Genomic DNA, 144,179 nt, shown 5'->3' with positions numbered 1-144,179 from the left:
CAGTAGACTAATATTAAAGACAATACTAGTAACTAGCAGACCTAACACAGGAAAAGGAATACAACTGAGACTGATGGTAGGAAGACCACAAATACAGGCTGCAAAAATGAGTAAAACAGCAGAATAAATTCTGGGCGCCAGGCGTCCCCTATGTAAGGAAGAACTAATAGAAATGTTTAGAAATGGGAAAACGCAGCAGGAAAATGGGCACTAAATGGCCAGAGGAGGGAACATTTGATGTCTCAGTATGTGAGGAAATGGAAACTCTAATAAAAACACATAAAACAAGTGACACAGGAAAGAAGAGGATCAATAAAAGAGACCACGAGGTGCTAAACATGTTCAAAGCAGAAGGATTGTTGGAAAGTATAAAGAAAACTGGAGGAATGTTGAAGAAAGAATGAAAAGTCAGACAGGAAGAAGGTGGAATGGTTGGCAGAACCCCCACCATGCACCAGTGGGTAAAACCCCCACCATGCACCAGTGGGTAAAACCCCCACCATGCACCAGTGGATAAAACCCCCACCATGCACCAGTGGGTAAAACCCCCACCATGCACCAGTGGGTAAAACCCCCACCATACACCAGTGGGTAAAACCCCCACCATGCACCAGTGGATAAAACCCCCACCATGCACCAGTGGGTAAAACCCCCACCATACACCAGTGGGTAAAACCCACACCATGCACCAGTGGGTAAAACCCCCACCATACACCAGTGGGTAAAACCAGAAAGTCAGACAGGAAGAAGGTGGAATGGTTGGCAGAACCTCCACCATACACCAGTGGGTAAAACCCCCACCATGCACCAGTGGGTAAAACCCCCACCATACACCAGTGGGTAAAACCAGAAAGTCAGACAGGAAGAAGGTGGAATGGTTGGCAGAACCTCCACCATACACCAGTGGGTAAAACCCCCACCATGCACCAGTGGGTAAAACCCCCACCATACACCAGTGGGTAAAACCAGAAAGTCAGACAGGAAGAAGGTGGAATGGTTGGCAGAACCCCCACCATGCACCAGTGGGTAAAACCTCCACCATGCACCAGTGGGTAAAACCTCCACCATGCACCAGTGGGTAAAACCCCCACCATACACCAGTGGGTAAAACCCCCACCATGCATCAGTGGGTAAAACCCCCACCATACACCAGTGGGTAAAACCTCCACCATACACCAGTGGGTAAAACCCCCTGGTGTCCAGAGTGGTGGAAATAAAGAGAGAAACAAAGGTGGAAGATGAGAAGGAGACTCCCTCTGTGGCCTCTCAGGTAAAAGAAAAGGACCTGGAAAGGACAGGGGAGACCGAGCAATATGCAGGAAGGAACCCAGAAAAGTTTAACTGTTATGAAAGATTATGTGGAAATAGGAAGACAAGTGTGAATGATTTGGTAACATGGGTTATTACTAATAGTGATATTTAAGGTGCAATACTGGAATAAGACATTAAGTAATCCATATTCTCCACTAATACATTTGCAAGCTTTATAGTTTAGGTTCTAATACAAGGTATTAAGTGTTGTGACCAATGAATTATTATCCGGGGAAGTGGGTAGCGCTGCCTTGGAAAATAGTTAATAGAAGGTGTGTATTATTTAAAGAAGGGAAAGGTTTGGGAATAATAACGACCCCGTTTCTCCCTGTAAGATGGAGGATTTTAATAAAGCCATGGAGTCGCTGAAAGAAGCGCGAGCTTTCTACCAATTCTTCTGGAATATGGGGAATTAATAGATGTACTTAGCTGCAAAGAGACTGGGTATGTGAGGACATTGATATAATTAATAGATGTACTTAGCTGCAAAGAGACTGGGTATGTGAGGACATTGATATAATTAATAGATGTACTTAGCTACAAAGAGACTGGGTATGTGAGGACATTGATATAATTAATAGATGTACTTAGCTACAAAAAGACTGGGTATGTGAGGACATTGATATAATTTGTATTTCGGCTTTGATGGCAGGTTTGAAACCTGTGATCAAAACGACTGTAATGGCTGTCGTCATCCTCTCCTGAGGAGTAACAGGAAGGATCGGAGGACCAATATGCAGCGTGGTAAGTGTCCATAATGTTTATAATAAGATATAAACTGAGGAGGAGTAGTAGGAAGGATCAGAGGACCAATGTGCAGCGTGGTAAGTGTCCATAATGTTTATAATAAGATATAAACTGAGGAGGAGTAGTAGGAAGGATCGGAGGACCAATGTGCAGAGTGGTAAGTGTCCATAATGTTTATAATAAGATATAAACTGAGGAGGAGTAGTAGGAAGGATTGAAGGACCAATGTGCAGCGTGGTGAGTGTTCATGATACTTTTAATAGAACACAGAAAAATGCAAAAATAACAAAACACAACAACCGAAACAGTTCCGTGTGGAACACACAGACACAGAAAATAATCACCCACAAATCAAGGGTGAAAACAGGCTGCCTGGGACAACGATTGACAGCTGCAATGTAGGAAAGGGGTGGAGGGGTAACGAGGAATTAGCAAAGGGGTTACTAAACCTAAAATGAAGTGTACATGTTTTCAGTTAGTTCCTGAACATTGTGGTGGTTATGGAGAATAGGACTGAATAAAACATACATAAACGTTGGTGGGTTGAAACAAACATTTAATGATGAGAGTAAAGACAGTGGATTTACAATTATCATGTTTGGTTTATAATTAATACATTTAATGATGAGAGTAAAGACAGTGGATTTACAATTATCATGTTTAGTTTATAATTAATACATTTAATGATGAGAGTAAAGACAGTGGATTTACAATTATCATGTTTGGTTTATAATTAATACATTTAATGATGAGAGTAAAGACAGTGGATTTACAATTATCATGTTTGGTTTATAATTAATACATTTAATGATGAGAGTAAAGACAGTGGATTTACAATTATCATGTTTGGTTTATAATTCATACATTTAATGATGAGAGTAAAGACAGTGGATTTACAATTATCATGTTTGGTTTATAATTCATACATTTAATGATGAGAGTAAAGACAGTGGATTTACAATTATCATGTTTTGGTTTATAATTCATACTTTTGGCTTGCTGATTAATATGTAACATAGTGAATGCTAACAAAATGTACAATTTATTTTCCAGAAAAGGGGGTTTCATTATCTCTCGTTGGAATGTCCCCGGAGACTGTGGTATCGGGGAGAGCAGGATAAAAGTATCTGGATTAGGCCATAAACAGACTTCCAGATAAGTGAGGCCTTGTTCAGGTGTGTTTTTGACCTACGGTTCACCAGCACACACACACAATTTACTGGTTACCAATATGCATTAGTGGTGTTGATACTGTGGGATTTATCTTGGATGGGGTCTTTTCAATTCAGTTGTAAATTGGGTTTGCAGAAGGATGGAAATGTTTGGAAGGTTTTGAAATGGTTTGTGAAGGACAGGGAAAGAAAAGGGAGAGGGAATATTTAATGGTGTCAAATGCCATGTATCCTGACTTTCTGGTGAGACCAGAACAATCTCACTAGAAATGATAGAAACAGGTGGGATTTAATTATAAAATGAATGAGAAACACCAGTTTCTACTCTATTTAACCATTGCTTTATGAGAGAAGTTGATTGGTTATTCAAATTAGTTTATTTTTGATTTAATATGTTTTTGAATCATTTTTTTTTTCTTTACCTTTATTAAACTTGGCAAGTCCCTTTCAGGTCCATAGGGTTTTACTGCCCCCTGCTGGAGACTGGAGCACACTGCAGTCCCTTTCAGGTCCATAGGGTTTTACTGCCCCCTGCTGGAGACTGGAGCCCACTGCAGTCCCTTTCAGGTCCATAGGGTTTTACTGCCCCCTGCTGGAGACTGGAGCACACTGCAGTCCCTTTCAGGTCCATAGGGTTTTACTGCCCCCTGCTGGAGACTGGAGCACACTGCAGTCCCTTTCAGGTCCATAGGGTTTTACTGCCCCCTGCTGGAGACTGGAGCACACTGCAGTCCCTTTCGGGTCCATAGGGTTTTACTGCCCCCTGCTGGAGACTGGAGCACACTGCAGTCCCTTTCGGGTCCATAGGGTTTTACTGCCCCCTGCTGGAGACTGGAGCACACTGCAGTCCCTTTCGGGTCCATAGGGTTTTACTGCCCCCTGCTGGAGACTGGAGCACACTGCAGTCCCTTTCGGGTCCATAGTGTTTTACTGCCCCCTGCTGGAGACTGGAGCACACTAGAGTCCCTTTCAGGTCCATAGGGTTTTACTGCCCCCTGCTGGAGACTGGAGCACACTGCAGTCCCTTTCAGGTCCATAGGGTTTTACTGCCCCCTGCTGGAGACTGGAGCACACTGCAGTCCCTTTCAGGTCCATAGGGTTTTACTGCCCCCTGCTGGAGACTGGAGCACACTGCAGTCCCTTTCAGGTCCATAGGGTTTTACTGCCCCCTGCTGGAGACTGGAGCACACTGCAGTCCCTTTCAGGTCCATAGGGTTTTACTGCCCCCTGCTGGAGACTGGAGCACACTGCAGTCCCTTTCAGGTCCATAGGGTTTTACTGCCCCCTGCTGGAGACTGGAGCACACTGCAGTCCCTTTCAGGTCCATAGGGTTTTACTGCCCCCTGCTGGAGACTGGAGCACACTGCAGTCCCTTTCAGGTCCATAGGGTTTTACTGCCCCCTGCTGGAGACTGGAGCACACTGCAGTCCCTTTCAGGTCCATAGGGTTTTACTGCCCCCTGCTGGAGACTGGAGCACACTGCAGTCCCTTTCAGGTCCATAGGGTTTTACTGCCCCCTGCTGGAGACTGGAGCACACTGCAGTCCCTTTCAGGTCCATAGGGTTTTACTGCCCCCTGCTGGAGACTGGAGCCCACTGCAGTCCCTTTCAGGTCCATAGGGTTTTACTGCCCCCTGCTGGAGACTGGAGCACACTGCAGTCCCTTTCAGGTCCATAGGGTTTTACTGCCCCCTGCTGGAGACTGGAGCACACTGCAGTCCCTTTCAGGTCCATAGGGTTTTACTGCCCCCTGCTGGAGACTGGAGCACACTGCAGTCCCTTTCAGGTCCATAGGGTTTTACTGCCCCCTGCTGGAGACTGGAGCACACTGCAGTCCCTTTCGGGTCCATAGGGTTTTACTGCCCCCTGCTGGAGACTGGAGCACACTGCAGTCCCTTTCGGGTCCATAGGGTTTTACTGCCCCCTGCTGGAGACTGGAGCACACTGCAGTCCCTTTCGGGTCCATAGTGTTTTACTGCCCCCTGCTGGAGACTGGAGCACACTAGAGTCCCTTTCAGGTCCATTGGGTTTCACTGCCCCCTGCTGGAGACTGGTGCACACTGCAGTCCCTTTCAGGTCCACAGGGGTTTACTGCCCCCTACTGGAGACTGGAGCCCAATGCAGTCCCTTTCAGGTCCATAGGGTTTTACTGCCCCCTGCTGGAAACTGGAGCACACTGCAGCCCCTTTCGGGTCCATAGGGTTTTACTGCCCCCTGCTGGAGACTGGTGCACACTGCAGTCCCTTTCGGGTCCATAGGGTTTTACTGCCCCCTGCTGGAGACTGGAGCACACTAAAGTCCCTTCCGGGTCCATAGGGTTTTACTGCCCCCTGCTGGAGACTGGAGCACACTGCAGTCCCTTTCAGGTCCATAGGGGTTTACTGCCCTCTGCTGGAGACTGGAGCCCAATGCAGTCCCTTTCAGGTCCATAGGGTTTTACTGCCCCCTGCTGGAGACTGGAGCACACTGCAGCCCCTTTCGGGTCCATAGGGTTTTACTGCCCCCTGCTGGAGACTGGAGCACACTGCAGTCCCTTTCGGGTCCATAGGGTTTTACTGCCCCCTGCTGGAGACTGGAGCACACTAAAGTCCCTTTCGGGTCCATAGGGTTTTACTGCCCCCTGCTGGAGACTGGAGCACACTGCAGTCCCTTTCGGGTCCATAGGGTTTTACTGCCCCCTGCTGGAGACTGGAGCACACTGCAGTCCCTTTCAGGTCCATAGGGTTTTACTGCCCCCTGCTGGAGACTGGAGCACACTGCAGTCCCTTTCAGGTCCATAGGGTTTTACTGCCCCTGCTGGAGACTGGAGCACACTGCAGTCCCTTTCAGGTCCATAGGGTTTTACTGCCCCCTGCTGGGGACTGGAGCACACTGCAGTCCCTTTCAGGTCCATAGGGTTTTACTGCCCCCTGCTGGAGACTGGAGCACACTGCAGTCCCTTTCGGGTCCATAGGGTTTTACTGCCCCCTGCTGGAGACTGGAGCACATTGCAGCCCCTTTCAGGTCCATAGGGTTTTACTGTCCCCTGCTGGAGACTGGAGCACACTGCAGTCCCTTTCAGGTCCATAGGGTTTTACAACCCCTGCTGTGACGGATCCAACAAATATCCCCAGGTGAAGGCAGGGTCCCATCTCATCCAACACATGGACTCTTATAGGAGGGAGGGAGAGTTACCCATGTTAAACTATGGAATGAACTGTATATTTTATGGTGAATTTTAATACAGATTTACTTTAATACAATAATAATTCCTTGAATGTAATTAGTTTGTGTTTTGTAATTATGTTATTGAAACAGAATAAGTCAGTAATGAGGGAATAAATATATCCAGTCCAACAATGACATCTCTCCTCTTTCTCATCCCTCTATCATCACTCCATGGGGGAGTACAACCATTACCTCTCTCTCTTTCTCATCCCTCTATCATCACTCCATGGGGGAGTCCCAATAATCTCTCCTTCCTCCTGAAGTGGAACATTCCTTCTCTACTCCTCACAAATGTAAAAGCATTGGATTGGTGTTGACATGGGGTAGAGGGAGTTTACATAAACCAGTCATTTCCTTTAAATCCATGAAGGGAAGTGGGAGAGAATCAGATAAAGTTGTGGAGATAAAGGAATATGTGAGTAGAAACCCTCCAGGTACAATACAGATACTGTATGTAGAACCATAGTAAAGACCAGTATGGACTATCAATACAGATACTGTAAGTAGAACCATAGTAAAGACCAGTATGGACTATCAATACAGGTACTGTATGTAGAACCATAGTAAAGACCAGTATGGACTATCAATACAGATACTGTATGTAGAACCATAGTAAAGACCAGTATGGACTATCAATACAGATACTGTATGTAGAACCATAGTAAAGACCAGTATGGACTATCAATACAGGTACTGTATGTAGAACCATAGTAAAGACCAGTATGGACTATCAATACAGGTACTGTATGTAGAACCATAGTACAGACCAGTATGGACTATCAATACAGGTACTGTATGTAGAACCATAGTAAAGACCAGTATGGACTATCAATACAGGTACTGTATGTAGAACCATAGTAAAGACCAGTATGGACTATCAATACAGATACTGTATGTAGAACCATAGTAAAGACCAGCATGGACTATCAATACAGATACTGTATGTAGAACCATAGTAAAGACCAGTATGGACTATCAATACAGATACTGTATGTAGAACCATAGTAAAGACCAGTATGGACTATCAATACAGGTACTGTATGTAGACATATCAATGGTTCTGAATGACAACCAATATACATCAACACCAGACATCATGATTCATGGAAATGTACAAGATTAAAACATTGTATTGAATTTTAATTAATAACAAATCAGTTTACAGTTTAACCAGCTCAGCTATAGACTACACCAGCATGACTAGTATCTATGTGGACCCTACTACAGTTTAACCAGCTCAGCTATAGACTACACCAGCATGACTAGTATCTATGTGGACCCTACTACAGTTTAACCAGCTGAGCTATAGACTACACCAGCATGACTAGTATCTATGTGGACCCTACTACAGTTTAACCAGCTCAGCTATAGACTACACCAGCATGACTAGTATCTCTATGGACCCTACTACAGTTTAACCAGCTCAGCTATAGACTACACCAGCATGACTAGTATCTATGTGGACCCTACTACAGTTTAACCAGCTCAGCAGAACCATCGAGACCAAACCCAGGATAGAGGGGCTGAGTGAATGTGGTCTGGACTCTGTGGAGGAGGGTCATTGTGTCAGAGACACTGTAGAAGGACAGGGTACCTGCCTTGTGATCCAGGTGCACTCCTACTCTGGAGGACTGAGGGCCTGATACTTTAGTCTCAACATTATTGTGTCTGAAACAATAATCACCTCTATAGTACTGTAAACTCCAGGACTTGTTATTGTATCCAAATCCACTATCTGTCCCTGTTCTGCTGATGTCTTTATATGAGACTGATGTAACAACAACACCAGTCCACTCCACCTCCCAGTAACAGCGTCCAGACAGACCCTCTCTACACAGAACCTGACAGTAGTTGGTGAATCTGTCTGGATGGTCAGGATATGGTTGGACTTGGCGTGTAAAGGTCACCTTTCTGTTCCCTTTAGACAGAGAGAGGTGTGTGTGTGCTGTGTTTGGGTCCAGTGTGAGCTGACAGGAATCTGGGAGAAGAGCAGAGACCAATGAGGGGAGTCAGAACAATAAGTTAAGTCAGATACTGTATCTACCCTGTCTTTGATTAGAGCCCAGCAGAGATCAAATCAGAGAAATATGAGGAGTCAGATACCCAGTCTTTGATTAGATCTACTATTGCTATATATTTCTAGAGGGATTGTTAGGAGTGTCAGTAAAAAGAGACTGTTAGTTACTTCACAATAAAGAGACTCACATTGTAACAACTGTTCTCTGGTCTTGGGCTCTGGAGGCAGTACAACATCCACTATATTCACTACAGACACACAAACACATTGACAGAGAGAGGGAATGTTATCATCAGACCATATTCCACATGTATATGACTAGTAGGGAACTTTCAATGGTCTAAAGTTGATGTTCTTATTGTTTTCAACACACCTGTAGTGGAGATCTTGGTCCATTCTCCTTTAAGGAAGTCTTCTAGTTTCTCTCTCAGTTCAGACACAGTCTTACTCACATCTCCAAAGTACTGAAGAGGACGGACAACGATGCTGGGTAAGTCTGAAGATACACTGATACTGGAGAGAGACTGATACCTCTGGAGGGAGGGAGGGAGGGAGGGAGGGAGGGAGGGAGGGAGGGAGGGAGGAAGGAGAGAGAGAGAGAGAGAGAGAGAGAGAGAGAGAGAGAGAGAGAGAGAGAGAGAGAGAGAGAGAGAGAGAGAGAGAGAGAGAGAGAGAGAGAGAGAGAGAGAGAGAGAGAGAGAGAGAGAGAGAGAGAGAGGGAGAGACAGGGACAGAGAGAGGGAGAGACAGGGACAGAGAGAGGGAGAGAGAGAGGGAGAGACCGACAGAGAGAGGGAGAGACAGGGACAGAGAGAGGGAGAGACAGGGACAGAGAGAGGGAGAGACAGGGACAGAGAGAGGGAGAGACAGGGACAGAGAGAGGGAGAGACCGACGGAGAGAGGGAGAGACAGGGACGGAGAGAGGGAGAGACAGGGACGGAGAGAGGGAGAGACAGGGACGGAGAGAGGGAGAGACAGGGACTGAGAGAGGGAGAGACAGGGACAGAGAGAGGAAGAGACGAGGATAGAGAGAGGAAGAGACAGAGAGAGGGAGAGACAGAGAGAGAGGGAGAGAAAGGAACGGAGAGAGGCAGAGACAGGGACGGAGAGAGGGAGAGACAGGGACGGAGAGAGGGAGAGACAGGGACGGAGAGAGGGAGAGACAGGGACAGAGAGAGGAAGAGACGAGGAAAGAGAGAGGAAGAGACAGAGAGAGGGAGAGACAGAGAGAGAGGGAGAGAAAGGAACAGAGAGAGGCAGAGACAGGGACGGAGAGAGGGAGAGACAGGGACGGAGAGAGGGAGAGACAGGGACGGAGAGAGGGAGAGACAGGGACAGAGAGAGGGAGAGACAGAGAGAGGGAGAGACAGAGAGAGGGAGAGACAGAGAGAGGGAGAGACAGAGAGAGGGAGAGACAGGGACAGAGAGAGGAAGAGACGAGGAAAGAGAGAGGAAGAGACAGAGAGAGGGAGAGACAGAGAGAGAGGGAGAGAAAGGAACGGAGAGAGGGAGAGACCGACAGAGACAGGGACAGAGAGAGGGAGAGACAGGGACAGAGAGAGGGAGAGACAGAGACAGAGAGAGGAAGAGACAGAGAGAGAGAGGGTCAGACAGAGAGAGAGAGGGTCGGACAGAGAGAGAGAGGGTCAGACAGAGAGAGAGAGGGTCAGACAGAGAGAGAGAGGGTCAGACAGAGAGAGAGAGGGTCAGACAGAGAGAGAGAGGGTCAGACAGAGAGAGAGAGGGTCAGACAGAGAGAGAGAGGGTCAGACAGAGAGAGAGAGGGTCAGACAGAGAGAGAGCGGGTCGGACAGAGAGAGAGAGGGTCGGACAGAGAGAGAGAGGGTCGGACAGAGAGAGAGAGGGTCGGACAGAGAGAGAGAGGGTCGGACAGAGAGAGAGAGAGAGTCAGAGGGTCGGACAGAGAGAGAGAGGGTCGGACAGAGAGAGAGAGGGTCGGACAGAGAGAGAGAGGGACGGACAGAGAGAGAGAGGGACAACAGAGAGAGAGAGGGACAACAGAGAGAGCGAGAGAGAGAGAGAGAGAGAGGGACGGACAGAGAGAGGGGGACGGACAGAGAGAGAGAGAGAGGGACGGACAGAGAGAGAGAGAGAGAGGGACGGACAGAGAGAGAGAGCGAGAGGGACAACAGAGAGAGGGAAGGACGGACAGAGAGAGAGAGAGGGAAGGACGGACAGAGAGAGAGAGAGGGAAGGAGAGAGAGAGGGACGACAGAGAGAGAGGGACGACAGAGAGAGAGAGAGGGACGGCAGAGAGAGAGAGAGGGACGGCAGAGAGAGAGAGAGAGGGACGACAGAGAGAGAGAGAGAGGGACGACAGAGAGAGAGAGAGGGACGGACAGGGAGAGAGAGGGACGGACAGAGAGAGAGAGGGGTGGACAGAGAGAGAGAGAGGTGGACAGAGAGAGAGAGAGGTGGACAGAGAGAGAGAGAGGTGGACAGAGAGAGAGAGAGAGGTGGACAGAGAGAGAGAGAGAGGTGGACAGAGAGAGAGAGAGAGACAGAGACAGAGAGAGAAAGGGACGGACAGAGAGAGAGAGGGGCGGACAGAGAGAGAGAGAGGGACGGACAGAGAGAGAGAGAGGGACGGACCGATAGAGAGAGGGGTGGACAGAGAGAGAGAGGGGTGGACAGAGAGAGAGAGGGGTGGACAGAGAGAGAGAGGGGTGGACAGAGAGAGAGAGAGGGACGGACAGAGAGAGAGAGAGGGACGGACAGAGAAAGGGACGGACAGAGAGAGAGAGGGACGGACAGAGAGAGAGAGGGGTGGACAGAGAGAGAGAGGGGTGGACAGAGAGAGAGAGGGGTGGACAGAGAGAGAGAGGGGTGGACAGAGAGAGAGAGGGGTGGACAGAGAGAGAGAGAGGGACGGACAGAGAGAGAGAGGGGTGGACAGAGAGAGAGAGGGGTGGACAGAGAGAGAGAGGGACGGACAGAGAGAGAGAGAGGGACGGACAGAGAGAGAGAGAGGTGCGGACAGAGAGAGAGAGAGGTGCGGACAGAGAGAGAGAGGGGTGGACAGACAGAGAGAGAGAGGGAGCGACAGGGATGGACAGAGAGAGAGGGACGACAGAGAGAGAGGGAGAGGGACGGACAGGGAGAGAGGGAGAGGGACGGACAGGGAGAGGGACGGACAGACAGAGAGAGGGAGAGACCGACAGAGAGAGGGAGAGACCGACAGAGAGGGAAAGAGGGACAGACAGGGAAAGAGAGACAGGACAACATAATGATTGAGATGAATAGTTTCACATGAAGTTAATTTCATATCACATGTAACAAGACAGTTTAGTTACCTGGAGGAAATGGATGTGATCCTCTGTGTGTGAGAGCTGCTCCAGCTCAGTGCTTCTCTTCCTCAGCTCAGCTATCTCCTGCTTCAGTTGCTCCAGGAGTCCTTCAGCTTGACTCACTTGAGCCTTCTCTTGGGCTCTGATCAGCTCCTTCACCTCAGAGCTCCTTCACCTCAGAGCTCCTTCTCTCAATGGAGCGGATCAGCTCAGTAAAGATCTGATCACTGTCCTCCACTGCTGACTGTGCAGAGCGCTGGAGAGAGAGAGAGAGAGAGAAAGAGATAGATAGAGACAGAGTGAGAAAGTAGGTTCAGTAGTCTATCTACACCTCATTGAGTCAGACCTCTGCCACCCTGCTCTCCAGGTCCACCAGGCCTTGTCCTCCCTCCTGGACAGACAGGTACAGAACACCTCTTGGTCCTGCTCTACTCTCCTCCCTCCTGGACAGACAGGTACAGAACACCTCTTGGTCCTGCTCTACTCTCCTCCCTCCTGGACAGACAGGTACAGAACACCTCTTGGTCCTGCTCTACTCTCCTCCCTCCTGGACAGACAGGTACAGAACACCTCTTGGTCCTGCTCTACTCTCCTCCCTCCTGGACAGACAGGTACAGAACACCTCTTGGTCCTGCTCTACTCTCCTCCCTCCTGGACAGACAGGTACAGAACACCTCTTGGTCCTGCTCTACTCTCCTCCCTCCTGGACAGACAGGTACAGAACACCTCTTGGTCCTGCTCTACTCTCCTCCCTCCTGGACAGACAGGTACAGAACACCTCTTGGTATATCATATATATATATATATCATATCATCATTCAGGAAGTTATGCACAACAAGCATATCTTTGGGAGGACGTCCAGTCTCTCTTTTCCGGGCAAGAAAGTTTCTGTCCACCAACATGTCTTCTGTTTTGACATCAATACCGTAGTTCTTGGTAAACTCAGTTCAGCATGATGTATCTAGGAAGTTGTTTGAGTTTTATTTTAGTTTTACTATTGAGAGTTCCCTCTATTTGTGTTTTCACTAGATTCATCATTGGCACGGAAAGAGAGTCCCTGTCTTCCTAACATTGATGTGACCACAACAATTCTCCTCAGATACTCCCTTCTCTCTGCAATATCACCAGCATGGTCAGATGTTCAAATCTGAGCAATGTTCCCATGATTGATAGTTTCCTGGTAGCTTTGCCACAACACTGTCTCTGTGTGTTTGTGTCACAGATAGTAAAACTACATTAAATACAACGTTAACTAGATATTATCTGTGTCATTTATAGCCTGGCACAGATAGTAAAACTACATTAAATACAACGTTAACTAGATATTATCTGTGTCATTTATAGCCTGGCACAGATAGTAAAACTACATTAAATACAACGTTAACTAGATATTATCTGTGTCATTTATAGCCTGGCACAGATAGTAAAACTACATTAAATACAACGTTAACTAGATATTATCTGTCATTTATAGCCTGGCACAGATAGTAAAACTACTGTAGCGACCCGCACAGACAGCTGTGTGTTATGTGTTATGTGGCTAGTAGGTGGTTGTGTTGTACTTACCAGTTCCCAGTGTTCGCGGGGTCCGACATGCCAATCAACCTGCTATCTGCCAATCACAGGAATGCCTGGGATGTTCTGATGCCGGGCATCCTGGTGGTTGGCGGAGTGGCGTGGAGGGGGCGGGGCATTGGAAGTTAAGGTTCAGCCTTTGTTCTCTCTCTTACGTCTGGGCTTCACAAGAGAAGGTCCCGATTGGCTTGTGGGGTATCTTTCATTTATTTGGCGTGAGCTAAGGCCAAACAGTAGCCTGTGTAAAGTTGCTAATAAACCGTCAATTCGTAACTCAATCCTCTGTCTGGACAATTGTTCCTTTATGATCTAGTCAGGTCATTACACTACATTAAATACAACGTTAACTAGATATCATCGCCACATAACTTATGTCGAATTTAAAAGTTACCGTTAGTAACGTCTGTTACACTGTAACTTACAGGCAGCCTCACATAAAAACCTATTGGTTAACAAAGCTTTGATTATGACCAAAGTCTATAGTAGTGAAAACTCTCTCTCTCTATTCTAACTTACCACACATTCACATCACTGCCTCGACATGAATGTGTCCTGTCAGAGCCGTTTCCTGTCCGTTAACTGTTAACAGTCTCGAGCCACAGCTTAACCAATGAGCTACAAGGAGGACTGACAGTCACGAGCGGTGCAGCAGCCTCTGCAGCAGCAGCCTCCCCCGGGTCCTAGTGCCCGCCCGGTAAGACGGTTAAGATGCGATGGAACGGTTGACGGAGAGAAAATAAATCACAGAGAAAATATATTGACTGATATATTGAATTGTTTAGGGAAGCTTTAGCTTTGGCTTTAATACATTCTGAAAATACTTGAAAACCAAAAGAGAAAAGAATAGTAGCCCTCCTCAGGAACAACAAAACCCTCACAGACCAACTTCTTCTTCTATGATATAATGGAGGTCCACAAACCAACGTTAAAGGTGCATGGCGCCACCTACTGTTCTGGAGTGTGTTCAATCACGGTTTACACCTCTCTAAATCCTCCTACCTAACTCAGTACTTCTGAGAAAATAAAAGAGTCCTACTAACTTCTAATAGACCCTCCCCCATCCCCCAAATCCCTTCCAAGTGTAATGTTTACTGTTCATTTCTGATTGTTTATTTCACTTTTGTTTATTGTCTATTTCACTTGCTTTACCAATGTAAACATATATCTCCATGCCAATAAATCCCTATGAATTTAATTCAATTGAGAGAGAGACAGTTCCATATTAATGTATAGGGGACATGAGTCGTCATGGTTACTCATGGTTATGTGATGAGGCAGCCCAGTTGGTTACATGAACCAGTCTATTCTCTGAAAGGGGTCCAGACAGCCTGTTCCCAACAGTGGGGTCAGTGGGATTGGATAAGGGCCCCTCTCTCTCTCTCTCTCTGACTGGAGGAGAGAAGTGAAATGGTATGTCTCCTCTGGTCAACAATACTCACCTTGAAAGACTCCACAGCCTGTTGGAGCTCCTTCAGCGCCTTCTCTCTCTCCTGGAATCTCTGCTGGACCTTTTGCTGACTCATCCCCAGCTGCCTCTGTGGAGAATCCCTCTTCAATGAGCTATCAAGCTTTATTAGTCCAGTAGATCAATAGTATAGTAATGTGACATAGGACCCATAGAGAGGAAGGTCTACAATCCTGACGAAGTCCCTTTACAATATTATATTATGTTGCTATGTGAATCATTATAGTTTTTATGGTAGGCCTACATGTATCAAGGGGTTGAGACTGAACTTTGTACTCATAAAAGGCCATTCAAAATGATAATAGTGTTTGACTTTAGAAAATGGTGATACAGTGCCTTGCGAAAGTATTTGGACCCCTTGAACTTTGCGACCTTTTGCCACATTTCAGGCTTCAAACATAAAGATATAAAACTGTATTATTTTTGTGAAGAATCAACAACAAGTGGGACACAATCATGAAGTGGAACGACATTTATTGGATATTTCAAACTTTTTTAACAAATCAAAAACTGAAAAATTGGGCGTGCAAAATTATTCAGCCCCCTTAAGTTAATACTTTGTAGCGCCACCTTTTGCTGTGATTACAGCTGTAAGTCGCTTGGGGTATGTCTCTATCAGTTTTGCACATCGAGAGACTGACATTTTTTCCCATTCCTCCTTGCAAAACAGCTCGAGCTCAGTGAGGTTGGATGGAGAGCATTTGTGAACAGCATTTTTCAGTTCTTTCCACAGATTCTCGATTGGATTCAGGTCTGGACTTTGACTTGGCCATTCTAACACCTGGATATGTTTATTTTTGAACCATTCCATTGTAGATTTTGCTTTATGTTTTGGATCATTGTCTTGTTGGAAGACACATCTCCGTCCCAGTCTCAGGTCTTTTGCAGACTCCATCAGGTTCTCTTCCAGAATGGTCCTGTATTTGGCTCCATCCATCTTCCAATCAATTTTAACCATCTTCGCTGTCCCTGCTGAAGAAAAGCAGGCCCAAACCATGATGCTGCCACCACCATGTTTGACAGTGGGGATGGTGTGTTCAGCTGTGTTGCTTTTACGCCAAACATAACGTTTTGCATTGTTGCCAAAAAGTTCAATTTTGGTTTCATCTGACCAGAGCACCTTCTTCCACATGTTTGGTGTGTCTCCCAGGTGGCTTGTGGCAAACTTTAAACAACACTTTTTATGGATATCTTTAAGAAATGGCTTTCTTCTTGCCACTCTTCCATAAAGGCCAGATTTGTGCAATATACGACTGATTGTTGTCCTATGGACAGAGTCTCCCACCTCAGCTGTAGATCTCTGCAGTTCATCCAGAGTGATCATGGGCCTCTTGGCTGCATCTCTGATCAGTCTTCTCCTTGTATGAGCTGAAAGTTTAGAGGGACGGCCAGGTCTTGGTAGATTTGCAGTGGTCTGATACTCCTTCCATTTCAATGTTATCGCTTGCACAGTGCTCCTTGGGATGTTTAAAGCTTGGGAAATCTTTTTGTATCCAAATCCAGCTTTAAACTTCTTCACAACAGTATCTCGGACCTGCCTGGTGTGTTCCTTGTTCTTCATGATGCTCTCTGCGCTTTTAACGGACCTCTGAGACTATCACAGTGCAGGTGCATTTATACGGAGACTTGATTACACACAGGTGTATTGTATTTATCATCATTAGTCATTTAGGTCAACATTGGATCATTCAGAGATCCTCACTGAACCTCTGGAAAGAGTTTTCTGCACTGAAAGTAAAGGGGCTGAATAATTTTGCACGCCCAATTTTTCAGTTTTTGATTTGTTAAAAAAGTTTGAAATATCCAATAAATGTCGTTCCACTTCATGATTGTGTCCCACTTGTTGTTGATTCTTCACAAAAAAATACAGTTTTCCATCTTTATGTTTGAAGCCTGAAATGTGGCAAAAGTTCGCAAAGTTCAAGGGGGCCGAATACTTTCGCAAGGCACTGTACATTTGGAGAATCTGGGTTAACATATCTATATACTCAAGGTTTCTGTTCTTATTTGTGGATTCATTTCATATTGTATATAATATAATGATCTCATATTCAAACAGATTTAGTTCCTACTGTATCTTTAATTCTTAGTTTATCAGACAGTCACCAACAAGTTGTTCTGGTGTTACCTGTGTCTCAGTCCTCTCTGCTGCAGCTGACACTGTATCATGGCCTTTATGTTCATCCATCACACACAGCAGACAGATACACTGCTGATCGGTACGACAGTAAACCTCCAGCAGTTTGTCATGATGAGAGCAGATCTTCTCCTTTAGTTGTGCCGTGGCTTTAACCAGCTTGTGCTTCTTCAAAGCAGGAGATTCATAGTGAGGTTGGAGGTGAGTCTCACAGTAAGAGGCCAGACACGCCAGACAGGACATGAGGGCTTTCTGCTTTCTGGTCCCAGTGCAGACATCACACGCCACATCTCCAGGTCCAGCATAGCACAGAGCAGGAGGGGGAGCAGCCTGGAGTACTGTCTTCCTCAGTTTCTCAACCACCTCAGCCAACATGTTATTTTTCCTCAGATTAGGCCTTGGAATGAAGGTCTCTCTGCACTGAGGACAGCTATAGACCCCTTTCAGATCATCCTGATCCCAGCAGCCCTCAATACAGATTCTACAGTAACTGTGTCCACAGATAATAGTGACCGGCTCCTTCAGTAGATCCAGACAGACAGAACAACAGAACTGGTCCTGGTCCAACAGAACTCCCTGTTGAGCCATTTGGACGGTTGTTCACTCTCACACAGACAGACGACACAGACACTCTGATCAGTTTCGTTTCCTCAGAAGAGAGTTTGTGGGAAGGGGAGGGACTTCCTGGTTCTGCCAGAGGGGTGGAGTTAGAAGGAGGGAGGGGTTAGAGGAATGGAGGAAGAGAGAGAGGAACTGCATGCAACAGCAAGAGGGAGACAAATAGTTTTGTTCCAAGTTTAGAGCCCTTAAGAAATACTAAAGAAAACTATTGTTATTTAAAACATAAGTCATTATTTAACCGGAGCCATATTGTATTGTGCACTGAGCTGAGATCTTCCATTCTCCTCTGCGCTGGTTACACTTCTTTTCATAGTGAACACTTCATTTCATATTTCATTTCAATAACACATTTCTACTTCCTCAATCAGCCTCTGAGGAGGTTTAACTTCTCTACCTGACCGTCTCATTACAACAGGCTGCCCTGGTGGGTCTGACACAGGAGTGTCTGGGCTTCTCTACCTGACCGTCTCATTACAACAGGCTGCCCTGGTGGGTCTGATACAGGAGTGTCTGGGCTTCTCTACCTGACGGTCTCATTACAACAGGCTGCCCTGGTGGGTCTGACACAGGAGTGTCTGGGCTTCTCTACCTGACCGTCTCATTACAACAGGCTGCCCTGGTGGGTCTGATACAGGAGTGTCTGGGCTTCTCTACCTGACCGTCTCATTACAACAGGCTGCCCTGGTGGGTCTGACACAGGAGTGTCTGGGCTTCTCTACCTGACCGTCTCATTACAACAGGCTGCCCTAGTGGGTCTGATACAGGAGTGTCTGGGCTTCTCTACCTGACCGTCTCATTACAACAGGCTGCAAACAAAACATCAGAAATACTGATTTATTACCAACTGTTAATAAACTCTAAAATATATGTCTGGAAACTTTAGACAGTTTGTTATGATAAAAAAAAGATTTACAACTGGGTTCTCTGGATTAGACTGAATAAAAGTATGGTTGACACCAATGTAATGGGTTAAGAAGTTGTGATCCTTGTTGGCAGTGGAAGCTGGAACACACAATCACCCCAATCAGAACACCTACAGAACATTCTGCTGTTTGTAAATCAACTTCCTCTAGATCTGGAAGCTGGAACACACAATCACCCCAATCAGAACACCTACAGAACATTCTGCTGTTTGTAAATCAACTTCCTCTAGATCTGGAAGCTGGAACACACAATCACCCCAATCAGAACACCTACAGAACATTCTGCTGTTTGTAAATCAACTTCCTCTAGATCTGGAAGCTGGAACACACAATCACCCCAATCAGAACACCTACAGAACATTCTGCTGTTTGTAAATCAACTTCCTCTAGATGTAGGATATGTGTTCAGTGTAACAGAGATAATATCACGTTGACATCACTGGAGAAGAATCTGAACTTACCTGCTCTGTGACCTCGCCAGGCTCCTCCCACAAGGAGGTGGAACATGGGGGATAATGACGATGAATTTGTTGATATTTTATAACATTTTGGTTTTATTTGGCTTTATTTGGACCCTCCACCACCCGCCCTTTCCATGAAGGACAACTTTTTCAAATGAATTAAATTTATCAAAGAAAATCCATGTTCAAATCATTTCAGAAAATGTTTCAGAAACTGTTTTTGAAAGAAAAAGTTTTAGTAGTGTCATAAATTTGGGACAGTACTCCTGTTGTTTTTTCCATGTTCCCCCAGCTAGTGGCAGGTGATTACGGAAGTCAGTCCAAACTTGTAAGGAATTCATTCTCATTGCAATTAGGTTAATAAATACCATCACAGGATTTCTGATTACCTCTGACAATGAAACCGCAAGTAAAGCAATGATGTCAGAATGATTAGTTATCCAAATAAGTTTTTCCTGATTTCCAAAGATTATATCAGTGAGAGCAAGACCGAAATCTAGGTTCTTCGATATCTTATTATCTAATGTACTATATGGGACATGATTTAAATGTGTTCCTTTAATTACAATATCAGATACGTTAAGTGTGCCTTCCTTAATAGCAAGCTCAATATCTGTATTGTTAATTCTGAGCTCAGTATTAATATAGAAGTTCTTCCTATCCATTCTAGAAATATAACACCCTGATATTATATAAATCAGTTCTGTTACACTTTTTATTTGTTCCTGATTTTCCCAGAAATAGATGATTACGTTGAAATAATCATACGGGCTATTGATGTAAATCACATAGTTACTTTCTTCAGAGATGTTATTTGGTTTTAGGAAAGATAACTGTTTAAATACAGTATTTGGATCAAAAGGACCTAAGAAGTCGAACTTGCGTTTACACATTTCTTTTGAGAAACCTTGTTTAATGTCTTGGTCAGCAGGATCAATACTAACGTGTCCTCTTTCAAAACCGTGCTCCATAATAATATTATTGATTAATTTATTTTCCCCATTGCCATTTTCCTCAATATTTACTTTAAAGCCGAAATGTTGGTTTTCATTGTCATTATCCTGAAAACAATGGGAAAAAAGACCAGAACAGTATTAGTTTAACCTTGTTTTTACATTAAACACGAAGAGGAAGTGACATGATTTTTAATCATACGATGATAAACACAAACAGTTTCTGTAACAGCACCGTTTCTAGACAGACAACAGAGTAGGTTCATGATGTTTTGATTAACAGACTATTAGAGCAAGAATATAGGTTAACAAACTTTACCTCTTCAGTTAACTTTCATAAGAAATGCCACAAATTAGAAGAAAAAGGTTTATTTAATTAAATTTATCAAAGAAAATCCATGTTCAAATCATTTCAGAAAATGTTTCAGAAACTGTTTTTGAAAAAAAAAAGGTTTAGTCGTGTCATAAATTTGGGACAGTACTCCTGTTGTTTTTTCCATGTTCCCCCAGCTAGAGGTGGCAGGTGATTACGGAAGTCAGTCCAAACTTGTAAGGAATTCATTCTCATTGCAATTAGGTTAATAAATACCATCACAGGATTTCTGATTACCTCTGACAATGAAACCGCAAGTAAAGCAGTGATGTCAAAATGCTTAGCTATACAAAGAAGTTTTTCCTGATTTCCAAAGATTATATTAGTGAGAGCAAGACTGAAATCTAGGTTATTCGATACCTCAGTATCTAATGTACTATATGGGACATATTTAAAATGTTCTCCTTTAATAGCAGATACATTAAGTTTTCCATCCTCAATAGCAGTGTCAATGTCTGTATCATTAATTCTGAGCTCAGTATTAATATAGAAGTCCTTCCTATCCATTCTAGAAATATAACACCCTGAAATTATATAAATCTGGTCTGTTACACTTTTTATTTGTTCCTGATTTTCCCAGAAATAGATGATTACGTTGAAATAATCATACGGACTATTGATGTAAATCACATAGTTACTTTCTTCAGAGATGTTATTTGGTTTTAGGAAAGATAACTGTTTAAATACAGTATTTGGATCAAAAGGACCTAAGAAGTCGAACTTGCGTTTACACGTTTCTTTTGAGAAACCTTGTTTAAAGTTTTGGTCATCAGGATCAATAGGTACGTGTTCTTTTTGTGAACCGTGCTCCATAATAATTGTGATGAATTTATTTTTCCCATTGCCATTTTCCTCACTATTTACTTTAAAGCCGAAATGTTGGTTTTCATCGTCATTATCCTGAAAACAATGGGAAAAAAGACCAGAACAGTATTAGTTTAACCTTGTTTTTACATTAAACACGAATAGGAAGTGACATGATTTTTAATCATACGACGACAAACACAAGCAGTATCTGTAACAGCACCGTTTCTAGACAGACAACAGAGGAGGTTCATGATGATAAACACAAGCAGTATCTGTAACAGCACCGTTTCTAGACAGACAACAGAGGAGGTTCATGATGATAAACACAAGCAGTATCTGTAACAGCACCGTTTCTAGACAGACACTGAAGGATGTTCATGATTTTTTGATTAACAGACTATTAGAGCAAGAATATAGGTTAACAAACTTTACCTCTTCAGTTAGCTTTCATAAGAAATGCTACAAATTAGTTTTAAAATAATCTTACCCCCATTTTATGTTCCACCTCCGCAAATGCAAAACGACTGGATAAGATGTAGATGTGACTAGACTGAAAAAAGATTATTTTTAACAACATTTGTTGTCAATAAATTGGGACTGTTGTTGAGTATTTATCAGCTTAATCAGGTGATCTAACAGGATGTGGGTGTGTCGTGTGTGGAGGCGTGTTCCATCGTGCCTGCCTAACAGGATGTGGGTGTGTCGTGTGTGGAGGCGTGTTCCATCGTGCCTGCTTGCCTGTCTGATCAGTTTCCCGATAGAGCAAAATGTATTTGTAAAATCACTACACATTCACGTAAAAGATTAGGCATTAAAAACAATTGAAGAACACTATTTCAATCTTCAGGAGCCCTTTCCTCCCTTCAAACAGGAACAACAACATACTGGTTTAATAGAGCTTTGGTTTATTTTCCCAAGTTCCCCCAGCTAGAGGTGCTGGTGGAAGGCGCTCCAACTATGTCAGGAATCCATTGTCATGGTTACATTATAATAATGTCACGCCCTGGTCGAAGTATGTATGTTTGTCTTCATTTATTTGGTCAGGCCAGGGTGTGACATGGGTTATTGTGGTGCGTTTTTGTCATGGGGTTTTGGTGGGGTGTCCAGCATAGCCTATGGCTGCCTGAGGCGGTTCTCAATCAGAGTCAGGTGTTTATCGTTGTCTCTGATTGGGAACCATATTTAGGCAGCCATATTCTTTGAGTATGTCGTGGGTGATTGTTCCTGTCTCAGTGTGTATGTATTTCACCAGATAGGCTGTATAGGTTTTCACGTTCCGTTTGTTGTTTTTGTTTGTTCGTGTTTTTTCATTATTAAAGATGTATCGAACTGACCACGCTGCATCCGACTCTCCTTCGACAGAAGAAAGCCGTTACAAATAATTAGATATGGCTGTTACTGCAGTGGCCTGGTGGACTGACAGAGTTGGTGGGATGAGATGGTACTGAAGCTACGTGACGTGAAGATATGGCTGTTACTGGTGTGGCCTGGTGGACTGACAGAGTTGGTGGGATGAGATGGTACTGAAGCTACATGATGTGAAGATATGGCTGTTACTGGTGTGGCCTGGTGGACTGACAGAGTTGGTGGGATGAGATGGTACTGAAGCTACGTGACGTGAAGATATGGCTGTTACTGGTGTGGCCTGGTGGACTGACAGAGTTGGTGGGATGAGATGGTACTGAAGCTACGTGACGTGAAGATATGGCTGTTACTGCAGTGGCCTGGTGGACTGACAGAGTTGGTGGGATGAGATGGTACTGAAGCTACATGACGTGAAGATATGGCTGTTACTGCAGTGGCCTGGTGGACTGACAGAGTTGGTGGGATGAGATGGTACTGAAGCTACGTGACGTGAAGATATGGCTGTTACTGGTGTGGCCTGGTGGACTGACAGAGTTGGTGGGATGAGATGGTACTGAAGCTACGTGACGTGAAGATATGGCTGTTACTGGTGTGGCCTGGTGGACTGACAGAGTTGGTGGGATGAGATGGTACTGAAGCTACATGACGTGAAGATATGGCTGTTACTGGTGTGGCCTGGTGGACTGACAGAGTTGGTGGGATGAGATGGAGGAGTCTGGAGGTCAAAACAGGATGAACAAACAAAACAAGAAAAACATCAGAAATACTGATTTATTACCAACTGTTAATAAACTCTAAAATATATGTCTGGAAACTTTAGACAGTTTGTTATGATAAAAAAAAGATTTACAACTGGGTTCTCTGGATTAGACTGAATAAAAGTATGGTTGACACCAATGTAATGGGTTAAGAAGTTGTGATCCTTGTTGGCAGTGGAAGCTGGAACACACAATCACCCCAATCAGAACACCTACAGAACATTCTGCTGTTTGTAAATCAACTTCCTCTAGATCTGGAAGCTGGAACACACAATCACCCCAATCAGAACACCTACAGAACATTCTGCTGTTTGTAAATCAACTTCCTCTAGATCTGGAAGCTGGAACACACAATCACCCCAATCAGAACACATACAGAACATTCTGCTGTTTGTAAATCAACTTCCTCTAGATCTGGAAGCTGGAACACACAATCACCCCAATCAGAACACCTACAGAACATTCTGCTGTTTGTAAATCAACTTCCTCTAGATCTGGAAGCTGGAACACACAATCACCCCAATCAGAACACCTACAGAACATTCTGCTGTTTGTAAATCAACTTCCTCTAGATGTAGGATATGTGTTCAGTGTAACAGAGATAATATCACGTTGACATCACTGGAGAAGAATCTGTACTTACCTGATCTGTGGCCTCGCCTGGCTCCTCCCACAAGGAGGTGGAACAACATGGGGGATAATGGGGGAGGGGTGATACCAGCCGCTCAACAACAGACCAACAGGCAGTTCTGGGAAACAGAAGGACATTTCTGAGAAGTCACACCCCTACCTTTGTCTTGACGTATCAATTATTGTTTGGTTATGTGCAAGCTATGGCATATAAATGCAGCATTCAGTGGGTTGAATAAACTCTGTTTGAGCTTTTCTCTGCATTCGTTTGAAGTCATCTGTTTACAACCTAACACCTTGCTTCAATGTATTGACTTTAATGCCTAAATGTTTTGATTCATCTTCACAATTAGAATAAAATGAACCTTGTTTTCACATTAAACATTAAGAAAAGGTTCTAATCTACCATCACATGATGATAAACACAAGCAGTTTCTGTAACAGCACCGTTTCTAGACAGACAACAGAGGAGGTTCATGATGATAAACACAAACAGTATCTGTATCAGCACCGTTTCTAGACAGACAACAGAGGAGGTTCATGATGATAAACACAAGCAGTATCTGTAACAGCACCGTTTCTAGACAGACAACAGAGGAGGTTCATGATGATAAACAGACTATTAGAATTATAATATAGGTTAACATAACTGAAGAGGTGTAGTTTAACTTTCATAAAAAATGCTCAAAATGAGTTGAAACGATTCTTCACCTCCACAAATGAAGTATTAAAAACAATAAAATGTGTAAACAGATTCAAGTTGTGAAATCATTTGGGATCTGGTGTTACACTAAAAGGGCATTATCCTCTACGGGATCGGTCTCCCCCTGTGAGACGGTTGAGCTAACGTAGGCTAATGTGATTAGCATGAGGTTGAGCTAACGTAGGCTAATGTGATTAGCATGAGGTTGAGCTAACGTAGGCTAATGTGATTAGCATGAGGTTGAGCTAACATAGGCTAATGTGATTAGCATGAGGTTGAGCTAACGTAGGCTAATGTGATTAGCATGAGGTTGAGCTAACATAGGCTAATGTGATTAGCATGAGGTTGAGCTAACGTAGGCTAATGTGATTAGCATGAGGTTGAGCTAACATAGGCTAATGTGATTAGCATGAGGTTGTAAGTAACAAGAACATTTCCCAGGACATAGACATATCTGATATTGGCAGAAAGCTTAAATTCTTGTTAATCTAACTGCCCTCTCCAATTTACAGTAGCTATTACAGTGAAATAATACCATTAGGAGGTCTCGATACAACATTTTGAACAGAATGGTTCATTGGATCAGTCTTAAACTTTGCAAATACACTGCTGCCATTAAATGGCCAAAGTCTAAATTGTCTCAAACCTGAAATATTACATTCTGGCCCATCTCTTGTATTTCAAAGAGAGGAAGAAAAAACATATGTTTTGTTTGTATTATCTTTTACCAGATCTACTGTGTTATATTCTCCTACATTCATTTCACATTTCCACAAACCTGAAAACGTCATTTTAAATGGTATCAAGGAAATGCGTATCCCTACTTCAGGTCCTGAGCTACCCACAGTTAGATTTGGAAATGTCCTTAAGAGGGTATCACTGTCTACAGACAGACTACCGTACTCACTCTGTTTACTACACTACAGTACTCACTCTGTTTAGTACACTACCATACTCTGTTTAATACACTACTGTACTCAGCCTGTTTACTACACTACTGTACTCAGTCTGTTTAGTACACTACTGTACTCACACTGTTTACTACACTACTGTACTCACTGTTTACTACACTACAGTACTCACCCTGTTTAGTACACTACTGTACTCTGTTTAGTACACTAAAGTACTCACTCTGTTTAGTACACTACTGTACTCACTGTTTACTACACTACTGTACTCACTGTTTAATACACTACTGTACTCAGCCTGTTTACTACACTACTGTACTCAGTCTGTTTAGTACACTACTGTACTCACACTGTTTACTACACTACTGTACTCACTGTTTACTACACTACAGTACTCACCCTGTTTAGTACACTACTGTACTCACTGTTTACTACACTACTGTACTCACTGTACTCACTGTTTACTACACTACTGTACTCACTCCGTTTACTACACTACTCTAAACTGTTTACTACACTACTGTACTCAGCCTGTTTACTACACTACTGTACTCAGTCTGTTTACTACACTACTGTACACACTGTTTACTACACTACTGTACTCACACTGTTTACTACACTACTGTACTCACCATGTTTACTACACTACTGTACTCACCCTGTTTACTACACTACTGTACTCACTCTGTTTACTACACTACCGTACTCACTGTGTTTACTACACTACTGTGCTCACACTGTTTACTACACTACTGTACTCACTCTGTTTACTACACTACTGTACTCACTCTGTTTACTACACTGCAGTACTCTCTGTTTACTACACTACTGTACTCACTCTGTTTACTACACCACAGTACTCACTCTGTTTAATACACTACCGTACTCACTCTGTTTAATACACTACTGTACTCACTCTGTTTAATAATACACTCCCGTACTCACTCTGTTTATTAATACACTACCGTACTCACTCTGTTTACTACACTACTGTACTCACTCTGTTTAATACACTACTGTACTCACTCTGTTTACTACACTCCCGTACTCACTCTGTTTAATACACTACCATAATCTGTTTACTACACTACCGTACTCACTCTGTTTACTACACTACAGTACTCACTCTGTTTAGCACAGTACAGTACTCACTCTGTTTACTACACTACTGTACTCACTCTGTTTAATAATACACTACTGTAATTCACTCTGTTTACTACACTGCCGTACTCACTCTGTTTACTACACTACTGTACTCACCCTGTTTACTACAATACAGTACTCACTCTGTTTACTCCACTACTGTACTCACTCTGTTTACTACACTACCGTACTCACTCTGTTTACTACACTACAGTACTCACTCTGTTTACTACACTACTGTACTGACTCTGTTTACTACACTACTGTACTTACTCTGTTTAGCACACTACTGTACTGACTCTGTTTACTACACTACAGTACTCACCCTGTTTACTACACTACCGTACTCACTCTGTTTACTACACTACAGTACTCACCCTGTTTACTACACTGCCGTACTCACTCTGTTTACTCCACTACTGTACTCACTCTGTTTAGCACTCACTCTGTTTACTACACTACTGTACTCACACTGTTTAGCACAGTACTGTACTCACTCTGTTTACTACACTACTGTACTCACTCTGTTTACTACACTACTGTACTTACTCTGTTTAGCACCCTACTGTACTGACTCTGTTTACTACACTACAGTACTCACCGTGTTTACTACACTACCGTACTCACTCTGTTTACTACACTACAGTACTCACTCTGTTTACTACACTACTGTACTGACTCTGTTTACTACACTACTGTACTTACTCTGTTTAGCACACTACTGTACTCACTCTGTTTAGCACATGGCCTCACATGTGAATCCTTAAACAGATGGGTGGGGTCGATACTGAATGGGGGTAGACAAAGAAGAGCTCTCCAGTTGGTGTTCCAAAACATTCAAGGCCCATTACCTCAAAAGTGAGGTTACAAGTTTATCAACTTTCACAGCAGAATGACTTTCCCATTGTTCCTCAACTGTAGTGTTGATAATCCATTTTCTATCTCTGAGTCTCTACTTATATCCAATGTAAAAAACACATTTTAAAATATTGATACATAAGATGGAATAGAACAGGAAGGTCCCAGTTGTCATCTCATTGTTACTTAGGGAGCTCGGTCTATTATATAGACAGTGGGTGAGTTCTCTCCTGGGTAGTTGCAAAAACCTTCCAACATTCTTTGAAAACCCGGTTGGAAGATTCACGGAATCAGGAGGGAATAAGATAACTTTTTGGCGCCAACCTGTTACTCATTGACACTTTTTTGATATTTTTATACGGGGAAATAAAACATAAAATGAAGTTTGAAATGAGTGGGCTAATCCCCCTTTAGCCCCCTCGTGGCTCCAGGCCCGATTCAGATCTAGTGTGATTGAGGCAAAAATAGCAGCTTTAGCCAACTTTTTTGGCTAGCTCTGGCTCTAACAGTACACCAACTGTGGAAAGCCAGCCAAGTTCATTTACTTCTGTTGAAATCAAAGGCTACAAAACATTTCCAAACACACAACAGCTGTTAGATAGCAATATGATGCTGCTATTGTCACAGCACTATTTACATCATCAGCAGACACTCTTATCCAGACCTCGGGTTAAGTGTCTTGTTCAAGGGCACATTGACAGACTTTTCACATCATTTGTTTGGGGATTAGTTCCAGAGACCTTTCGTTTACTGTCCCAACGCTCTAGGCTACCTGCTAACCTATCTGACAGATAGCTAGAGGCTAAGGCTGGATGCTAGACCTGAACTGGCTGTGGTAGCTACTAGCTAGCTAGATATCCAGTTAACTACACTACCGTACTCACTCTGTTTACTACACTACCGTACTCACTCTGTTTACTACACTACCGTACTCCCTGTTTACTACACTACCGTACTCACTCTGTCTAATAATACACTACTGTACTCACTCTGTTTAATACACTACCGTACTCACTCTGCTTAATACACTACTGTACTCACTCTGTTTACTACACTACTGTACTCACTCTGTTTAATACACTACTGTACTCACACTGTTTAATACACTACTGTACTCACTCTGTTTACTACACTACTGTACTCACTCTGCTTAATACACTACTGTACTCACTCTGTTTAATACACTACTGTACTCACTCTGTTTAATACACTACTGTACTCACACTGTTTAATACACTACTGTACTCACTCTGTTTACTACACTACTGTACTCACTCTGCTTAATACACTACTGTACTCACTCTGTTTAATACACTACTGTACTCACTCTGTTTACTACACTACTGTACTCACACTGTTTACTACACTACTGTACTCACTCTGTTTAGTACACTACTGTACTCACACTGTTTACTACACTACTGTACTCACTGTTTACTACACTACAGTACTCACCCTGTTTAGTACACTACTGTACTCTGTTTAGTACACTAAAGTACTCACTCTGTTTAGTACACTACTGTACTCACTGTTTACTACACTACTGTACTCACTGTTTAATACACTACTGTACTCAGCCTGTTTACTACACTACTGTACTCAGTCTGTTTAGTACACTACTGTACTCACACTGTTTACTACACTACTGTACTCACTGTTTACTACACTACAGTACTCACCCTGTTTAGTACACTACTGTACTCTGTTTAGTACACTAAAGTACTCACTCTGTTTAGTACACTACTGTACTCACTGTTTACTACACTACTGTACTCACTGTACTCACTGTTTACTACACTACTGTACTCACTCCGTTTACTACACTACTCTAAACTGTTTACTACACTACTGTACTCAGCCTGTTTACTACACTACTGTACTCAGTCTGTTTACTACACTACTGTACACACTGTTTACTACACTACTGTACTCACACTGTTTACTACACTACTGTACTCACCATGTTTACTACACTACTGTACTCACCCTGTTTACTACACTACTGTACTCACTCTGTTTACTACACTACCGTACTCACTGTGTTTACTACACTACTGTGCTCACACTGTTTACTACACTACTGTACTCACTCTGTTTACTACACTACAGTACTCACTCTGTTTACTACACTACTGTACTCACTCTGTTTACTACACTGCAGTACTCTCTGTTTACTACACTACTGTACTCACTCTGTTTACTACACCACAGTACTCACTCTGTTTAATACACTACCGTACTCACTCTGTTTAATACACTACTGTACTCACTCTGTTTAATAATACACTCCCGTACTCACTCTGTTTATTAATACACTACCGTACTCACTCTGTTTACTACACTACTGTACTCACTCTGTTTAATACACTACTGTACTCACTCTGTTTACTACACTCCCGTACTCACTCTGTTTAATACACTACCATAATCTGTTTACTACACTACCGTACTCACTCTGTTTACTACACTACAGTACTCACTCTGTTTAGCACAGTACAGTACTCACTCTGTTTACTACACTACTGTACTCACTCTGTTTAATAATACACTACTGTAATTCACTCTGTTTACTACACTGCCGTACTCACTCTGTTTACTACACTACTGTACTCACCCTGTTTACTACAATACAGTACTCACTCTGTTTACTCCACTACTGTACTCACTCTGTTTACTACACTACCGTACTCACTCTGTTTACTACACTACAGTACTCACTCTGTTTACTACACTACTGTACTGACTCTGTTTACTACACTACTGTACTTACTCTGTTTAGCACACTACTGTACTGACTCTGTTTACTACACTACAGTACTCACCCTGTTTACTACACTACCGTACTCACTCTGTTTACTACACTACAGTACTCACCCTGTTTACTACACTGCCGTACTCACTCTGTTTACTCCACTACTGTACTCACTCTGTTTAGCACTCACTCTGTTTACTACACTACTGTACTCACACTGTTTAGCACAGTACTGTACTCACTCTGTTTACTACACTACTGTACTCACTCTGTTTACTACACTACTGTACTTACTCTGTTTAGCACCCTACTGTACTGACTCTGTTTACTACACTACAGTACTCACCGTGTTTACTACACTACCGTACTCACTCTGTTTACTACACTACAGTACTCACTCTGTTTACTACACTACTGTACTGACTCTGTTTACTACACTACTGTACTTACTCTGTTTAGCACACTACTGTACTCACTCTGTTTAGCACATGGCCTCACATGTGAATCCTTAAACAGATGGGTGGGGTCGATACTGAATGGGGGTAGACAAAGAAGAGCTCTCCAGTTGGTGTTCCAAAACATTCAAGGCCCATTACCTCAAAAGTGAGGTTACAAGTTTATCAACTTTCACAGCAGAATGACTTTCCCATTGTTCCTCAACTGTAGTGTTGATAATCCATTTTCTATCTCTGAGTCTCTACTTATATCCAATGTAAAAAACACATTTTAAAATATTGATACATAAGATGGAATAGAACAGGAAGGTCCCAGTTGTCATCTCATTGTTACTTAGGGAGCTCGGTCTATTATATAGACAGTGGGTGAGTTCTCTCCTGGGTAGTTGCAAAAACCTTCCAACATTCTTTGAAAACCCGGTTGGAAGATTCACGGAATCAGGAGGGAATAAGATAACTTTTTGGCGCCAACCTGTTACTCATTGACACTTTTTTGATATTTTTATACGGGGAAATAAAACATAAAATGAAGTTTGAAATGAGTGGGCTAATCCCCCTTTAGCCCCCTCGTGGCTCCAGGCCCGATTCAGATCTAGTGTGATTGAGGCAAAAATAGCAGCTTTAGCCAACTTTTTTGGCTAGCTCTGGCTCTAACAGTACACCAACTGTGGAAAGCCAGCCAAGTTCATTTACTTCTGTTGAAATCAAAGGCTACAAAACATTTCCAAACACACAACAGCTGTTAGATAGCAATATGATGCTGCTATTGTCACAGCACTATTTACATCATCAGCAGACACTCTTATCCAGACCTCGGGTTAAGTGTCTTGTTCAAGGGCACATTGACAGACTTTTCACATCATTTGTTTGGGGATTAGTTCCAGAGACCTTTCGTTTACTGTCCCAACGCTCTAGGCTACCTGCTAACCTATCTGACAGATAGCTAGAGGCTAAGGCTGGATGCTAGACCTGAACTGGCTGTGGTAGCTACTAGCTAGCTAGATATCCAGTTAACTACACTACCGTACTCACTCTGTTTACTACACTACCGTACTCACTCTGTTTACTACACTACCGTACTCCCTGTTTACTACACTACCGTACTCACTCTGTCTAATAATACACTACTGTACTCACTCTGTTTAATACACTACCGTACTCACTCTGCTTAATACACTACTGTACTCACTCTGTTTACTACACTACTGTACTCACTCTGTTTAATACACTACTGTACTCACACTGTTTAATACACTACTGTACTCACTCTGTTTACTACACTACTGTACTCACTCTGCTTAATACACTACTGTACTCACTCTGTTTAATACACTACTGTACTCACTCTGTTTAATACACTACTGTACTCACACTGTTTAATACACTACTGTACTCACTCTGTTTACTACACTACTGTACTCACTCTGCTTAATACACTACTGTACTCACTCTGTTTAATACACTACTGTACTCACTCTGTTTACTACACTACTGTACTCACACTGTTTACTACACTACTGTACTCACTCTGTTTAGTACACTACTGTACTCACACTGTTTACTACACTACTGTACTCACTGTTTACTACACTACAGTACTCACCCTGTTTAGTACACTACTGTACTCTGTTTAGTACACTAAAGTACTCACTCTGTTTAGTACACTACTGTACTCACTGTTTACTACACTACTGTACTCACTGTTTAATACACTACTGTACTCAGCCTGTTTACTACACTACTGTACTCAGTCTGTTTAGTACACTACTGTACTCACACTGTTTACTACACTACTGTACTCACTGTTTACTACACTACAGTACTCACCCTGTTTAGTACACTACTGTACTCTGTTTAGTACACTAAAGTACTCACTCTGTTTAGTACACTACTGTACTCACTGTTTACTACACTACTGTACTCACTGTACTCACTGTTTACTACACTACTGTACTCACTCCGTTTACTACACTACTCTAAACTGTTTACTACACTACTGTACTCAGCCTGTTTACTACACTACTGTACTCAGTCTGTTTACTACACTACTGTACACACTGTTTACTACACTACTGTACTCACACTGTTTACTACACTACTGTACTCACCATGTTTACTACACTACTGTACTCACCCTGTTTACTACACTACTGTACTCACTCTGTTTACTACACTACCGTACTCACTGTGTTTACTACACTACTGTGCTCACACTGTTTACTACACTACTGTACTCACTCTGTTTACTACACTACAGTACTCACTCTGTTTACTACACTACTGTACTCACTCTGTTTACTACACTGCAGTACTCTCTGTTTACTACACTACTGTACTCACTCTGTTTACTACACCACAGTACTCACTCTGTTTAATACACTACCGTACTCACTCTGTTTAATACACTACTGTACTCACTCTGTTTAATAATACACTCCCGTACTCACTCTGTTTATTAATACACTACCGTACTCACTCTGTTTACTACACTACTGTACTCACTCTGTTTAATACACTACTGTACTCACTCTGTTTACTACACTCCCGTACTCACTCTGTTTAATACACTACCATAATCTGTTTACTACACTACCGTACTCACTCTGTTTACTACACTACAGTACTCACTCTGTTTAGCACAGTACAGTACTCACTCTGTTTACTACACTACTGTACTCACTCTGTTTAATAATACACTACTGTAATTCACTCTGTTTACTACACTGCCGTACTCACTCTGTTTACTACACTACTGTACTCACCCTGTTTACTACAATACAGTACTCACTCTGTTTACTCCACTACTGTACTCACTCTGTTTACTACACTACCGTACTCACTCTGTTTACTACACTACAGTACTCACTCTGTTTACTACACTACTGTACTGACTCTGTTTACTACACTACTGTACTTACTCTGTTTAGCACACTACTGTACTGACTCTGTTTACTACACTACAGTACTCACCCTGTTTACTACACTACCGTACTCACTCTGTTTACTACACTACAGTACTCACCCTGTTTACTACACTGCCGTACTCACTCTGTTTACTCCACTACTGTACTCACTCTGTTTAGCACTCACTCTGTTTACTACACTACTGTACTCACACTGTTTAGCACAGTACTGTACTCACTCTGTTTACTACACTACTGTACTCACTCTGTTTACTACACTACTGTACTTACTCTGTTTAGCACCCTACTGTACTGACTCTGTTTACTACACTACAGTACTCACCGTGTTTACTACACTACCGTACTCACTCTGTTTACTACACTACAGTACTCACTCTGTTTACTACACTACTGTACTGACTCTGTTTACTACACTACTGTACTTACTCTGTTTAGCACACTACTGTACTCACTCTGTTTAGCACATGGCCTCACATGTGAATCCTTAAACAGATGGGTGGGGTCGATACTGAATGGGGGTAGACAAAGAAGAGCTCTCCAGTTGGTGTTCCAAAACATTCAAGGCCCATTACCTCAAAAGTGAGGTTACAAGTTTATCAACTTTCACAGCAGAATGACTTTCCCATTGTTCCTCAACTGTAGTGTTGATAATCCATTTTCTATCTCTGAGTCTCTACTTATATCCAATGTAAAAAACACATTTTAAAATATTGATACATAAGATGGAATAGAACAGGAAGGTCCCAGTTGTCATCTCATTGTTACTTAGGGAGCTCGGTCTATTATATAGACAGTGGGTGAGTTCTCTCCTGGGTAGTTGCAAAAACCTTCCAACATTCTTTGAAAACCCGGTTGGAAGATTCACGGAATCAGGAGGGAATAAGATAACTTTTTGGCGCCAACCTGTTACTCATTGACACTTTTTTGATATTTTTATACGGGGAAATAAAACATAAAATGAAGTTTGAAATGAGTGGGCTAATCCCCCTTTAGCCCCCTCGTGGCTCCAGGCCCGATTCAGATCTAGTGTGATTGAGGCAAAAATAGCAGCTTTAGCCAACTTTTTTGGCTAGCTCTGGCTCTAACAGTACACCAACTGTGGAAAGCCAGCCAAGTTCATTTACTTCTGTTGAAATCAAAGGCTACAAAACATTTCCAAACACACAACAGCTGTTAGATAGCAATATGATGCTGCTATTGTCACAGCACTATTTACATCATCAGCAGACACTCTTATCCAGACCTCGGGTTAAGTGTCTTGTTCAAGGGCACATTGACAGACTTTTCACATCATTTGTTTGGGGATTAGTTCCAGAGACCTTTCGTTTACTGTCCCAACGCTCTAGGCTACCTGCTAACCTATCTGACAGATAGCTAGAGGCTAAGGCTGGATGCTAGACCTGAACTGGCTGTGGTAGCTACTAGCTAGCTAGATATCCAGTTAACTACACTACCGTACTCACTCTGTTTACTACACTACCGTACTCACTCTGTTTACTACACTACCGTACTCCCTGTTTACTACACTACCGTACTCACTCTGTCTAATAATACACTACTGTACTCACTCTGTTTAATACACTACCGTACTCACTCTGCTTAATACACTACTGTACTCACTCTGTTTACTACACTACTGTACTCACTCTGTTTAATACACTACTGTACTCACACTGTTTAATACACTACTGTACTCACTCTGTTTACTACACTACTGTACTCACTCTGCTTAATACACTACTGTACTCACTCTGTTTAATACACTACTGTACTCACTCTGTTTAATACACTACTGTACTCACTCTGTTTACTACACTACTGTACTCACACTGTTTACTACACTACTGTACTCACTCTGTCTAATAATACACTACCGTACTCACTCTGTTTACTACACTACTGTACTCACTCTGTTTACTACACTACCGTACTCACTCTGTTTACTACACTACCATACTCACTCTGTTTACTACACTACCGTACTCCCTGTTTACTACACTACTGTACTCACTCTGTTTACTACACTACTGTACTCACTCTGTTTACTACACTACTGTACTCACTCTGTCTAATAATACACTACCGTACTCACTCTGTTTACTACACTACTGTACTCACTCTGTCTAATAATACACTACCGTACTCACTCTGTCTAATAATACACTACCGTACTCACTCTGTTTACTACACTACTGTACTCACTCTGTTTACTACACTACTGTACTCACTCTGTCTAATAATACACTACCGTACTCACTCTGTTTACTACACTACCGTACTCACTCTGTTTACTACACTACTGTACTCACTCTGTCTAATAATACACTACTGTACTCACTCTGTTTACTACACTACCGTACTCCCTGTTTACTACACTACTGTACTCACTCTGTTTACTACACTACTGTACTCACTCTGTTTACTACACTACTGTACTCACTCTGTCTAATAATACACTACCGTACTCACTCTGTTTACTACACTACTGTACTCACTCTGTCTAATAATACACTACCGTACTCACTCTGTCTAATAATACACTACCGTACTCACTCTGTTTACTACACTACTGTACTCACTCTGTTTACTACACTACTGTACTCACTCTGTCTAATAATACACTACCGTACTCACTCTGTTTACTACACTACCGTACTCACTCTGTTTACTACACTACCGTACTCACTCTGTTTAATACACTACTGTACTCACTCTGTCTAATACACTACCGTACTCACCCTGTTTACTACACTACCATACTCACTCTGTTTACTACACTACCGTACTCCCTGTTTACTACACTACCGTACTCACTCTGTTTACTACACTACCGTACTCACTCTGTTTACTACACTACCGTACTCACTCTGTTTACTACACTACCGTACACTCTGTACACTCTGTTTACTACACTACCGTTTATCAATGATGACTAATTATGTATACATTTCAATCAGGACTGACTTGTCCAAATGCTATTATGTACTGTACATGTATGAATTTTCTCTCTTGCTCCCATTCCCAATTGTATATAATATAGTCAGGAGTTTAGAACAGTGCCTTGGTACAAATGAATGAACTATCTCCAGATGGCAGGGACGGACTATCTCCAGACTGTCTAGAATGCTAATCTACACTGACTGACCTTGGCTTTAGGAGAGGAGGGAAGGCTCGAGAACTATAGGGCCTCTCTACCGGTGTCATGAAGAGAACATTTAGAAAACGCTGACGTCATTTTCAGTTTATAACCTGTGGAAAAATGTGTATATACCAGTACTCTCTTGAATTAAACGCTGTTACCTGACTTTTAAGACCGGGGCTCTGTCCATTCTTATAAAATATATAGGGTCTTACAAACCCTTAAATGCATTGACAGAGTGTTTAATTCTGATTGGGAAATAAAACAGAGGAATTTAGAATTCCTTCAACAGGGACCAGGCTAACTATTCATCAGTTTAAGGTACCAGGCTAACTATTCATCAGTTTAAGGTACCAGGCTAACTATTCATCAGTTTAAGGTACCAGGCTAACTATTCATCAGTTTAAGGGACCAGGCTAACTATTCATCAGTTTAAGGTACCAGGCTAACTATTCATCAGTTTAAGGTACCAGGCTAACTATTCATCAGTTTAAGGTACCAGGCTAACTATTCATCAGTTTAAGGGACCAGGCTAACTATTCATCAGTTTAAGGTACCAGGCTAACTATTCATCAGTTTAAGGTACCAGGCTAACTATTCATCAGTTTAAGGTACCAGGCTAACTATTCATCAGTTTAAGGTACCAGGCTAACTATTCATCAGTTTAAGGTACCAGGCTAACTATTCTTCAGTTTAAGGTACCAGGCTAACTATTCATCAGTTTAAGGTACCAGGCTAACTATTCATCAGTTTAAGGTACCAGGCTAACTATTCATCAGTTTAAGGGACCAGGCTAACTATTCATCAGTTTAAGGTACCAGGCTAACTATTCATCAGTTTAAGGTGAAGAATAAATACACAATCAAGTTCAAGCTCAAAATGAAATGTTTTAATAAAGTATGAACTGTTTATAAAACATCTGAAACACAAGATATGTGTTGTCAGACATATTTGAAACATCTGTGGATGTTGTGTTGTGTGGAGTCAAAGTCACGATTGAAACATCTGTGGATGTTGTGTTGTGTGGAGTCAAAGCCACGATTGAAACATCTGTGGATGTTGTGTGGAGTCAAAGCCACGATTGAAACATCTGTGGATGTTGTGTTGTGTGGAGTCAAAGCCACGATTGAAACATCTGTGGATGTTGTGTTGTGTGGAGTCAAAGTCACGATTGAAACATCTGTGGATGTTGTGTTGTTTGGAGTCAAAGTCACGATTGTTCCTGTTTATAACAAAGGGAATGGAACATTTTCAATAAAACACATGATTTGAACAAGACAAAGGTAACAGATTACAAATGCAGACAGGAAAATGACTAAATAAAATAAACACTTGAGTAAATGATACACAGTAAATTGAAAGTAGGTGCTTCCACACAGGTGTGGTTCCTGAGGTAATTAAGAAATTAACATCCCATCATGCTTAGGGTCAGGTAAAAAAAAAATATGCCGAGTTGCCCATTATGGCTAGAAGAAGAGATCTCAGTGACTGAAAGAGGGCTTTCAAAGGAACATAGAGGATGTGTCTCAGTCACCAGATCTCAGTGACTGAAAGAGGGCTCTCAGAGGAACATAGAGGATGTGTCTCAGTCACCAGATCTCAGTGACTGAAAGAGGGCTCTCCAAAGAACATAGAGGATGTGTCTCAGTCACCAGATCTCAGTGACTGAAAGAGGGCTCTCAGAGGAACATAGAGGATGTGTCTCAGTCACCAGATCTCAGTGACTGAAAGAGGGCTCTCAAAGGAACATAGAGGATGTGTATCAGTCACCAGATCTCAGTGACTGAAAGAGGGCTCTCAGAGGAACAGAGAGGATGTGTATCAGTCACCAGATCTCAGTGACTGAATGAGGGCTCTCAGAGGAACATAGAGGATGTGTCTCAGTCACCAGATCTCAGTGACTGAAAGAGGGCTCTCAGAGGAACATAGAGGATGTGTCTCAGTCACCAGATCTCAGTGACTGAAAGAGGGCTCTCCAAAGAACATAGAGGATGTGTCTCAGTCACCAGATCTCAGTGACTGAAAGAGGGCTCTCAGAGGAACATAGAGGATGTGTCTCAGTCACCAGATCTCAGTGACTGAAAGAGGGCTCTCAAAGGAACATAGAGGATGTGTATCAGTCACCAGATCTCAGTGACTGAAAGAGGGCTCTCAAAGGAACATAGAGGATGTGTATCAGTCACCAGATCTCAGTGACTGAAAGAGGGCTCTCAAAGGAACATAGAGGATGTGTATCAGTCACCAGATCTCAGTGACTGAAAGAGGGCTCTCAAAGGAACATAGAGGATGTGTATCAGTCAACCCAATTGAACACTCTTGGGAGATTCTGGAGCGCCGCCTGAGACAGTGTTTTTCCACCACCATCAACAAAACACCAAATGATGTAATTTCTGGTGGAAGAATGGTGTCGCGTCCCTCCAATAGAGTTCCAGACACTTGTAGAATCTATACCAAGGAGCATTGAATCTGTTCTGGTTGGTTGGTGGTGGTCCAACACCCTATTAAAACACTGTATGTTGGTGTTTCCTTTATTTTGGTAGTTACTTGTCTATGACATTGTCGGGTAACTACCAAAATAAAGGAAACACAATAAACCTCTCTCTTTCTCCCTGATTATTTATTTGGACCCTTCTGTGTCCCTGGATGTTCTGGTTCTGGTCCCCGAGGACGAAGACAGCTTCTTCTTCAGCTTCCCAATGTCGTCCTCATCCTCTCCCCCCCGCCCCCCCGTCCCTCCCCCCCTCCGAGTCTCCCCTCTTCTCCTCCGCTGGCCTCGACCTCTGCCAACCTGGACTCTCTGCTGCTTACCAGCCAATGTCTCCCCTCTGTTCCACACTAGGATGTTCACTCCTGTGGTTGGAACACAAAAGCCTTATTGTCCCAAATGGAGCCCTATTCCCTATGTAGTGCACTACTTTAGACCAGAGCCCTATTCCCTATATAGTGCACTACTTTTAGACCAGGGCCCTATTCCCAATATAGTGCACTACTTTTAGACCAGAGCCCTATTCCCTATATAGTGCACTACTATAGACCAGAGCCCTATTCCCTATATAGTGCACTATTTTAGATCAGAGCCCTATTCCCTATATAGTGGTACTACTATAGACCAGAGCCCTATTCCCTATATAGTACACTACTTTAGACCAGAGCCCTATTCCCTATATAGTGCACTACTTTAGACCAGAGCCCTATTCCCTATATAGTGCACTACTTTAGACCAGAGCCCTATTCCCTTCATAGTGCACTACTTTAGACCAGAGCCCTATTCCCTATATAGTGCACTACTTTTGACTAGGGCTGGCACCCTATTCCCTATATAGGGCACTACTTTAGACCAGGGCTGGCACCCTATTCCCTACATAGTGCACTACTTTAGACCAGAGCCCTATTCCCTATATAGTACACTACTTTAGACCAGAGCCCTATTCCCTATATAGTACACTACTCTAGACCAGAGCCTGGCACCCTATTCCCAAATTGAACACTGATTTTTAGCAAAGAATCAAACAATTTAGAATATTTCCAGCTACAAACATAGTTAGTGGATTAGTTAGTCTAGATTACAAACATAGTTAGTGGATTAGTTAGTCTAGATTACAAACATAGTTAGTGGATTAGTTAGTCTAAATTACAAACATAGTTATTGGAATAGTTAGTCTAGATTACAAACACAGTTAGTGGATTAGCTAGTCTAGATTACAAACATAGTTAGTCTAGATTACAAACATAGTTAGTGGATTAGTTAGTCTAGATTACAAACACAGTTAGTGGATTAGTTAGTCTAGATTACAAACACAGTTAGTGGATTAGTTAGTCTAGATTACAAACACAGTTAGTGGATTAGCTAGTCTAGATTACAAACATAGTTAGTGGATTAGTTAGTCTAGATTACAAACACAGTTAGTGGATTAGTTAGTGTAGATTACAAACACAGTTAGTGGTTTAGTTAGTGTAGATTACAAACACAGTTAGTGGATTAGTTAGTCTAGATTACAAACATAGTTAGTGGATTAGTTAGTGTAGATTACAAAAACAGTTAGTGGATTAGTTAGTCTAGATTACAAACATAGTCCAGTATTTATAATACAGACTCACCCATCCCAGATCCTAAAACATCTCCCATTGGATTGAACTTGTTGACCTGGAAAGGCAGCAGTGCAGAGATTTAAAAATTGACATTATTTTTGACCCAATGATGGCTTGAACAACAGTGCAGCACAAATACATCATTGAAGACTTGTAACAAACAGCTTCATCACTTTCCATATCAAAGTCCAAGGGCTACAGGCTAACACTGACATTAAACTAAGGCTACAGGCTAACGCTGACATTAAACTAAGGCTACAGGCTAACGCTAACATTAAACTAAGGCTACAGGCTAACACTGACATTAAACTAAGGCTACAGGCTAACGCTGACATTAAACTAAGGCTACAGGCTAACGCTAACAATAAACTAAGGCTACAGGCTAACGCTGACATTAAACTAAGGCTACAGGCTAACACTGACATTAAACTAAGGCTACAGGCTAACGCTGACATTAAACTAAGGCTACAGGCTAACGCTGACATTAAACTAAGGCTACAGGCTAACACTGACATTAAACTAAGGCTACAGGCTAACGCTGACATTAAACTAAGGCTACAGGCTAACGCTGACATTAAACTAAGGCTACAGGCTAACGCTGACAATAAACTAAGGCTACAGGCTAACACTGACATTAAACTAAGGCTACAGGCTAACGCTGACATTAAACTAAGGCTACAGGCTAACGCTGACATTAAACTAAGGCTACAGGCTAACGCTGACATTAAACTAAGGCTACAGGCTAACGCTGACATTAAACTAAGGCTACAGGCTAACGCTGACATTAAACTAAGGCTACAGGCTAACGCTGACATTAAACTAAGGCTACAGGCTAACGCTGACATTAAACTAAGGCTACAGGCTAACGCTGACATTAAACTAAGGCTACAGGCTAACGCTGACATTAAACTAAGGCTACAGGCTAACGCTGACATTAAACTAAGGCTACAGGCTAACGCTGACAATAAACTAAGGCTACAGGCTAACACTGACATTAAACTAAGGCTACAGGCTAACGCTGACATTAAACTAAGGCTACAGGCTAACGCTGACATTAAACTAAGGCTACAGGCTAACGCTGACATTAAACTAAGGCTACAGGCTAACATTAAACTAAGGCTACAGGCTAACACTGACATTAAACTAAGGCTACAGGCTAACACTGACATTAAACTAAGGCTACAGGCTAACACTGACATTAAACTAAGGCTACAGGCTAACATTAAACTAAGGCTACAGGCTAACACTGACATTAAACTAAGGCTACAGGCTAACGCTGACATTAAACTAAGGCTACAGGCTAACACTGACATTAAACTAAGGCTACAGGCTAACACTGACATTAAACTAAGGCTACAGGCTAACATTAAACAAAGGCTACAGGCTAACACTGGCATTAAACTAAGGCTACAAGCTAACATGACATTAAACTAAGGCTACAAGCTAACATGACATTAAACTAAGGCTACAAGCTAACATGACATTAAACTAAGGCTAAATTTCTAATGTGTACTCACAGATATGATGCCAGGGGCGTTGGGGTCCAGTAGTTGGCATGCCAGCTCTCCTGTGTTGGCATCATAGATATCGATGGTCCTCAGGGCACCTGGACACACCCTCTCGTCAGGGTACCGTCCAACCACCATCAGGTCGTACAGAGGGTGCCACGTGGCCTGGAGACACAAACAAAGATTGAAGGTGAAGCTTTTGAGCCAATGAGAGAGAGAGAGACACACACAACCCCCCCCCCCCCCCCCCACCCACGTTCCTCACCTTGATTGGTGTGAGGTGCTGAAACTGTCTGTGTGGGTGCTGGATAATCTGCTGAGGAGTTGACCAATCAGAAGAGGAGTACACCCTGATCTGGTCATACTGGTCCGTGGTCAGGAGCTTGGAGCAGTCCACTGGATTAAAGTAGGCTAGGGGGAGGGAATAACAGCATGAGGGGGGGGAGAAAGAAGAGAGAGGGAGCGAGAGAGAGAGGGAGAGGGAGGGAGAGAGAGGGAGGAGAGGGAGAGAGAGGGAGAGAGAGGGAGCGAGAGGGAGCGAGAGAGAGAGGGAGAGAGAGGGAGGGAGCGAGAGGGGGAGAGAGGGAGCGAGAGGGAGAGAGAGGGAGCGAGAGAGAGAGAGGGAGAGAGAGGGAGCGAGAGAGAGAGGGAGAGGGAGGGAGGGAGCGAGAGGGGGAGAGAGGGAGCGAGAGGGAGAGAGAGGGAGCGAGAGAGAGAGAGGGAGAGAGAGAGGGAGAGAGAGAGGGAGCGAGAGAGAGAGAGAGGGAGAGAGAGGGAGCGAGAGAGGGAGAGAGAGAGAGGGAGAGAGAGAGAGGGAGAGGGAGAGAGAGAGAGAAGGCGAGAGAGGAGAGAGAGAGAGAGAGAGAGAGAGAGGGCGAGAGGGAGAGAGGGAGAGAGAGACAGAGAGACAGAGAGAGAGAGAGAGAGAAGGCGAGAGAGAGAGGGAGGGAGAGAGAGGGCGAGAGAGAGAGGGAGGGAGAGAGAGAGGGCGAGAGGGAGAGCGAGAGGGAGAGAGAGGAGAGGGAGAGAGCGAGAGAGAAAGAGAGAGAAAGGGCGAGAGAGAGAGGGAGAGAGAGAGGGCGAGAGAGAGGGAGAGAGACAGAGCGGGCGAGAGGGAGAGAGACAGAGAGGGAGAGAGAGAGAGGGAGAGAGAGAGAGGGAGAGGGCAAGAGAGAGAGGGCGAGAGGGAGAGAGAGGAGAGAGCGAGAGAGAGAGAGAGAGAGAGGGCGAGAGGGAGACAGAGAGAGAGAGAGAGCGAGAGAGAGGGCGAGAGGGAGAGAGAGGAGAGGGAGAGAGCGAGAGAGAAAGAGAGAGAAAGGGCGAGAGAGAGAAAGAGAGAGAAAGGGCGAGAGAGAGAGGGAGAGAGAGAGAGCGGGCGAGAGGGAGAGAGACAGAGAGGGAGAGAGAGAGAGGGAGAGAGAGAGAGGGAGAGAGAGAGAAGGAGAGGGCAAGAGAGAGAGGGCGAGAGGGAGAGAGAGGAGAGAGCGAGAGAGAGAGAGAGAGAGAGGGCGAGAGGGAGACAGAGAGAGAGAGGGAGAGAGAGCGGGAGGGAGAGAGAGAGCGGGAGGGAGGGAGGGAGGGCGGGAGAGAGGGCGGGAGAGAGGGCGGGAGAGAGGGAGAGAGAAAGCAAGAGAATCCGTGAGGGTTAAAAAGCATGTATCTTTCTGATGAACGTGGTGGAAGATGTTATCAAGATACTGCGACTGTGACGTGAGGTTGTCTCACCCACCTCTACACTCTAACCACTAAGCTACCTGCCACCTCTACACTCTAACCACTAGGCTACCTGCCACCTCTACACTCTAACCACTAGGCTACCTGCCACCTCTACACTCTAACCACTAGGCTACCTGCCACCTCTACACTCTAACCACTAGGCTACCTGCCTCCTCTACACTCTAACCACTAGACTACCTGCCACCTCTACACTCTAACCACTAGGCTACCTGCCACCTCTACACTCTAACCACTAGACTACCTGCCACCTCTACACTCTAACCACTAGGCTACCTGCCACCTCTACACTCTAACCACTAGGCTACCTGCCACCTCTACACTCTAACCACTAGGCTACCTGCCACCTCGACAACACAGTGGTCAAGATGAAAACACTCCTGAATGTAGGATAGGAGAGAGCTACCACAGCACTCTATATAGTACCTGAGTTAACAGCTTTGTCATGAACCATCTCGTGGAGGTAAGTGTTCTTGTCCTTGATGTTCCTCAGGTCCCATAGCTTCACCGTGTGGTCAACGGACGCTGTCGCCATTAACCAGTCGCAGCGAGGGTTGAATTCAGCATGGGTCACTTTGGCTTTGTGCAGCTTCCCGTTGAAGACCTGGGGGGGGGGGGTGCAGATAGTTTAACAGCATCTTCAAGAACAACGTCAGGAAATGAAATCATTGGAACTGTCAAAAACGGTGTGTGACGCAGTCATGCATTTTTATAAGGCAGAATATTAATAGAATTGTCTTATTCAAAGAACATGAAAACACAACAAAATATAGAACATTAGCTATAGTGTAAACTACAGTAGAAATATACTATACAGTACTGTAGCTATAGTGTAAAATACAGTAGAAATATACTATATAGTACTGTAGCTATAGTGTAAACTACAGTAGAAATATACAGTACTGTAGCTATAGTGTAAAATACAGTAGAAATATACTATACAGTACTGTAGCTATAGTGTAAAATACAGTAGAAATATACTAGATAGTACTGTAGCTATAGTGTAAACTACAGTAGAAATAAACAGTACTGTAGCTATAGTGTAAACTACAGTAGAAATATACTATACAGTACTGTAGCTATAGTGTAAACTACAGTAGAAATATACTATACAGTACTGTAGCTATAGTGTAAACTACAGTAGAAATATACTATACAGTACTGTAGCTATAGTGTAAACTACAGTAGAAATATACAGTACTGTAGCTATAGTGTAAACTACAGTATAAATATACAGTACTGTAGCTATAGTGTAAACTACAGTAGAAATATACTATACAGTACTGTAGCTATAGTGTAAACTACAGTAGAAATATACAGTACTGTAGCTATAGTGTAAACTACAGTAGAAATATACTATACAGTACTGTAGCTAGTGTAAACTACAGTAGAAATATACTATACAGTACTGTAGCTATAGTGTAAACTACAGTAGAAATATACAGTACTGTAGCTATAGTGTAAACTACAGTAGAAATATACTATACAGTACTGCAGCTATAGTGTAAACTACAGTAGAAATATACAGTACCTGGTGTCCATCCATGCCCAGTGTAAACTACAGTATAAATATACAGTACCTGGTGTCCATCCATGCCCAGTGTAAATTACAGTATAAATATACAGTACCTGGTGTCCATCCATGCCCAGTGTAAACTACAGTAGAAATATACAGTACCTGGTGTCCATCCATGCCCAGTGTAAATTACAGTATAAATATACAGTACCTGGTGTCCATCCATGGCCAGTGTAAACTACAGTATAAATATACAGTACCTGGTGTCCATCCATGCCCAGTGTAAACTACAGTAGAAATATACAGTACCTGGTGTCCATCCATGCCCAGTGTAAACTACAGTAGAAATATACAGTACCTGGTGTCCATCCATGCCCAGTGTAAACTACAGTAGAAATATACAGTACCTGGTGTCCATCCATGCCCAGTGTAAACTACAGTATAAATATACAGTACCTGGTGTCCATCCATGCCCAGTGTAAACTACAGTAGAAATATACAGTACCTGGTGTCCATCCATGCCCAGTGTAAACTACAGTAGAAATATACAGTACCTGGTGTCCATCCATGCCCAGTGTAAACTACAGTATAAATATACTATATAGTACTGTAGCTATAGTGTAAACTACAGTATAAATATACTATATAGTACTGCAGCTATAGTGAAAACTACAGTATAAATATACAGTACCTGGTGTCCATCCATGCCCAGTGTAAACTACAGTATAAATATACTATACAGTACTGTAGCTATAGTGTAAACTACAGTAGAAATATACTATATAGTACTGTAGCTATAGTGTAAACTACAGTATAAATATACTATATAGTACTGTAGCTATAGTGTAAACTACAGTATAAATATACAGTACCTGGTGTCCATCCATGCCCAGTGTAAACTACAGTATAAATATACAGTACCTGGTGTCCATCCATGCCCAGTGTAAACTACAGTAGAAATATACAGTACCTGGTGTCCATCCATGCCCAGTGTAAACTACAGTATAAATATACTATATAGTACTGTAGCTATAGTGTAAACTACAGTATAAATATACTATATAGTACTGCAGCTATAGTGAAAACTACAGTATAAATATACAGTACCTGGTGTCCATCCATGCCCAGTGTAAACTACAGTATAAATATACTATACAGTACTGTAGCTATAGTGTAAACTACAGTAGAAATATACTATATAGTACTGTAGCTATAGTGTAAACTACAGTATAAATATACTATATAGTACTGCAGCTATAGTGTAAACTACAGTAGAAATATACAGTACCTGGTGTCCATCCATGCCCAGTGTAAACTACAGTATAAATATACAGTACCTGGTGTCCATCCATGCCCAGTGTAAACTACAGTAGAAATATACAGTACCTGGTGTCTATCCATGCCCAGTGTAAACTACAGTATAAATATACAGTACCTGGTGTCCATCCATGCCCAGTGTAAACTACAGTATAAATATACAGTACCTGGTGTCCATCCATGCCCAGTGTAAACTACAGTAGAAATATACAGTACCTGGTGTCCATCCATGCCCAGTGTAAACTACAGTAGAAATATACAGTACCTGGTGTCCATCCATGCCCAGTGTAAACTACAGTAGAAATATACAGTACCTGGTGTCCATCCATGCCCAGTGTAAACTACAGTAGAAATATACAGTACCTGGTGTCCATCCATGCCCAGTGTAAACTACAGTAGAAATATACAGTACCTGGTGTCCATCCATGCCCAGTGTAAACTACAGTATAAATATACTATATAGTACTGTAGCTATAGTGTAAACTACAGTATAAATATACTATATAGTACTGCAGCTATAGTGAAAACTACAGTATAAATATACAGTACCTGGTGTCCATCCATGCCCAGTGTAAACTACAGTATAAATATACTATACAGTACTGTAGCTATAGTGTAAACTACAGTAGAAATATACTATATAGTACTGTAGCTATAGTGTAAACTACAGTATAAATATACTATACAGTAATGTAGCTATAGTGTAAACTACAGTATAAATATACTATATAGTACTGCAGCTATAGTGAAAACTACAGTATAAATATACAGTACCTGGTGTCCATCCATGCCCAGTGTAAACTACAGTAGAAATATACAGTACCTGGTGTCCATCCATGCCCAGTGTAAACTACAGTAGAAATATACAGTACCTGGTGTCCATCCATGCCCAGTGTAAACTACAGTATAAATATACAGTACCTGGTGTCCATCCATGCCCAGTGTAAACTACATTATAAATACACTATATAGTACTGTAGCTATAGTGTAAACTACAGTATAAATATACTATATAGTACTGCAGCTATAGTGAAAACTACAGTATAAATATACAGTACCTGGTGTCCATCCATGCCCAGTGTAAATTACAGTATAAATATACTATACAGTACTGTAGCTATAGTGTAAACTACAGTAGAAATATACTATATAGTACTGTAGCTATAGTGTAAACTACAGTATAAATATACTATACAGTAATGTAGCTATAGTGTAAACTACAGTATAAATATACTATATAGTACTGCAGCTATAGTGAAAACGACAGTATAAATATACAGTACCTGGTGTCCATCCATGCCCAGTGTAAACTACAGTAGAAATATACAGTACCTGGTGTCCATCCATGCCCAGTGTAAACTACAGTAGAAATTTACAGTACCTGGTGTCCATCCATGCCCAGTGTAAACTACAGTATAAATATACTATATAGTACTGTAGCTATAGTGTAAACTACAGTATAAATATACTATATAGTACTGCAGCTATAGTGAAAACTACAGTATAAATATACAGTACCTGGTGTCCATCCATGCCCAGTGTAAACTACAGTAGAAATATACAGTAACTGGTGTCCATCCATGCCCAGTGTAAACTACAGTATAAATATACAGTACCTGGTGTCCATCCATGCCCAGTGTAAACTACAGTAGAAATATACAGTACCTGGTGTCCATCCATGCCCAGTGTAAACTACAGTAGAAATATACAGTACCTGGTGTCCATCCATGCCCAGTGTAAACTACAGTATAAATATACAGTACCTGGTGTCCATCCATGCCCAGTGTAAACTACAGTATAAATATACAGTACCTGGTGTCCATCCATGCCCAGTGTAAACTACACTATAAATATACAGTACCTGGTGTCCATCCATGCCCAGTGTAAACTACAGTAGAAATATACAGTACCTGGTGTCCATCCATGCCCAGTGTAAACTACAGTATAAATATACAGTACCTGGTGTCCATCCATGCCCAGTGTAAACTACAGTATAAATATACTATATAGTACTGCAGCTATAGTGTAAACTACAGTATAAATATACAGTACCTGGTGTCCATCCATGCCCAGTGTAAACTACAGTAGAAATATACAGTACCTGGTGTCCATCCATGCCCAGTGTAAACTACAGTATAAATATACAGTACCTGGTGTCCATCCATGCCCAGTGTAAACTACAGTATAAATATACAGTACCTGGTGTCCATCCATGCCCAGTGTAAACTACAGTATAAATATACAGTACCTGGTGTCCATCCATGCCCAGTGTAAACTACAGTAGAAATATACAGTACCTGGTGTCCATCCATGCCCAGTGTAAACTACAGTAGAAATATACAGTACCTGGTGTCTATCCATGCCCAGTGTAAACTACAGTATAAATATACAGTACCTGGTGTCCATCCATGCCCAGTGTAAACTACAGTATAAATATACAGTACCTGGTGTCCATCCATGCCCAGTGTAAACTACAGTAGAAATATACAGTACCTGGTGTCCATCCATGCCCAGTGTAAACTACAGTAGAAATATACAGTACCTGGTGTCCATCCATGCCCAGTGTAAACTACAGTAGAAATATACAGTACCTGGTGTCCATCCATGCCCAGTGTAAACTACAGTAGAAATATACAGTACCTGGTGTCCATCCATGCCCAGTGTAAACTACAGTAGAAATATACAGTACCTGGTGTCCATCCATGCCCAGTGTAAACTACAGTATAAATATACTATATAGTACTGTAGCTATAGTGTAAACTACAGTATAAATATACTATATAGTACTGCAGCTATAGTGAAAACTACAGTATAAATATACAGTACCTGGTGTCCATCCATGCCCAGTGTAAACTACAGTATAAATATACTATACAGTACTGTAGCTATAGTGTAAACTACAGTAGAAATATACTATATAGTACTGTAGCTATAGTGTAAACTACAGTATAAATATACTATACAGTAATGTAGCTATAGTGTAAACTACAGTATAAATATACTATATAGTACTGCAGCTATAGTGAAAACTACAGTATAAATATACAGTACCTGGTGTCCATCCATGCCCAGTGTAAACTACAGTAGAAATATACAGTACCTGGTGTCCATCCATGCCCAGTGTAAACTACAGTAGAAATATACAGTACCTGGTGTCCATCCATGCCCAGTGTAAACTACAGTATAAATATACAGTACCTGGTGTCCATCCATGCCCAGTGTAAACTACATTATAAATACACTATATAGTACTGTAGCTATAGTGTAAACTACAGTATAAATATACTATATAGTACTGCAGCTATAGTGAAAACTACAGTATAAATATACAGTACCTGGTGTCCATCCATGCCCAGTGTAAATTACAGTATAAATATACTATACAGTACTGTAGCTATAGTGTAAACTACAGTAGAAATATACTATATAGTACTGTAGCTATAGTGTAAACTACAGTATAAATATACTATACAGTAATGTAGCTATAGTGTAAACTACAGTATAAATATACTATATAGTACTGCAGCTATAGTGAAAACGACAGTATAAATATACAGTACCTGGTGTCCATCCATGCCCAGTGTAAACTACAGTAGAAATATACAGTACCTGGTGTCCATCCATGCCCAGTGTAAACTACAGTAGAAATTTACAGTACCTGGTGTCCATCCATGCCCAGTGTAAACTACAGTATAAATATACTATATAGTACTGTAGCTATAGTGTAAACTACAGTATAAATATACTATATAGTACTGCAGCTATAGTGAAAACTACAGTATAAATATACAGTACCTGGTGTCCATCCATGCCCAGTGTAAACTACAGTAGAAATATACAGTAACTGGTGTCCATCCATGCCCAGTGTAAACTACAGTATAAATATACAGTACCTGGTGTCCATCCATGCCCAGTGTAAACTACAGTAGAAATATACAGTACCTGGTGTCCATCCATGCCCAGTGTAAACTACAGTAGAAATATACAGTACCTGGTGTCCATCCATGCCCAGTGTAAACTACAGTATAAATATACAGTACCTGGTGTCCATCCATGCCCAGTGTAAACTACAGTATAAATATACAGTACCTGGTGTCCATCCATGCCCAGTGTAAACTACACTATAAATATACAGTACCTGGTGTCCATCCATGCCCAGTGTAAACTACAGTAGAAATATACAGTACCTGGTGTCCATCCATGCCCAGTGTAAACTACAGTATAAATATACAGTACCTGGTGTCCATCCATGCCCAGTGTAAACTACAGTATAAATATACTATATAGTACTGCAGCTATAGTGTAAACTACAGTATAAATATACAGTACCTGGTGTCCATCCATGCCCAGTGTAAACTACAGTAGAAATATACAGTACCTGGTGTCCATCCATGCCCAGTGTAAACTACAGTATAAATATACAGTACCTGGTGTCCATCCATGCCCAGTGTAAACTACAGTATAAATATACAGTACCTGGTGTCCATCCATGCCCAGTGTAAACTACAGTATAAATATACAGTACCTGGTGTCCATCCATGCCCAGTGTAAACTACAGTAGAAATATACAGTACCTGGTGTCCATCCATGCCCAGTGTAAACTACAGTAGAAATATACAGTACCTGGTGTCCATCCATGCCCAGTGTAAACTACAGTAGAAATATACAGTACCTGGTGTCCATCCATGCCCAGTGTAAACTACAGTAGAAATATACAGTACCTGGTGTCTATCCATGCCCAGTGTAAACTACAGTATAAATATACAGTACCTGGTGTCCATCCATGCCCAGTGTAAACTACAGTAGAAATATACAGTACCTGGTGTCCATCCATGCCCAGTGTAAACTACATTATAAATATACTATATAGTACTGTAGCTATAGTGTAAACTACAGTATAAATATACTATATAGTACTGCAGCTATAGTGAAATCTACAGTAGAAATATACAGTACCTGGTGTCCATCCATGCCCAGTGTAAACTACAGTAGAAATATACAGTACCTGGTGTCCATCCATGCCCAGTGTAAACTACAGTATAAATATACAGTACCTGGTGTCCATCCATGCCCAGTGTAAACTACAGTATAAATATACAGTACCTGGTGTCCATCCATGCCCAGTGTAAACTACAGTAGAAATATACAGTACCTGGTGTCCATCCATGCCCAGTGTAAACTACAGTAGAAATATACAGTACCTGGTGTCCATCCATGCCCAGTGTAAACTACAGTAGAAATATACAGTACCTGGTGTCCATCCATACCCAGTGTAAACTACAGTATAAATATACAGTACCTGGTGTCCATCCATGCCCAGTGTAAACTACAGTAGAAATATACAGTACCTGGTGTCCATCCATGCCCAGTGTAAACTACAGTAGAAATATACAGTACCTGGTGTCCATCCATGCCCAGTGTAAACTACAGTATAAATATACAGTACCTGGTGTCCATCCATGCCCAGTGTAAACTACAGTATAAATATACAGTACCTGGTGTCCATCCATGCCCAGTGTAAACTACAGTATAAATATACAGTACCTGGTGTCCATCCATGCCCAGTGTAAACTACAGTATAAATATACAGTACCTGGTGTCCATCCATGCCCAGTGTAAACTACAGTAGAAATATACAGTACCTGGTGTCCATCCATGCCCAGTGTAAACTACAGTAGAAATATACAGTACCTGGTGTCCATCCATGCCCAGTGTAAACTACAGTATAAATATACAGTACCTGGTGTCCATCCATGCCCAGTGTAAACTACAGTAGAAATATACAGTACCTGGTGTCCATCCATGCCCAGTGTAAACTACAGTATAAATATACTATATAGTACTGTAGCTATAGTGTAAACTACAGTAGAAATATACAGTACCTGGTGTCCATCCATGCCCAGTGAAAACTACAGTAGAAATATACTATATAGTACTGCAGCTATAGTGAAAACTACAGTAGAAATATACAGTACCTGGTGTCCATCCATGCCCAGTGAAAACTACAGTATAAATATACAGTACCTGGTGTCCATCCATGCCCAGTGTAAACTACAGTATAAATATACAGTACCTGGTGTCCATCCATGCCCAGTGTAAACTACAGTAGAAATATACAGTACCTGGTGTCCATCCATGCCCAGTGTAAACTACAGTAGAAATATACAGTACCTGGTGTCCATCCATGAAATATACAGTACCTGGTGTCCATCCATGCCCAGTGTAAACTACAGTATAAATATACTATATAGTACTGCAGCTATAGTGTAAACTACAGTAGAAATATACAGTACCTGGTGTCCATCCATGCCCAGTGTAAACTACAGTATAAATATACAGTACCTGGTGTCCATCCATGCCCAGTGTAAACTACAGTATAAATATACAGTACCTGGTGTCCATCCATGCCCAGTGTAAACTACAGTAGAAATATACAGTACCTGGTGTCCATCCATGCCCAGTGTAAACTACAGTATAAATATACAGTACCTGGTGTCCATCCATGCCCAGTGTAAACTACAGTATAAATATACAGTACCTGGTGTCCATCCATGCCCAGTGTAAACTACAGTAGAAATATACAGTACCTGGTGTCCATCCATGCCCAGTGTAAACTACAGTATAAATATACTATATAGTACTGTAGCTATAGTGTAAACTACAGTATAAATATACTATATAGTACTGTAGCTATAGTGAAAACTACAGTATAAATATACAGTACCTGGTGTCCATCCATGCCCAGTGTAAACTACAGTATAAATATACTATATAGTACTGTAGCTATAGTGTAAACTACAGTAGAAATATACTATACAGTACTGTAGCTATAGTGTAAACTACAGTATAAATATACTATATAGTACTGCAGCTATAGTGTAAACTACAGTAGAAATATACAGTACCTGGTGTCCATCCATGCCCAGCAATAAGACTCGTCCAATGTTGTCTCCGGTCACCAACATCTGTCTGCTCAACGACACATCTACACAGCAGTACCACAGACTGGAACAGAGATGTAATCACCATATAAATCACTAATTTAAAATAATAATAATAATAATAATAATAATAATAATAATGTAAACTGCGGTATACTGTGATTATCCTCATCAATAAATTCAGCCAATACTCAACTTGTTTTTATCATACTAAATCACCAGAATGTGATAGACCAGCCTGCGTCTCCTTTATCATCAGACGGACACTACTAAGTGCACTAGTTGTGTTTTTTCCCTTAGATTTAAGATGACATTTGTCAAGGCGCTAAGCTCGCATCCCAAATGGTACCCTATCCCCTACATAGAACAATACTTTTGACTACAGTGAGGAGAACAAGTATTTGGCACACTGCCGATTTTATATTAAATAGGGAATAAGGGTCTAAAGTAGGGCACTAAATAGGGAATAGGGGTCTAAAGTAGGGCATTAAATAGGGAATAAGGGTCTAAAGTAGGGCACTAAATAGGGAATAAGGGTATAAAGTAGGGCACTAAGTAGGGAGTAAGGGTCTAAAGTAGGGCACTAAATAGGGAATAAGGGTCTAAAGTAGGGCACTAAATAGGGAATAGGGGTCTAAAGTAGGGCACTAAGTAGGGCGTAAGGGTCTAAAGTAGGGCACTAAATAGGGAATAAGGGTCTAAAGTAGGGCACTAAATAGGGAATAGGGTGCCATTTCTAAAGCTGTCTAAGTAGGGCCTGCCTCCTCACCAGACATTGTGGTGATCGTGTCCACAGTCTTGGACTCTGGACAGAACCGTTCCTGGACCGCCCTGAAAGTTCTGCTCGGTCAGCGTACCGTCGCCAGACGCCAGGTAGACCTTGGACGGGTCCGTCAGGCTAAACGTCATCCCACCAATAAAATCCCCGGCTCCTTTCTGCATTGACGAACACAAAACAGACCAATCGGAAAACAACTCAATGCGTTTGTTCCGGTGGTTCCTTCCTGTTTCAGTCAGTTGTCCGACCAGTTGGTGTGCCTGGTGAAATCCAACCTTAGCCAATGACAGTTCTGTCCAGATAAACGCGGGCCTATCAGAAGGCAGTGGTCTGTTTCGAACTACACTAGTTCTATCTTGATACGGTGTTGAGAAAAAGGGCCTTGTTCTGCATCCCAAATGGAACCCTATTCCCTATATAGTGCAATACTTTAGACCAGAACCTTATTCCCTATATAGTGCACTACTTTAGACCAGAGCCCTACTCCCTATATAGTGCACTACTTTAGACCAGAGCCCTATTCCCTATATAGTGCACTACTTTAGACCAGAGACCTATTCCCTAAATAGTGCACTACTTTAGACCAGAGCCCTATTCCCTATATAGTGCACTACTTTAGACCAGAGCCCTATTCCCTATATAGTGCACTACTTTAGACCAGAGCCCTATGGCACCCTATTCCCTATATAGCGCACTACTTTAGACCAGAGCCTTATTCCCTATATAGTGCAATACTTTAGACCAGAGCCCTATGGCACCCTATTCCCTATATAGCGCACTACTTTAGACCAGAGCCCTATTCCCTATATAGTTCAATACTTTAGGGCACTAAATAGGGAATAAGGGTCTAAAGTAGGGCATAAATAGGGAATAAGGGTCTAAAGTAGGGCACTAAATAGGGAATAGGGGTCTAAAGTAGGGCACTAAATAGGGAATAAGGGTCTAATGTAGGGCACTAAATAGGGAATAAGGGTCTAAAGTAGGGTACTAAATAGGGAATAAGGGTCTAAAGTAGGGCACTAAATAGGGAATAGGGGTCTAAAGTAGGGCACTAAATAGGGAATAAGGGTCTAAAGTAGGGCACTAAATAGGGAATAAGGGTCTAAAGTAGGGCATTAAATAGGGAATAAGGGTCTAAAGTAGGGCACTAAATAGGGAATAGGGGTCTAAAGTAGGGCACTAAATAGGGAATAAGGGTCTAAAGTAGGGCACTAAATAGGGAATAAGGGTATAAAGTAAGGTACTAAATAGGGAATAAGGGTCTAAAGTAGGGCACTAAATAGGGAATAGGGGTCTAAAGTAGGGCACTAAATAGGGAGTAAGGGTATAAAGTAGGGCACTAAGTAGGGAGTAAGGGTCTAAAGTAGGGCACTAAATAGGGAATAAGGGTCTAAAGTAGGGCACTAAATAGGGAATAGGGGTCTAAAGTAGGGCACTAAGTAGGGAGTAAGGGTCTAAAGTAGGGCACTAAATAGGGAATAGGGGTCTAAAGTAGGGCACTAAATAGGGAATAAGGGTCTAAAGTAGGGTACTAAATAGGGAATAAGGGTATAAAGTAGGGCACTAAATAAATAGAGTGCCATTTGGGTCTCTTACTCCCATGACTCTGTGTTGGTAAACACCCTTAGAGTGGTCCCATTGAAATCCTGCAGCGTGGTGGTTCCCCTGACAGAGGAGGTGAACAGCTGAGTGGGGTTGTACGGGTTAAACTTCAGAGCTGTAATAGAGCCTCCAGGACCAACCTGCGTAAAACACACACAGGAGTAGACACTGGTCCCAAATCACATCCTATTCCCTATTTAGTGCACTACTTTTGACCAGAGCCCCGGACGACAGAGCCCCCGACAAAAGTAGTGCACTAAATGAGAAATGGAGTGCCATTTGGGACTCATCCAACGTAGACCCGATACTATCGGATAAGTCGACGTATTACTATCGGATAAGTCAACGTATTACTATCGGATAAGTCGACCCGATACTATCGGATAAGTCGACGTATTACTATCGGATAAGTCGACTCGATACTATCGGATAAGTCGACGTATTACTATCGGATAAGTCGACGTATTACTATCGGATAAGTCGACCCGATACTATCGGATAAGTCGACCCGATACTATCGGATAAGTCGACCCGATACTATCGGATAAGTCGACCCGATACTATCGGATAAGTCGACCCGATACTATCGGATAAGTCGACCCGATACTATCGGATAAGTCGACCCGATACTATCGGATAAGTCGACCCGATACTATCGGATAAGTCGACCCGATACTATCGGATAAGTCGACCCGATACTATCGGATAAGTCGACCCGATACTATCGGATAAGTCGACCCGATACTATCGGATAAGTCGACCCGATACTATCGGATAAGTCGACCCGATACTATCGGATAAGTCGACCCGATACTATCGGATAAGTCGACCCGATACTATCGGATAAGTCGTCCCGATACTATCGGATAAGTCGACCCGATACTATCGGATAAGTAGACCCGATACTATCGGATAAGTAGACCCGATACTATCGGATACGTAGACCCGATACTATCGGATAAGTAGACCCGATACTATCGGATAAGTAGACCCGATACTATCGGATAAGTAGACCCGATACTATCGGATAAGTAGACCCGATACGATCGGATAAGTAGACCCGATACGATCGGATAAGTAGACCCGATACTATCGGATAAGTAGACCCGATACTATCGGATAAGTAGACCCGATACTATCGGATAAGTAGACCCGATACGATCGGATAAGTAGACCCGATACTATCGGATAAGTAGACCCGATACTATCGGATAAGTAGACCCGATACTATCGGATAAGTAGACTTATTACTATCGGATAAGTAGACCCGATACTATCGGATAAGTAGACCTATTACTATCGGATAAGTAGACCCGATACTATCGGATAAGTAGACCTATTACTATCGGATAAGTAGACCCGATACTATCGGATAAGTAGACCTATTACTATCGGATAAGTAGACCTATTACTATCGGATAGTAGACCCGATAGTAATCGGTAATAGTAATCGGTATGTGTCGTATGTTAAGCATACTATCAATACTGTGGGGGGACTCTTGATGTAAAAATGGATTTCCAAGTCAACTGTTATTGCAAATATGATCGATTACAGTGTTCCTAAACAGTAACACAGACCGGTTTAAACTATTGATTACGGTGTTCTGATTTAAACAGATTTAAAAACTATTGTATTATTTGTGTGTATCATCCTGAACATCTAGGTACACAGTCAAACAAGAAAACGAATAAGCATGCACTCATTAGTAACCCATCGGCCAATGGCGTCGCTGGGTTGTAACGATGGAACCGGTCTTTCCAGATGTGTATCAGGCATTCTCACCCCTTGTATGAAGCTGGTCTTGTTGAGCACGTTGTAGTCCCAGAGGACCACGTCTCCTCCCTTGGAGCCGACCGCTAGCGTGGAGGGGTGCGAGGGGTGCCACTCCAGACAGGTGACCCGCCGGTCAAACGGACTGGCTGTACGGTGGAGCTTATAGGAGGACAGGGAACGTACAAACGGCTCCAGGAGACACTGGGGAAGGGAAATAAGATATAATGTACTGATGATGATTGGGGCCGGCAGGGTAGCCTAGTGGTTAGACTATAGAGGTGTCAGGTAGCCTAGTGGTTAGACTGTGGAGGTGTCAGGTAGCCTAGTGGTTAGAGTGTAGAGGTGGCAGGTAGCCTAGTGGTTAGAGTGTAGAGGAGGCAGGTAGCCTAGTGGTTAGAGTGTAGAGGAGGCAGGTAGTCTAGTGGTTAGAGTGTAGAGGTGGCAGGTAGCCTAGTGGTTAGAGTGTAGAGGTGGCAGGTAGCCTAGTGGTTAGAGTGTAGAGGTGGCAGGTTAGCCTAGTGGTTAGAGTGTAGAGGTGGCAGGTAGTCTAGTGGTTAGAGTGTAGAGGTGGCAGGTAGCCTAGTGGTTAGAGTGTAGAGGAGGCAGGTAGTCTAGTGGTTAGAGTGTAGAGGTGGCAGGTAGCCTAGTGGTTAGAGTGTAGAGGTGGCAGGTAGCCTAGTGGTTAGAGTGTAGAGGTGGCAGGTAGCCTAGTGGTTAGAGTGTAGAGGTGGCAGGTAGTCTAGTGGTTAGAGTGTAGAGGTGGCAGGTGGTCTAGTGGTTAGAGTGTAGAGGTGGCAGATAGCCTAGTGGTTAGAGTGTAGAGGAGGCAGGTAGTCTAGTGGTTAGAGTGTAGAGGTGGCAGGTAGTCTAGTGGTTAGAGTGTAGAGGTGGCAGGTGGTCTAGTGGTTAGAGTGTAGAGGTGGCAGGTAGCCTAGTGGTTAGAGTGTAGAGGTGGCAGGTAGCCTAGTGGTTAGAGTGTAGAGGTGGCAGGTAGTCTAGTGGTTAGAGTGTAGAGGTGGCAGGTAGCCTAGTGGTTAGAGTGTAGAGGTGGCAGGGTAGCCTAGTGGTTAGAGTGTAGAGGTGGCAGGGTAGCCTAGTGGTTAGAGTGTAGAGGTGGCAGGTAGCCTAGTGGTTAGAGTGTAGAGGTGGCAGGTAGCCTAGTGGTTAGAGTGTAGAGGTGGCAGGTAGCCTAGTGGTTAGAGTGTAGAGGTGGCAGGTAGTCTAGTGGTTAGAGTGTAGAGGTGGCAGGTAGTCTAGTGGTTAGAGTGTAGAGGTGGCAGGTAGCCTAGTGGTTAGAGTGTAGAGGAGGCAGGTAGTCTAGTGGTTAGAGTGTAGAGGTGGCAGGTAGCCTAGTGGTTAGAGTGTAGAGGTGGCAGGTAGCCTAGTGGTTAGAGTGTAGAGGTGGCAGGTAGCCTAGTGGTTAGAGTGTAGCGGCTGGTAGCCTAGTGGTTAGAGTGTAGAGGTTGCAGGTAGCCTAGTGGTTAGAGTGTAGAGGAGGCAGGTAGTCTAGTGGTTAGAGTGTAGAGGTGGCAGGTAGCCTAGTGGTTAGAGTGTAGAGGTGGCAGGTAGCCTAGTGGTTAGAGTGTAGAGGTGGCAGGTAGCCTAGTGGTTAGAGTGTAGCGGCTGGTAGCCTAGTGGTTAGAGTGTAGAGGTTGCAGGTAGCCTAGTGGTTAGAGTGTAGAGGAGGCAGGTAGTCTAGTGGTTAGAGTGTAGAGGTGGCAGGTAGCCTAGTGGTTAGAGTGTAGAGGTGGCAGGTAGCCTAGTGGTTAGAGTGTAGAGGTGGCAGGTTAGCCTAGTGGTTAGAGTGTAGAGGTGGCAGGTAGCCTAGTGGTTAGAGTGTAGAGGTGGCAGGTAGTCTAGTGGTTAGAGTGTAGAGGTGGCAGGTAGCCTAGTGGTTAGAGTGTAGAGGTGGCAGGTGGTCAGGTGGTTAGAGTGTAGAGGTGGCAGGGTAGCCTAGTGGTTAGAGTGTAGAGGTGGCAGGTAGTCTAGTGGTTAGAGTGTAGAGTTGGCAGGTAGTCTAGTGGTTAGAGTGTAGAGGTGGCAGGTGGTCTAGTGGTTAGAGTGTAGAGGTGGCAGGGTAGCCTAGTGGTTAGAATGTAGAGGTGGCAGGTAGCCTAGTGGTTAGAGTGTAGAGGTGGCAGGGTAGCCTAGTGGTTAGAGTGTAGAGGTGGCAGGTAGCCTAGTGGTTAGAGTGTAGAGGTGGCAGGTGGTCAGGTGGTTAGAGTGTAGAGGTGGCAGGGTAGCCTAGTGGTTAGAGTGTAGAGGTGGCAGGTAGTCTAGTGGTTAGAGTGTAGAGTTGGCAGGTAGTCTAGTGGTTAGAGTGTAGAGGTGGCAGGTGGTCTAGTGGTTAGAGTGTAGAGGTGGCAGGGTAGCCTAGTGGTTAGAATGTAGAGGTGGCAGGTAGCCTAGTGGTTAGAGTGTAGAGGTGGCAGGTAGTCTAGTGGTTAGAGTGTAGAGGTGGCAGGGTAGCCTAGTGGTTAGAGTGTAGAGGTGGCAGGGTAGCCTAGTGGTCAGAGTGTAGAGGTGGCAGGTAGCCTAGTGGTTAGAGTGTAGAGGTGGCAGGTAGCCTAGTGGTTAGAGTGTAGAGGTGGCAGGTAGCCTAGTGGTTAGAGTGTAGAGGTGGCAGGTAGTCTAGTGGTTAGAGTGTAGAGGTGGCAGGTAGTCTAGTGGTTAGAGTGTAGAGGTGGCAGGTAGCCTAGTGGTTAGAGTGTAGAGGAGGCAGGTAGTCTAGTGGTTAGAGTGTAGAGGTGGCAGGTAGCCTAGTGGTTAGAGTGTAGAGGTGGCAGGTAGCCTAGTGGTTAGAGTGTAGAGGTGGCAGGTAGCCTAGTGGTTAGAGTGTAGCGGCTGGTAGCCTAGTGGTTAGAGTGTAGAGGTGGCAGGTAGCCTAGTGGTTAGAGTGTAGAGGAGGCAGGTAGTCTAGTGGTTAGAGTGTAGAGATGGCAGGTAGTCTAGTGGTTAGAGTGTAGAGGTGGCAGGTAGCCTAGTGGTTAGAGTGTAGAGGTGGCAGGGTAGCCTAGTGGTTAGAGTGTAGAGGTGGCAGGTAGCCTAGTGGTTAGAGTGTAGAGGTGGCAGGTAGCCTAGTGGTTAGAGTGTAGAGGTGGCAGGTAGTCTAGTGGTTAGAGTGTAGAGGTGGCAGGTAGCCTAGTGGTTAGAGTGTAGAGGTGGCAGGTAGTCTAGTGGTTAGAGTGTAGAGGTGGCAGGTAGCCTAGTGGTTAGAGTGTAGAGGTGGCAGGTAGCCTAGTGGTTAGAGTGTAGGGGTGGCAGGTAGTCTAGTGGTTAGAGTGTAGGGGTGGCAGGTAGCCTAGTGGTTAGAGTGTAGAGGTGGCAGGTAGCCTAGTGGTTAGAGTGTAGAGGTGGCAGGTAGCCTAGTGGTTAGAGTGTAGAGGTGGCAGGTACCCTAGTGGTTAGAGTGTAGAGGTGGCAGGTAGCCTAGTGGTTAGAGTGTAGAGGTGGCAGGTAGCCTAGTGGTTAGAGTGTAGAGGTGGCAGGTAGCCTAGTGGTTAGAGTGTAGGGGTGGCAGGTAGTCTAGTGGTTAGAGTGTAGGGGTGGCAGGTAGCCTAGTGGTTAGAGTGTAGAGGTGGCAGGTAGCCTAGTGGTTAGAGTGTAGAGGTGGCAGGTAGCCTAGTGGTTAGAGTGTAGAGGTGGCAGGTAGCCTAGTGGTTAGAGTGTAGAGGTGGCAGGTAGTCTAGTGGTTAGAGTGTAGAGGTGGCAGGTAGTCTAGTGGTTAGAGTGTAGAGGTGGCAGGTAGCCTAGTGGTTAGAGTGTAGAGGAGGCAGGTAGTCTAGTGGTTAGAGTGTAGAGGTGGCAGGTAGCCTAGTGGTTAGAGTGTAGAGGTGGCAGGTAGCCTAGTGGTTAGAGTGTAGAGGTGGCAGGTAGCCTAGTGGTTAGAGTGTAGCGGCTGGTAGCCTAGTGGTTAGAGTGTAGAGGTGGCAGGTAGCCTAGTGGTTAGAGTGTAGAGGAGGCAGGTAGTCTAGTGGTTAGAGTGTAGAGATGGCAGGTAGTCTAGTGGTTAGAGTGTAGAGGTGGCAGGTAGCCTAGTGGTTAGAGTGTAGAGGTGGCAGGGTAGCCTAGTGGTTAGAGTGTAGAGGTGGCAGGTAGCCTAGTGGTTAGAGTGTAGAGGTGGCAGGTAGCCTAGTGGTTAGAGTGTAGAGGTGGCAGGTAGTCTAGTGGTTAGAGTGTAGAGGTGGCAGGTAGCCTAGTGGTTAGAGTGTAGAGGTGGCAGGTAGTCTAGTGGTTAGAGTGTAGAGGTGGCAGGTAGCCTAGTGGTTAGAGTGTAGAGGTGGCAGGTAGCCTAGTGGTTAGAGTGTAGGGGTGGCAGGTAGTCTAGTGGTTAGAGTGTAGGGGTGGCAGGTAGCCTAGTGGTTAGAGTGTAGAGGTGGCAGGTAGCCTAGTGGTTAGAGTGTAGAGGTGGCAGGTAGCCTAGTGGTTAGAGTGTAGAGGTGGCAGGTAGCCTAGTGGTTAGAGTGTAGAGGTGGCAGGTAGCCTAGTGGTTAGAGTGTAGAGGTGGCAGGTAGCCTAGTGGTTAGAGTGTAGAGGTGGCAGGTAGCCTAGTGGTTAGAGTGTAGGGGTGGCAGGTAGTCTAGTGGTTAGAGTGTAGGGGTGGCAGGTAGCCTAGTGGTTAGAGTGTAGAGGTGGCAGGTAGCCTAGTGGTTAGAGTGTAGAGGTGGCAGGTAGCCTAGTGGTTAGAGTGTAGAGGAGGCAGGTAGTCTAGTGGTTAGAGTGTAGAGGTGGCAGGTAGTCTAGTGGTTAGAGTGTAGAGGTGGCAGGTGGTCTAGTGGTTAGAGTGTAGAGGTGGCAGGTAGCCTAATGGTTAGAGTGTAGAGGTGGCAGGTAGCCTAGTGGTTAGAGTGTAGAGGTGGCAGGTAGTCTAGTGGTTAGAGTGTAGAGGTGGCAGGTAGCCTAGTGGTTAGAGTGTAGAGGTGGCAGGTGGTCAGGTGGTTAGAGTGTAGAGGTGGCAGGGTAGCCTAGTGGTTAGAGTGTAGAGGTGGCAGGTAGTCTAGTGGTTAGAGTGTAGAGTTGGCAGGTAGTCTAGTGGTTAGAGTGTAGAGGTGGCAGGTGGTCTAGTGGTTAGAGTGTAGAGGTGGCAGGGTAGCCTAGTGGTTAGAATGTAGAGGTGGCAGGTAGCCTAGTGGTTAGAGTGTAGAGGTGGCAGGTAGTCTAGTGGTTAGAGTGTAGAGGTGGCAGGGTAGCCTAGTGGTTAGAGTGTAGAGGTGGCAGGGTAGCCTAGTGGTTAGAGTGTAGAGGTGGCAGGTAGCCTAGTGGTTAGAGTGTAGAGGTGGCAGGTAGCCTAGTGGTTAGAGTGTAGAGGTGGCAGGTAGCCTAGTGGTTAGAGTGTAGAGGTGGCAGGTAGTCTAGTGGTTAGAGTGTAGAGGTGGCAGGTAGTCTAGTGGTTAGAGTGTAGAGGTGGCAGGTAGCCTAGTGGTTAGAGTGTAGAGGAGGCAGGTAGTCTAGTGGTTAGAGTGTAGAGGTGGCAGGTAGCCTAGTGGTTAGAGTGTAGAGGTGGCAGGTAGCCTAGTGGTTAGAGTGTAGAGGTGGCAGGTAGCCTAGTGGTTAGAGTGTAGCGGCTGGTAGCCTAGTGGTTAGAGTGTAGAGGTGGCAGGTAGCCTAGTGGTTAGAGTGTAGAGGAGGCAGGTAGTCTAGTGGTTAGAGTGTAGAGATGGCAGGTAGTCTAGTGGTTAGAGTGTAGAGGTGGCAGGTAGCCTAGTGGTTAGAGTGTAGAGGTGGCAGGTAGCCTAGTGGTTAGAGTGTAGAGGAGGCAGGTAGCCTAGTGGTTAGAGTGTAGAGGAGGCAGGTAGTCTAGTGGTTAGAGTGTAGAGGTGGCAGGTAGCCTAGTGGTTAGAGTGTAGAGGTGGCAGGTAGCCTAGTGGTTAGAGTGTAGAGGTGGCAGGTAGCCTAGTGGTTAGAGTGTAGAGGTGGCAGGTAGCCTAGTGGTTAGACTGTAGAGGTGTCAGGTAGCCTAGAGGTTAGAGTGTAGAGGTGGCAGGTAGTCTAGTGGTTAGAGTGTAGAGGAGGCAGGTAGCCTAGTGGTTCGAGTGTAGAGGAGGCAGGTAGTCTAGTGGTTAGAGTGTAGAGATGGCAGGTAGCCTAGTGGTTAGAGTGTAGAGGAGGCAGGTAGTCTAGTGGTTAGAGTGTAGAGGAGGCAGGTAGCCTAGTGGTTTAGAGTGTATAGGTGGAAGGTAGTCTAGTGGTTAGAGTGTAGAGGAGGCAGGTAGCCTAGTGGTTAGAGTGTAGCGGCTGGTAGCCTAGTGGTTAGAGTGTAGAGGTGGCAGGTAGTCTAGTGGTTAGAGTGTAGAGGAGGCAGGTAGCCTAGTGGTTAGAGTGTAGCGGCTGGTAGCCTAGTGGTTAGAGTGTAGAGGTGGCAGGTAGTCTAGTGGTTAGAGTGTAGAGGAGGCAGGTAGCCTAGTGGTTAGAGCGTTGGACTAGTAACTGAAAGTTTGCTAGATCAAATCCCTGAGCTGACAAGGTAAAAATCTGCCCCTGAACAAGGCAGTTCCACCCACTGTTCCCCGGTAGTCTGTCATTGAAAATAAGAATTTGTTCTTAACTAACTTACCTAATTTAAAAAAAGTTCAGGAAGTGTTTATTTGTGTAAATGTTTAAACTAAAAGGAGGGAGATTTGAGAAAATACACCATCAGGTCTCTTTCACCCTCAGTGGCTTCATTCTTCAATAGTATTGTAGTATTATAGTGCTGGGTGTGTCTTTGTTTAGCGTGTGAAGAGGGTGGAGTTGGTAGTTAAAATGTTAATATGAGTCATTCAATTTTAATTTAATTTACACTAGCAGATGTTGAGACTCTCTCTTTAAATATATACTATTTTACCTTTACATCATCAATCAGTAGGTACTGTCAGACACTACTGTTCCCTAGTCACCCTACTAGCTGTCAGACACTACTGTTCCCTAGTCACCCTACAGACACTACTGTTCCCTAGTCACCCTACAGACACTACTGTTCCCTAGTCACCCTACTAGCTGTCAGACACTACTGTTCCCTAGTCACCCTACTAGCTGTCAGACACTACTGTTCCCTAGTCACCCTACTAGCTGTCAGACACTACTGTTCCCTAGTCACCCTACAGACACTACTGTTCCCTAGTCACCCTACTAGCTGTCAGACACTACTGTTCCCTAGTCACCCTACTAGCTGTCAGACACTACTGTTCCCTAGTCACCCTACAGACACTACTGTTCCCTAGTCACCCTACTAGCTGTCAGACACTACTGTTCCCTAGTCACCCTACTAGCTGTCAGACACTACTGTTCCCTAGTCACCCTACAGACACTACTGTTCCCTAGTCACCCTACTAGCTGTCAGACACTACTGTTCCCTAGTCACCCTACTAGCTGTCAGACACTACTGTTCCCTAGTCACCCTACAGACACTACTGTTCCCTAGTCACCCTACTAGCTGTCAGACACAACTGTTCCCTAGTCACCCTACTAGCTGTCAGACACTACTGTTCCCTAGTCACCCTACTAGCTGTCAGACACTACTGTTCCCTAGTCACCCTACTAGCTGTCAGACACTACTGTTCCCTAGTCACCCTACAGACACTACTGTTCCCTAGTCACCCTACAGACACTACTGTTCCCTAGTCACCCTACAGACACTACTGTTCCCTAGTCACCCTACAGACACTACTGTTCCCTAGTCACCCTACAGACACTACTGTTCCCTAGTCACCCTACAGACACTACTGTTCCCTAGTCACCCTACAGACACTACTGTTCCCTAGTCACCCTACAGACACTACTGTTCCCTAGTCACCCTACAGACACTACTGTTCCCTAGTCACCCTACAGACACTACTGTTCCCTAGTCACCCTACAGACACTACTGTTCCCTAGTCACCCTACAGACACTACTGTTCCCTAGTCACCCTACAGACACTACTGTTCCCTAGTCACCCTACAGACACTACTGTTCCCTAGTCACCCTACTACTGTTCCCTAGTCACCCTACAGACACTACTGTTCCCTAGTCACCCTACAGACACTACTGTTCCCTAGTCACCCTACAGACACTACTGTTCCCTAGTCACCCTACAGACACTACTGTTCCCTAGTCACCCTACAGACACTACTGTTCCCTAGTCACTCTACACAGACACTACTGTTCCCTAGTCACCCTACACACTACTGTTCCCTAGTCACCCTACAGACACTACTGTTCCCTAGTCACCCTACTAGCTGTCAGACACTACTGTTCCCTAGTCACCCTACAGACACTACTGTTCCCTAGTCACCCTACAGACACTACTGTTCCCTAGTCACCCTACAGACACTACTGTTCCCTAGTCACCCTACAGACACTACTGTTCCCTAGTCACTCTACAGACACTACTGTTCCCTAGTCACCCTACAGACACTACTGTTCCCTAGTCACCCTACAGACACTACTGTTCCCTAGTCACCCTACAGACACTACTGTTCCCTAGTCACCCTACAGACACTACTGTTCCCTAGTCACCCTACAGACACTACTGTTCCCTAGTCACCCTACTAGCTGTCAGACACTACTGTTCCCTAGTCACCCTACAGACACTACTGTTCCCTAGTCACCCTACAGACACTACTGTTCCCTAGTCACCCTACAGACACTACTGTTCCCTAGTCACCCTACTAGCTGTCAGACACTACTGTTCCCTAGTCACCCTACAGACACTACTGTTCCCTAGTCACCCTACAGACACTACTGTTCCCTAGTCACCCTACAGACACTACTGTTCCCTAGTCACCCTACTAGCTGTCAGACACTACTGTTCCCTAGTCACCCTACAGACACTACTGTTCCCTAGTCACCCTACAGACACTACTGTTCCCTAGTCACCCTACAGACACTACTGTTCCCTACTCACCCTACAGACACTACTGTTCCCTAGTCACTCTACAGACACTACTGTTCCCTAGTCACCCTACAGACACTACTGTTCCCTAGTCACCCTACAGACACTACTGTTCCCTACTCACCCTACAGACACTACTGTTCCCTAGTCACCCTACAGACACTACTGTTCCCTAGTCACCCTACAGACACTACTGTTCCCTAGTCACCCTACAGACACTACTGTTCCCTACTCACCCTACAGACACTACTGTTCCCTAGTCACTCTACAGACACTACTGTTCCCTAGTCACCCTACAGACACTACTGTTCCCTAGTCACCCTACAGACACTACTGTTCCCTAGTCACCCTACAGACACTACTGTTCCCTAGTCACTCTACAGACACTACTGTTCCCTAGTCACCCTACAGACACTACTGTTCCCTACTCACCCTACAGACACTACTGTTCCCTAGTCACCCTACAGACACTACTGTTCCCTAGTCACCCTACTAGCTGTCAGATACTACTGTTCCCTAGTCACCCTACTAGCTGTCAGATACTACTGTTCCCTAGTCACCCTACTAGCTGTCAGATACTACTGTTCCCTAGTCACCCTACTAGCTGTCAGACACTACTGTTCCCTAGTCACCCTACTAGCTGTCAGACACTACTGTTCCCTAGTCACCCTACTAGCTGTCAGACACTACTGTTCCCTAGTCACCCTACTAGCTGTCAGACACTACTGTTCCCTAGTCACCCTACTAGCTGTCAGACACTACTGTTCCCTAGTCACCCTACTAGCTGTCAGACACTACTGTTCCCTAGTCACCCTACTAGCTGTCAGACACTACTGTTCCCTAGTCACCCTACTAGCTGTCAGACACTACTGTTCCCTAGTCACCCTACTAGCTGTCAGACACTACTGTTCCCTAGTCACTCTACAGACACTACTGTTCCCTAGTCACCCTACAGACACTACTGTTCCCTACTCACCCTACAGACACTACTGTTCCCTAGTCACCCTACAGACACTACTGTTCCCTAGTCACCCTACTAGCTGTCAGACACTACTGTTCCCTAGTCACCCTACAGACACTACTGTTCCCTAGTCACCCTACTATCTGTCAGACACTACTGTTCCCTAGTCACCCTACTAGCTGTCAGACACTACTGTTCCCTAGTCACCCTACTAGCTGTCAGACACTACTGTTCCCTAGTCACCCTACAGACACTACTGTTCCCTAGTTACCCTACAGACACTACTGTTCCCTAGTCACCCTACAGACACTACTGTTCCCTAGTCACCCTACAGACACTACTGTTCCCTAGTCACCCTACAGACACTACTGTTCCCTAGTCACCCTACAGACACTACTGTTCCCTAGTCACCCTACAGACACTACTGTTCCCTAGTCACCCTACTAGCTGTCAGACACTACTGTTCCCTAGTCACCCTACTAGCTGTCAGACACTACTGTTCCCTAGTCACCCTACTAGCTGTCAGACACTACTGTTCCCTAGTCACCCTACTAGCTGTCAGACACTACTGTTCCCTAGTCACCCTACTAGCTGTCAGACACTACTGTTCCCTAGTCACCCTACTAGCTGTCAGACACTACTGTTCCCTAGTCACCCTACTAGCTGTCAGACACTACTGTTCCCTAGTCACCCTACTATCTGTCAGACACTACTGTTCCCTAGTCACCCTACTAGCTGTCAGACACTACTGTTCCCTAGTCACCCTACTAGCTGTCAGACACTACTGTTCCCTAGTCACTCTACAGACACTACTGTTCCCTAGTCACCCTACAGACACTACTGTTCCCTAGTCACCCTACAGACACTACTGTTCCCTAGTCACCCTACAGACACTACTGTTCCCTAGTCACCCTACAGACACTACTGTTCCCTAGTCACCCTACAGACACTACTGTTCCCTAGTCACCCTACAGACACTACTGTTCCCTAGTCACCCTACAGACACTACTGTTCCCTAGTCACCCTACAGCCACTACTGTTCCCTAGTCACCCTACAGCCACTACTGTTCCCTAGTCACCCTACTAGCTGTCAGACACTACTGTTCCCTAGTCACCCTACAGACACTACTGTTCCCTAGTCACCCTACAGACACTACTGTTCCCTAGTCACCCTACAGACACTACTGTTCCCTAGTCACCCTACAGACACTACTGTTCCCTAGTCACTCTACAGACACTACTGTTCCCTAGTCACCCTACAGACACTACTGTTCCCTAGTCACCCTACAGACACTACTGTTCCCTAGTCACCCTACAGACACTACTGTTCCCTACTCACCCTACAGACACTACTGTTCCCTACTCACCCTACAGACACTACTGTTCCCTACTCACCCTACAGACACTACTGTTCCCTAGTCACCCTACAGACACTACTGTTCCCTAGTCACTCTACAGACACTACTGTTCCCTAGTCACTCTACAGACACTACTGTTCCCTAGTCACCCTACAGACACTACTGTTCCCTAGTCACTCTACAGACACTACTGTTCCCTAGTCACTCTACAGACACTACTGTTCCCTAGTCACCCTACAGACACTACTGTTCCCTAGTCACCCTACAGACACTACTGTTCCCTAGTCACTCTATAGACACTACTGTTCCCTAGTCACCCTACAGACACTACTGTTCCCTAGTCACCCTACAGACACTACTGTTCCCTAGTCACTCTACAGACACTACTGTTCCCTAGTCACCCTACAGACACTACTGTTCCCTAGTCACTCTATAGACACTACTGTTCCCTAGTCACCCTACAGACACTACTGTTCCCTAGTCACCCTACAGACACTACTGTTCCCTAGTCACTCTACAGACACTACTGTTCCCTAGTCACCCTACAGACACTACTGTTCCCTAGTCACCCTACAGACACTACTGTTCCCTAGTCACCCTACAGACACTACTGTTCCCTAGTCACCCTACAGACACTACTGTTCCCTAGTCACTCTACAGACACTACTGTTCCCTAGTCACTCTACAGACACTACTGTTCCCTAGTCACCCTACAGACACTACTGTTCCCTAGTCACCCTACAGACACTACTGTTCCCTAGTCACCCTACAGACACTACTGTTCCCTAGTCACCCTACAGACACTACTGTTCCCTAGTCACCCTACTAGCTGTCAGACACTACTGTTCCCTAGTCACCCTACTAGCTGTCAGACACTACTGTTCCCTAGTCACCCTACTAGCTGTCAGACACTACTGTTCCCTAGTCACCCTACTAGCTGTCAGACACTACTGTTCCCTAGTCACCCTACTAGCTGTCAGACACTACTGTTCCCTAGTCACCCTACTAGCTGTCAGACACTACTGTTCCCTAGTCACCCTACTAGCTGTCAGACACTACTGTTCCCTAGTCACCCTACTAGCTGTCAGACACTACTGTTCCCTAGTCACCCTACTAGCTGTCAGACACTACTGTTCCCTAGTCACCCTACTATCTGTCAGACACTACTGTTCCCTAGTCACCCTACTAGCTGTCAGACACTACTGTTCCCTAGTCACCCTACTAGCTGTCAGACACTACTGTTCCCTAGTCACCCTACTAGCTGTCAGACACTACTGTTCCCTAGTCACCCTACTAGCTGTCAGACACTACTGTTCCCTAGTCACCCTACTAGCTGTCAGACACTACTGTTCCCTAGTCACCCTACAGACACTACTGTTCCCTAGTCACCCTACAGACACTACTGTTCTCTAGTCACCCTACTAGCTGTCAGACACTACTGTTCCCTAGTCACCCTACTAGCTGTCAGACACTACTGTTCCCTAGTCACCCTACTAGCTGTCAGACACTACTGTTCCCTAGTCACCCTACTAGCTGTCAGACACTACTGTTCCCTAGTCACCCTACTAGCTGTCAGACACTACTGTTCCCTAGTCACCCTACTAGCTGTCAGACACTACTGTTCCCTAGTCACCCTACTAGCTGTCAGACACTACTGTTCCCTAGTCACCCTACTAGCTGTCAGACACTACTGTTCCCTAGTCACCCTACTAGCTGTCAGACACTACTGTTCCCTAGTCACCCTACTAGCTGTCAGACACTACTGTTCCCTAGTCACCCTACTAGCTGTCAGACACTACTGTTCCCTAGTCACCCTACAGACACTACTGTTCCCTAGTCACCCTACAGACACTACTGTTCCCTAGTCACCCTACAGACACTACTGTTCCCTAGTCACCCTACAGACACTACTGTTCCCTACTCACCCTACAGACACTACTGTTCCCTAGTCACCCTACAGACACTACTGTTCCCTAGTCACCCTACAGACACTACTGTTCCCTAGTCACCCTACAGACACTACTGTTCCCTAGTCACCCTACAGACACTACTGTTCCCTAGTCACCCTACAGACACTACTGTTCCCTAGTCACCCTACAGACACTACTGTTCCCTAGTCACCCTACAGACACTACTGTTCCCTAGTCACCCTACAGACACTACTGTTCCCTAGTCACCCTACAGACACTACTGTTCCCTACTCACCCTACAGACACTACTGTTCCCTAGTCACCCTACAGACACTACTGTTCCCTAGTCACCCTACAGACACTACTGTTCCCTAGTCACCCTACAGACACTACTGTTCCCTAGTCACCCTACAGACACTACTGTTCCCTAGTCACCCTACTAGCTGTCAGACACTACTGTTCCCTAGTCACCCTACAGACACTACTGTTCCCTAGTCACCCTACTAGCTGTCAGACACTACTGTTCCCTAGTCACCCTACAGACACTACTGTTCCCTAGTCACCCTACAGACACTACTGTTCCCTAGTCACCTTACAGACACTACTGTTGCCTAGTTACCCTACAGACACTACTGTTCCCTAGTCACCCTACAGACACTACTGTTCCCTAGTCACCCTACAGACACTACAGTTCCCTAGTCACCCTACAGACACTACTGTTCCCTAGTCACCCTACTAGCTGTCAGACACTACTGTTCCCTAGTCACCCTACTAGCTGTCAGACACTACTGTTCCCTAGTCACCCTACTAGCTGTCAGACACTACTGTTCCCTAGTCACCCTACTAGCTGTCAGACACTACTGTTCCCTAGTCACCCTACTATCTGTCAGACACTACTGTTCCCTAGTCACCCTACTAGCTGTCAGACAGTACTGTTCCCTAGTCACTCTACAGACACTACTGTTCCCTAGTCACCCTACTAGCTGTCAGACACTACTGTTCCCTAGTCACCCTACTAGCTGTCAGACACTACTGTTCCCTAGTCACCCTACTAGCTGTCAGACACTACTGTTCCCTAGTCACCCTACTAGCTGTCAGACACTACTGTTCCCTAGTCACCCTACTAGCTGTCAGACACTACTGTTCCCTAGTCACCCTACTAGCTGTCAGACACTACTGTTCCCTAGTCACCCTACTAGCTGTCAGACAGTACTGTTCCCTAGTCACCCTACTAGCTGTCAGACACTACTGTTCCCTAGTCACCCTACTATCTGTCAGACACTACTGTTCCCTAGTCACCCTACTAGCTGTCAGACAGTACTGTTCCCTAGTCACTCTACAGACACTACTGTTCCCTAGTCACCCTACTAGCTGTCAGACACTACTGTTCCCTAGTCACCCTACTATCTGTCAGACACTACTGTTCCCTAGTCACCCTACTAGCTGTCAGACAGTACTGTTCCCTAGTCACCCTACAGACACTACTGTTCCCTAGTCACCCTACTAGCTGTCAGACACTACTGTTCCCTAGTCACCCTACTAGCTGTCAGACACTACTGTTCCCTAGTCACCCTACTATCTGTCAGACACTACTGTTCCCTAGTCACCCTACTAGCTGTCAGACACTACTGTTCCCTAGTCACCCTACTATCTGTCAGACACTACTGTTCCCTAGTCACCCTACTAGCTGTCAGACACTACTGTTCCCTAGTCACTCTACAGACACTACTGTTCCCTAGTCACTCTACAGACACTACTGTTCCCTAGTCACTCTACAGACACTACTGTTCCCTAGTCACTCTACAGACACTACTGTTCCCTAGTCACTCTACAGACACTACTGTTCCCTAGTCACTCTACAGACACTACTGTTCCCTAGTCACCCTACTAGCTGTCAGACACTACTGTTCCCTAGTCACCCTACTAGCTGTCAGACACTACTGTTCCCTAGTCACCCTACTAGCTGTCAGACACTACTGTTCCCTAGTCACCCTACTAGCTGTCAGACACTACTGTTCCCTAGTCACCCTACTAGCTGTCAGACACTACTGTTCCCTAGTCACCCTACTAGCTGTCAGACACTACTGTTCCCTAGTCACCCTACTAGCTGTCAGACACTACTGTTCCCTAGTCACCCTACAGACACTACTGTTCTCTAGTCACCCTACAGACACTACTGTTCCCTAGTCACCCTACTAGCTGTCAGACACTACTGTTCCCTAGTCACCCTACTAGCTGTCAGACACTACTGTTCTCTAGTCACCCTACAGACACTACTGTTCCCTAGTCACCCTACTAGCTGTCAGACACTACTGTTCCCTAGTCACCCTACTAGCTGTCAGACACTACTGTTCCCTAGTCACCCTACTAGCTGTCAGACACTACTGTTCCCTAGTCACCCTACTAGCTGTCAGACACTACTGTTCCCTAGTCACCCTACTAGCTGTCAGACACTACTGTTCCCTAGTCACCCTACTAGCTGTCAGACACTACTGTTCCCTAGTCACCCTACTATCTGTCAGACACTACTGTTCCCTAGTCACCCTACTAGCTGTCAGACAGTACTGTTCCCTAGTCACCCTACTATCTGTCAGACACTACTGTTCCCTAGTCACCCTACTAGCTGTCAGACACTACTGTTCCCTAGTCACCCTACTAGCTGTCAGACACTACTGTTCCCTAGTCACCCTACTAGCTGTCAGACACTACTGTTCCCTAGTCACCCTACTAGCTGTCAGACACTACTGTTCCCTAGTCACCCTACTAGCTGTCAGACACTACTGTTCCCTAGTCACCCTACTAGCTGTCAGACACTACTGTTCCCTAGTCACCCTACTAGATGTCAGACACTACTGTTCCCTAGTCACCCTACTAGCTGTCAGACACTACTGTTCCCTAGTCACCCTACTAGCTGTCAGACACTACTGTTCCCTAGTCACCCTACTAGCTGTCAGACACTACTGTTCCCTAGTCACCCTACTAGCTGTCAGACACTACTGTTCCCTAGTCACCCTACTAGCTGTCAGACACTACTGTTCCCTAGTCACCCTACTAGCTGTCAGACACTACTGTTCCCTAGTCACCCTACTAGCTGTCAGACACTACTGTTCCCTAGTCACCCTACTAGCTGTCAGACACTACTGTTCCCTAGTCACCCTACTAGCTGTCAGACACTACTGTTCCCTAGTCACCCTACTAGCTGTCAGACACTACTGTTCCCTAGTCACCCTACTAGCTGTCAGACACTACTGTTCCCTAGTCACCCTACTAGCTGTCAGACACTACTGTTCCCTAGTCACCCTACTAGCTGTCAGACACTACTGTTCCCTAGTCACCCTACTAGCTGTCAGACACTACTGTTCCCTAGTCACCCTACTAGCTGTCAGACACTACTGTTCCCTAGTCACCCTACTAGCTGTCAGACACTACTGTTCCCTAGTCACCCTACTAGCTGTCAGACACTACTGTTCCCTAGTCACCCTACTAGCTGTCAGACACTACTGTTCCCTAGTCACCCTACTAGCTGTCAGACACTACTGTTCCCTAGTCACCCTACTAGCTGTCAGACACTACTGTTCCCTAGTCACCCTACTAGCTGTCAGACACTACTGTTCCCTAGTCACCCTACTAGCTGTCAGACACTACTGTTCCCTAGTCACCCTACTAGCTGTCAGACACTACTGTTCCCTAGTCACCCTACTAGCTGTCAGACACTACTGTTCCCTAGTCACCCTACTAGCTGTCAGACACTACTGTTCCCTAGTCACCCTACTAGCTGTCAGACACTACTGTTCCCTAGTCACCCTACTAGCTGTCAGACACTACTGTTCCCTAGTCACCCTACTAGCTGTCAGACACTACTGTTCCCTAGTCACCCTACTAGCTGTCAGACACTACTGTTCCCTAGTCACCCTACTAGCTGTCAGACACTACTGTTCCCTAGTCACCCTACTAGCTGTCAGACACTACTGTTCCCTAGTCACCCTACTAGCTGTCAGACACTACTGTTCCCTAGTCACCCTACTAGCTGTCAGACACTACTGTTCCCTAGTCACCCTACTAGCTGTCAGACACTACTGTTCCCTAGTCACCCTACTAGCTGTCAGACACTACTGTTCCCTAGTCACCCTACTAGCTGTCAGACACTACTGTTCCCTAGTCACCCTACTAGCTGTCAGACACTACTGTTCCCTAGTCACCCTACTAGCTGTCAGACACTACTGTTCCCTAGTCACCCTACTAGCTGTCAGACACTACTGTTCCCTAGTCACCCTACTAGCTGTCAGACACTACTGTTCCCTAGTCACCCTACTAGCTGTCAGACACTACTGTTCCCTAGTCACCCTACTAGCTGTCAGACACTACTGTTCCCTAGTCACCCTACTAGCTGTCAGACACTACTGTTCCCTAGTCACCCTACTAGCTGTCAGACACTACTGTTCCCTAGTCACCCTACTAGCTGTCAGACACTACTGTTCCCTAGTCACCCTACTAGCTGTCAGACACTACTGTTCCCTAGTCACCCTACTAGCTGTCAGACACTACTGTTCCCTAGTCACCCTACTAGCTGTCAGACACTACTGTTCCCTAGTCACCCTACTAGCTGTCAGACACTACTGTTCCCTAGTCACCCTACTAGCTGTCAGACACTACTGTTCCCTAGTCACCCTACTAGCTGTCAGACACTACTGTTCCCTAGTCACCCTACTAGCTGTCAGACACTACTGTTCCCTAGTCACCCTACTAGCTGTCAGACACTACTGTTCCCTAGTCACCCTACTAGCTGTCAGACACTACTGTTCCCTAGTCACCCTACTAGCTGTCAGACACTACTGTTCCCTAGTCACCCTACTAGCTGTCAGACACTACTGTTCCCTAGTCACCCTACTAGCTGTCAGACACTACTGTTCCCTAGTCACCCTACTAGCTGTCAGACACTACTGTTCCCTAGTCACCCTACAGACACTACTGTTCCCTAGTCACCCTACTAGCTGTCAGACACTACTGTTCCCTAGTCACCCTACTAGCTGTCAGACACTACTGTTCCCTAGTCACCCTACTAGCTGTCAGACACTACTGTTCCCTAGTCACCTACTAGCTGTCAGACACTACTGTTCCCTAGTCACCCTACTAGCTGTCAGACACTACTGTTCCCTAGTCACCCTACTAGCTGTCAGACACTACTGTTCCCTAGTCACCCTACTAGCTGTCAGACACTACTGTTCCCTAGTCACCCTACAGACACTACTGTTCTCTAGTCACCCTACAGACACTACTGTTCCCTAGTCACTCTACAGACACTACTGTTCCCTAGTCACCCTACTAGCTGTCAGACACTACTGTTCCCTAGTCACTCTACAGACACTACTGTTCCCTAGTCACCCTACTAGCTGTCAGACACTACTGTTCCCTAGTCACTCTACAGACACTACTGTTCCCTAGTCACCCTACTAGCTGTCAGACACTACTGTTCCCTAGTCACTCTACAGACACTACTGTTCCCTAGTCACCCTACTAGCTGTCAGACACTACTGTTCCCTAGTCACTCTACAGACACTACTGTTCCCTAGTCACCCTACAGACACTACTGTTCCCTAGTCACCCTACTAGCTGTCAGACACTACTGTTCCCTAGTCACCCTACTAGCTGTCAGACACTACTGTTCCCTAGTCACCCTACTAGCTGTCAGACACTACTGTTCCCTAGTCACCCTACTAGCTGTCAGACACTACTGTTCCCTAGTCACCCTACTAGCTGTCAGACACTACTGTTCCCTAGTCACCCTACTAGCTGTCAGACACTACTGTTCCCTAGTCACCCTACTAGCTGTCAGACACTACTGTTCCCTAGTCACCCTACTAGCTGTCAGACACTACTGTTCCCTAGTCACCCTACTAGCTGTCAGACACTACTGTTCCCTAGTCACCCTACTAGCTGTCAGACACTACTGTTCCCTAGTCACCCTACTAGCTGTCAGACACTACTGTTCCCTAGTCACCCTACTAGCTGTCAGACACTACTGTTCCCTAGTCACCCTACTAGCTGTCAGACACTACTGTTCCCTAGTCACCCTACTAGCTGTCAGACACTACTGTTCCCTAGTCACCCTACAGACACTACTGTTCCCTAGTCACCCTACAGACACTACTGTTCCCTAGTCACCCTACTAGCTGTCAGACACTACTGTTCCCTAGTCACCCTACTAGCTGTCAGACACTACTGTTCCCTAGTCACCCTACTAGCTGTCAGACACTACTGTTCCCTAGTCACCCTACTAGCTGTCAGACACTACTGTTCCCTAGTCACCCTACTAGCTGTCAGACACTACTGTTCCCTAGTCACCCTACTAGCTGTCAGACACTACTGTTCCCTAGTCACCCTACTAGCTGTCAGACACTACTGTTCCCTAGTCACCCTACTAGCTGTCAGACACTACTGTTCCCTAGTCACCCTACTAGCTGTCAGACACTACTGTTCCCTAGTCACCCTACTAGCTGTCAGACACTACTGTTCCCTAGTCACCCTACTAGCTGTCAGACACTACTGTTCCCTAGTCACCCTACTAGCTGTCAGACACTACTGTTCCCTAGTCACCCTACTAGCTGTCAGACACTACTGTTCCCTAGTCACCCTACTAGCTGTCAGACACTACTGTTCCCTAGTCACCCTACTAGCTGTCAGACACTACTGTTCCCTAGTCACCCTACTAGCTGTCAGACACTACTGTTCCCTAGTCACCCTACTAGCTGTCAGACACTACTGTTCCCTAGTCACCCTACTAGCTGTCAGACACTACTGTTCCCTAGTCACCCTACTAGCTGTCAGACACTACTGTTCCCTAGTCACCCTACTAGCTGTCAGACACTACTGTTCCCTAGTCACCCTACAGACACTACTGTTCCCTAGTCACCCTACAGACACTACTGTTCCCTAGTCACCCTACAGACACGACTGTTCCCTAGTCACCCTACAGACACGACTGTTCCCTACTCACCCTACAGACACTACTGTTCCCTACTCACCCTACAGACACTACTGTTCCCTAGTCACTCTACAGCCACTACTGTTCCCTAGTCACCCTACAGCCACTACTGTTCCCTAGTCACTCTACAGCCACTACTGTTCCCTAGTCACCCTACAGACACTACTGTTCCCTAGTCACTCTACAGCCACTACTGTTCCCTAGTCACCCTACAGCCACTACTGTTCCCTAGTCACTCTACAGCCACTACTGTTCCCTAGTCACCCTACAGACACTACTGTTCCCTAGTCACCCTACAGACACTACTATTCCCTAGTCACCCTACAGACACTACTGTTCTCTAGTCACCCTACAGACACTACTGTTCCCTAGTCACCCTACAGACACTACTGTTCCCTAGTCACCCTATAGACACTACTGTTCCCTAGTTACCCTACAGACACTACTGTTCCCTAGTCACCCTACAGACACTACTGTTCCCTAGTCACCCTACAGACACTACTGTTCCCTACTCACCCTACAGACACTACTGTTCCCTAGTCACCCTACTAGCTATCAGATACTACTGTTCCCTAGTCACCCTACTAGCTGTCAGACACTACTGTTCCCTAGTCACCCTACTAGCTGTCAGACACTACTGTTCCCTAGTCACCCTACAGACACTACTGTTCCCTAGTCACCCTACAGACACTACTGTTCTCTAGTCACCCTACAGACACTACTGTTCCCTACTCACCCTACAGACACTACTGTTCCCTAGTCACCCTACAGACACTACTGTTCCCTAGTCAGCCTACAGACACGACTGTTCCCTAGTCACCCTACAGACACGACTGTTCCCTACTCACCCTACAGACACTACTGTTCCCTAGTCACCCTACAGAAACTACTGTTCCCTAGTCACCCTACAGACACTACTGTTCCCTAGTCACCCTACAGACACTACTGTTCCCTAGTCACCCTACAGACACTACTGTTCCCTACTCACCCTACAGACACTACTGTTCCCTAGTCACCCTACAGACACTACTGTTCCCTAGTCACCCTACAGACACTACTGTTCCCTAGTCACCCTACAGACACTACTGTTCCCTAGTCACCCTACAGACACTACTGTTCCCTAGTCACCCTACAGACACTACTGTTCCCTAGTCACCCTACAGACACTACTGTTCCCTAGTCACCCTACTAGCTGTCAGACACTACTGTTCCCTAGTCACCCTACTAGCTGTCAGACACTACTGTTCCCTAGTCACCCTACTAGCTGTCAGACACTACTGTTCCCTAGTCACCCTACTAGCTGTCAGACACTACTGTTCCCTAGTCACCCTACTAGCTGTCAGACACTACTGTTCCCTAGTCACCCTACTAGCTGTCAGACACTACTGTTCCCTAGTCACCCTACTAGCTGTCAGACACTACTGTTCCCTAGTCACCCTACTAGCTGTCAGACACTACTGTTCCCTAGTCACCCTACTAGCTGTCAGACACTACTGTTCCCTAGTCACCCTACAGACACTACTGTTCCCTAGTCACCCTACTAGCTGTCAGACACTACTGTTCCCTAGTCACCCTACTAGCTGTCAGACACTACTGTTCCCTAGTCACCCTACAGACACTACTGTTCCCTAGTCACCCTACAGACACTACTGTTCCCTAGTCACCCTACAGACACTACTGTTCCCTAGTCACCCTACAGACACTACTGTTCCCTAGTCACCCTACAGACACTACTGTTCCCTAGTCACCCTACAGACACTACTGTTCCCTAGTCAACCTACAGACACTACTGTTCCCTAGTCACCCTACAGACACTACTGTTCCCTAGTCACCCTACTAGCTGTCAGACACTACTGTTCCCTAGTCACTCTACAGACACTACTGTTCCCTAGTCACCCTACAGACACTACTGTTCCCTACTCACCCTACAGACACTACTGTTCCCTAGTCACTCTACAGCCACTACTGTTCCCTAGTCACCCTACAGCCACTACTGTTCCCTAGTCACTCTACAGCCACTACTGTTCCCTAGTCACCCTACAGACACTACTGTTCCCTAGTCACCCTACAGACACTACTGTTCCCTAGTCACCCTACTAGCTATCAGATACTACTGTTCCCTAGTCACCCTACTAGCTGTCAGACACTACTGTTCCCTAGTCACCCTACTAGCTGTCAGACACTACTGTTCCCTAGTCACTCTACAGACACTACTGTTCCCTAGTCACCCTACAGACACTACTGTTCCCTACTCACCCTACAGACACTACTGTTCCCTAGTCACTCTACAGCCACTACTGTTCCCTAGTCACCCTACAGCCACTACTGTTCCCTAGTCACTCTACAGCCACTACTGTTCCCTAGTCACCCTACAGACACTACTGTTCCCTACTCACCCTACAGACACTACCGTTCCCTAGTCACCCTACTAGCTATCAGATACTACTGTTCCCTAGTCACCCTACTAGCTGTCAGACACTACTGTTCCCTAGTCACCCTACTAGCTGTCAGACACTACTGTTCCCTAGTCACCCTACAGACACTACTGTTCCCTAGTCACCCTACAGACACGACTGTTCCCTACTCACCCTACAGACACTACTGTTCCCTAGTCACCCTACAGACACTACTGTTCCCTAGTCACCCTACAGACACTACTGTTCCCTACTCACCCTACAGACACTACTGTTCCCTACTCACCCTACAGACACTACTGTTCCCTACTCACCCTACAGACACTACTGTTCCCTAGTCACCCTACAGACACTACTGTTCCCTAGTCACCCTACAGACACTACTGTTCCCTAGTCACCCTACAGACACTACTGTTCCCTAGTCACCCTACAGACACTACTGTTCCCTAGTCACCGTACAGACACTACTGTTCCCTAGTCACCCTACAGACACTACTGTTCCCTAGTCACCCTACTAGCTGTCAGACACTACTGTTCCCTAGTCACCCTACTAGCTGTCAGACACTACTGTTCCCTAGTCACCCTACAGACACTACTGTTCCCTAGTCACCCTACTAGCTGTCAGACACTACTGTTCCCTAGTCACCCTACTAGCTGTCAGACACTACTGTTCCCTAGTCACCCTACAGACACTACTGTTCCCTAGTCACCCTACAGACACTACTGTTCCCTAGTCACCCTACAGACACTACTGTTCCCTAGTCACCCTACAGACACTACTGTTCCCTAGTCACCCTACTAGCTGTCAGACACTACTGTTCCCTAGTCACCCTACTATCTGTCAGACACTACTGTTCCCTAGTCACCCTACTAGCTGTCAGACACTACTGTTCCCTTGTCACCCTACTAGCTGTCAGACACTACTGTTCCCTAGTCACTCTACAGACACTACTGTTCCCTAGTCACCCTACAGACACTACTGTTCCCTACTCACCCTACAGACACTACTGTTCCCTAGTCACTACTGTTCCCTAGTCACCCTACAGCCACTACTGTTCCCTAGTCACTCTACAGCCACTACTGTTCCCTAGTCACCCTACAGACACTACTGTTCCCTAGTCACCCTACAGACACTACTGTTCCCTAGTCACCCTACAGACACTACTGTTCCCTAGTCACCCTACAGACACTACTGTTCCCTAGTCACCCTACAGACACTACTGTTCCCTAGTCACCTTACAGACACTACTGTTGCCTAGTTACCCTACAGACACTACTGTTCCCTAGTCACCCTACAGACACTACTGTTCCCTAGTCACCCTACAGACACTACTGTTCCCTACTCACCCTACAGACACTACTGTTCCCTAGTCACCCTACTAGCTATCAGATACTACTGTTCCCTATTCACCCTACTAGCTGTCAGACACTACTGTTCCCTAGTCACCCTACTAGCTGTCAGACACTACTGTTCCCTAGTCACCCTACAGACACTACTGTTCCCTAGTCACCCTACAGACACTACTGTTCCCTAGTCACCCTACTAGCTGTCAGACACTACTGTTCCCTAGTCACCCTACTAGCTGTCAGACACTACTGTTCCCTAGTCACCCTACTATCTGTCAGACACTACTGTTCCCTAGTCACCCTACTATCTGTCAGACACTACTGTTCCCTAGTCACCCTACTAGCTGTCAGACACTACTGTTCCCTAGTCACCCTACTAGCTGTCAGACACTACTGTTCCCTAGTCACTCTACAGACACTACTGTTCCCTAGTCACCCTACAGACACTACTGTTCCCTACTCACCCTACAGACACTACTGTTCCCTAGTCACTCTACAGCCACTACTGTTCCCTAGTCACTCTACAGCCACTACTGTTCCCTAGTCACCCTACAGCCACTACTGTTCCCTAGTCACTCTACAGCCACTACTGTTCCCTAGTCACCCTACAGACACTACTGTTCCCTAGTCACCCTACAGACACTACTGTTCCCTAGTCACCCTACAGACACTACTGTTCCCTAGTTACCCTACAGACACTACTGTTCCCTAGTCACCCTACAGACACTACTGTTCCCTAGTCACCCTACAGACACTACTGTTCCCTACTCACCCTACAGACACTACTGTTCCCTAGTCACCCTACTAGCTATCAGATACTACTGTTCCCTAGTCACCCTACTAGCTGTCAGACACTACTGTTCCCTAGTCACCCTACTAGCTGTCAGACACTACTGTTCCCTAGTCACCCTACAGACACTACTGTTCCCTAGTCACCCTACAGACACTACTGTTCCCTACTCACCCTACAGACACTACTGTTCCCTAGTCACCCTACAGACACTACTGTTCCCTACTCACCCTACAGACACTACTGTTCCCTAGTCACCCTACAGACACTACTGTTCCCTAGTCACCCTACAGACACTACTGTTCCCTACTCACCCTACAGACACTACTGTTCCCTAGTCACCCTACAGACACTACTGTTCCCTAGTCACCCTACAGACACTACTGTTCCCTAGTCACCCTACAGACACTACTGTTCCCTAGTCACCCTACAGACACTACTGTTCCCTAGTCACCCTACTAGCTGTCAGACACTACTGTTCCCTAGTCACCCTACTAGCTGTCAGACAGTACTGTTCCCTAGTCACCCTACAGACACTACTGTTCTCTAGTCACCCTACAGACACTACTGTTCCCTAGTCACTCTACAGACACTACTGTTCCCTAGTCACCCTACAGACACTACTGTTCTCTAGTCACCCTACAGACACTACTGTTCCCTAGTCACTCTACAGACACTACTGTTCCCTAGTCACCCTACAGACACTACTGTTCCCTAGTCACCCTACAGACACTACTGTTCCCTAGTCACCTTACAGACACTACTGTTCCCTAGTCACCCTACAGACACTACTGTTCCCTAGTCACTCTACAGCCACTACTGTTCCCTAGTCACCCTACAGACACTACTGTTCCCTAGTCACCCTACAGACACTACTGTTCCCTAGTCACCCTACCACACTAGTCTGACTGTAGTAGTGTACCTGTCTCATCTGAGAATGAAGGCTCTGCCCCAGTGTACTCTGGTAAATGTAGTGCAGGATGCTTCCTGGTCCACTTCTCTTCCCAACTGAAGATTTGATTATGGTGGTTGGGAAAACAGGCCCTGAAATACAAGACCGGTACAGTCAATAACATCAAGATAAATACAGTATCATTTCTGGAGAGGGGGAAATGAAATAGAAGACAGCACAGCCAATCAAAAGCTTCTATAACGGAGATTGGCGTTTCTATTAGATCCATTGGTGTTACTAGCAGACCTGTTTTCAATGTGCTCTTCCCGTCCATCTTCTGCCGAAGCTTCATGGAGATGGTTTGTCCTGCAGCCCCAGACGTTTCTCCATTCTGCCTCCTCGACTTCTGCTTCGATTCAGATGCTTCTGAAGGACCCTTCTTTGCCCGTGCCATTTCTGAGTGTGTGTAAAACATTTTTTTTTTTTTTAAATAACACGAATAACTTGTGTTCACGGCTAAATCAAAGTTCGACCGGCTCTTCAAACACCAAGTGTATTTTTAACAAACACCTGTGCAGTGCAGCTATGGACGGACTATTGTTCCTATTCCTCAACCTGAAATGAATGGAAGATAAAATGGGGGAAGTGACACCTTTCCAATTCATTGGTGATTGATGAAATAAACGCATCAACATGAACAAAAACAGTTGCATTTTCAAATTGGGGTCAACCACACGGATCAAAGATAAATAAAAACATGAAATAGATGCACAGTATGTGACTATATACACAGTATGTGACTATATACACAGTATGTGACTATATATACACAGTATGTGACTATATACACAGTATGTGACTATATACACAGTATGTGACTATATACACAGTATGTGACTATATATACACAGTATGTGACTATATACACAGTATGTGACTATATACACAGTATGTGACTATATATACAGTATGTGACTATATACACAGTATGTGACTATATACACAGTATGTGACTATATATACACAGTATGTGACTATATACACAGTATGTGACTATATATACACAGTATGTGACTATATACACAGTATGTGACTATATACACAGTATGTGACTATATATACACAGTATGTGACTATATACACAGTATGTGACTATATACACAGTATGTGACTATATATACAGTATGTGACTATATACACAGTATGTGACTATATACACAGTATGTGACTATATACACAGTATGTGACTATATATACACAGTATGTGACTATATATACACAGTATGTGACTATATACACAGTATGTGACTATATACACAGTATGTGACTATATACACAGTATGTGACTATATACACAGTATGTGACTATATACACAGTATGTGACTATATACACAGTATGTGACTATATACACAGTATGTGACTATATACACAGTATGTGACTATATACACAGTATGTGACTATATACACAGTATGTGACTATATACACAGTATGTGACTATATACACAGTATGTGACTATATACACAGTATGTGACTATATATACACAGTATGTGACTATATACACAGTATGTGACTATATACACAGTATGTGACTATATATACAGTATGTGACTATATACACAGTATGTGACTATATACACAGTATGTGACTATATACACAGTATGTGACTATATATACAGTATGTGACTATATACACAGTATGTGACTATATACACAGTATGTGACTATATACACAGTATGTGACTATATACACAGTATGTGACTATATACACAGTATGTGACTATATACACAGTATGTGACTATATACACAGTATGTGACTATATACACAGTATGTGACTATATACACAGTATGTGACTATATACACAGTATGTGACTATATATACAGTATGTGACTATATACACAGTATGTGACTATATACACAGTATGTGACTATATACACAGTATGTGACTATATACACAGTATGTGACTATATATACACAGTATGTGACTATATACACAGTATGTGACTATATACACAGTATGTGACTATATACACAGTATGTGACTATATATACACAGTATGTGACTATATACACAGTATGTGACTATATACACAGTATGTGACTATATACACAGTATGTGACTATATATACACAGTATGTGACTATATACACAGTATGTGACTATATACACAGTATGTGACTATATATACAGTATGTGACTATATACACAGTATGTGACTATATACACAGTATGTGACTATATACACAGTATGTGACTATATATACACTATATACACAGTATGTGACTATATACACAGTATGTGACTATATACACAGTATGTGACTATATACACAGTATGTGACTATATATACAGTATGTGACTATATACACAGTATGTGACTATATACACAGTATGTGACTATATACACAGTATGTGACTATATATACAGTATGTGACTATATACACAGTATGTGACTATATACACAGTATGTGACTATATACACAGTATGTGACTATATATATACACAGTATGTGACTATATACACAGTATGTGACTATATACACAGTATGTGACTATATACACAGTATGTGACTATATACACAGTATGTGACTATATACACAGTATGTGACTATATACACAGTATGTGACTATATACACAGTATGTGACTATATACACAGTATGTGACTATATACACAGTATGTGACTATATACACAGTATGTGACTATATATACAGTATGTGACTATATACACAGTATGTGACTATATACACAGTATGTGACTATATACACAGTATGTGACTATATATACAGTATGTGACTATATACACAGTATGTGACTATATACACAGTATGTGACTATATACACAGTATGTGACTATATACACAGTATGTGACTATATACACAGTATGTGACTATATACACAGTATGTGACTATATACACAGTATGTGACTATATATACAGTATGTGACTATATACACAGTATGTGACTATATACACAGTATGTGACTATATACACAGTATGTGACTATATACACAGTATGTGACTATATACACAGTATGTGACTATATATACACAGTATGTGACTATATACACAGTATGTGACTATATACACAGTATGTGACTATATACACAGTATGTGACTATATACACAGTATGTGACTATATACACAGTATGTGACTATATACACAGTATGTGACTATATACACAGTATGTGACTATATACACAGTATGTGACTATATACACAGTATGTGACTATATATACACAGTATGTGACTATATACACAGTATGTGACTATATATACACAGTATGTGACTATATACACAGTATGTGACTATATACACAGTATGTGACTATATATACACAGTATGTGACTATATACACAGTATGTGACTATATACACAGTATGTGACTATATACACAGTATGTGACTATATACACAGTATGTGACTATATATACACAGTATGTGACTATATACACAGTATGTGACTATATATACACAGTATGTGACTATATACACAGTATGTGACTATATACACAGTATGTGACTATATACACAGTATGTGACTATATATACACAGTATGTGACTATATACACAGTATGTGACTATATACACAGTATGTGACTATATACACAGTATGTGACTATATATACACAGTATGTGACTATATACACAGTATGTGACTATATACACAGTATGTGACTATATACACAGTATGTGACTATATACACAGTATGTGACTATATACACAGTATGTGACTATATACACAGTATGTGACTATATACACAGTATGTGACTATATATACACAGTATGTGACTATATACACAGTATGTGACTATATACACAGTATGTGACTATATACACAGTATGTGACTATATACACAGTATGTGACTATATACACAGTATGTGACTATATACACAGTATGTGACTATATATACACAGTATGTGACTATATACACAGTATGTGACTATATACACAGTATGTGACTATATACACAGTATGTGACTATATACACAGTATGTGACTATATATACACACTATGTGACTATATACACAGTATGTGACTATATACACAGTATGTGACTATATACACAGTATGTGACTATATACACAGTATGTGACTATATACACAGTATGTGACTATATACACAGTATGTGACTATATATACACAGTATGTGACTATATATACACAGTATGTGACTATATACACAGTATGTGACTATATATACACAGTATGTGACTATATACACAGTATGTGACTATATACACAGTATGTGACTATATACACAGTATGTGACTATATACACAGTATGTGACTATATATACACAGTATGTGACTATATACACAGTATGTGACTATATACACAGTATGTGACTATATACACAGTATGTGACTATATACACAGTATGTGACTATATATACACAGTATGTGACTATATACACAGTATGTGACTATATACACAGTATGTGACTATATACACAGTATGTGACTATATACACAGTATGTGACTATATACACAGTATGTGACTGTACCGACCTTCACCCGGTGCCGACCTTCACCCGGTGCCGACCTTCACCCGGTGCCGACCACCTGGTACCGACCTTCACCCTGTACTGACCTTCACCCGGTACTGACCACCTGGTACTGACCTTCACCCGGTACTGACCTTCACCCGGTACTGGCCTTCACCCGGTACTGGCCTTCACCCGGTACCGACATCCACCCGGTGCCGACCTTCACCCGGTACTGACCACCTGGTACTGACCTTCACCCGGCACTGACCTTCACCCGGTACTGACCTTCACCCGGTACCGACCTTCACCCTGTACTGACCTTCACCCTGTACTGACCTTCGCCTGGTACCGACCTTCACCCAGTACTGACCACCTGGTACTGACCACCTGGTACTGACCTTCACCTGGTACCGATCCTCACCCGGTACTGACCACCTGGTACCGATCTTCACCCGGTACGACCTTCACCCGGTACTGACCTTCACCCAGTACTGACCACCTGGTACTGACCTTCACCCGGTACTGACCTTCACCCGGTACTGGCCTTCACCCGGTACTGACCTTCACCCGGTGCCGACCTTCACCCGGTACTGACCACCTGGTACTGACCTTCACCCGGCACTGACCTTCACCCGGTACCGACCTTCACCCGGTACCGGCCTTCACCCGGTACCGACCTTCACCCGGTACCGACCTTCACCCGGTACCGACCTTCACCCGGTACCGACCTTCGCCTGGTACCGACCTTCACCCAGTACTGACCACCTGGTACTGACCTTCACCTGGTACTGACCTTCACCTGGTACTGACCTTCACCTGGTACTCAACCCTGCACCTTAGAGACCACTGCCCTTTCTACAGGGTCATTGAACACTGGTCACTTTAATAATGTGTACTGTTTTACCCACTTCTATGTATATACTGTATTCTAGTCAAGGCCTGTCCTATTTAACTACTACTGTCCACTTCATATGTATATACTGTATTCTAGTCAAGGCCTGTCCTATTTAACTACTACTGTCCACTTCATATGTATATACTGTATTCTAGTCAAGGTTCTGCTGTACAGCTTCTCTATATTTATTTAACTAGGCAAGTCAGTTAAGAACAAGTTCTTATTTACAATGACGGCCTACACCGGCCAAACCCGGATGATGCTGGGCCAATTGTGCGCCGCCCTATGGGACTCATGGCCGGTTGTGATACAGCCTGGATTCGAACCAGGGTGTCTGTAATGACGCCTCTAGCACTGAGATGCAGTGGCTTAGACTGCTGGCTGGTAGCTTATTCTTTAGATGTTTGGGGCTGCTGGTGAACCATGATGTGCAGCACAATCAGACACTAGACTAGGTGTTTGGGGCTGCTGGTGAACCCTGATGTGCAGCACAATCAGACACTAGACTAGATGTTTGGGGCTGCTGGTGAACCCTGATGTGCAGCACAATCAGACACTAGACTAGATGTTTGGGGCTGCTGGTGAACCCTGATGTGCAGCACAATCAGACACTAGACTAGATGTTTGGGGCTGCTGGTGAACCATGATGTGCAGCACAATCAGACACTAGACTAGATGTTTGGGGCTGCTGGTGAACCATGATGTGCAGCACAATCAGACACTAGACTAGATGTTTGGGGCTGCTGGTGAACCCTGATGTGCAGCACAATCAGACACTAGACTAGATGTTTGGGGCTGCTGGTGAACCCTGATGAGACTTTGCTTTCGGGAGTCGATAGTTAGGTTTCCATTCAATTTGCGACAGATTTTCATGTGAATATTATAAAATCTTTATAAAAAAAACAAAACCAATATGCCATTTCAGAGTTTCCTTTAGGAGAATTTGGCGCCGGACGACATGACAGGGAAGGTTTTAATTTACCGGACATTGGAGAAATGTAATGGACGCCGTCTCGATCCAACACCTTCAATAAACCAGGGATGTTGGCCAAACGAGACACATTTACATTACATGTCCTTAAAAACGGCCTAGAACAAAATTACAAAAAACACTATTCCTTGTGTAACAGTATAACTTTTAGACCGTCCCCTCGCCCTTACCCGGGCGCGAACCAGGGACCCTCTGCACACATCAACAACAGTCACCCCTCGAAGCATCGTTACCCATCGCTCCACAAAAGCCGCGGGTCTTTGCAGAGCAAAGGGGAACCACTACTTCAAGGCCTCAGAGCGAGTGACGTCACACTCATTTGCATACGCAAAACTTTATAACCTTCAATTGTCCACATCGTGGTTCAGCTGTCGGAGATTTGAATACTAAAAGTATCAGGGCATTGCATGCAAAGGCATATAGGCTTAGGTGTCTACTGTAGGATATTCATATGTAAATCACGTTAATCTGTTGGAGTCAGTTGGGCCACTGCCTTCCTATGACAGGTCTGCAGTAGCTACAGCTTAATAAATAGCCGCACCATACCAAACCTTCAAAAACGTTTCTAAACTTTATTAGGGTCATATCAAAAATAAGTCAAGCCATTGGGGAGACTCACTACCTGCCCCCTAAAAAAAAACACTCCCTAACCCTAACCCCCCGGTAAATGTCGATCTGTCCCTAATTTCCTGCAATTCTATCCATTTTGCTACGGGGTGTTGTACTGTGTATTTATATACTGGATTCTTAGCTCACTCTAATGTATCTACTACTGTACATATTATTCTTGGAGCGGCAGGGTAGCCTAGTGGTTAGAGTGAAGGTTGCAAGTTCAAACCCCCGAGGCTGACAAGGTACAAATCTGTCGTTCTGCCCCTGAACAGGCAGTTTAACCCACTGTTCCTAGGCCGTCATTGAAAATAAGAATTTGTTCTTATTAACTGACAAGCCTAGATAAATAAAGGTTTTTAAAAAAAAAAAAAACATCCTAGTATATCTCGTGTAAATGCATCATTATTAGTTGTTTTTATTGGTTATCCGTGTACCTAATTGACATTGTACTGCATTGTTAGGAGCTAGTAACGTAAGAATGTCGCTGCACCGGGTTTACCATCTGCCAAACTGTGTACACGTAACACGACCGATAAACTTTTTACTTGATTTAATGGTTGAACAACAACAAACGACTAACGCTACGGCCGGACACCCAGCCTGGCTGTGTAATAATGCATGTTCTTCAAATGGCATGAAAATACATTACCAGTGTAATACGGTAGCGCTGCTTTTTCCTCCTTGAATTGTTATTTTTCATGCACACACTACACGTGAGAAGCGCTTTATGTAAGTGAAAGTCCAGTGTTTTGTAACGTCTCTGTGTTACATCTTCTTGCCAGCAGGTGGCATGTTGGAAATAGATTCCGGAAGTTTTGCACACCGGAAATAGTAGGGTGGAACTTCCGGTGGTTCAGTCTACGCTGATTGGTTGAGTTTGTCCGCGAGGCGGCTGAGCGGGGCGAGTTTGAAACTAGTGGAGAAGTTAACAAGGAGACTGAGTTGAGAAAATCAAACGATGACAATTTACGTGAGTATTTGCAAATACTAGTAACCGATTTATTTAGCTAATATCGCAAACGTAAATCCTTAGTTTCTGCTACTACCACCCTGTACATTAGAGACTGCCCTATGTACATAGTCATTCAACACTGGTCACTTTTATTTCACTAGGCAAGTTAAATAAAATAACACATTCTTATTTACAATGACGGCCTACCGTTCAGGGGCAGAACGACATATTTTGACCTTGTCAGCTCTGGGATTTGATCCAGCAACCTTTCGAGTTATTAGTCCAACGCTCGAACCACTAGGCCACCTGCCGCCTCCAATGTTTACATACTCGCAACCAATCCAATTAGATTTGATGTGTTGTATTTCTGGTGACGGAGGGGTTGGAGACCTGGCAGGCCTCTCCTGTAGGACACCTGACTGACCGCGGCTCATCACATTGGAACTATATTGTCCAGGTGTAGTGCCGTGTGAAGCCCCCTGGGAGCGGAGGATGAGGTATTACGGTGATCAGCTACACGCTCCGGACGGACTCAAAGCCAACAGGAATGAGGGAGTTTAACGAGGTATGTGTCTGTGAAACCTCTGTGTGACATGTATGTGTGAAAGCCCTCTCTTTGCTCCTGCGAGAGATAAAATATTTGACATCACAAAAGGAAGATATTGGTGTAACTGCTTTACGTGTGAATGTGAGAAAACATTTTTTTTTTTTTCTTCCACGTTTGTCAATGAAGCTAAACAAGTTGCTGGATCAAACGGAATAATAAATAAATAAATAAACAAATCTCTAACAAGCCCTTTGCTTTTGACAGACTCCTCCGAGAAGGTGTTCGGCATCAAGACGTCACAGATGGAATTGTTCCAGGATGTTGCCACGTCCCTCGTTGATGACCTCATTCACAACAAGAATGGTAAGAAGAAACAGGGAACATTTGTTTTTATATTCTATTGCCAAGTATTTCGACCGACTGGTAATCTGTGATCAGAGGCCAGATATTATTCTATTGTCAAGTATAACAACGACTGGTAATCTGTGATCAGAGGCCAGATACTATTCTATTGTCAAGTATAACAACGACTGGTAATCTGTGATCGGAGGCCAGATACTATTCTATTGTCAAGTATAACAACGACTGGTAATCTGTGATCGGAGGCTAGATACTATTCTATTATCAAGTATAACAACGACTGGTAATCTGTGATCGGAGGCTAGATACTATTCTATTGCCAAGTATAACAACGACTGGTAATCTGTGATCGGAGGCTAGATACTATTCTATTGTCAAGTATAACAACGACTGGTAATCTGTGATCAGAGGCCAGATACTATTCTATTATCAAGTATAACAACGACTGGTAATCTGTGATCAGAGGCCAGATACTATTCTATTGCCAAGTATAACAACGACTGGTAATCTGTGATCAGAGGCCAGATACTATTCTATTATCAAGTATTATCAAATTATGAAAAAGGCAAGGATTGTCATTTTGAATTCCGTTAAAGTGAGTGTGGAAGAGGTGAGATAATTATTGTCGTCTGTCAAGCCGCCAGGGTCTGACAACTGGGATGGAGAATTACTGAGGATAATAGTGGACGATATTGCCAGTCCTATTTGTCATATCTTCAGTTTCATCCTACTAGAGAGTGTGTTCCCTTAGTCAGGCCTGGAGGGAAGTTAAAGTCATTCCGCTACCTAAGAATAGTAAAGCCCTCTTTACTGGCTCAAATAGCCGACCACAAGTAGTAATGGGATCCATAATAAATACAAATATGCCGTAACTTGACCTGTTGTACACTGCATCTAGTGTGTTACCGAACATCACTGCCTGCATTACTTCTAAACTGGGTCGTATTCATTAGAAATCAAGTGGGCCAACATGGAGGAGGGACTAACCTGAATTTGTCCAATAAGAAAATATTATTTCGTTTTTTTTTTTTTGCAAAACGTTTTGTGGTGTTACGCACTAAATAATACACAGCCCTAGATCGTCTTGCTATCTTCTTTTCCCTCTTCTGCAGACGGCAGGGTAGTCTAGTGGTTAGAGTGTAGAGGTTGCAGGTTGTCTAGTAGTTAGAGTGTAGAGGTGGCAGGTAGTCTAGTGGTTAGAGTGTAGAGGTGGCAGGTAGTCTAGTGGTTAGAGTGTAGAGGTGGCAGGTAGCCTAGTGGTTAGAGTGTAGAGGTGGCAGGTAGCCTGGTGGTTAGAGTGTAGAGGTGGCAGGTAGTCTAGTGGTTAGAGTGTAGAGGTGGCAGGTAGTCTAGTGGTTAGAGTGTAGAGGTGGCAGGTAGTCTAGTGGTTAGAGTGTAGAGGTGGCAGGTAGTCTAGTGGTTAGAGTGTAGAGGTGGCAGGTAGCCTAGTGGTTAGAGTGTAGAGGTGTCAGGTAGTCTAGTGGTTAGAGTGTAGAGGTGGCAGGTAGCCTAGTGGTTAGAGTGTAGAGGTGGCAGGTAGCCTAGTGGTTAGAGTGTAGAGGTGGCAGGTAGTCTAGTGGTTAGAGTGTAGAGGTGTCAGGTAGTCTAGTGGTTAGAGTGTAGAGGTGTCAGGTAGTCTAGTGGTTAAAGTGTAGAGGTGGCAGGTAGTCTAGTGGTTAGAGTGTAGAGGTGGCAGGTAGTCTAGTGGTTAGAGTGTAGAGGAGGCAGGTAGTCTAGTGGTTAGAGTGTAGAGGAGGCAGGTAGTCTAGTGGTTAGAGTGTAGAGATGGCAGGTAGTCTAGTGGTTAGAGTGTAGACGTGGCAGGTAGTCTAGTGGTAGTCTAGTGGTTAGAGTGTAGAGGAGGCAGGTAGTCTAGTGGTTAGAGTGTAGAGGTGGCAGGTAGCCTAGTGGTTAGAGTGTAGAGGAGGCAGGTAGCCTAGTGGTTAGAGTGTAGAGGTGGCAGGTAGCCTAGTGGTTAGAGTGTAGAGGTGGCAGGTAGTCTAGTGGTTCGAGTGTAGAGGAGGCAGGTAGTCTAGTGGTTAGAGTGTAGAGGTGGCAGGTAGCCTAGTGGTTAGAGTGTAGAGGTGGCAGGTAACCTAGTGGTTAGAGTGTAGAGGTGGCAGGTAACCTAGTGGTTAGAGTGTAGAGGTGGCAGGTAACCTAGTGGTTAGAGTGTAGAGGTGGCAGGTAACCTAGTGGTTAGAGTGTAGAGGTGGCAGGTAACCTAGTGGTTAGAGTGTAGAGGTGGCAGGTAGTCTAGTGGTTAGAGTGTAGAGGTGGCAGGTAGCCTAGTGGTTAGAGTGTAGAGGTGGCAGGTAGTCTAGTGGTTAGAGTGTAGAGGTGGCAGGTAGTCTAGTGGTTAGAGTGTAGAGGAGGCAGGTAGTCTAGTGGTTAGAGTGTAGAGGTGGCAGGTAGCCTAGTGGTTAGAGTGTAGAGGTGGCAGGGTAGCCTAGTGGTTAGAGTGTAGAGGTGGCAGGTAGCCTAGTGGTTAGAGTGTAGAGGTGGCAGGTAGCCTAGTGGTTAGAGTGTAGAGGAGGCAGGTGGCCTAGTGGTTAGAGTGTAGAGGTGGCAGGTAGCCTAGTGGTTAGAGTGTAGAGGAGGCAGGTAGCCTAGTGGTTAGAGTGTAGAGGTGGCAGGTAGCCTAGTGGTTAGAGTGTAGAGGAGGCAGGTAGCCTAGTGGTTAGAGTGTAGAGGAGGCAGGTAGCCTAGTGGTTAGAGTGTAGAGATGGCAGGTAGTCTAGTGGTTAGAGTGTAGAGGAGGCAGGGTAGCCTAGTGGTTAGACTGTAGAGGTGGCAGGTTGTCTAGTGGTTAGAGTGTAGAGGAGGCAGGTAGTCTAGTGGTTAGAGTGTAGAGGAGGCAGGTAGTCTAGTGGTTAGAGTGTAGAGATGGCAGGTAGTCTAGTGGTTAGAGTGTAGACGTGGCAGGTAGTCTAGTGGTAGTCTAGTGGTTAGAGTGTAGAGGTGGCAGGTAGCCTAGTGGTTAGAGTGTAGAGGTGGCAGGTAGCCTAGTGGTAGTCTAGTGGTTAGAGTGTAGAGGTGGCAGGTAGCCTAGTGGTTAGAGTGTAGAGGTGGCAGGTAGCCTAGTGGTTAGAGTGTAGAGATGGCAGGTAGTCTAGTGGTTAGAGTGTAGAGATGGCAGGTAGCCTAGTGGTTAGAGTGTAGAGGTGGCAGGTAGTCTAGTGGTTAGAGTGTAGAGGTGGCAGGTAGTCTAGTGGTTAGAGTGTAGAGGTGGCAGGTAGCCTAGTGGTTAGAGTGTAGAGGTGGCAGGTAGTCTAGTGGTTAGAGTGTAGAGGAGGCAGGTAGCCTAGTGGTTAGAGTGTAGAGGTGGCAGGGTAGCCTAGTGGTTAGAGTGTAGAGGCGGCAGGGTAGTCTAGTGGTTAGAGTGTAGAGGTGGCAGGTAGTCTAGTGGTTAGAGTGTAGAGGTGGCAGGTAGTCTAGTGGTTAGAGTGTAGAGGTGGCAGGTAGCCTAGTGGTTAGAGTGTAGAGGAGGCTGGTAGCCTAGTGGTTAGAGTGTAGAGGTGGCAGGGTAGCCTAGTGGTTAGAGTGTAGAGGTGGCAGGTAGCCTAGTGGTTAGAGTGTAGAGGAGGCTGGTAGCCTAGTGGTTAGAGTGTAGAGGTGGCAGGTAGCCTAGTGGTTAGAGTGTAGAGGAGGCAGGTAGTCTAGTGGTTAGAGTGTAGAGGAGGCAGGTAGCCTAGTGGTTAGAGTGTAGAGGAGGCAGGTAGTCTAGTGGTTAGAGTGTAGAGGAGGCAGGTAGCCTAGTGGTTAGAGTATAGAGGTGGCAGGTAACCTAGTGGTTAGAGTGTAGAGGTGGCAGGTAGTCTAGTGATTAGAGTGTAGAGGTGGCAGGTAGCCTAGTGGTTAGAGTGTAGAGGTGGCAGGTAGTCTAGTGATTAGAGTGTAGAGGTGGCAGGTAGTCTAGTGATTAGAGTGTAGAGGAGGCAGGTAGTCTAGTGGTTAGAGTGTAGAGGTGGCAGGTAGCCTAGTGGTTAGAGTGTAGAGGTGGCAGGTAGTCTAGTGGTTAGAGTGTAGAGGAGGCAGGTAGCCTAGTGGTTAGAGTGTAGAGGTGGCAGGGTAGCCTAGTGGTTAGAGTGTAGAGGTGGCAGGTAGCCTAGTGGTTAGAGTGTAGAGGTGGCAGGTAGCCTAGTGGTTAGAGTATAGAGGTGGCAGGTAGTCTAGTGGTTAGAGTATAGAGGTGGCAGGTAGCCTAGTGGTTAGAGTGTAGAGATGGCAGGTAGTCTAGTGGTAGTCTAGTGGTTAGAGTGTAGAGGTGGCAGGTAGTCTAGTGGTTAGAGTGAAGGTTGCAAGTTTAAACCCCCGAGCTGATAAGGTACAAATCTGTCGTTCTGCCCCTGAACAGGCAGTTTAACCCACCGTTCCTAGGCCGTCATTGAAAATAAGAATTTGTTCTTATTAACTGACTTGCCTAGTTACATAAAGGTACAATTTGAAATATATATCTTTTTTAACCCTATGGGGCAACGGTCAGTGGGAAGACCTTCACTATGACTGGATCTCCAGGACAGGGTTCCTTAGACACGATCTTCAACAGCATCCCCCCCTCCTCTTACTAGGCCAAACGATTCGATTAGAGAAATAAACAACATTTTGTTTGTCATTCATCTCGCCCGTGATCGTGTTGTTAATCGCTCTCTGAAGATCTATACTTTCGTTCTTCATAAACTAGTTCCTGAGTCGAGCTGCGTCCGTTATTTCTATTCCGTTTGAGACGTCTGTGAATTCTGCCCGTCCTCGTTCCATGAGACACACTGTCACTATTTATCTACTTCCAGGTCACGGCGGACGAGAAGACTGGTATGGAGGTCCACAATCGCTTAGATGCTCTGTCGGAGCGTCAGAACAGGAAGTACCAGCCAACGGGAGTGTCAGAACAGGAAGTACCAGCCAACGGGAGCGTCAGAACAGGAAGTACCAGCCAACGGGAGTGTCAGAACAGGAAGTACCAGCCAACGGGAGCGTCAGAACAGGAAGTACCAGCCAACGGGAGTGTCAGAACAGGAAGTACCAGCCAACGTCTGAGGATGACCTATGACCTGCAACTCGTTTCTGTTTTCCGATGTGATTTATCATCCTAACTGACAACCGCAGACATCAAATGTCTGTATAGTTTCCTATTAGAGTAGTAGTTATCTCCTGGTAGTTATCTCCGGGTCCTATTGGCTACTGTATGGTATAGTTATCTCCTGGTAGTTATCTCCGGGTCCTATTGGCTACTGTATGGTATAGTTATCTCCTGGTAGTTATCTCCGGGTCCTATTGGCTACTGTATGGTATAGTTATCTCCTGGTAGTTATCTCCGGGTCCTATTGGCTACTGTATGGTATAGTTATCTCCTGGTAGTTATCTCCGGGTCCTATTGGCTACTGTATGGTATAGTTATCTCCTGGTAGTTATCTCCGGGTCCTATTGGCTACTGTATGGTATAGTTATCTCCTGGTAGTTATCTCCGGGTCCTATTGGCTACTGTATGGTATAGTTATCTCCTGGTAGTTATCTCCGGGTCCTATTGGCTACTGTATGGTATAGTTATCTCCTGGTAGTTATCTCCGGGTCCTATTGGCTACTGTATGGTATAGTTATCTCCTGGTAGTTATCTCCGGGTCCTACTGGCTACTGTATGGTATAGTTATCTCCGGGTCCTACTGGCTACTGTATGGTATAGTTATCTCCTGGTCCTACTGGCTACTGTATGGTATAGTTTCCTATTAGAGTAGTAGTTATCTCCTGGTAGTTATCTCCTGGTCCTACTGGCTACTGTATGGTATAGTTATCTCCTGGTAGTTATCTCCTGGTCCTACTGGCTACTGTATGGTATAGTTATCTCCTGGTAGTTATCTCCGGGTCCTACTGGCTACTGTATGGTATAGTTATCTCCTGGTAGTTATCTCCGGGTCCTACTGGCTACTGTATGGTATAGTTATCTCCTGGTCCTACTGGCTACTGTATGGTATAGTTATCTCCTGGTCCTACTGGCTACTGTATGGTATAGTTATCTCCTGGTCCTACTGTCTACTGTATGGTATAGTTATCTCCTGGTCCTACTGGCTACTGTATGGTATAGTTATCTCCTGGTCCTACCGGCTACTGTATGGTATAGTTTCCTATTAGAGTAGTAGTTATCTCCTGGTCCTACTGGCTACTGTATGGTATAGTTATCTCCTGGTCCTACTGGCTACTGTATGGTATAGTTATCTCCTGGTCCTACTGGCTACTGTATGGTATAGTTATCTCCTGGTCCTACTGGCTACTGTATGGTATAGTTATCTCCTGGTCCTACTGGCTACTGTATGGTATAGTTATCTCCTGGTCCTACTGGCTACTGTATGGTATAGTTATCTCCAGGTCCTACTGGCTACTGTATAGTATAGTTTCCTATTAGAGTAGTAGTTATATATATATATATATATATATATATATAGTTCACTAAAGCTTATTTACAATATTGAATATTTAGTTGTGTGATCACATATGAAGCCAGAACGAACTGAATATGATGATTCAGCCAAAGATGGACTGCGGTATTTTGTTTCATAACTAACGGTCCCACAATGCAACAATGTGGTTCCTTTTGTTTTCACTCGTACCTTTCGGATTTTCTCAGCGCTAGTTTTTTTCAGGACCGTTGTATTTCTCGTTACCTGACAGACAGTGGGACGTCACTGAAGAGTAGCGGTGTCCCATTGTGTTCTCGTTACCTGACAGACAGTGGGACGTCACTGAAGAGTATCGGTGTCCCATTGTGTTCTCGTTACCTGACAGACAGTGGGACGTCACTGAAGAGTATCGGTGTCCCATTGTGTTCTCGTTACCTGACAGACAGTGGGACGTCACTGAAGAGTAGCGGTGTCCCATTGTGTTCTCGTTACCTGACAGACAGTGGGACGTCACTGAAGAGTATCGGTGTCCCATTGTATTCTCGTTACCTGACAGACAGTGGGACGTCACTGAAGAGTAGCGGTGTCCCATTGTGTTCTCGTTACCTGACAGACAGTGGGACGTCACTGAAGAGTATCGGTGTCCCATTGTGTTCTCGTTACCTGACAGACAGTGGGACGTCACTGAAGAGTAGCGGTGTCCCATTGTATTTCTCGTTACCTGACAGACAGTGGGACGTCACTGAAGAGTAGCGGTGTCCCATTGTATTCTCGTTACCTGACAGACAGTGGGACGTCACTGAAGAGTAGCGGTGTCCCATTGTATTTCTCGTTACCTGACAGACAGTGGGACGTCACTGAAGAGTAGCGGTGTCCCATTGTGTTCTCGTTACCTGACAGACAGTGGGACGTCACTGAAGAGTAGCGGTGTCCCATTGTATTTCTCGTTACCTGACAGACAGTGGGACGTCACTGAAGAGTAGCGGTGTCCCATTGTATTCTCGTTACCTGACAGACAGTGGGACGTCACTGAAGAGTAGCGGTGTCCCATTGTGTTCTCGTTACCTGACAGACAGTGGGACGTCACTGAAGAGTAGCGGTGTCCCATTGTGTTCTCGTTACCTGACAGACAGTGGGACGTCACTGAAGAGTAGCGGTGTCCCATTGTGTTCTCGTTACCTGACAGACAGTGGGACGTCACTGAAGAGTAGCGGTGTCCCATTGTGTTCCCGTTACCTGACAGACAGTGGGACGTCACTGAAGAGTAGCGGTGTCCCATTGTGTTCTCGTTACCTGACAGACAGTGGGACGTCACTGAAGAGTAGCGGTGTCCCATTGTGTTCTCGTTACCTGACAGACAGTGGGACGTCACTGAAGAGTAGCGGTGTCCCATTGTATTCTCGTTACCTGACAGACAGTGGGACGTCACTGAAGAGTATCGGTGTCCCATTGTGTTCTCGTTACCTGACAGACAGTGGGACGTCACTGAAGAGTAGCGGTGTCCCATTGTGTTCTCGTTACCTGACAGACAGTGGGACGTCACTGAAGAGTATCGGTGTCCCATTGTGTTCTCGTTACCTGACAGACAGTGGGACGTCACTGAAGAGTAGCGGTGTCCCATTGTGTTCTCGTTACCTGACAGACAGTGGGACGTCACTGAAGAGTAGCGGTGTCCCATTGTGTTCTCGTTACCTGACAGACAGTGGGACGTCACTGAAGAGTATCGGTGTCCCATTGTGTTCTCGTTACCTGACAGACAGTGGGACGTCACTGAAGAGTAGCGGTGTCCCATTGTGTTCTCGTTACCTGACAGACAGTGGGACGTCACTGAAGAGTAGCGGTGTCCCATTGTGTTCTCGTTACCTGACAGACAGTGGGACGTCACTGAAGAGTAGCGGTGTCCCATTGTGTTCTCGTTACCTGACAGACAGTGGGACGTCACTGAAGAGTAGCGGTGTCCCATTGTATTCTCGTTACCTGACAGACAGTGGGACGTCACTGAAGAGTAGCGGTGTCCCATTGTGTTCTCGTTACCTGACAGACAGTGGGACGTCACTGAAGAGTAGCGGTGTCCCATTGTGTTCTCGTTACCTGACAGACAGTGGGACGTCACTGAAGAGTAGCGGTGTCCCATTGTGTTCTCGTTACCTGACAGACAGTGGGACGTCACTGAAGAGTAGCGGTGTCCCATTGTGTTCTCGTTACCTGACAGACAGTGGGACGTCACTGAAGAGTAGCGGTGTCCCATTGTATTTCTCGTTACCTGACAGACAGTGGGACGTCACTGAAGAGTAGCGGTGTCCCATTGTGTTCTCGTTACCTGACAGACAGTGGGACGTCACTGAAGAGTAGCGGTGTCCCATTGTGTTCTCGTTACCTGACAGACAGTGGGACGTCACTGAAGAGTAGCGGTGTCCCATTGTGTTCTCGTTACCTGACAGACAGTGGGACGTCACTGAAGAGTAGCGGTGTCCCATTGTGTTCTCGTTACCTGACAGACAGTGGGACGTCACTGAAGAGTAGCGGTGTCCCATTGTGTTCTCGTTACCTGACAGACAGTGGGACGTCACTGAAGAGTAGCGGTGTCCCATTGTGTTCTCGTTACCTGACAGACAGTGGGACGTCACTGAAGAGTAGCGGTGTCCCATTGTGTTCTCGTTACCTGACAGACAGTGGGACGTCACTGAAGAGTAGCGGTGTCCCATTGTGTTCCCGTTACCTGACAGACAGTGGGACGTCACTGAAGAGTAGCGGTGTCCCATTGTGTTCTCGTTACCTGACAGACAGTGGGACGTCACTGAAGAGTAGCGGTGTCCCCATTGTGTTCTCGTTACCTGACAGACAGTGGGACGTCACTGAAGAGTAGCGGTGTCCCATTGTATTCTCGTTACCTGACAGACAGTGGGACGTCACTGAAGAGTAGCGGTGTCCCATTGTGTTCTCGTTACCTGACAGACAGTGGGACGTCACTGAAGAGTAGCGGTGTCCCATTGTATTCTCGTTACCTGACAGACAGTGGGACGTCACTGAAGAGTAGCGGTGTCCCATTGTATTCTCGTTACCTGACAGACAGTGGGACGTCACTGAAGAGTAGCGGTGTCCCATTGTGTTCTCGTTACCTGACAGACAGTGGGACGTCACTGAAGAGTAGCGGTGTCCCATTGTGTTCTCGTTACCTGACAGACAGTGGGACGTCACTGAAGAGTAGCGGTGTCCCATTGTATTCTCGTTACCTGACAGACAGTGGGACGTCACTGAAGAGTAGCGGTGTCCCATTGTGTTCTCGTTACCTGACAGACAGTGGGACGTCACTGAAGAGTAGCGGTGTCCCATTGTGTTCTCGTTACCTGACAGACAGTGGGACGTCACTGAAGAGTAGCGGTGTCCCATTGTATTCTCGTTACCTGACAGACAGTGGGACGTCACTGAAGAGTAGCGGTGTCCCATTGTGTTCTCGTTACCTGACAGACAGTGGGACGTCACTGAAGAGTAGCGGTGTCCCATTGTGTTCTCGTTACCTGACAGACAGTGGGACGTCACTGAAGAGTAGCGGTGTCCCATTGTGTTCTCGTTACCTGACAGACAGTGGGACGTCACTGAAGAGTAGCGGTGTCCCATTGTGTTCTCGTTACCTGACAGACAGTGGGACGTCACTGAAGAGTAGCGGTGTCCCATTGTGTTCTCGTTACCTGACAGACAGTGGGACGTCACTGAAGAGTAGCGGTGTCCCATTGTGTTCTCGTTACCTGACAGACAGTGGGACGTCACTGAAGAGTAGCGGTGTCCCATTGTGTTCTCGTTACCTGACAGACAGTGGGACGTCACTGAAGAGTAGCGGTGTCCCATTGTGTTCTCGTTACCTGACAGACAGTGGGACGTCACTGAAGAGTAGCGGTGTCCCATTGTGTTCTCGTTACCTGACAGACAGTGGGACGTCACTGAAGAGTAGCGGTGTCCCATTGTGTTCTCGTTACCTGACAGACAGTGGGACGTCACTGAAGAGTAGCGGTGTCCCATTGTGTTCTCGTTACCTGACAGACAGTGGGACGTCACTGAAGAGTAGCGGTGTCCCATTGTGTTCTCGTTACCTGACAGACAGTGGGACGTCACTGAAGAGTAGTGGTGTCCCATTGTGTTCTCGTTACCTGACAGACAGTGGGACGTCACTGAAGAGTAGCGGTGTCCCATTGTGTTCTCGTTACCTGACAGACAGTGGGACGTCACTGAAGAGTAGCGGTGTCCCATTGTGTTCTCGTTACCTGACAGACAGTGGGACGTCACTGAAGAGTAGCGGTGTCCCATTGTGTTCTCGTTACCTGACAGACAGTGGGACGTCACTGAAGAGTAGCGGTGTCCCATTGTATTCTCGTTACCTGACAGACAGTGGGACGTCACTGAAGAGTAGCGGTGTCCCATTGTGTTCTCGTTACCTGACAGACAGTGGGACGTCACTGAAGAGTAGCGGTGTCCCATTGTGTTCTCGTTACCTGACAGACAGTGGGACGTCACTGAAGAGTAGCGGTGTCCCATTGTGTTCTCGTTACCTGACAGACAGTGGGACGTCACTGAAGAGTAGCGGTGTCCCATTGTGTTCTCGTTACCTGACAGACAGTGGGACGTCACTGAAGAGTAGCGGTGTCCCATTGTATTTCTCGTTACCTGACAGACAGTGGGACGTCACTGAAGAGTAGCGGTGTCCCATTGTGTTCTCGTTACCTGACAGACAGTGGGACGTCACTGAAGAGTAGCGGTGTCCCATTGTGTTCTCGTTACCTGACAGACAGTGGGACGTCACTGAAGAGTAGCGGTGTCCCATTGTGTTCTCGTTACCTGACAGACAGTGGGACGTCACTGAAGAGTAGCGGTGTCCCATTGTGTTCTCGTTACCTGACAGACAGTGGGACGTCACTGAAGAGTAGCGGTGTCCCATTGTGTTCTCGTTACCTGACAGACAGTGGGACGTCACTGGGACGTCACTGAAGAGTAGCGGTGTCCCATTGTGTTCTCGTTACCTGACAGACAGTGGGACGTCACTGAAGAGTAGCGGTGTCCCATTGTGTTCTCGTTACCTGACAGACAGTGGGACGTCACTGAAGAGTAGCGGTGTCCCATTGTGTTCTCGTTACCTGACAGACAGTGGGACGTCACTGAAGAGTAGCGGTGTCCCATTGTGTTCTCGTTACCTGACAGACAGTGGGACGTCACTGAAGAGTAGCGGTGTCCCCATTGTGTTCTCGTTACCTGACAGACAGTGGGACGTCACTGAAGAGTAGCGGTGTCCCATTGTATTCTCGTTACCTGACAGACAGTGGGACGTCACTGAAGAGTAGCGGTGTCCCATTGTGTTCTCGTTACCTGACAGACAGTGGGACGTCACTGAAGAGTAGCGGTGTCCCATTGTATTCTCGTTACCTGACAGACAGTGGGACGTCACTGAAGAGTAGCGGTGTCCCATTGTATTCTCGTTACCTGACAGACAGTGGGACGTCACTGAAGAGTAGCGGTGTCCCATTGTATTTCTCGTTACCTGACAGACAGTGGGACGTCACTGAAGAGTAGCGGTGTCCCATTGTGTTCTCGTTACCTGACAGACAGTGGGACATCACTGAAGAGTAGCGGTGTCCCATTGTGTTCTCGTTACCTGACAGACAGTGGGACGTCACTGAAGAGTAGCGGTGTCCCATTGTGTTCTCGTTACCTGACAGACAGTGGGACGTCACTGAAGAGTAGCGGTGTCCCATTGTATTCTCGTTACCTGACAGACAGTGGGACGTCACTGAAGAGTAGCGGTGTCCCATTGTGTTCTCGTTACCTGACAGACAGTGGGACGTCACTGAAGAGTATCGGTGTCCCATTGTATTCTCGTTACCTGACAGACAGTGGGACGTCACTGAAGAGTAGCGGTGTCCCATTGTGTTCTCGTTACCTGACAGACAGTGGGACGTCACTGAAGAGTAGCGGTGTCCCATTGTGTTCTCGTTACCTGACAGACAGTGGGACGTCACTGAAGAGTAGCGGTGTCCCATTGTATTCTCGTTACCTGACAGACAGTGGGACGTCACTGAAGAGTAGCGGTGTCCCATTGTATTCTCGTTACCTGACAGACAGTGGGACGTCACTGAAGAGTAGCGGTGTCCCATTGTGTTCTCGTTACCTGACAGACAGTGGGACGTCACTGAAGAGTAGCGGTGTCCCATTGTATTCTCGTTACCTGACAGACAGTGGGACGTCACTGAAGAGTAGCGGTGTCCCATTGTGTTCTCGTTACCTGACAGACAGTGGGACGTCACTGAAGAGTAGCGGTGTCCCATTGTGTTCTCGTTACCTGACAGACAGTGGGACGTCACTGAAGAGTAGCGGTGTCCCATTGTGTTCTCGTTACCTGACAGACAGTGGGACGTCACTGAAGAGTAGCGGTGTCCCATTGTGTTCTCGTTACCTGACAGACAGTGGGACGTCACTGAAGAGTAGCGGTGTCCCATTGTGTTCTCGTTACCTGACAGACAGTGGGACGTCACTGAAGAGTAGTGGTGTCCCATTGTGTTCTCGTTACCTGACAGACAGTGGGACGTCACTGAAGAGTAGCGGTGTCCCATTGTGTTCTCGTTACCTGACAGACAGTGGGACGTCACTGAAGAGTATCGGTGTCCCATTGTGTTCTCGTTACCTGACAGACAGTGGGACGTCACTGAAGAGTAGCGGTGTCCCATTGTGTTCTCGTTACCTGACAGACAGTGGGACGTCACTGAAGAGTAGCGGTGTCCCATTGTGTTCTCGTTACCTGACAGACAGTGGGACGTCACTGAAGAGTAGCGGTGTCCCATTGTGTTCTCGTTACCTGACAGACAGTGGGACGTCACTGAAGAGTAGCGGTGTCCCATTGTATTTCTCGTTACCTGACAGACAGTGGGACGTCACTGAAGAGTAGCGGTGTCCCATTGTATTTCTCGTTACCTGACAGACAGTGGGACGTCACTGAAGAGTAGCGGTGTCCCATTGTGTTCTCGTTACCTGACAGACAGTGGGACGTCACTGAAGAGTAGCGGTGTCCCATTGTGTTCTCGTTACCTGACAGACAGTGGGACGTCACTGAAGAGTAGCGGTGTCCCATTGTATTTCTCGTTACCTGACAGACAGTGGGACGTCACTGAAGAGTAGCGGTGTCCCATTGTGTTCTCGTTACCTGACAGACAGTGGGACATCACTGAAGAGTAGCGGTGTCCCATTGTGTTCTCGTTACCTGACAGACAGTGGGACGTCACTGAAGAGTAGCGGTGTCCCATTGTGTTCTCGTTACCTGACAGACAGTGGGACGTCACTGAAGAGTAGCGGTGTCCCATTGTGTTCTCGTTACCTGACAGACAGTGGGACGTCACTGAAGAGTAGCGGTGTCCCATTGTGTTCTCGTTACCTGACAGACAGTGGGACGTCACTGAAGAGTAGCGGTGTCCCATTGTGTTCTCGTTACCTGACAGACAGTGGGACGTCACTGAAGAGTAGCGGTGTCCCATTGTGTTCTCGTTACCTGACAGACAGTGGGACGTCACTGAAGAGTAGCGGTGTCCCATTGTGTTCTCGTTACCTGACAGACAGTGGGACGTCACTGAAGAGTAGCGGTGTCCCATTGTGTTCTCGTTACCTGACAGACAGTGGGACGTCACTGAAGAGTAGCGGTGTCCCATTGTGTTTCTCGTTACCTGACAGACAGTGGGACGTCACTGAAGAGTAGCGGTGTCCCATTGTGTTCTCGTTACCTGACAGACAGTGGGACGTCACTGAAGAGTAGCGGTGTCCCATTGTGTTCTCGTTACCTGACAGACAGTGGGACGTCACTGAAGAGTAGCGGTGTCCCATTGTGTTCTCGTTACCTGACAGACAGTGGGACGTCACTGAAGAGTAGCGGTGTCCCATTGTGTTCTCGTTACCTGACAGACAGTGGGACGTCACTGAAGAGTAGCGGTGTCCCATTGTGTTCTCGTTACCTGACAGACAGTGGGACGTCACTGAAGAGTAGCGGTGTCCCATTGTATTCTCGTTACCTGACAGACAGTGGGACGTCACTGAAGAGTAGCGGTGTCCCATTGTGTTCTCGTTACCTGACAGACAGTGGGACGTCACTGAAGAGTATCGGTGTCCCATTGTGTTCTCGTTACCTGACAGACAGTGGGACGTCACTGAAGAGTAGCGGTGTCCCATTGTGTTCTCGTTACCTGACAGACAGTGGGACGTCACTGAAGAGTAGCGGTGTCCCATTGTGTTCTCGTTACCTGACAGACAGTGGGACGTCACTGAAGAGTAGCGGTGTCCCATTGTATTCTCGTTACCTGACAGACAGTGGGACGTCACTGAAGAGTAGCGGTGTCCCATTGTATTCTCGTTACCTGACAGACAGTGGGACGTCACTGAAGAGTAGCGGTGTCCCATTGTGTTCTCGTTACCTGACAGACAGTGGGACGTCACTGAAGAGTAGCGGTGTCCCATTGTGTTCTCGTTACCTGACAGACAGTGGGACGTCACTGAAGAGTAGCGGTGTCCCATTGTGTTCTCGTTACCTGACAGACAGTGGGACGTCACTGAAGAGTAGCGGTGTCCCATTGTGTTCTCGTTACCTGACAGACAGTGGGACGTCACTGAAGAGTAGCGGTGTCCCATTGTGTTCTCGTTACCTGACAGACAGTGGGACGTCACTGAAGAGTAGCGGTGTCCCATTGTGTTCTCGTTACCTGACAGACAGTGGGACGTCACTGAAGAGTAGCGGTGTCCCATTGTGTTCTCGTTACCTGACAGACAGTGGGACGTCACTGAAGAGTAGCGGTGTCCCATTGTATTCTCGTTACCTGACAGACAGTGGGACGTCACTGAAGAGTAGCGGTGTCCCATTGTGTTCTCGTTACCTGACAGACAGTGGGACGTCACTGAAGAGTAGCGGTGTCCCATTGTGTTCTCGTTACCTGACAGACAGTGGGACGTCACTGAAGAGTAGCGGTGTCCCATTGTGTTCTCGTTACCTGACAGACAGTGGGACGTCACTGAAGAGTAGCGGTGTCCCATTGTGTTCTCGTTACCTGACAGACAGTGGGACGTCACTGAAGAGTAGCGGTGTCCCATTGTGTTCTCGTTACCTGACAGACAGTGGGACGTCACTGAAGAGTAGCGGTGTCCCATTGTGTTCTCGTTACCTGACAGACAGTGGGACGTCACTGAAGAGTAGCGGTGTCCCATTGTGTTCTCGTTACCTGACAGACAGTGGGACGTCACTGAAGAGTAGCGGTGTCCCATTGTGTTCTCGTTACCTGACAGACAGTGGGACGTCACTGAAGAGTAGCGGTGTCCCATTGTGTTCTCGTTACCTGACAGACAGTGGGACGTCACTGAAGAGTAGCGGTGTCCCATTGTGTTCTCGTTACCTGACAGACAGTGGGACGTCACTGAAGAGTAGCGGTGTCCCATTGTGTTCTCGTTACCTGACAGACAGTGGGACGTCACTGAAGAGTAGCGGTGTCCCATTGTGTTCTCGTTACCTGACAGACAGTGGGACGTCACTGAAGAGTAGCGGTGTCCCATTGTGTTCTCGTTACCTGACAGACAGTGGGACGTCACTGAAGAGTAGCGGTGTCCCATTGTATTCTCGTTACCTGACAGACAGTGGGACGTCACTGAAGAGTAGCGGTGTCCCATTGTGTTCTCGTTACCTGACAGACAGTGGGACGTCACTGAAGAGTAGCGGTGTCCCATTGTATTTCTCGTTACCTGACAGACAGTGGGACGTCACTGAAGAGTAGCGGTGTCCCATTGTGTTCTCGTTACCTGACAGACAGTGGGACGTCACTGAAGAGTAGCGGTGTCCCATTGTGTTCTCGTTACCTGACAGACAGTGGGACGTCACTGAAGAGTAGCGGTGTCCCATTGTGTTCTCGTTACCTGACAGACAGTGGGACGTCACTGAAGAGTAGCGGTGTCCCATTGTGTTCTCGTTACCTGACAGACAGTGGGACGTCACTGAAGAGTAGCGGTGTCCCATTGTGTTCTCGTTACCTGACAGACAGTGGGACGTCACTGAAGAGTATCGGTGTCCCATTGTATTCTCGTTACCTGACAGACAGTGGGACGTCACTGAAGAGTAGCGGTGTCCCATTGTGTTCTCGTTACCTGACAGACAGTGGGACGTCACTGAAGAGTAGCGGTGTCCCATTGTGTTCTCGTTACCTGACAGACAGTGGGACGTCACTGAAGAGTAGCGGTGTCCCATTGTGTTCTCGTTACCTGACAGACAGTGGGACGTCACTGAAGAGTAGCGGTGTCCCATTGTGTTCTCGTTACCTGACAGACAGTGGGACGTCACTGAAGAGTAGCGGTGTCCCATTGTGTTCTCGTTACCTGACAGACAGTGGGACGTCACTGAAGAGTAGCGGTGTCCCATTGTATTCTCGTTACCTGACAGACAGTGGGACGTCACTGAAGAGTAGCGGTGTCCCATTGTGTTCTCGTTACCTGACAGACAGTGGGACGTCACTGAAGAGTAGCGGTGTCCCATTGTGTTCTCGTTACCTGACAGACAGTGGGACGTCACTGAAGAGTAGCGGTGTCCCATTGTATTCTCGTTACCTGACAGACAGTGGGACGTCACTGAAGAGTAGCGGTGTCCCATTGTGTTCTCGTTACCTGACAGACAGTGGGACGTCACTGAAGAGTAGCGGTGTCCCATTGTGTTCTCGTTACCTGACAGACAGTGGGACGTCACTGAAGAGTAGCGGTGTCCCATTGTGTTCTCGTTACCTGACAGACAGTGGGACGTCACTGAAGAGTATCTGTGTCCCATTGTGTTCTCGTTACCTGACAGACAGTGGGACGTCACTGAAGAGTATCGGTGTCCCATTGTATTCTCGTTACCTGACAGACAGTGGGACGTCACTGAAGAGTAGCGGTGTCCCATTGTGTTCTCGTTACCTGACAGACAGTGGGACATCACTGAAGAGTAGCGGTGTCCCATTGTGTTCTCGTTACCTGACAGACAGTGGGACGTCACTGAAGAGTAGCGGTGTCCCATTGTATTTCTCGTTACCTGACAGACAGTGGGACGTCACTGAAGAGTAGCGGTGTCCCATTGTGTTCTCGTTACCTGACAGACAGTGGGACGTCACTGAAGAGTAGCGGTGTCCCATTGTGTTCTCGTTACCTGACAGACAGTGGGACGTCACTGAAGAGTAGCGGTGTCCCATTGTGTTCTCGTTACCTGACAGACAGTGGGACGTCACTGAAGAGTAGCGGTGTCCCATTGTGTTCTCGTTACCTGACAGACAGTGGGACGTCACTGAAGAGTAGCGGTGTCCCATTGTGTTCTCGTTACCTGACAGACAGTGGGACGTCACTGAAGAGTAGCGGTGTCCCATTGTGTTCTCGTTACCTGACAGACAGTGGGACGTCACTGAAGAGTAGCGGTGTCCCATTGTGTTCTCGTTACCTGACAGACAGTGGGACGTCACTGAAGAGTAGCGGTGTCCCATTGTGTTCTCGTTACCTGACAGACAGTGGGACGTCACTGAAGAGTAGCGGTGTCCCATTGTATTCTCGTTACCTGACAGACAGTGGGACATCACTGAAGAGTAGCGGTGACCCATTGTGTTCTCGTTACCTGACAGACAGTGGGACGTCACTGAAGAGTAACGGTGTCCCATTTTGTGTTCTCTGCTCGACATTGTCTGGATAAGTTTAGTCTTTTGTTGTGGTATTATTTAGTTCAAGCCTTCATTCATGTTCAGTTGTTATTATATTTACCTATTTCTAAAGTAAAGGTTTAAATCTATTTTCTTCTCTGGCTCAAACTAAACTGATCTACACAGCATTAATTGTACAACTCGTTTAGGAATTAAATTCCTTTCAAATAACCATTTTTTTGGGGGGGGGGGGTGTGTTTTTATTTTTATGACAAACAAATGAGTTTATCGACGTAAAGCAATGCGTTATTACGTGCAGAAACGTCTAACAAACGTAAGTTACGGTACACAATTCAAATATCCCTGTTTTAGGCTCTTAGGGTTGTGGGTTCGATTCCCACGAGGGGGGGGGGGGGGGTAGTATGAAAATGTATGAAGTCATCTACTGTAAGTCTCTCTGGATAACAGTATCTGCTACATGACATTTATTTATTTTTTTATTTATTTTTTAAATGACAATGAATGAACACTAGATGGCAGCGCTAGACTGGATATCATAAGTATTGAGTAAAATGTACTGAGCAGAGGTACCAGCTGTTCTTGTTCCCACAAAATGAACTAAGAATGTTCTGGAGGGAAAAGAGATGGGGGGAGGGCGGGGGGGGGTGGTGATGTATAAAAACAACACCTGTCCTCGCATGATAACCTAGCCTCCCAGCCTTTCAGGATTCTCTTTTTTAAAATGTGGCCAAGTGATAGAACATCTGATAGAACCCAGTGTGCCTGAATGATTGGCCCAGGCTCGATGGAGTCCCCAGGGAATGAGTTTACATGTGGATCCTCACTCTGGTATCTAGTGTGATGGCAGGAATCTGTGAGGTATGGAAGGAGGACAGTGAGGAGTGATCGTTACTCCGTAAGCACAGCCGCAGGAAGCAGGGTTGCTGAGGGTGCTGGAGCATCCCCCTATAAAATCTGTATTTGTAAAAAAAAAATAGCAATAACAATTCCACATTCTAATTCAATTCCTTCAGTATTTCAGGCGGTTCACTTCACTTTTCAGATTTAAAACAAACCCTGCAGTCCAGTTGTTGTTGTTGTTTAAACTAGGTTTTATTAATTACATTAACTGTGAAATGTACAAATATTTAACTCCCAATTCAATTAGTGAATTCAGGAATTTAATTGGAATGTTATATTAAATTATTATTTCAATGTCTGAGGGTCGGGGTTATTTCAATGTCTGAGGGTCGGGGTTATTTCAATGTCTGAGGGTCGGGGTTATTTCAATGTCTGAGGGTTGGGGTTATTTCAATGTCTGAGGGTCGGGGTTATTTCAATGTCTGAGGGTCGGGGTTATTTCAATGTCTGAGGGTCGGGGTTATTTCAATGTCTGGGTTATTTCAATGTCTGAGGGTCGGGGTTATTTCAATGTCTGAGGTCTGGGTTATTTCAATGTCTGAGGGTCGGGGTTATTTCAATGTCTGAGGTCAGGGTTATTTCAATGTCTGAGGTCGGGGTTATTTCAATGTCTGAGGGTCGGGGTTATTTCAATGTCTGAGGGTCGGGGTTATTTCAATGTCTGAGGTCAGGGTTATTTCAATGTCTGAGGGTCTGGGTTATTTCAATGTCTGAGGTCAGGGTTATTTCAATGTCTGAGGTCGGGGTTATTTCAATGTCTGAGGTCAGGGTTATTTCAATGTCTGAGGGTCGGGGTTATTTCAATGTCTGAGGGTCGGGGTTATTTCAATGTCTGAGGGTCTGGGTTATTTCAATGTCTGAGGGTCGGGGTTATTTCAATGTCTGAGGTCGGGGTTATTTCAATGTCTGGGTTATTTCAATGTCTGAGGGTCGGGGTTATTTCAATGTCAGAGGTCTGGGTTATTTCAATGTCTGAGGGTCGGGGTTATTTCAATGTCTGAGGTCAGGGTTATTTCAATGTCTGAGGTCAGGGTTATTTCAATGTCTGAGGGTCGGGGTTATTTCAATGTCTGAGGGTCGGGGTTATTTCAATGTCTGAGGGTCGGGGTTATTTCAATGTCTGAGGGTCGGGGTTATTTCAATGTCTGAGGTCGGGGTTATTTCAATGTCTGAGGTCGGGGTTATTTCAATGTCTGAGGGTCGGGGTTATTTCAATGTCTGAGGTCGGGGTTATTTCAATGTCTGAGGTCGGGATTATTTCAATGTCTGAGGTCGGGGTTATTTCAATGTCTGGGTTATTTCAATGTCTGAGGTCGGGGTTATTTCAATGTCTGAGGGTCTGGGTTATTTCAATGTCTGAGGGTCGGGGTTATTTCAATGTCTGAGGGTCGGGGTTATTTCAATGTCTGAGGGTCGGGGTTATTTCAATGTCTGAGGGTCAGGGTTATTTCAATGTCTGAGGTCGGGGTTATTTCAATGTCTGAGGGTCGGGGTTATTTCAATGTCTGAGGTCGGGGTTATTTCAATGTCTGAGGGTCTGGGTTATTTCAATGTCTGAGGGTCGGGGTTATTTCAATGTCTGAGGGTCGGGGTTATTTCAATGTCTGAGGGTCGGGGTTATTTCAATGTCTGAGGGCCGGGGTTATTTCAATGTCTGAGGGTCTGGGTTATTTCAATGTCTGAGGTCGGGGTTATTTCAATGTCTGGGTTATTTCAATGTCTGAGGTCGGGGTTATTTCAATGTCTGGGTTAATTAAACTGACTGAATATCACAACCTAAAGAATTGAAAATGCCATTCTAGAGCAGTCCGGTGGAGGCTCCTCAGAGCCAGACACGATCCACATTGTTCAATGATTCTATTGGCTACTGAAACCCTTCGTGTTTGGAAATGATTCATCACAATATAACGTGGCATCTTGTTAATCCTCCCTCAGGGTTACTGTAAAAACAAATAGCCACAGCTGGTCCAAAGGGTTCCATTATGGATGCAGTCAATGTTTATGAGGCCTTCAGTGTTTACTCCCCTGCTCCTGGCCCTATGCACACTTAGCAGAGAGATCAACCTGTGATTTACAGTATTTACACTACTCTAACTACGCTGATTTACAGTATTTACATCACTCTACTCTAACTACTCTGATTTACAGTATTTACATCACTAACTACTCTGATTTACAGTATTTACATCACTCTACTCTAACTACTCTGATTTACAGTATTTACATCACTAACTACTCTGATTTACAGTATTTACACCACTCTAACTACTCTGATTTACAGTATTTACACCACTCTAACTACTCTGATTTACAGTATTTACACCACACTAACTACTCTGATTTACAGTATTTACATCACTCGAACTACTCTGATTTACAGTATTTACATCACTAACTACTCTGATTTACAGTATTTACATCACTAACTACTCTGATTTACAGTATTTACATCACTCTACTCTAACTACTCTGATTTACAGTATTTACATCACTCTACTCTAACTACTCTGATTTACAGTATTTACATCACTCTACTCTAACTACTCTGATTTACAGTATTTACATCACTCTACTCTAACTACTCTGATTTACAGTATTTACATCACTCCACTCTAACTACTCTGATTTACAGTATTTACATCACTCTACTCTAACTACTCTGATTTACAGTATTTACACCACTAACTACTCTGATTTACAGTATTAACACCACTCTAACTACTCTAATTTACAGTATTTACATCATTCTAACTATTCTGATTTACAGTATTTACATCACTAACTACTCTGATTTACAGTATTTACATCACTCTACTCTAACTACTCTGATTTACAGTATTTACATCACTCTACTCTAACTACTCTGATTTACAGTATTTACATCACTCTACTCTAACTACTCTGATTTACAGTATTTACATCACTCTACTCTAACTACTCTGATTTACAGTATTTACATCACTCTACTCTAACTACTCTGATTTACAGTATTTACATCACTCTACTCTAACTACTCTGATTTACAGTATTTACATCACTCTACTCTAACTACTCTGATTTACAGTATTTACACCACTAACTACTCTGATTTACAGTATTTACACCACTCTAACTACTATGATTTACAGTATTTACACCACTCGAACTACTCTGATTTACAGTATTTACACCACTCTGATTTACAGTATTTACATCACTCTAACTACTCTGTTTTACAGTATTTACATCACTAACTACTCTGATTTACAGTATTTACATCACTAACTACTCTGATTTACAGTATTTACATCACTCTACTCTAACTACTCTGATTTACAGTATTTACATCACTAACTACTCTGATTTACAGTATTTACATCACTAACTACTCTGATTTACAGTATTTACATCACTCTACTCTAACTACTCTGATTTACAGTATTTACATCACTCTACTCTAACTACTCTGATTTACAGTATTTACATCACTCTACTCTAACTACTCTGATTTACAGTATTTACACCACTCTAACTACTCTGATTTACAGTATTTACACCACTCTAACTACTCTGATTTACAGTATTTACATCACTCTACTCTAACTACTCTGATTTACAGTATTTACACCACTCTAACTACTCTGATTTACAGTATTTACACCACTCTAACTACTCTGATTTACAGTATTTACATCACTCTAACTACTCTGATTTACAGTATTTACATCACTCTAACTACTCTGATTTACAGTATTTACATCACTCTAACTACTCTGATTTACAGTATTTACATCACTCTACTCTAACTACTCTGATTTACAGTATTTACGCCAATCTAACTACTCTGATTTACAGTATTTACACCACTAACTACTCTGATTTACAGTATTTACATCACTAACTACTCTGATTTACAGTATTTACATCACTCTACTCTAACTACTCTGATTTACAGTATTTACATCACTCTACTCTAACTACTCTGATTTACAGTATTTACATCACTCTACTCTAACTACTCTGATTTACAGTATTTACACCACTCTAACTACTCTGATTTACAGTATTTACACCACTCTAACTACTCTGATTTACAGTATTTACATCACTCTACTCTAACTACTCTGATTTACAGTATTTACATCACTCTACTCTAACTACTCTGATTTACAGTATTTACATCACTAACTACTCTGATTTACAGTATTTACATCACTCTACTATAACTACTCTGATTTACAGTATTTACACCACTCTAACTACTCTGATTTACAGTATTTACACCACTCTAACTACTCTGATTTACAGTATTTACATCACTCTAACTACTCTGATTTACAGTATTTACATCACTCTAACTACTCTGATTTACAGTATTTACATCACTCTAACTACTCTGATTTACAGTATTTACATCACTCTACTCTAACTACTCTGATTTACAGTATTTACATCACTCTACTCTAACTACTCTGATTTACAGTATTTACGCCACTCTAACTACTCTGATTTACAGTATTTACACCACTAACTACTCTGATTTACAGTATTTACATCACTCTACTCTAACTACTCTGATTTACAGTATTTACACCACTCTACTCTGATGTACTCTCCATTGTGGCTGATGGGAATCTGAGGAATGGCCACCTTTTTCTGCTTCACCCCCACCCTGGTCACATGACAGGGGTCATTACAATTACTACCAAGCATCTGGCAAATCAGAGGCGTGGGTGGTTGGGTGGGCAGCTTGAGCTCTCCTTTCCGGACGGTCCTGTGGTTAGGAGCGCTGAGGAGCTCACTGTGTGTGGTGTGTGCGCAAGCCAGCCAGCTGTCTGTCAGTAACTCTGGTACACTTGGTCTGGCTTGGCAAGGTTTGGCCCTGCTTGGAGAATACACCACAACAACAACACCTTGGTCTAGCTTGGCACGGTTTGGCCCAGTTTGGAGAATACACCACAACAACAACATCTTGCTGAAGAATGAAAAGGACAGTGGCATAAATAGGGAACAGAAATGACTGGCACCCTGCCTGGTAAACAGTCCCTTCAAAGCAAAGGGCCTAGTTTCCTGACCTTGACTACCACTACTGAAACCTGACCACAGACACACCAGCCTCATTTACAAGTTGCCATTATGTCTGTAATGGTGTTAAAGAGAGTCCCCCCACCCCACCCCCCCCATTCCAACACTCCATTAAATGCCATCATTCACAGACGAGCACGGGTCACTCACACCATATTCAAATATAGCTTCATGTCATGTGCTCTCACTCTTAAGGACAGGATCTGTAACCTACTACACTTTAGTCACAGGAGGCTGGTGGCACCTTCATTGAGGAGGACCAGGCTCATAGTAATGTCTGGAATGGAATGGTAATCAAACACATCACACGCGTGGTTTCCATTGAAGTCCATTAGTTTGAGTTAGTTTCCCTTCACCAACATCTTGTGACTTTAATAGTTAACCTACTTAATGTTACTGGGACAGTCAGGCGATTACCAGATTTAGAGGGGAAGGGCTTTGAGTAAATAACATGAATCATACCAGCCTAGACCCTTTTTCTGAACTCCAGCAGCCAGAGGAAGAGGTTCATTTATATTTCAGCAACCAAATTAGATTTTGAACTGAGAGCAAAATTTAAATGGAAGGGGCAGAAAGTGGTGTGTGTGTGTGTGTGTGTGTGTGTGTGTGTGAGAGAGAGAGAGAGAGAGGTGGGGTGACAGGGAGATTCTCGTTTGGCCAAAAGACCGTCTTCTGTTAACCGGAAAACGATGTGGTTGAGGAGTGTGTCAATCAATTAGTAGGTGAACGGAAGACTGTCCTCCCCTCCTACACCAGCCACCTTTGATCGAGGATACATGTGTGTCCTACCGCAGAACAGTTTGGAAATCTACCACACTTTTGAATCTGCTGTTGTTTTGTCGGAAGAGAGAAATGTGCACGTTTTTAAAAACAATATGCTACTTATTAACTGTGTGGGTTTTTGTTTTTACCTCCTCAAAGCTCCTATGCTCAGCTGCTTCCTGTGTAAACTGTCACAACCAGGAAGTTTTTTTATAGCAGTATTGTGGCAGGAGGCAGGCACATTGCGAGACAAATGTCCCCTTCACGCCACCGTACAGAGCATCTCTGGGGTTACACAGATGTCCCCTTCAAGCCACCGTACAGCTCATCTCTGGGGTTACACACATGTCCCCATCAAGCCACCGTACAGCTCATCTCTAGGGTTACACACATGTCCCCTTCAAGCCACAGTACAGTTCATCTCCAGGTTTACACACATGTCCCCTTCAAGCCACCGTACAGCTCATCTCTGGGGTTACACAGATGTCCCCTTCAAGCCACCGTACAGTTCATCTCTGGGGTTACACAGATGTCCCCTTCAAGCCACCGTACAGAGCATCTCCAGGGTTAAACAGATGTCCCCTTCAAGCCACCGTACAGCTCATCTCTGGGGTTACACAGATGTCCCCTTCAAGCCACCGTACAGAGCATCTCCAGGGTTAAACAGATGTCCCCTTCAAGCCACCGTACAGCTCATCTCCAGGGTTACACAGATGTCCCCTTCAAGCCACCGTACAGTTAATCTCCAGGGTTACACAGATGTCCCCTTCAAGCCACCGTACAGAGCATCTCTAGGGTTACACAGATGTCCCCTTCAAGCCACCGTACAGCTCATCTCTAGGGTTACACAGATGTCCCCTTCAAGCCACCGTACAGCTCATCTCCAGGGTTACACAGATGTCCCCTTCAAGCCACAGTACAGTTCATCTCCAGGGTTACACACATGTCCCCTTCAAGCCACCGTACAGAGCATCTCCAGGGTTACACAGATGTCCCCTTCAAGCCACCGTACAGTTCATCTCCAGGGTTACACAGATGCCCCCTTCAAGCCACCGTACAGCTCATCTCTGGGGTTACACAGATGTCCCCTTCAAGCCACCGTACAGCTCATCTCTGGGGTTACACAGATGTCCCCTTCAAGCCACCGTACAGTTCATCTCCAGGGTTACACAGATGTCCCCTTCAAGCCACCGTACAGAGCATCTCCAGGGTTACACAGATGTCCCCTTCAGGCCACCGTACAGCTCATCTCCAGGGTTACACAGATGTCCCCTTCAGGCCACCGTACAGTTCATCTCTGGGGTTACACAGATGTCCCCTTCAAGCCACCATACAGAGCATCTCCAGGGTTACACAGATGTCCCCTTCAGGCCACCGTACAGTTCATCTCTGGGGTTACACAGATGTCCCCTTCAAGCCACCATACAGTTCATCTCTGGGGTTACACAGATGTCCCCTTCAAGCCACCGTACAGTTCATCTCCAGGGTTACACAGATGTCCCCTTCAAGCCACCGTACAGAGCATCTCTAGGGTTACACAGATGTCCCCTTCAAGCCACCGTACAGCTCATCTCTGGGGTTACACACATGTCCCCTTCAAGCCACCGTACAGAGCATCTCTAGGGTTACACAGATGTCCCCTTCAAGCCACCGTACAGCTCATCTCTGGGGTTACACAGATGTCCCCTTCAAGCCACCGTACAGTTCATCTCCAGGGTTACACAGATGTCCCCTTCAAGCCACCGTACAGCTCATCTCTGGGGTTACACAGATGTCCCCTTCAAGCCACCGTACAGAGCATCTCTAGGGTTACACAGATGTCCCCTTCAAGCCACCATACAGCTCATCTCTGGGGTTACACAGATGTCCCCTTCAAGCCACCGTACAGTTCATCTCCAGGGTTACACAGATGTCCCCTTCAAGCCACCGTACAGCTCATCTCTGGGGTTACACAGATGTCCCCTTCAAGCCACCGTACAGCTCATCTCTGGGGTTACACAGATGTCCCCTTCAAGCCACCGTACAGCTCATCTCTGGGGTTACACACATGTCCCCTTCAAGCCACCGTACAGCTCATCTCTGGGGTTACACAGATGTCCCCTTCAAGCCACCGTACAGCTCATCTCTGGGGTTACACAGATGTCCCCTTCAAGCCACCGTACAGCTCATCTCTGGGGTTACACAGATGTCCCCTTCAAGCCACCGTACAGCTCATCTCTGGGGTTACACAGATGTCCCCTTCAAGCCACCGTACAGCTCATCTCTGGGGTTACACAGATGTCCCCTTCAAGCCACCGTACAGAGCATCTCCAGGGTTAAACAGATGTCCCCTTCAAGCCACCGTACAGCTCATCTCCAGGGTTACACAGATGTCCCCTTCAAGCCACCGTACAGTTAATCTCCAGGGTTACACAGATGTCCCCTTCAAGCCACCGTACAGAGCATCTCTAGGGTTACACAGATGTCCCCTTCAAGCCACCGTACAGCTCATCTCTAGGGTTACACAGATGTCCCCTTCAAGCCACCGTACAGCTCATCTCCAGGGTTACACAGATGTCCCCTTCAAGCCACAGTACAGTTCATCTCCAGGGTTACACACATGTCCCCTTCAAGCCACCGTACAGAGCATCTCCAGGGTTACACAGATGTCCCCTTCAAGCCACCGTACAGTTCATCTCCAGGGTTACACAGATGCCCCCTTCAAGCCACCGTACAGCTCATCTCTGGGGTTACACAGATGTCCCCTTCAAGCCACCGTACAGCTCATCTCTGGGGTTACACAGATGTCCCCTTCAAGCCACCGTACAGTTCATCTCCAGGGTTACACAGATGTCCCCTTCAAGCCACCGTACAGAGCATCTCCAGGGTTAAACAGATGTCCCCTTCAAGCCACCGTACAGCTCATCTCCAGGGTTACACAGATGTCCCCTTCAAGCCACCGTACAGTTAATCTCCAGGGTTACACAGATGTCCCCTTCAAGCCACCGTACAGAGCATCTCTAGGGTTACACAGATGTCCCCTTCAAGCCACCGTACAGCTCATCTCTAGGGTTACACAGATGTCCCCTTCAAGCCACCGTACAGCTCATCTCCAGGGTTACACAGATGTCCCCTTCAAGCCACAGTACAGTTCATCTCTAGGGTTACACACATGTCCCCTTCAAGCCACCGTACAGAGCATCTCCAGGGTTACACAGATGTCCCCTTCAAGCCACCGTACAGTTCATCTCCAGGGTTACACAGATGCCCCCTTCAAGCCACCGTACAGCTCATCTCTGGGGTTACACAGATGTCCCCTTCAAGCCACCGTACAGCTCATCTCTGGGGTTACACAGATGTCCCCTTCAAGCCACCGTACAGTTCATCTCCAGGGTTACACAGATGTCCCCTTCAAGCCACCGTACAGAGCATCTCCAGGGTTACACAGATGTCCCCTTCAGGCCACCGTACAGCTCATCTCCAGGGTTACACAGATGTCCCCTTCAGGCCACCGTACAGTTCATCTCTGGGGTTACACAGATGTCCCCTTCAAGCCACCATACAGAGCATCTCCAGGGTTACACAGATGTCCCCTTCAGGCCTCCGTACAGTTCATCTCTGGGGTTACACAGATGTCCCCTTCAAGCCACCATACAGTTCATCTCTGGGGTTACACAGATGTCCCCTTCAAGCCACCGTACAGTTCATCTCCAGGGTTACACAGATGTCCCCTTCAAGCCACCGTACAGCTCATCTCTGGGGTTACACAGATGTCCCCTTCAAGCCACCGTACAGCTCATCTCTGGGGTTACACAGATGTCCCCTTCAAGCCACCGTACAGTTCATCTCCAGGGTTACACAGATGTCCCCTTCAAGCCACCGTACAGAGCATCTCCAGGGTTAAACAGATGTCCCCTTCAAGCCACCGTACAGCTCATCTCCAGGGTTACACAGATGTCCCCTTCAAGCCACCGTACAGTTAATCTCCAGGGTTACACAGATGTCCCCTTCAAGCCACCGTACAGAGCATCTCTAGGGTTACACAGATGTCCCCTTCAAGCCACCGTACAGCTCATCTCTAGGGTTACACAGATGTCCCCTTCAAGCCACCGTACAGCTCATCTCCAGGGTTACACAGATGTCCCCTTCAAGCCACAGTACAGTTCATCTCTAGGGTTACACACATGTCCCCTTCAAGCCACCGTACAGAGCATCTCCAGGGTTACACAGATGTCCCCTTCAAGCCACCGTACAGTTCATCTCCAGGGTTACACAGATGCCCCCTTCAAGCCACCGTACAGCTCATCTCTGGGGTTACACAGATGTCCCCTTCAAGCCACCGTACAGCTCATCTCTGGGGTTACACAGATGTCCCCTTCAAGCCACCGTACAGTTCATCTCCAGGGTTACACAGATGTCCCCTTCAAGCCACCGTACAGAGCATCTCCAGGGTTACACAGATGTCCCCTTCAGGCCACCGTACAGCTCATCTCCAGGGTTACACAGATGTCCCCTTCAGGCCACCGTACAGTTCATCTCTGGGGTTACACAGATGTCCCCTTCAAGCCACCATACAGAGCATCTCCAGGGTTACACAGATGTCCCCTTCAGGCCTCCGTACAGTTCATCTCTGGGGTTACACAGATGTCCCCTTCAAGCCACCATACAGTTCATCTCTGGGGTTACACAGATGTCCCCTTCAAGCCACCGTACAGTTCATCTCCAGGGTTACACAGATGTCCCCTTCAAGCCACCGTACAGAGCATCTCTAGGGTTACACAGATGTCCCCTTCAAGCCACCGTACAGCTCATCTCTGGGGTTACACAGATGTCCCCTTCAAGCCACCGTACAGAGCATCTCTAGGGTTACACAGATGTCCCCTTCAAGCCACCATACAGCTCATCTCTGGGGTTACACAGATGTCCCCTTCAAGCCACCGTACAGTTCATCTCCAGGGTTACACAGATGTCCCCTTCAAGCCACCGTACAGCTCATCTCTGGGGTTACACAGATGTCCCCTTCAAGCCACCGTACAGCTCATCTCTGGGGTTACACACATGTCCCCTTCAAGCCACCGTACAGCTCATCTCTGGGGTTACACACATGTCCCCTTCAAGCCACCGTACAGCTCATCTCTGGGGTTACACAGATGTCCCCTTCAAGCCACCGTACAGCTCATCTCTGGGGTTACACAGATGTCCCCTTCAAGCCACCGTACAGCTCATCTCTGGGGTTACACAGATGTCCCCTTCAAGCCACCGTACAGCTCATCTCTGGGGTTACACAGATGTCCCCTTCAAGCCACCGTACAGCTCATTTCTGGGGTTACACAGATGTCCCCTTCAAGCCACCGTACAGAGCATCTCCAGGGTTAAACAGATGTCCCCTTCAAGCCACCGTACAGCTCATCTCTGGGGTTACACACATGTCCCCTTCAAGCCACCGTACAGTTAATCTCCAGGGTTACACAGATGTCCCCTTCAAGCCACCGTACAGAGCATCTCTAGGGTTACACAGATGTCCCCTTCAAGCCACCGTACAGCTCATCTCTAGGGTTACACAGATGTCCCCTTCAAGCCACCGTACAGCTCATCTCCAGGGTTACACAGATGTCCCCTTCAAGCCACAGTACAGTTCATCTCCAGGGTTACACACATGTCCCCTTCAAGCCACCGTACAGAGCATCTCCAGGGTTACACAGATGTCCCCTTCAAGCCACCGTACAGTTCATCTCCAGGGTTACACAGATGCCCCCTTCAAGCCACCGTACAGCTCATCTCTGGGGTTACACAGATGTCCCCTTCAAGCCACCGTACAGCTCATCTCTGGGGTTACACAGATGTCCCTTTCAAGCCACCGTACAGTTCATCTCCAGGGTTACACAGATGTCCCCTTCAAGCCACCGTACAGAGCATCTCCAGGGTTACACAGATGTCCCCTTCAGGCCACCGTACAGCTCATCTCCAGGGTTACACAGATGTCCCCTTCAGGCCACCGTACAGTTCATCTCTGGGGTTACACAGATGTCCCCTTCAAGCCACCATACAGAGCATCTCCAGGGTTACACAGATGTCCCCTTCAGGCCACCGTACAGTTCATCTCTGGGGTTACACAGATGTCCCCTTCAAGCCACCATACAGTTCATCTCTGGGGTTACACAGATGTCCCCTTCAAGCCACCGTACAGTTCATCTCCAGGGTTACACAGATGTCCCCTTCAAGCCACCGTACAGAGCATCTCTAGGGTTACACAGATGTCCCCTTCAAGCCACCGTACAGCTCATCTCTGGGGTTACACAGATGTCCCCTTCAAGCCACCGTACAGAGCATCTCTAGGGTTACACAGATGTCCCCTTCAAGCCACCATACAGCTCATCTCTGGGGTTACACAGATGTCCCCTTCAAGCCACCGTACAGTTCATCTCCAGGGTTACACAGATGTCCCCTTCAAGCCACCGTACAGCTCATCTCTGGGGTTACACAGATGTCCCCTTCAAGCCACCGTACAGCTCATCTCTGGGGTTACACAGATGTCCCCTTCAAGCCACCGTACAGCTCATCTCTGGGGTTACACACATGTCCCCTTCAAGCCACCGTACAGCTCATCTCTGGGGTTACACAGATGTCCCCTTCAAGCCACCGTACAGCTCATCTCTGGGGTTACACAGATGTCCCCTTCAAGCCACCGTACAGCTCATCTCTGGGGTTACACACATGTCCCCTTCAAGCCACCGTACAGCTCATCTCTGGGGTTACACAGATGTCCCCTTCAGGCCACCGTACAGCTCATCTCTAGGGTTACACAGAACAAATCAACAAGGAAACAGGAGGAGGAGAACTAAATGGACAGTGTGTACTCTTCTTCATCGTAATCTGACTCTTCGTCTTCTGTGTTTCTTTTTAACATTAGATCTGTTATTCTAAGACTGGGTCACAGTGTGGCCTGGACGGGTGGAGCATTAGACATTAGATCTGTTATTCTAAGACTGGGTCACAGTGTGGCCTGGACGGGTGGAGCATTAGACATTAGATCTGTTATTCTAAGACTGAGTCACAGTGTGTACCGGACGGGTGGAGCATTAGACATTAGATCTGTTATTCTAAGACTGGGTCACAGTGTGGCCTGGACGGGTGGAGCATTAGACATTAGATCTGTTATTCTAAGACTGGGTCACAGTGTGGCCTGGACGGGTGGAGCATTAGACATTAGATCTGTTATTCTAAGACTGGGTCACAGTGTGGCCTGGACGGGTGGAGCATTAGACATTAGATCTGTTATTCTAAGACTGGGTCACAGTGTGTACCGGACGGGTGGAGCATTAGACATTAGATCTGTTATTCTAAGACTGGGTCACAGTGTGTACCGGACGGGTGGAGCATTAGACATTAGATCTGTTATTCTAAGACTGGGTCACAGTGTGGCCTGGACGGGTGGAGCATTAGACATTAGATCTGTTATTCTAAGACTGGGTCACAGTGTGTACCGGACGGGTGGAGCATTAGACACTGGAGGGATCGTTACATTGAATACAATACAATGCTATATAATGTCACTCACTCAAAGATATATCATAATGCCTGCACCAGCACCCCCCACCCCCCCCAAGACCAACTGTAAATTATTGATTTTGACTGTGATGCATTTGGACAAAACAATGAGACTTTTCATTTGATCGGCATCAATACGTCATGTGATTAAATCCTTTATATCTGTGCGTGACAATGAAGGGCCTGTAGTTCATTTATATTTCAACAACCAAATTAGATTTTGAACTGAGAGCGAAAATACATGGAAGGAAGAGTGTTGTGCTGCCACGGCATACCTCCCGTGTGTGTGTGTGTGGGGGGTGGGGGAATCTGTGTGTGTGTGTGCCTGTGTGTGTGTGTGTGCCTGTGTGTGTGTGTGTGCGTGCCTGTGTGTGTATGTGTGCCTGTGTGTATGTGTGCCTGTGTGTGTGTGTGTGTGCCTGTGTGTGTGTGTGTGTGTGCCTGTGTGTGTGTGCCTGTGTGTGTGTGCCTGTGTGTGTGCCTGTGTGTATGTGTGTGTGTGTGTGTGTGTGTGTGTGTCAGCATTAATATGTGTCTATCCCAGTGACGGTTGGTGCCGTTTTAAGATGGGGGAGGACGGCCCTTATTTCTATTACAGCATATTGAAATGACTGTCATTCATATTCCATTCACCCAGTTCAATGTAACCATAGAGACACATAGAGGTCTGGACCATAGAGACACATAGAGGTCTGGACCATAGAGACACATGGAGGTCTGGACCATAGAGACACATGGAGGTCTGGACCATAGAGACACATTGAGGTCTGGACCATAGAGACACAGAGGTCTGGACCATAGAGACACATTCATCTGTCAAGTAGACGGGTCAAGTAGGGTCAAGTAGAGGTAGACGGGTCAAGTAGAGGAGGACGGGTCAAGTAGCAGTAGACGGGTCAAGTAGAGGTAGACGGGTCAAGTAGCAGTAGACGGGTCAAGTAGAGGAGGACGGGTCGAGTAGAAGTAGACGGGTCAAGTAGAGGTAGACGGGTCAAGTAGAGAGGGACGGGTCAAGTAGCAGTAGACGGGTCAAGTAGAAGGAGACGGGTCAAGTAGCAGTAGACGGGTCAAGTAGCAGGAGACGGGTCAAGTAGCAGTAGACGGGTCAAGTAGGAGAGGTCTATAACAGGCTGAGGTCTAGCAGTAACAGGCTGAGGTCTAGCAGTAACAGGCTGTGGTCTATAACAGGCTGTGGTCTATAACAGGCTGTGGTCTATAACAGGCTGAGGTCTATAACAGGCTGAGGTCTATAACAGGCTGAGGTCTATAACAGGCTGAGGTCTATAACAGGCTGAGGTCTATAACAGGCTGAGGTCTAGCAGTAACAGACAGGTCTATAACAGGATGAGGTCTAGCAGTAACATGCTGAGGTCTAGCAGTAACATGCTGAGGTCTAGCAGTAACATGCTGAGGTCTAGCAGTAACAGGCTGAGGTCTAGCAGTAACATGCTGAGGTCTAGCAGTAACAGGCTGAGGTCTAGCAGTAACATGCTGAGGTCTAGCAGTAACATGCTGAGGTCTAGCAGTAACATGCTGAGGTCTAGCAGTAACATGCTGAGGTCTAGTGTGAAGTGTTGGTTATTCAATAGGAGGGTTCGTTCAGTTCATTGGGTTGACAGTTGCTGCCACCTGACTCCTTTTACTGCTACGCTAGTGACAATTCGCTGGCGTGTGTTGCGTGTGTGTGTGTGTGTCTGTGTGTGTGTGCGTGTGTGTGTGTGTGTTTGCGTGTGTGTGTTGCGTGCGTATGTGTGTTGCGTGTGTGTGTGTGTTGCGTGTGTGTTGCGTGTGTGTGTGTGTTGCGTGTGTGTGTGTTGCGTGTGTGTGTGTTTTGCGTGTGTGTGTGTGTGTGCGTGTTGCGTGTGTGTGTGTGTTGCGTGTGTGTGTTGCGTGCGTGTGTGTTGCGTGTGTGTGTGTGTGTTGCGTGTGTGCGTGCGTGTGTGTGTGAGCGCACGTGCCCACATGCCTCCTTGTGTTTTATTTATATATTGAACCCGGTATTTGATTTCACCAGGTAAGTTGTCTGAGAACACATTCTGATTTACAGCAACGACCTGGGGAATAGTTACAGGGGAGAGGAGGGGCGATGAATGAGCCAATTGGAAACTGGGGAGGATTAGGTGGCCATGATGGTATGAAGGAAATGTATCCATGGACATCGTAGTTAACACCCCTACAATTATGATAAGTGCCACGGACTCTTTAGTGACCACAGAGAGTCAGGATACCCGTTTAACGTTCCATCCGACACACGATACACAGGGCAATGTCCCCATCACTGCCCTGGGGCATTGGGTTGTGTTCGGCGGGGGGAGACATCATCCACCCGATGACAAGTATCATTAACCCCAGCTGCTCAGCCCGCTCTTCTGTCATGTGGGAGAGAGAGGAGGAGAGAGTGAGGTGAGAGAGGACACATTTCATCACCCACACATGCCTGTGTGCGTGGGGGGGTGAGCGGAAGCCCTGGAATGTTCTTTGTTAACCACAGACTCCAGGGTAAAGTCATCCTGAACCACAGACTCCAGGGTAAAGTCATCCTGAACCACAGACTCCAGGGTAAAGTCATCCTGAACCACAGACTCCAGGGTAAAGTCATCCTGAACCACAGACTCCAGGGTAAAGTCATCCTGAACCACAGACTCCAGGGTAAAGTCATCCTGAACCACAGACTCCAGGGTAAAGTCATCCTGAACCACAGACTCCAGGGTAAAGTCATCCTGAACCACAGACTCCAGGGTAAAGTCATCCTGAACCACAGACTCCAGGGTAAAGTCATCCTGAACCACAGACTCCAGGGTAAAGTCATCCTGAACCACAGACTCCAGGGTAAAGTCATCCTGAACCACAGACTCCAGGGTAAAGTCATCCTGAACCACAGACTCCAGGGTAAAGTCATCCTGAACCACAGACTCCAGGGTAAAGTCATCCTGAACCACAGACTCCAGGGTAAAGTCATCCTGAACCACAGACTCCAGGGTAAAGTCATCCTGAACCACGGACTCCAGGGTAAAGTCATCCTGAACCACAGGCTCCAGGGTAAAGTCACCCTGAACCACAGACTCCAGGGTAAAGTCATCCTGAACCACGGACTCCAGGGTAAAGTCACCCTGAAGCCAAAAATTGGGTGCTTCATTGTTCCAGGATGTTTCCTCAGACCGCCACTGTCCTCATTGTGCGTTGACACAAATATACTTACCAATATATACCACAAAATATATCTACCAGTATATACCGCAAATATACTTACCAATATATACCACAAATATATCTACCAATATGTACCACAAATATATCTACCAATATGTACCACCAATATATCTACCAATATCTACCACAAATATACCTACCAATATATACCACACACATATATATTTACCAATATGTACCACAAATATATATAGCAATATGTACCACCGATATATCTACCAATATATGCCACATATATATACCAATATGTACCACACCTATATCTACCAATGTATACCACAAATATATCTACCAATATATATACCACAAATATATCTACCAATATAGACCACAATTATATCTACCAATAGAAACACCAAGATCTGGGCCTGGTCAATTTGAGCTGTTTTTTTGTTGTGTTGCTTATTTCGATGTGGTGGCAAGTAACTTCAAAACTGCAAGACAAACATTTACACTTCAAACCCACAAACTTTCCTCTAACCTTAATCTATCAGCTAACCTCTCTCTCACCTCGCCGGATGATTCATTCAAGGCTTTAAATAAAACAGGGAGGGTTGATTAATCAGACCCCTTCCCTTTCTCCACATTTTGTTACGTTACAGCCTCATTCCAAAATTGATTAAATAGCTTTTTCCCCCCCCCCATCAATCTACACACAATACTCCGTAATGACATCACAATAACCCATAATGACATCACAATACCCCATAATGACATCACAATACCCCATAATGACATCACAATACCCCATAATGACATCACAATACCCCATAATGACATCACAATACCCCATAATGAGGGGGGGCTCCCCTATCCCCCCGTGAAGGTTGCGGCACCTGAATGATAACATTGTGAACCATGAGAAATAATTCCATTTTTTTTCAACTGAATCTGTCAAATGTGTCTTTTTTTCGATATATATATTGTCTGTACTTCCCTCAGAGAGAAGGTCTGTTTTGTTTCCTGACCTTGACTACCACTACTGAAACCTGACCACAGACACACCAGCCTCATTTATAAGTTGCCATTATGTCTGTAATGGTGCTAAAGAGAGTCGTCGCCCCCCCCCCCCCCCCCACCCATTCCAACACTCCATTAAATGCCATCATTCACAGACGAGCACGGGTCACTCACACCATATTCAAATATAGCTTCATGTCATATGCTCTCACTCTTAAGGGCAGGATCTGTAACCTACTACACTTTAGTCACAGGAGGCTGGTGGCACCTTCATTGAGGAGGACCAGGCTCATAGTAATGTCTGGAATGGAATGTTAATCAAACACATCACACACGTGGTTTCCATTGAAGTCATTAGTTTGAGTTAGTTTCCCTTCACCAACATCTTGTGACTTTAATAGTTAACCTACTTAATGTTACTGGGACAGTCAGGCGATTACCAGTTTTAGAGGGGAAGGGCTTTGAGTAAATAACATGAATCTTCCTGGGCTCTGACTGGGTGTGGACTAGATGGGATACAGCTTGGAGTAAATAACATGAATCTGCCTGGGCTCTGACAGGGTTAGGACTAGATGGGATACAGCTTGGAGTAAATAACATGAATCTGCCTGGGCTCTGACAGGGTTAGAACTAGATGGGATACAGCTTGGAGTAAATAACATGAATCTTCCTGGGCTCTGACAGGGTTAGGACTAGATGGGATACAGCTTGGAGTAAATAACATGAATCTGCCTGGGCTCTGACAGGGTTAGGACTAGATGGGATACAGCTTGGAGTACATAACATGAATCTTCCTGGGCTCTGACAGGGTGTGGACTAGATGGAATACAGCTTGGAGTGAATAACATGAATCTGCCTGGGCTCTGACAGGGTTAGGACTAGATGGGATACAGCTTGGAGTAAATAACATGAATCTTCCTGGGCTCTGACAGGGTGTGGACTAGATGGGATACAGCTTGGAGTAAATAACATGAATCTGACAGGGCTCTGACAGGGTTAGGACTAGATGGGATACAGCTTGGAGTAAATAACATGAATCTTCCTGGGCTCTGACAGGGTGTGGACTAGATGGGATACAGCTTGGAGTAAATAACATGAATCTTCCTGGGCTCTGACAGGGTGTGGACTAGATGGGATACAGATTGGAGTAAATAACATGAATCTGCCTGGGCTCTGACAGGGTGTGGACTAGATGGGATACAGCTTGGAGTAAATAACATGAATCTTCCTGGGCTCTGACAGGGTTAGGACTAGATGGGATACAGCTTGGAGTAAATAACATGAATCTTCCTGGGCTCTGACAGGGTTTGGACTAGATGGGATACAGCTTGGAGTAAATAACATGAATCTTCCTGGGCTCTGACAGGGTGTGGACTAGATGGGATACAGCTTGGAGTAAATAACATGAATCTTCCTGGGCTCTGACAGGGTGTGGACTAGATGGGATACAGATTGGAGTAAATAACATGAATCTGCCTGGGCTCTGACAGGGTGTGGACTAGATGGGATACAGCTTGGAGTAAATAACATGAATCTTCCTGGGCTCTGACAGGGTTAGGACTAGATGGGATACAGCTTGGAGTAAATAACATGAATCTTCCTGGGCTCTGACTGGGTGTGGACTAGATGGGATACAGCTTGGAGTAAATAACATGAATCTTCCTGGGCTCTGACAGGGTTAGGACTAGATGGGATACAGCTTGGAGTAAATAACATGAATCTTCCTGGGCTCTGACAGGGTTTGGACTAGATGGGATACAGCTTGGAGTAAATAACATGAATCTGCCTGGGCTCTGACAGGGTGTGGACTAGATGGGATACAGCTTGGAGTAAATAACAGGAATCTTCCTGGGCTCTGACAGGGTGTGGACTAGATGGGATACAGCTTGGAGTAAATAACATGAATCTGCCTGGGCTCTGACAGGGTGTGGACTAGATGGGATACAGCTTGGAGTAAATAACATGAATCTTCCTGGGCTCTGACAGGGTGTGGACTAGATGGGATACAGCTTGGAGTAAATAACATGAATCTGCCTGGGCTCTGACAGGGTGTGGACTAGATGGGATACAGCTTGGAGTAAATAACATGAATCTGCCTGGGCTCTGACAGGGTTAGGACTAGATGGGATACAGCTTGGAGTAAATAACATGAATCTGCCTGGGCTCTGACAGGGTTAGGACTAGATGGGATACAGCTTGGAGTAAATAACATGAATCTTCCTGGGCTCTGACAGGGTTAGGACTAGATGGGATACAGCTTGGAGTAAATAACATGAATCTGCCTGGGCTCTGACAGGGTTAGGACTAGATGGGATACAGCTTGGAGTAAATAACATGAATCTGCCTGGGCTCTGACAGGGTTAGGACTAGATGGGATACAGCTTGGAGTAAATAACATGAATCTGCCTGGGCTCTGACAGGGTGTGGACTAGATGGGATACAGCTTGGAGTGAATAACATGAATCTGCCTGGGCTCTGACAGGGTTAGGACTAGATGGGATACAGCTTTATGTCAGAACTGGAGTGTGTTAACTCAGGATCACCTTTAGCAGCAGCTAGTCTTCCTGGAGTCCAGACAGGGGACCTGATCAACAACACATGATTACACATTTACAATATAACATACACAATACCACAACATCACTGGGTGAGTGTGTGTGTAAAGTGCACGTGTTAGTGTGTGTGTGTAGAGTGCACGTGTTAGTGTGTGTGTGTGTGTGTAGAGTGCACGTGTCAGTGGGGGGGGGGTATGTCTCGTCTTGTGGGGGGGGGTTGTCTCGTCTTGTGGGGGGGGTTTGTCTCGTCATGTGGGGGGGTATGCCTTGTCTTTGGGGGGGGGTTTTGTCTCGTCTTGTGGTGGGGGGGGATATGCATGGGTGAATGAGCCGTGTGCTAGTCGGTTTTTGAACAGACAGTTCGCTGCTCTCAACACGTCAACGCCTCTCATAATAACAAGTAGTGATGAAGTCAATCTCTCCTCCACTTTGAGCCAGAAGAGATTGACAAGCATGTTATTGATGTTAGCTCTTTGTCTACTTCTAAGTGCTGCCCTGTTCTGAGCCAATTGCAATTTTCCTAAGTCCTTCTTTGTGGCACCTGACCATATGACTGGGCAGTCGTCCAGGTGTGACAAAACTAGGGCCTGTAGGACCTGCCTTGTTGATAGTGTTGTTAAGAAGGTAGAAACTAGAGCCTGTAGGACCTGCCTTGTTGATGGTGTTGTTAAGAAGGTAGAAACTAGGGCCTGTAGGACCTGCCTTGTTGATAGTGCTGTTAAGAAGGTAGAAACTAGGGCCTGTAGGACCTGCCTTGTTGATGGTGTTGTTAAGAAGGTAGAAACTAGGGCCTGTAGGACCTGCCTTGTTGATAGTGTTGTTAAGAAGGTAGAAACTAGGACCTGTAGGACCTGCCTTGTTGATAGTGCTGTTAAGAAGGTAGAAACTAGGACCTGTAGGACCTGCCTTGTTGATAGTGTTGTTAAGAAGGTAGAAACTAGGGCCTGTAGGACCTGCCTTGTTGATAGTGTTGTTAAGAAGGTAGAAACTAGGGCCTGTAGGACCTGCCTTGTTGATAGTGTTGTTAAGAAGGTAGAAACTAGGGCCTGTAGGACCTGCCTTGTTGATGGTGTTGTTAAGAAGGTAGAAACTAGGACCTGTAGGACCTGCCTTGTTGATAGTGTTGTTAAGAAGGTAGAAACTAGGACCTGTAGGACCTGCCTTGTTGATAGTGTTGTTAAGAAGGTAGAAACTAGGGCCTGTAGGACCTGCCTTGTTGATACTGTTGTTAAGAAGGTAGAAACTAGGGCCTGTAGGACCTGCCTTGTTGGTAGTGTTGTTAAGAAGGTAGAAACTAGGGCCTGTAGGACCTGCCTTGTTGATACTGTTGTTAAGAAGGTAGAAACTAGGGCCTGTAGGACCTGCCTTGTTGATAGTGCTGTTAAGAAGGTAGAAACTGACTGCAGCTCTTTGTTAAGTGTTGCAGTGATGCCACTTGTTGTGGTAGAAGGTTAGGGAGAATTAAAGTAGAAGGTTAGGGAGAATTAACGTAGTAGGATAGGATAATTAACGTAGCAGGTTAGGAGAACTAACGTAGCAGGTTAGGAGAACTAACGTAGCAGGTTAGGAGAACTAACGTAGCAGGTTAGGAGAACTAACCTAGCAGGTTAGGAGAATTAACGTAGCAGGTTAGGAGAACTAATGTAGCAGGTTAGGAGAACTAACGTAGCAGGTTAGGAGAACTAACGTAGCAGGTTAGGAGAATTAACGTAGCAGGTTAGGAGAATTAACGTAGCGGGTTAGGAGAACTAATGTAGCAGGTTAGGAGAACTAACGTAGCAGGTTAGGAGAATTAAAGTAGAGGGTTAGGAGAATTAACGTAGCAGGTTAGGAGAACTAACATAGCAGGTTAGGAGAACTAACGTAGCGGGTTAGGATAATTAACGTAGCATGCGTAGCATGCGTAGCATGCGGTCTCTCCTTCACTGCAGCCGAGGTGAGTAAGACATTTAAACGTGTTAACCCTCGCAAGGCTGCAGGCCCAGATGGCATCCCCAGCCGCGCCCTCAGAGCATGCGCAGACCAGCTGGCCGGTGTGTTTACGGACATATTCAATCAATCCCTATACCAGTCTGCTGTTCCCACATGCTTCAAGAGGGCCACCATTGTTCCTGTTCCCAAGAAAGCTAAGGTAACTGAGCTAAATGACTACCGCCCCGTAGCACTCACATCCGTCATCATGAAGTGCTTTGAGAGACTAGTCAAGGACCATATCACCTCCACCCTACCTGACACCCTAGACCCACTCCAATTTGCTTACCGCCCAAATAGGTCCACAGACGATGCAATCTCAACCACACTGCACACTGCCCTAACCCATCTGGACAAGAGGAATACCTATGTGAGAATGCTGTTCATCGACTACAGCTCGGCATTCAACACCATAGTACCCTCCAAGCTCGTCATCAAGCTCGAGACCCTGGGTCTCGACCCCGCCCTGTGCAACTGGGTACTGGACTTCCTGACGGGCCGCCCCCAGGTGGTGAGGGTAGGCAACAACATCTCCTCCCCGCTGATCCTCAACACTGGGGCCCCACAAGGTTGCGTTCTGAGCCCTCTCCTGTACTCCCTGTTCACCCACGACTGCGTGGCCACGCACGCCTCCAACTCAATCATCAAGTTTGCGGACGACACAACAGTGGTAGGCTTGATTACCAACAACGATGAGACGGCCTACAGGGAGGAGGTGAGGGCCCTCGGAGTGTGGTGTCAGGAAAACAACCTCACACTCAACGTCAACAAAACTAAGGAGATGATTGTGGACTTCAGGAAACAGCAGAGGGAACACCCCCCTATCCACATCGATGGAACAGTAGTGGAGAGGGTAGCAAGTTTTAAGTTCCTCGGCATACACATCACAGACAAACTGAATTGGTCCACTCACACAGACAGCATCGTGAAGAAGGCGCAGCAGCGCCTCTTCAACCTCAGGAGGCTGAAGAAATTCGGCTTGTCACCAAAAGCACTCACAAACTTCTACAGATGCACAATCGAGAGCATCCTGGCGGGCTGTATCACCGCCTGGTATGGCAACTGCACCGCCCTCAACCGTAAGGCTCTCCAGAGGGTAGTGAGGTCTGCACAACGCATCACCGGGGGCAAACTACCTGCCCTCCAGGACACCTACACCACCCGATGTCACAGGAAGGCCATAAAGATCATCAAGGACATCAACCACCCGAGCCACTGCCTGTTCACCCCGCTATCATCCAGAAGGCGAGGTCAGTACAGGTGCATCAAAGCTGGGACCGAGAGACTGAAAAACAGCTTCTATCTCAAGGCCATCAGACTGTTAAACAGCCACCACTAACACTGAGTGGCTGCTGCCAACACACTGACACTGACTCAACTCCAGCCACTTTAATAATGGGAATTGATGGGAAATGATGTAAATATATCACTAGCCACTTTAAACAATGCTACCTTATATAAATGTTACTTACCCTACATTATTCATCTCATACGCATACGTATATACTGTACTCTATATCATCGACGGTATCCTTATGTAATACATGTATCACTAGCCACTTTATACTATACTATGCCACTTTGTTTACATACTCATCTCATTTGTACATACTGTACCCGATACCATCTACTGTATCTTGCCTATGCTGCTCTGTACCATCACTCATTCATATATCCTTATGTACATATTCTTTATCCCCTTACACTGTGTACAAGACAGTAGTTTGGAATTGTTAGTTAGATTACTTGTTATTACTGCATTGTCGGAACTAGAAGCACAAGCATTTCGCTACACTCGCATTAACATCTGCTAACCATGTGTATGTGACAAATAAAATTTGATTTGATTTGATTTGATTTGAGGTTAGGAGAACTAACGTAGCGGGTTAGGAGAACTAACGTAGCAGGTTAGGAGAATTAGGAAAATGGTTAGGTCAAGGGTCGGTTAAAATGCAAACCTTTGATGTACATTTGACAAAAGCTGTATCCCATCTAGCCATGACGCCCTTACAGGCCTTACCCTTTTTTACCTGCTTTGTTTCATCTGCCTCCAGCAGTGTCCGGTCCTCTCTGCCAGGCCTCCAGCAGTGTCCGGTCCTCTCTGCCAGGCCTCCAGCAGTGTCCGGTCCTCTCTGCCAGGCCTCCAGCAGTGTCCGGTCCTCTCTGCCAGGCCTCCAGCAGTGTCCGGTCCTCTCTGCCAGGCCTCCAGTAGTGTCCGGTCCTCTCTGCCAGGCCTCCAGCAGTGTCAGGTCCTCTCTGCCAGGCCTCCAGCAGTGTCCGGTCCTGTCTGCCGGGCCTCCAGCAGTGTCCGGTCCTCTCTGCCAGGCCTCCAGCAGTGTCCGGTCCTCTCTGCCAGGCCTCCAGCAGTGTCTGGTCCTCTCTGCCAGGCCTCCAGCAGTGTCCGGTCCTGTCTGCCAGGCCTCCAGCAGTGTCCGGTCCTCTCTGCCAGGCCTCCAGCAGTGTCCGGTCCTCTCTGCCAGGCCTCCAGCAGTGTCCGGTCCTCTCTGCCAGGCCTCCAGCAGTGTCCGGTCCTCTCTGCCAGGCCTCCAGCAGTGTCCGGTCCTCTCTGCCAGGCCTCCAGCAGTGTCCGGTCCTGTCTGCCAGGCCTCCAGCAGTGTCCGGTCCTCTCTGCCAGGCCTCCAGCAGTGTCCGGTCCTCTCTGCCAGGCCTCCAGCAGTGTCCGGTCCTCTCTGCCAGGCCTCCAGCAGTGTCCGGTCCTCTCTGCCAGGCCTCCAGCAGTGTCCGGTCCTCTCTGCCAGGCCTCCAGCAGTGTCTGGTCCTCTCTGCCAGGCCTCCAGCAGTGTCAGGTCCTCTCTGCCAGGCCTCCAGCAGTGTCCGGTCCTGTCTGCCAGGCCTCCAGCAGTGTCCGGTCCTCTCTGCCAGGCCTCCAGCAGTGTCCGGTCCTCTCTGCCAGGCCTCCAGCAGTGTCTGGTCCTCTCTGCCAGGCCTCCAGCAGTGTCCGGTCCTCTCTGCCAGGCCTCCAGCAGTGTCCGGTCCTCTCTGCCAGGCCTCCAGCAGTGTCCGGTCCTCTCTGCCAGGCCTCCAGCAGTGTCCGGTCCTCTCTGCCAGGCCTCCAGCAGTGTCCGGTCCTGTCTGCCAGGCCTCCAGCAGTGTCCGGTCCTCTCTGCCAGGCCTCCAGCAGTTTCCGGTCCTGTCAGGAGGTAGGTGCCGGAGGTAGGTGCAGGGGGTAGGTGCAGGAGGTAGGTGCAGGGGGTAGGTGCAGGAGGTAGGTGCAGGAGGTAGGTGGGTATGAGTTATACAACGACAGCCCTGTGATTGATGCGGTGTTGACGCGCTGCTTCCTGTGTGAACTGTCACAATCAGGAAGTATTTATAAGAGACGGGACGGTCGGGAGGCAGGCACACGGCGTACAGTGCGTCTCTCTGGGGGTTAAACACAACCCAGAGGCCTTTGCTTTCAAGCAGCACGACAAGCTGTTGAGTGACTAATCAAGGAGGATGAGAACTAAATCAACAGCTTCATAATCCCATTCACGCCGACTGTATTACTGTAGGAAGGAAGGGCTTTTGTCACTGGGCTTCTACTTGTTCTTTTGGGGGCCTTGTTGTTACCGTAGCGACTATAAATCACTATCACAAAGTACCCGGTGACATAAAAAAAAAAACGTTATAAATACATTTGATTGGATAAATCTTTACTTTATTACAGTTTTTTTTTTACCCAACATGCATCTGAGGGCCGAAGCGTTCATCTCACCTCCAAAACTCTTCACACAGTCTGCATTACCCAAGATGCATCTGAGGGCCAAACCGTTCATCTCACCTCCAAAACTCACTCACAGTCTGCATTACCCAAGATGCATCTGAGGGCCAAACCATTCATCTCACCTCCAAAACTCACTCACACAGTCTGCATTACCCAAGATGCATCTGAGGGCCAAACCGTTCACCTCACCTCCAAAACTCACTCACACAGTCTGCATTACCCAACATGCATCTGAGGGCCAAACCGTTCACCTCACCTCCAAAACTCACTCACACAGTCTGCATTACCCAACATGCATCTGAGGGCCAAACCGTTCACCTCACCTCCAAAACTCACTCACACAGTCTGCATTACCCAACATGCATCTGAGGGCCAAACCGTTCACCTCACCTCCAAAACTCACTCACACAGTCTGCATTACCCAAGATGCATCTGAGGGCCAAACCGTTCACCTCACCTCCAAAACTCACTCATACAGTCTGCATTACCCAACATGCATCTGAGGGCCAAACCGTTCACCTCACCTCCAAAACTCACTCACACAGTCTGCATTACCCAACATGCATCTGAGGGCCAAACCGTTCACCTCACCTCCAAAACTCACTCAAAACCACCAAGTATTTCATGATATATATTGTTTGTCCTTCATGTTCCAATACTTTAATGTTACTCCTTTCTTGTATTCCTTGTGTTTATTGTAAAAGATAATTATTTTAAATATATATATATATATTTTTATGAATTCCATTATAGAATAAGAATAACACCTTTTCACGTTATTGACTGTACTAAAGTATGTGTAACAACAAGGAATCAGAAATTCCAGTAATGTGCTTGAATAATCTTTATTTTTTTTCTATATATTTGAATATAGTAATTTACTTGTGAAAAATAAAACGTTTTTAAAAATCCTGAAATTCCAGGGGATCAATTAAAAAACAACAACACGGTCAATAATTGTGGCCCTCGTCTCGTCAGTGACCACTTCTCTTGGTCTTCCTCTCCTTTGTCCTCCACGCTGTCTCCCTCTCCCTGCCACTCTTCTCTCCCCCACCAACCTGTCTCCCTCTCCCTGCCACTCTTCTCTCCCCCACCAACCTGTCTCCCTCTCCCTGCCACTCTTCTCTCCCCCACCAACCTGTCTCCCTCTCCCTGCCACTCTTCTCTCCCCCACCAACCTGTCTCCCTCTCCCTGCCACTCTTCTTCCCCCACCAACCTGTCTCCCTCTCCCTGCCACTCTTCTTCCCCCACCAACCTGTCTCCCTCTCCCTGCCTCTCTTCTCTCCCCACCAACCTGTCTCCCTCTCCCTGCCACTCTTCTTCCCCCACCAACCTGTCTCCCTCTCCCTGCCACTCTTCTTCCCCCACCAACCTGTCTCCCTCTCCCTGCCTCTCTTCTTTCCTCACCAACCTGTCTCCCTCTCCCTACCTCTCTTCTTTCCTCACCAACCTGTCTCCCTCTCCCTGCCTCTCTTCTCTCCCCACCAACCTGTCTCTCTCCCCCTCTCCCTGCCACTCTTCTTCCCCCACCAACCTGTCTCCCTCTCCCTGCCACTCTTCTTCCCCCACCAACCTGTCTCCCTCTCCCTGCCTCTCTTCTGCCCCACCAACCTGTCTCCCTCTCCCTGCCACTCTTCTATCCCCACCAACCTGTCTCTCTCCCCCTCTCCCTGCCACTCTTCTTCCCCCACCAACCTGTCTCCCTCTCCCTGCCACTCTTCTTCCCCCACCAACCTGTCTCCCTCTCCCTGCCACTCTTCTATCCCCCACCAACCTGTCTCCCTCTCCCTACCACTCTTCTCTCCTCACCAACCTGTCTCCCTCTCCCTGCCACTCTTCTTCCCCCACCAACCTGTCTCCCTCTCCCTGCCACTCTTCTGCCCCACCAACCTGTCTCCCTCTCCCTCTCACTCTTCTTTCCCCACCAACCTGTCTCCCTCTCACTCTTCTTTCCCCACCAACCTGTCTCCCTCTCCCTGCCTCTCTTCTATCCCCACCAACCTGTCTCCCTCTCCCTCTCCCTGCCACTCTTCTTCCCCCACCAACCTGTCTCCCTCTCCCTGCCACTCTTCTTCCCCCACCAACCTGTCTCCCTCTCCCTGTCACTCTTCTTTCCCCACCAACCTGTCTCCCTCTCCCTGCCACTCTTCTTCCCCCACCAACCTGTCTCCCTCTCCCTCTCCCTGCCACTCTTCTTCCCCCACCAACCTGTCTCTCTCTCCCTCTCCCTGCCACTCTTCTTCCCCCACCAACCTGTCTCCCTCTCCCTGCCACTCTTCTTCCCCCACCAACCTGTCTCTCTCTCCCTCTCCCTGCCACTCTTCTTCCCCCACCAACCTGTCTCCCTCTCCCTGCCACTCTTCTATCTCCACCAACCTGTCTCTCTCTCCCTGCCACTCTTCTTCCCCCACCAACCTGTCTCCCTCTCCCTCTCCTTGCCACTCTTCCTCCCCCGGAAAACCTGTCTCCCTCTCCCTGCCACTCTTCTTCCCCCACCAACCTGTCTCCCTCTCCCTCTCCCTGCCACTCTTCTATCCCCACCAACCTGTCTCCCTCTCCCTCTCCCTGCCACTCTTCTATCCCCACCAACCTGTCTCCCTCTCCCTCTCCCTGCCACTCTTCTCTCCCCACCAACCTGTCTCCCTCTCCCTGCCACTCTTCTTCCCCCACCAACCTGTCTCCCTCTCCCTGCCACTCTTCTTCCCCCACCAACCTGTCTCCCTCTCCCTGCCTCTCTTCTTTCCCCACCAACCTGTCTCCCTCTCCCTGCCACTCTTCTCTCCCCACCAACCTGTCTCCCTCTCCCTGCCTCTCTTCTTCCCCCACCAACCTGTCTCCTTTGGTCCATGTTTCCAAACTAAATCATTCCCGAAGCCGTCCTCTTTTTGTCTGTTTGGTAAGGAGACTAAAAACAGTGGGTAGGCTTTCAGCTGAAATTGCAATCAGCTGTGTTTTGAACGATTAAACATGCTGCTGATATTTTCTCCGTGTTTCCATCTGGTTCCTGCAGAATTGCATGACATTTTCCACCATTCTGTTTTGAATGTGTTTTTAACGGTTTTGAAAACGTGCTGCAGACATATATGATATATGGTTTAGCAGGTGGGTATGGAGGAGAAAAGAGAATGGAGGAGAATGTGCTGCAGATATGTAGATATATGGTTTAGCAGGTGGGTATGGAGGAGAAAAGAGAATGGAGGAGGATGTGCTGCAGACATATAGATATATGGTTTAGCAGGTGGGTACGGAGGAGAAAAGAGAATGGAGGAGAATGTGCTGCAGACATATAGATATATGGTTTAGCAGGTGGGTACGGAGGAGAAAAGAGAATGGAGGAGGATGTGCTGCAGATATGTAGATATATGGTTTAGCAGGTGGGTACGGAGGAGAAAAGAGAATGGAGGAGAATGTGCTGCAGACATATAGATATATGGTTTAGCAGGTGGGTATGGAGGAGAAAAGAGAATGGAGGAGAATGTGCTGCAGATATGTAGATATATGGTTTAGCAGGTGGGTACGGAGGAGAAAAGAGAATGGAGGAGAATGTGCTGCAGACATATAGATATATGGTTTAGCAGGTGGGTACGGAGGAGAAAAGAGAATGGAGGAGAATGTGCTGCAGACATATAGATATATGGTTTAGCAGGTGGGTACGGAGGAGAAAAGAGAATGGAGGAGAATGTGCTGCAGACATATAGATATATGGTTTAGCAGGTGGGTACGGAGGAGAAAAGAGAATGGAGGAGAATGTGCTGCAGACATATATGATATATGGTTTAGCAGGTGGGTATGGAGGAGAAAAGAGAATGGAGGAGAATGTGCTGCAGACATATATGATATATGGTTTAGCAGGTGGGTATGGAGGAGAAAAGAGAATGGAGGAGAATGTGCTGCAGACATATAGATATATGGTTTAGCAGGTGGGTACGGAGGAGAAAAGAGAATGGAGGAGAATGTGCTGCAGACATATATGATATATGGTTTAGCAGGTGGGTATGGAGGAGAAAAGAGAATGGAGGAGAATGTGCTGCAGACATATATGATATATGTTTTAGCAGGTGGGTACGGAGGAGAAAAGAGAATGGAGGAGAATGTGCTGCAGACATATATGATATATGTTTTAGCAGGTGGGTACGGAGGAGAAAAGAGAATGGAGGAGAATGTGCTGCAGACATATATGATATATGGTTTAGCAGGTGGGTATGGAGGAGAAAAGAGAATGGAGGAGAATGTGCTGCAGACATATATGATATATGGTTTAGCAGGTGGGTACGGAGGAGAAAAGAGAATGGAGGAGAATGTGCTGCAGACATATATGATATATGGTTTAGCAGGTGGGTATGGAGGAGAAAAGAGAATGGAGGAGAATGTGCTGCAGATATGTAGATATATGGTTTAGCAGGTGGGTATGGAGGAGAAAAGAGAATGGAGGAGAATGTGCTGCAGACATATAGATATATGGTTTAGCAGGTGGGTATGGAGGAGAAAAGAGAATGGAGGAGAATGTGCTGCAGACATATATGATATATGGTTTAGCAGGTGGGTATGGAGGAGAAAAGAGAATGGAGGAGAATGTGCTGCAGATATATAGATATGTGGTTTAGCAGGTGGGTACGGAGGAGAAAAGAGAATGGAGGAGAATGTGCTGCAGACATATATGATATATGGTTTAGCAGGTGGGTACGGAGGAGAAAAGAGAATGGAGGAGAATGTGCTGCAGACATATATGATATATGGTTTAGCAGGTGGGTATGGAGGAGAAAAGAGAATGGAGGAGAATGTGCTGCAGACATATATGATATATGGTTTAGCAGGTGGGTATGGAGGAGAAAAGAGAATGGAGGAGGATGTGCTGCAGACATATATGATATATGGTTTAGCAGGTGGGTACGGAGGAGAAAAGAGAATGGAGGAGAATGTGCTGCAGATATGTAGATATATGGTTTAGCAGGTGGGTATGGAGGAGAAAAGAGAATGGAGGAGAATGTGCTGCAGACATATAGATATATGGTTTAGCAGGTGGGTACGGAGGAGAAAAGAGAATGGAGGAGAATGTGCTGCAGACATATAGATATATGGTTTAGCAGGTGGGTATGGAGGAGAAAAGAGAATGGAGGAGAATGTGCTGCAGATATGTAGATATATGGTTTAGCAGGTGGGTATGGAGGAGAAAAGAGAATGGAGGAGAATGTGCTGCAGATATATAGATATATGGTTTAGCAGGTGGGTACGGAGGAGAAAAGAGAATGGAGGAGAATGTGCTGCAGACATATATGATATATGGTTTAGCAGGTGGGTATGGAGGAGAAAAGAGAATGGAGGAGAATGTGCTGCAGACATATATGATATATGGTTTAGCAGGTGGGTATGGAGGAGAAAAGAGAATGGAGGAGAATGTGCTGCAGACATATATGATATATGGTTTAGCAGGTGGGTATGGAGGAGAAAAGAGAATGGAGGAGAATGTGCTGCAGACATATAGATATATGGTTTAGCAGGTGGGTACGGAGGAGAAAAGAGAATGGAGGAGAATGTGCTGCAGACATATATGATATATGGTTTAGCAGGTGGGTACGGAGGAGAAAAGAGAATGGAGGAGGATGTGCTGCAGACATATATGATATATGGTTTAGCAGGTGGGTATGGAGGAGAAAAGAGAATGGAGGAGAATGTGCTGCAGACATATAGATATATGGTTTAGCAGGTGGGTATGGAGGAGAAAAGAGAATGGAGGAGGATGTGCTGCAGACATATAGATATATGGTTTAGCAGGTGGGTACGGAGGAGAAAAGAGAATGGAGGAGAATGTGCTGCAGATATGTAGATATATGGTTTAGCAGGTGGGTATGGAGGAGAAAAGAGAATGGAGGAGGATGTGCTGCAGACATGTAGATATATGGTTTAGCAGGTGGGTATGGAGGAGAAAAGAGAATGGAGGAGAATGTGCTGCAGACATATAGATATATGGTTTAGCAGGTGGGTATGGAGGAGAAAAGAGAATGGAGGAGAATGTGCTGCAGACATATAGATATATGGTTTAGCAGGTGGGTACGGAGGAGAAAAGAGAATGGAGGAGAATGTGCTGCAGACATATAGATATATGGTTTAGCAGGTGGGTATGGAGGAGAAAAGAGAATGGAGGAGAATGTGCTGCAGATATGTAGATATATGGTTTAGCAGGTGGGTATGGAGGAGAAAAGAGAATGGAGGAGAATGTGCTGCAGATATATAGATATATGGTTTAGCAGGTGGGTATGGAGGAGAAAAGAGAATGGAGGAGAATGTGCTGCAGACATATAGATATATGGTTTAGCAGGTGGGTACGGAGGAGAAAAGAGAATGGAGGAGAATGTGCTGCAGACATATAGATATATGGTTTAGCAGGTGGGTATGGAGGAGAAAAGAGAATGGAGGAGAATGTGCTGCAGACATATATGATATATGTTTTAGCAGGTGGGTACGGAGGAGAAAAGAGAATGGAGGAGAATGTGCTGCAGACATATATGATATATGGTTTAGCAGGTGGGTACGGAGGAGAAAAGAGAATGGAGGAGGATGTGTTGCAGACATATATGATATATGGTTTAGCAGGTGGGTATGGAGGAGAAAAGAGAATGGAGGAGAATGTGCTGCAGACATATAGATATATGGTTTAGCAGGTGGGTATGGAGGAGAAAAGAGAATGGAGGAGGATGTGCTGCAGACATATAGATATATGGTTTAGCAGGTGGGTACGGAGGAGAAAAGAGAAATGAGGAGAATGTGCTGCAGATATGTAGATATATGGTTTAGCAGGTGGGTATGGAGGAGAAAAGAGAATGGAGGAGAATGTGCTGCAGACATATAGATATATGGTTTAGCAGGTGGGTACGGAGGAGAAAAGAGAATGGAGGAGAATGTGCTGCAGACATATAGATATATGGTTTAGCAGGTGGGTATGGAGGAGAAAAGAGAATGGAGGAGAATGTGCTGCAGATATGTAGATATATGGTTTAGCAGGTGGGTATGGAGGAGAAAAGAGAATGGAGGAGAATGTGCTGCAGATATATAGATATATGGTTTAGCAGGTGGGTACGGAGG

At 45.7% G+C, this 144,179-nt stretch overlaps 3 protein-coding genes and 1 pseudogene across 3 annotated transcripts in view; 1 reads left to right on the top strand and 3 right to left on the bottom strand.

Moving 5' to 3' along the window:
• LOC139406317 (E3 ubiquitin/ISG15 ligase TRIM25-like) overlaps positions 1-6,379 on the top strand; it is a 77,488-nt gene extending 71,109 nt beyond the window's left edge. Inside the window, exon 8 of the mRNA XM_071148811.1 lies at positions 5,654-6,379. The gene's annotated coding sequence lies outside the window, so the exon portion shown is untranslated. The remainder of the gene's footprint in view (positions 1-5,653) is intronic.
• Positions 1-18,978, bottom strand: part of LOC139406328 (E3 ubiquitin-protein ligase TRIM47-like) — a 128,435-nt pseudogene extending 109,457 nt beyond the window's left edge.
• Positions 7,560-17,630, bottom strand: LOC139406314 (tripartite motif-containing protein 16-like). The gene is given in 7 exon segments (XM_071148807.1): positions 7,560-8,414; positions 8,642-8,701; positions 8,827-8,986; positions 11,768-11,947; positions 11,949-12,017; positions 14,777-14,872; positions 16,931-17,630. Coding segments are annotated over 7 exon segments (1,671 nt in total). The 5' UTR covers positions 17,528-17,630; the 3' UTR covers positions 7,560-7,905.
• An 18,691-nt stretch (positions 18,979-37,669) lies between the features above and the next one.
• Positions 37,670-91,252, bottom strand: LOC139406308 (damage-specific DNA binding protein 2). The gene is made up of 11 exons (XM_071148786.1): positions 91,146-91,252; positions 83,781-83,930; positions 83,505-83,626; positions 57,981-58,172; positions 54,587-54,753; positions 53,782-53,881; positions 44,470-44,647; positions 42,575-42,720; positions 42,319-42,474; positions 40,811-40,856; positions 37,670-39,562 (listed from the first exon to the last, which is right to left on the bottom strand). The coding sequence occupies exons 2-11, from the start codon at positions 83,926-83,928 to the stop codon at positions 39,330-39,332; spliced, it is 1,488 nt and encodes a 495-aa protein (XP_071004887.1). The 5' UTR covers positions 83,929-83,930; positions 91,146-91,252; the 3' UTR covers positions 37,670-39,329.
• Between the last annotated feature and the right edge of the window lie 52,927 nt (positions 91,253-144,179).

Source organism: Oncorhynchus clarkii, chromosome 4, assembly GCF_045791955.1.
Source record: "Oncorhynchus clarkii lewisi isolate Uvic-CL-2024 chromosome 4, UVic_Ocla_1.0, whole genome shotgun sequence".
In the NCBI taxonomy this organism is placed as follows: domain Eukaryota; kingdom Metazoa; phylum Chordata; class Actinopteri; order Salmoniformes; family Salmonidae; genus Oncorhynchus; species Oncorhynchus clarkii.
Note: the sequence above shows the minus strand (reverse complement) of the source record. Positions and strands in the feature narration are given on the sequence as shown.

Bases quoted from the DNA above. Each gene is read 5' to 3' on its own strand.
- LOC139406308 (XM_071148786.1), bottom strand. From the start codon at position 83,928: ATGGCACGGGCAAAGAAGGGTCCTTCAGAAGCATCTGAATCGAAGCAG. The intron at 83,627-83,780 runs GTCTGCTAGTAA...CTTGTATTTCAG, and splicing joins GAAGAGCACATTGAAAACAG to GGCCTGTTTTCCCAACCACC. The intron at 39,563-40,810 runs GTGAGTCTGTAT...TTCCAACCACAG, and splicing joins TGTTTTAGGATCTGGGATGG to GAGTGAACATCCTAGTGTGG.